Source organism: Danio rerio, chromosome 14, assembly GCF_049306965.1.
Source record: "Danio rerio strain Tuebingen ecotype United States chromosome 14, GRCz12tu, whole genome shotgun sequence".
In the NCBI taxonomy this organism is placed as follows: domain Eukaryota; kingdom Metazoa; phylum Chordata; class Actinopteri; order Cypriniformes; family Danionidae; genus Danio; species Danio rerio.
This window is the reverse complement of record NC_133189.1, coordinates 9,821,423-9,965,601: the sequence shown is the minus strand read 5'-3', so window position 1 is coordinate 9,965,601 and position 144,179 is coordinate 9,821,423. Positions and strand designations below refer to the sequence as shown.

The window sequence follows — 144,179 nt, the reverse complement described above, 5'->3', positions numbered from 1 at the left end:
ATATGAGCCTATATCTTTTGCTTGTCTAGAAAATGCTTCTTGATTTAAGAATTGTTCGAAACTCGGACTAAAAAACAAGACAAAAAATCTAATACAAGTATTTTTTGCAGTGTTTTTCCTTATTCAGATCAAAGTAAATCATTCCATTACTTATGTCCAATTGTTGTAACAGACTGATAAAAAAACAAACTGACAAAGTGGATGATGCTAGTTGTTTTATTCCTGACCAAGCAATTTTGTGTTTAATAGACATCCAATCATAGACGTTTTCTTAGCTAGAAGATGGCTAAAAATGGGCAGTAAAAATCTAATAGATGCAATTGTCCAAAATCCAATACACAGATCAGACAGACTTCACGTGTGTAGTCATTCATTCATGTGTATTTGAAGACTAGTCTTTTTTTGAAATAAAAACTTCTCCTTTTTATAGCCAAAACATCTTTATTTTTAGATGTCTGTGTGAAGTGTCCACTCAAAGGAATCTAGTTTGGGTGTTCCTGTTTAGTCTCAGGGCCACAATGTCTTTGCTTCATAGACCACACTCTGTAGAATGTCTGATCTGAACTGATACAAAGTGCTTATATTTGTTTCTTCACAGGAAGCAGAAGCTCTGGCTAAGAAAATGCAGATGTAATCTAAAGAAGCCGCTCTAACACAGCTGCTGAACTCCTGCACTTTTTTATTTTTATTGTTGGTCCTTTTTTTGTTTGCACCTATGAAGTTATACAGTTGAATTCAGGATTACTAGCCCCCTTTTGAATTTTTTTTCTTTTTTAAATATTTCCCAAATGATGTCTAACAGAGCAAGGAAATTTTCACAGTATCTCTGATAATATCTTTTTTTTTCTGGAGAAAGTCTTATTTGTTTTATTTTGGCTAGATTAAAAGCAGCTTTTAATTAAGAGAAAACATTTTAAAGTCAAAATTATTAGCACCTTCAAGCTATATTTTTTTTCAGTAGTCTACAGAACAAACCATTGTTATAGAATAACTTGCCTAATTACCCTAACCTGCCTAGTTCACCTTATTAACCTAGTTAAGCCTTTTAATGTTACTTTAAGCTGTATAGAGGTGTCTTGAAAAATATCTAGTCAAATATTATTTACTGTCATCATGGCAAAGATAAAATAAACCAGTTATTAGAGTTGAGTTAATAAAACTTTTATGTTTAAAAATGTGCTGAAAAAATCTGCTCTCTGTTAAACAGAAATTGTGGGAAAAATAAACAGTGGGGCGAATAATTCTGACTTCAACTATATATAATGAGATATTTTGTCTTGCTTTGTGATGAGTTGGAAAGAAATCATTCCTCAACTCATTCAGATAAACATACACTACCGGTCAAAAGTTTAGGGTCAGTCATGTTTTAAATAGGGTCAGTTAAATGTTTTAAAATAGGCTTCTCCTGCTCACCAAGGCTGCATTTATTTAATCAAAAATACAGTACGAATTGTAAAATTGTGAAATGTTATTGCACTATGAAATAACTGTTCAAAAGTAGTTTATCATTTAATTTAGTAATTTATTCAGTGATTTTAATTCATTTTCAGCTTCATTACTCCAAGCTTCAGAGTCACACAATCCTTCAGAAATCACTCTATTATTAATTAATTAATTCTTATTATTATTAATGGTTATAGTTATAAATGCAATAATTGATTTCATTTGAAACTACATACAACAAGGAATACATATTTTAATAAATATTTAACAATTTACCATTTGTTTTGTAACATTTCATAAATGCCGCCTTGATGAACTGAATAATTTTCTTTTAAAAAAACATGAAGAATAAAACCCGACCCTAAACGTTTGACCAGTAGTGTAAGTAAAGCTGTTTTTCACTTGTTGTCAAGACTTCATTTCTCAGAATTTTAAAGGGACGGTTCACCTAAAAATAAAAAAGGTCTTATTAATGGCTCATATTCAAGTGTTTCCAAACCTTTATTAGTTTCTTGTTTCAGTTGAATATAAAAGAAGATATTTTGAAGAATGCTGGGAACCGGTAACCATGACATTCATAGTAGGATTAGTAAATGCTATTGGATGTCGATAATTACCAAACAACCTTTATTTGTTTGTTCATTTCCTTCAGCTTATTTATCAGGGGTCACCACAGCAGAATGAACCACTAACTTATCCAGCATATGATTTACACAGAGGATCTCCTCAACCCAGTACTGGGAAACACCAATACACATTCACACACTATGGTCAATTTTAGTTGATCCAATTCACCTAGAGGCCATTTCAATGTGGTCATGTCATTTATCCATGAACATTTCCTGCATGTTATCAAACTGTTTGATAACTGTAATAAGAGGCAATTCAATCATAACTTACTGTTAAAACAGCTATCATAACATTATTTATCAATACCAGCCGCTTTGGATTCTGGGAAGCTACATAGAGATATTAAAAAAATAAAACAAGAAATATGTTGGGACCATTGTTTTTGTTTAAATCCCTCTAAATGGTCTATAGCGTATGTTTTTTGACTGCGGGGGAGACCGGAGCACCAGGAGAAAACCAAAACCAACACGGGGAGAACATGCAAACTCCTCACAGAAATGCCATCTGGTCCAACCAAGACTCAAATCAGCAATCTTCATGCTGTGAGGCAACAGTGCTAACCACTGAGCCACTGTGTCGCCCTTTTTTGATTGTTCAACAGAACAAAAGAAATTCAAACAGGTTTGCGTGAAGTTAGAGGAGGAAATGATGACAGGATTTTTATTTTGGGGTGAACTATCCCTTGAAACTATTCCTTGGCAAGTTTTGCTTGAATGTCCTTCATTAGTTATGTGGCATGATACTTTCAATTAGTGCAGATACACTGTACACACAACAAGCTCATGCGTTTTCACTATTTGTAATTTTTTTTAAAGAATTGTTGCCAAACTAGTTATCATTTTTGTCTGTTTAAGCATTCTCTTTTTTCTCTTCTCTTTTTTTAAGCTTTTGCCATTTTCTACTAAATGAATGCTATATTTCATGCCGCATTTTTGTTTTACCTCAAGCATCCTTCATGTCTTAATATTAGTATTCTTTCTGTTTATTACTTAAACAAGAGGAAAAAGCAACAGGCTTATAATAGAGTTTAATTTTGGTACTTTAATTTGTTTATGGGGTACTTTCTGAAACTTTTAATACAAAATAATCTATACTATAGTGCAGCGTTTCCCATCCTTGTTCCTGAAGGCACACCAACAGCACACATTTCCAACTTCTCCCTTATCAAACACACCTGAATCAACTCATCAGAACATTCAAAGAAACTCCAGAAGCTGAAGTTAATGGGTCAGAAAAGGGAGATATCCAAATATCTACTGTTGGTGTGCCTCCAGGAACACAGTTGGGCAACACTGCTGTGGTGGATCTTTTCAGGCAAGTAAATGGCACAGATATTTGATGATTTCTACTATGGTCAGGCCTACGTTTATAGTATCACTTGGCATACTGTAATGCACTATGCCTTTGATATGATATTGATGACAAATTGCCATTTGTCTGTGACTTTTAGAGGAATGTCTGATTAGCATTTTTATAAAAAAAAAAAAGGAAAAGGTTTTGAAATGACACATTGTTTTGTATTGTAATGTCATAACTGAAATTGTTTCTTCTATTTACCACTGTCTTATGAAAATAGTACCAAAGTAATAAAACAATTGTAAAACATCTGTGTCAGAGTGGAAAGGAATGTGACAATGGTGGACAATGATTTTGTTTTTTAAGTGCAGACTTTTGTATTTGTATACTGCAAATCAATAAATGAGTAAAAACTGTATATGGTACAATATACTAAATAAATGTTTTAAACTCTGACTGATGACTGAATCTCTATCTGGGTATATATATATTTAAATATTTAAAATATAAAGTCAACCACATAGTGTCTTTATTTTTGGGTGGATGGGGAGGGGGTATGTTTAGGGTGGTTTAAACTAGAATTTAAACTAGAACCGCCACTGGGACTGGGTCATAGAATTATTAACTCACATTAAGGATAGGAATTAAGCAGTGCTGTGTGATGTTTGGAAATGTAGCGCCCATCACAACAGCACACATACTTGCTGAGATAAAGCAAACTTGTTTAACTGAGGGGTCGAGCAATAAGGGGAAAAAACAGATTCAACTATACCCTATAGGTGTACTGGCATTGAGACAGGCAACATGCAATTCACGCATGAACGAAAAAAGCAAGTGTTCTGATGCCAAAACCTTTAAGTGCCATATAAAATGTTTTTTTTTGTGTGTGTGATATCAGACTCCTGTTTGTAGGTTTAGTAATCAGACTGCATTATTTTTTATTTCCTTTAAAGTGATACGAAGACTGTGAAAATAGCTAACTTTAGAAGAAAAATTCAGATGGCACTTTTTGCCTTTAATTTGCCGATTTGCACAGGTTTTTGCATGTGCAAATTTAGGGAAAATAAGAAATTTTAATTATATATATATATATATATATATATATATATATATATATATATATATATATATATATATATATATATAATTTTTTTATCAGTAGCTCTATATTTTCACCACTAGATGGCTTACTTACACTCTAAACTTACACTCAGGTATAGTTTCAAGCCAATTTGGAGTAAAATATGGTCAAGCTCTTGGCCTTTTTTTAGCAACTTGGAATTAATAAAAGAGATCCAAAGCGTCGAGTGCTGCAGACAGAACATACAGTGGAAAGTGTTATTGGTTATGTAAGGTTATATAAGTGGCATAAGGTCAAAAATGAAGTGGATAAAAAACAGAAAAGGAATTGTTGTTTTCAGAAGGTCAAACACATGAATGTATTTATAGGACCAGAGCACTTTTTTAGATAAAATATAATACAGAGCGTTAGTAGCAAAAGGTCAAGTTTTTGAGCAAAAAGAAGTCTTTAACCATTTCTCGAGAATGATTCAGAAAATTAGGCTGAACACTGATCACACTTCACAATAAGGCTCCATTAGCTAATGTTAGTTAATGTATTTAAGGTTGAACAGCAAACAGCATTTTTAAACTGAATTATACTTAATTAAATAAAATCTATTTATTTTAGTTTAATAATGTGTTTTTTTAACATTAGTAAATGCACTGACAATGAATGACTTATAGATGAATATAATAAAAAAGGAATAAATTCTGTAATAAATGTATTTTTCATTGTTTGTTTATTGTGTTATTAAATTAACTAATATTCATTAAAGGATGTTTATTATAAAGTGTTACATGCATGACAACTCAGAAAAGAATTCATTAAAACAAAAGATCAGTAACATGTATTGCCATGATAAGTCAGGTAGTCTAATACAGAGTGCTTTTTTAATTCCCAAAGATGGGGTTTAGATTTTACCCAAAATGTGGGTTGTAAGTTACAGTTTACATGTTATAATTTTTATGTACATAAATAAATGTACCCATTTAAGTGTATAGCATTAAAATCATATTAACCCTAAGTATTATGGCTGAATGCTAATTTCAATTTTCAGCTAATCCTCAACCCACAGACTCAGCAATGGTAACCCTAAAACATCAACATGACATTAACATCTCTAGATTACAATATAACAAAAAACTAAACTCATTTTTCACAATATATTGTTCTGGTTCCGAAGCACAACAAACAACACTTACTTCATTGTTTATTCTCATTCTACAGCACTACACTGTAAAAAAAAAAGAAAAAAAGTTGACTCAGCTTAACATTTTAAGCCGACAAACTTCAGGACATTTTTCAAGTGCATGGGTTGAAAGTTGAGTCAACTTTTGTTGCCTTGATTTTTTTTTTTTTTTTTTTTTTTACATTGTACCTGCCACAACTCAATAGGTTTAAGTACATTAACACAAGCTTTGAGTTCACAGACATACCTACACTGCTAAAAGTCAAATAGGTTTACTACTACAATGTTTTATTGACTGTTTTATGTTTAGATGATTGAAAAAGTTCATTTTATTCAACTAAAAACTGTAAGGCAGGGCTTTTTTTTTTACAGTGTCCCTATTAACTACAATGAACTTTAACTTATATTTGAGTGAAGTAAACTAATTTAATTAAATTAAAACTGTTAGATAATTTGCTAAACAAATAAATAAAAAACACATTACAATTTATGCAACAACTTTAGTGAAGAAAATGAATAAACTGTTTTCAATAAACTTAACAACTTAAATGTAGGCTACAAAAACATTGTCGCAATAATTTAGATTAGTTTCTGACTGTTTATTTATCTAGTTATTTATTTGAACAGAGAGCAACATATGAGAACAAGACATTAAAATAGTCAGTTATTATACATTTGCCAAGACAGCGCATTAATGTTGTTCATTTTAGGTTTTGAATATTATCCATTCCTTGCCCCCTAGAGGACCGTAGCAGGATAAAACATTGACTGTGAGGCGATTTTAAATGACTTACCTGCCTAAAAGTATAGCATGGGATTACTTTTCATTCATTTATTTATTTTATTTTCGGCTTACTCCCTCTATTATTTAGTGGTCGCCACAGCGGAATGAACCGCCAACTTATCCAGCATATTTTCTACTCAGCGGATGCCAGCTGCAACCCATCAGGAAGAATGACTTTTCATTTATTTTCATTAAAAAATTCAAGATTTAATTATATAGTTTCTTATTTATATTTTACTTGCCTTAAATGCTTTGAATAAATTATGTAAAAATCAGTTCAGAGAAGCCCAGTAGCTGTATTTGTTTGTTACACAAATATATTTAGCATAAAGCTTTTATTTTTAAACTAAAGAAGGTTACATTGCACATGCTTAGCACGCTATGTATAAAATATGATGTCATTACGTTTCGTGTTTTGATGTTTAACATTTTCAAAGCAATGGTTCATCCATGAATGAATATTTACTTAGGTGGTTCCAAATCTTTATGAGTTTCTTTATTCTGTTGAACACAAAAGATATTCTGAAGAAAACTGAAAATGTGTAGCAATTGACTTCCTTAAAACAAATACAATGAATGTCAATGGTTACAGGATTCCAGCTTTTTTCAAAGTATCTTCTTTTTTGTTCAACAGAATTAAGAAAGCCAAACAGGTTTAGAACAAGTAGAGCTAAAGCAGAGTAAATGGTGACACAAATGTCAGATTTGGGTGAGAGATCCATTTGAGTATTACGTTTATAAAATAAAGCCAAAATGGCCTGTTTGACTCAAGTGAAATATAAAAATTAAAGAGTTTAATCTCTTTATGCTTTAAGATTTATGGAGATTTTAAGTAGTATTGAGTCAAACAATTAAATTCCTTACTGAGTAATGAAATTACTTAGATAAAAGGTTACTAGAAAAGTGATTTAAATAAAATGTTAATGTTGTATTTAATAATGTGATTAATACCTACTTTTTGTAATAACTTTTGTAACAAGTCTTATTCATTCGGATGTTCATGCGCATGTAAAAAATGGTAAATATTTATTGTCTCGTGATTATTCAATGAGGAATTAAATAAATCTCAGAAAACAGTCAATTCAAATTGATGAAAAGTTTCATTACTAAATGTTGTGGTTGATTTTTATTGTTAAACAGTTGTGGTTTAGTAACTGCTGACATATGAAAAATATAATTAATTTTATACTTTTATTTGTCGTAACGTTAAACTGATGCTTCAAAGTGGAATTGTTGTTTTACGAACAACTTGTTTTTGCTTTTCAGATTTTATACTCAAAAATATTGTTTGCTGCTTGTTCAAACTACTTGTATACAATAAGCTGAAGCAACACAATTCTTGATTTTTGGGAGGGAAAACATAATTGTTCGATGTTCAATCGACTTGAATTTGATAATCGATTTGGGACAACATGAATTAATTGTTTGTAATCTAGCATTTTTACAGTGTTGAGTACCCTCAAAAAATGATGTTTGCCTCCAAACCACTTATTTAAAATTAACTAAAAATGAACGTTAAGTTGTACAATCCTAAATTTAATTTGTTTAAATTCAGTCCATGTAAATTGTTTACAACCACTTACCTTTAAAAAATGTTTATCCAATTTTTTTTTCCAGTGAGTTGTCACAAAATTGTTTGGGTTTCTTTTGTTCCCCTGATAAACATAAAATAAGTGCTTTTGGAAAATGTTGGAAATCTGTAACCATTGACTTCCTTAGTATAAATATATTTTTTACTATAGAAATGCATGGTTACAGGGTTTTAACACTATTCAAAATATCTTATTTGGTGTTCAACAGAAGAAAAACACGTTTGAAAAAGGTTTGAAACTACTTGAGGAAGAGTATTAAGTGAGTAAAGTTTTATATACGTGAACTATCCCTTTAAGTTAAAAAAAAGTTACCTGTTTCTTATTGTTCTCCTGGGACTGGTATTTATTTCCCTTCAGTCCTCCTCTGAGATTTTACTGGTGCCTGTAAGGTTTAGAGCAAGAGCATCTTCTTCCCATTTGCAAAGCGATGAGTTCGACTGTTTAGACTTTAAGAGGATGAGAAATGAACAGGTAAAATGTAAAGAGAGCAGAGAAAGATGTGATATGTCGATCAGAACTTTGAGGAAACTTTAAGACTCCTGTCAGAATGCAGTCCATCACGCGACAAGTGGATCATACTTCAGGAAACCGCTGCAAGAAGATGAAGGTGGAAAATAGGGAGAATGAGAGTTTGCAGGATGTCTTGGAGTATGACAGTGACACACTGAGAAGAACTTTATTTGACGCACAGGGTTAGTGCAGCATAATAGTTTGAGGGGGAAACATTACAGCAATATTCGGCAGTTAAATCGTTTATATTGAACTCTGCATTTCCATTTGTGTATTTTTTTCGATGGCTTGTGAAGATCTGAGAAAAAGCGCGAAGGAAAGAAAACCTGCAGGAGCTGAAGCTGTGAGGAAAGTTCGTGTGGATCTTCAAGGGTCAGACCTGTGGAAGAGATTTTACGAAATCGGCACAGAGATGATTATCACCAAAGTTGGCAGGTAAGATGGCAATTTAAGCCTGTTACAGTTTACAATCAAATTTAACCTTGCAACAAATCATTAAATTACCGCTGAAAATGTGACGTGCTTTTGATATCATGTTTGGTGTTTCATCACAGTCTCCTACTACTGTACATTGACTTTAAGGTACAGTTGGGTGTTAGGTAAAGTTGAAATTAGAGTATACCTGTGGTAATCTTATAGGGTTGCTTCAATGTAGTCATATTTTAAAAGTAACTTGTACTGCAATCTAAGACATTTTAAAAAAAGTAACTAAATTTGTTACATTTTAGGGAAAGTAATGTAAATTATGTATTATGCTATGTCTTTAGATTAAAATAAAGGGAAAGTTCACCCAAAACTGAAAGTTCTGTCATAATTTGCTCCCTTTCGCTTGTTTCGAACCCGTTGGCGTTTCTTTCTGTTTAACATAAAGAAGGATATTTTGAAGAATACTGAAAACCTGTAACCATTGACTTTCACCATATTTGTATTTCCTACTATTAATGGTTACAGGTTTCCAGCTTGTTTTAAAATGACCTTCTTATATTTTTAACAGAATAAATAAACTCAAACAGGTTTGGAACAAGTTAAGGGTAAGTATATAAGTAAATGTAATTTTTTGGGGGGCCGAACTATCTATTTAAGATTGCAATACATTACTTTTAAATGTAACTTTACCCATTTAAAAAAAGTTTAGTTGTATAATTAAGTTGGAATTCACCAAATAAAATGGTATAATAAACTGAAATACAGAGAAAAAAAGGGTGTTATACTCCAAATGACACACTCAAGTACAGACCTGCTCAATAAATCATTTGTATCTCAAAAAAGTACATATTTTTGTGCATTTGGATTTTTCTAGAATACTTGATGCTTTTATTTCTTTCTCATTTAATGCATGATACAGTGATTTCCTTTTATACTAAAAGCAATTGTATGATGACCAGTTTCACAGATTTTAACATGTCTGTTTATTTCTAGCTGTTAGCTTTATAGTCTGAAGCAAAAAAATATATAATTAACTTTTTATGTTCAAATATGTCAACTCTAGTGGCGATTAGCATCAACCTGTTCAGAATCTGAATTACACTATAGTCAGAGGTCTCAGTGTCAGTGATGAAAATTTGTTTATCATCTCCTCAGGAGAATGTTCCCCTCTATTCGAGTCAAGGTGCACAATCTGGACCCTTTACAGCAATACTCCATTGCTATGGACATCATGCCTATGGACTCAAAGAAATACAGGTAGACTGCAGACAGATTTTCAAAGTATAAATGAGGTTGGCACAAATGGTTAAATATTGATATATTTCCAAAACATGTAATATTATAGCAAATAAATGCTTTAAACACCCATATGTAGAAAGACAACTGATTGCATTTGGTTCAGTTTTACTTTTTCCATGTTTGATATTTGTAGCTAAGTAACTAAACAACTTTGCAACTGTTGTTTTGCAAGAGTATTAATAAATTGTTAGGTTATTTATAGTCAGTTGAATAATATCTGTTAGAGCACCATCAAAATAAACCCTTAGCAGATATTAGGCAGACAGTCTACTTATATAATTAAAAATAAAAGGTCAATTCCTGATATTTGTACCACAATTTACACAAATTTACATGAAAATACATAATTATGACTTAAAGTGACAATAAAAGTCACTTTGTTTAATTTCTTAACATCAAAAGTTGTCAAAAGGTAATATAAATTTAGTTGGATGGATTAATAAAAACAATAAATTTTAAATGTTATTCATTCTTCTAGCAGCTAGTAAAAAAGAAATAAAAAAGATTGAAAATCAGTCAGCTACATTTGAAGAATGGATTGATACAGTGCACTCTATATACAGTTGAAGTCAGAATTATTAGGCCCCTGAATTATTAACCCCCCTGTTTATTTTTTCCCCCTATTTATGTTTAATGAAGAGATTTTTTTCAACGCATTTCTAAACATAATAGTTTTGATAACTCATTTCTAATAACTGATTTATTTTATCCTTGCCATGATGACAATACGTTATGTTTGAAAATATAGCTTAAAGGGGCTAATCATTTTGACCTTAAAACGGTGTTTGAAAAATTTAAAACTTCTTTTATTACAGCCAAAATAAAACTAATAAGACTTTCTCCAGAAGAAAAAAATATTATCAGACATACTGTGAAAATGTCATTACTCTCTTAAACATAATTTGGGAAATATGTACTGTATTTAAAAAAAAATAAAAAATTAAAATCAAAGGGGGGCTAATAATTCTGACTTAAACTGTGTGTCATCTATTTCATTAAGAACACAGACTGAATACTTTTTTCTAACTTGGAGTAAATGGATTGAGTATATTTCACTAATATGCCCAGATTTTTCTTAAATTGTAACTTTTAAATTTAATACTATGTATCAATACATATATATTTTCTTCTTTAAAGGCAACCTTCTAAAGGATTTGTAGCACCCCATGTTTTACTGTTTTAGTTGTTGTTGTTGTTGTTAAAGGGAAGAAAATACAAAGCATATGCTAGATCTAGATCTGTAAGTCTCTTTCTGTGTGAGAGATTATGTAAGTTATAGATGTATTTTCTTTTGGAAACTCAAAAAAAAAAAGTAAAAAAACAAAACAATTTTTGCTCCTTTTTTGAACTGCGTATTTAAAATGAGCTGAAACTGAGATTTTTATTTTATATTTAATAGTTTTATGTTCAATCTCTTAAAATTTGTTAACGACAACATCAATAAAGTGTGTGTAATCCAGTATTTTTTACAGTGTATAGTTTACCCTGGCTTCAAATTATTAAATATATTGAAGGGATAAAAGTAAATCCTAAATCATAAAGTACTTTTACTTTTCTTCTGTGTTAGGTATGTTTATCACAGCTCTCAGTGGGTGATTGCTGGAAACACAGATCACTCCTGTATCCCCCCTCATCTATATGTCCACCCGGACTCACCGTGTTCAGGAGAGAACTGGATGAGGCAGGTCATCAGCTTCGATCGCGTCAAACTCACCAACAATGAGCTGGATGACAGAGGCCATGTGAGTGCCCTTTTTCAGTATGTCTATGATATTATGCAATTAACACACCTCTTTGCCCATATGCTAAATGTGTCAATTATATTCAGATAATCCTGAAGTCCATGCACAAGTACAGGCCACGGATCCATGTTATTCTGCATTGTCCTCCTGAATGCCTGTCGAAGAGGCTTTTGTCACTCCCAGCGGATGGTGTGTTCACCTTCTCCTTCCCCGAGACTCAGTTCACCACTGTCACAGCGTACCAAAACCAACAGGTAACTTGCCAATTCATGGAATATTTTAAAACCAGCAGGAAAACTTTCATTGTGAGGTTGATTTTCATGAGGATCCATTAACAGCATTAATAGTATTTTACTTTACTTTTAAGTTCATAATCACACTGTAAAAAAAATCTGACATATGAAATAAATGAGGAAAACTGATTTGTTTCTCAGTTGTAGCAACTGCCTGTTAACTTTGGCTCAATGAGAAATAACAATGCAATCTCACAGCAATTCTTAACTTTTTAATTTAGTGGCTAATTCGTATGAATTCGTATGATCTAATTCGTACAATTTAGTACGATTTGCTCATCACCCAATGATGGTTAGGGGTGGGGTTGGGTGCCACGCCTCCTTTTTAAAATTGTACATTTTCGCACGACTGAACTTGTACGAATTCACATGAATTACTCACTAAACTGACAAAACGTAAAATACTTATGTTTCCTCATGAGATCAGGCTGGAAATAATGTGTTGAGCCAATTGAAAAACCATCAAGTCCGCCCAATCATGTCATTGGCCCAAATTAATATTTAGAATTGTTTTAATATGCTTGTTTTGGTTTCACCCAATTTAAAAATGTATATAGGTAAATTTACATTGCTAAGTGATGTTTATTCATAAATTAATTCTCGAGAGGAGCACATGGTTATGATTGATCACAGCTGGTCCTGCATTAGATAGCGCGTAATTCACCAAACAGATGATTTGTAACTCACTATAAATAACCAGAAATTCTTACCTTAGTTATTTTCACCTTGAAGAATCCCCCTTCCACCCCTACTCCTGTACCTTTCCCTTTATAGGGTGGCACGGTGGCCCAGTGGTTAGCACTGTTGCCTCACAGCAAGAATGTCACTAGTTCAAGTCCTTAACAGGCCAGTTGTTGTTTCTGTGTGGCGTTTACATGTTCCCCCTGTGCCCATGTCGGTTTCCCCCAGGTTTTCCGGTTCCCTTCACAGTCTAAAGATATGTGTCATAAGTGAATTGATCAATCTAAATTGGCACCACAGTCTAGCTCTGAACCAGCGGCTTTATATAACCATTTATAATCTGTCATCTGCTCTAAATAAAGGTGTCACCCTGCAAACGGGTGGGAGCCCCAGGCTTGAGGATTTTATGAGGCTCTCTCCTGGGACAGCATGCCAAACTCGCTTTATACTAAATCATTAGCTAAGTGTGAACTCTTGAAAGCATCTTTATTTAAATTATTTTTATCTAATTTTTTGTTGTTCCCTGTTGTCCCAAAAGAAAATGAATATTAAAAGAAACAAAATAAAGATTCGCTAAAAACTGCAATGTTTATTTTATTTTTTCATTAAACAGGCAATATTATAAAAATACTTTAAAATAACAAATGCATTAGAGCATTTCTACAAAGTACAGTGCATCTTTTTCCACATTTTTTATGTTACAGTCTTATTACAAAATGGATTAAATTAATTTATTTCCTCAAAGTTCTACACACAAAACTCCATAATGACAATGTGAAAAAGATTTTTTTTAAATTGTTGCAAATTTAATAAAAATAAAAAACCTGGAAAATCACATGTACATGAGTATTCACTTCCTCTGCCGTGAAGCTCTAAATTGAGCTCAGGTACATTCTGTTTCCATTGATCATTCTTGAGATGTTTCAGCAGCTTAATTGGAGTTCACTTGTGGTAAATTCAGTTGATTAGACATGATTTGAAAAGGCATACACCTGTCTATACAAGGTCCCAGGGTTGACAGTGCATGTCAAAGCACAAACCAAGCATGAAGACAAAGGAATTGACTGTAGACCTCCGATATAGGATTGTCTCAAGTCACAAGGCTGGGAAAGGTTACAGATAAATTTCTGCTGCTCTGAAAGTTCCAATGAGCACAGTGGCCTCAATCAGGACTCTTCCTAGAGCTGGCCAGCCATCTAAGATGAGTGATAGGGGAGAGAGACCTTAGTCAGGGAGGTGATCAATAACCCGATGGTCACTCTGTCTGAGCTCCAGCGTTCTTCTGTGAAGGGAGGAAAACCTTACAGAACGACAACCATCTGTGCAGGAATCCACCAATCAGGCCTGTATGGTAGAGTGGCCAGACGGAAGCAACTCACCACCTGGAATCTGCCAAAAGGCATCTGAAGGACTCTCAGACCATAAGAAACAAAATTCTCTGGTCTGATGAAACTAAAATTTACTCTTTGGAGTAACCCAGGCACCGCTCATCACCAGGCTAATACCATCCCTACAGTGAAGCATGGTGGTGGCAGCATCATGCTGTGGGGAGGTTTTTCAGCATTAGGAACTGGAAGATTAGTCAGGATAGAGGGAAACATGAATGCAGCAATGTAAAGAGACATCCTGAATGAAAACCTGCTTCAGAGAGCTCATGACCGCAGACTGGGGTGACAGTTCATTTTCCAGCAGGATTAGTGGTCCCAAAATCCCAAATATCAATGGATCAACTTCACAACAACTCAGTGAAAGTCCTTGAGTGGCCCAGCCAGAGCCCAGACCTAAATCCTATTGAACATCTTTGGTGAGATATGAAAATGGCTGTACACCATCGCTTCCCATACAAAATGACAGAGCTTGAGAGGCACTGCAAATAGGAATGGAAAAAAATTCTCAAAAACAGGTGTGCCAAGCTTGTGGCATCATATTCAAAAAGACTTGAGGCTGTAATTGCTGCTAAAGGTGCATCAACAAAGTATTAAGAAAAGGCTGTAAATACTGATGCACATGTGATTTCAGATTTTTAATTTGTAATAAATTTACATTTAATTTTTTTTCACATTGTCATTATGGGGTGTTGTGTGTTGAATTTTGGGGAAATAAATGAATTTAATCCATTTTGGAATAAGGCTGTAACATAAACAAATGTGGAAAAAGTGAAGCGCTATGAATACTTTCCGGATGCACCGTATAAATGTCAAAATCACAAAAATGACTTAAAGCTGGTTTTGTGGTCCAAAGTCGCTTTATTATAAATGCTTTAATTTTTTATATGCATGTGTTTTAATTATTGTTTATTTGAACTAAACTCCTAATTCTTAAAAACATATATTATGGGATAAATTGTGTCTGGAGTATTCAACCACCAACAGACCTGTGCAATAAACAGTTTTATTTTTCATATAAAAGTTTTTATTATGTTATCAAGTGATAGGTTACCTAAAATGAATCATTTACTCACCCTTTATACATTCCAAATGTGTTTTACTTTCTTTCTTGTGTTGAACACAAAAGAAGACATTTTGAAGAAAGCTGGAAACCTGTAACCACTTTAATAGTATTTGTTTTCACTACAATGCCAATGGTAAGTCGATGGTTACAGGTTTTAAGCTTTCTTTAAAATATATATTTAGGATCAGCTAAACAAAGAAACTCATAAAGATTTAAAACCACTTGAGTGTGAGTAAATAGTAAGACAATGTTCATTTTAGCGGAACTAGCCCTTTAACACATAATAATAATATATTTAAGCTTTTAATTCCTGTATTTTCATAAATCTGTTTTAATTTTATTGAATATTTCAATGGAAAATGTTTATGTATATAATTTTACAAAACAAATCCCCATACCCTTGCAGCAGTGTAACATAACAGGTCTTTAAAAAAGGCTAAATAAGTTTTTCTATCAAATTTAATAACAAAAATAATAAAGCATTAATAATATTTATATTCAGAGCCTTCGCTAATCACTGAAGGTCCCTGGTTTAAGCCTCGGCTGTGCCAGTTGACATTTCTGTGTGGAGTTTGCATGTTGTCCCCATGTTCGTGTGGTGTCCTCCGGGTGTTCTGGTTTCCCCCGCAGTCTAAAGACATGCGGTATAGGTGAATTGGGAAAGCAAAATTGTCTGTAGTTTCAAGAGTTCACACTTAGCTGATGATTGATAATAAAGCTAGTTTGGCGTGCTGTCCTGGGAGAGAGCCCTGAGCTTATAAGATCCTCGAGCCCAGGGCTCCCTCCCGTTGCAAGGCGAGAGGGGAGTTTGAGCTCAGGTAGATCTCGATGACTCCCCCTCTTGCTTGTTGTAGCTAACTGTCAGATATGGATGATGAGAAGGTGTACTCAGAGTTTAGCTAAAATATTTTGGATTAATTGTTTAGGGTGCTTGTTTTTGAACTGTGGGAGGAAACCGGAGGACCAGGTAAAACCCACGCGACCACGGAGAGAACGAGCAAACTCCGCACAGAAATGCCGTCTGGTTTGGAAAGGAATTAAACCAGGGGCATTCTTGCTGTGAGGCAACAGCGCTAATCGCTGGCCACCGTGACGCCCGTTTGAAAGGAGGGAAAGTAGGGTTGAGTGGGGGGGTTTCTTCAAGACGAAGATATTGAGATGAGAAAAGTCTGGTTATTTATAGTGAGTTAAGGATCGTCTGATAGGATAATCAGTCATTAGCTAAAGTTGGAACAGCTGTGAACAATCATAAGCACGTGATCCTCTCGAAATTTGTTTATAAATAAACTTCACGTATGAGTGTGTGTGTGAGCATGTATGGGTGTTTTCCAGTATCCAGTTTTCCGGCATCCGCAGCATAAAACATATGCTGGGATTGTTGGTGGTTCATTCCGCTGTGGCAGCATTTGACAAAAAAGGCACTAAGCCGAAGAAAAATGAATGAATGACTGATAATATTCCATTTTTCTCTTGCCAAACTGTTTAACTGATTGTGTTTTTTCGTCTTCAAGATAACAAAACTGAAGATCGACAGGAATCCATTTGCCAAAGGCTTCAGGGAACGTAACGGGTAATGCATGTTATTTAACATACAAAAAATATTGATTTTGCGTATTAAAAATACAACACTTTAAAAGATAATTTTTAAAAAATGGTAACCAGATTTCTGAAATCTCACCCTCTTTTTCTACAATGTATTGTAGGGCTGTGTTGGATGGGATTCTAGAGTCATACTCATGGCACAGTCCCTTTAATGGCTTCAAATCTTTAGCAATGGAGCTACAAGGTTGAATTAAATGTACATATAATTCTTTCTCCCTCAGCGATGAAGGATATTGTTGATCTAGAGTCTTTCTGTTTCCATGCAGGCAGATGTTTTGGATCTTCAGCGAGTGGTATCACCCCATCAGTGTCCTCAGCTCAAGCAGTCCATCCCACTGCCTTCTCAAGCCCTCAGTGCTGCAAGATACTCCCTTCAAGCTGTTTCCTCGCATACAGAGCCTACTGCAGCATTTGCCTCAATAATTACACTGGGTTGCGACCCATGTTAGATCTTCCCTTGCTGACTTCCCTCCCGGTTAAGAAAGGAGACAGATGTAGGAGCCACTGGCTCTATAATTCAGCCGGTACTTCCATGCATCCTATTCACAACACTTTATCTGGATGGGCCTCTGAAAATGAAAATACGGCATCAGCCTTCATGTCACCACATAGCTACAGCTTCCCCATCAGCCACAGATTCTCCACTGATACTCATCATTTAAAACTGGCTCACAGTGAAAGCACAGTTCTTCAAATGCCAATGATTTCCTCAATCGGGTACAGTCCCTGACAGCAATCCTGCCAAAACACCATGAGCATACCTTCAATTGCTTACAATTGCTCAGGTACTAAAATGTGAATATCTCAGTAATGATGTTTGTATAAACTGTTTGTAAATGCAAAGGTTTATCAGTCTGTTTGAATCTATAAATACTACATTCACAGACTTTATCAGATGACTCTACTGTATTTGTTATTATTGAGATCCTGTTACGCTTTCAGACTTTTTGACACAATGTATACATTTAAAATTTTTAAATTCTGCTCCATTTTGTGAGCCATTTGGCACATTAAGCTTGCTTTCAATTCTGCAATTATTAAACTATTACTTGCCATGATATTTATTTTATCTGAGGTGGGGTGTAAAGGGAGTTTTCTTTGTTTAAAAAATGTCCATAGAAAGCACAAATCAGCTGATATTTTAATTGTGCGAAACAAGACATTTTATATTATTGAAATTACAAAATGGAGCTGTTTTAAATAATAATAAAAAAACTAAATAAAAAAATAGATAAATACAGTTGAAGTCAGAATTAATATCCCCCCTTTGAATTTATTTTTCTTTTAAAAATATTTCCCAAACTATGTTTAACAGAGCAAGGAAATTTTCACAGTGTGTCTGATAATATTTTTTCTTCTGCAGAAAGTCTTATTTGTTTTATTTCGGCTGGAATAAAAGCTGTTTTAAATTTTTTAACAGCCATTTAAAGATCAAATTTCTTAGCCCCTTTAAGCTATTTTTTTTTCTCTATAGTCTACAGAACAAACCATCGTTATACAATATCTGCCTAGTAAACCTAATTAACCTAGTTTAGCTTTTAAATGTCACTTTAAGCTGTATAGAAGTGTCTTGAAAAATATATAGTCAAATATTATTTACTGTCATCATGGCAAAGATAAAATAAATCTTATTAGAAATTAGTTATTAAAACTATTATGTTTCGAAATGTGTTGAAAAAAAATCTGCTCTCTATGAAATAGAAATTGGGGGAAAAATAAATCGGGGGCTATTAATTCTGACTTCAACTGTACATATAAATGAACAATATCACACAATTAGCAGTGTCCCACCAGTGCTGATACAGCTATATTGCTCTATTACTCGTTTGATATTGCATTTATACAACTATTCGATGGCATAATCAAGTTTATAAAAAGAAAATCAAACACTGAGTCTAAAAACCCTTTCGTAAGAAAAACTACTTTCTTGCACCATTCCTTCACATCTGCAACTGACATCAAAACAACAGAAGCCGTTACTAATTCACCAATGTCACTTTAGAGCCAGTGTTTGAATGATTCTCTAGCGTAATATCTAAAGTGATGACAAAACAGCTGATTTTGCTCACATTTTAAGATTATAAGGCTGAACGTGACGTGAATTGCCATCATTCTACAGAGATATCTCCTCACAGTATTACAGTCTACTGTATTTCTCTGTTGCAATTGGAACATCACAATAATTAACCCCAAAATAGCACTTAGTATATCACTTACCAGTTAAATAATGATTTGAAATTATGCTGCTTTAATCTTCTAAGGCACAGGTGTCAAACTCAGTTAAAAAAGGGCCGCAGCTCTGCACAGTTTAGTTCCAACCCTAATTAAACACACCTGATCAAACTAATTGAGTCCTTCAGGCTTGTTTGAAACCTACAGGTAAGTGTGTTGGAGTAGGGTTGGAACTAAACTGTGCAGGGCTTCGGCCCTCCAGGAATTGAGTTTGACACCCCTGTTCTAAGGGCTTATTATTTCCTGTCGCCATCTTGTGGATAGACAACGGCAATCGTATTTGGTCTGCTCAGTATGGCCGCAGACATAGTTGCAATCTAAACTACATTCTCGACTAAAAAAAGCTTCAAAAGTACATCATGTTGCCCAACAGCAGGAATATTTGTCAAACTGTAGAGTGTTTTCTGCTTGTTGCTGTATATGGGCGAAGTAATACACAAGGGTGAAGAGGCGGTACGAGTGCTGTTACTGGCTGAATATCAAACAGCTTTAGGCCAATTAGATTAAAGAACCAGACAGAACTGTTGTATAAATATATATATACACATAGAGTCAAGCCAGATTTTATTGATACTCTGGCAAATTCTGACTTAAAATCTTTTATTCAAATGTAAATAAAAGCTGAGAAATGTTTTTTTTTCCCGCAATGATGCCTTTTGTACATCATCTTACCATCTTTTAGGAGAACCTGTGTCATTTCTGGTAAAAAACAAAAACATTGCTGGTTGAATTAAAATAACTAAATCAGAATAATACAATAATAATATACCAATTTTGAAAAATCACAAAGGCAAAATGCTATTTTGACCACGAAACTTGAAAATGTATTTTTCCTCTCAAAAATTGCGAAAAACTGGTTACTTAAAATACGTAAGTGCCATTTTTTGTTTTGCATTTACCTTTTTAAGTAAATTGAACTTCAAGCAATATGTTTAGTTAACAAGAAATGTCCTCACAGTACTACATAAACATAAATGAACCTTTACAAAGCTAACATAAAGTGGTATGTAACTATACATATAAGTAGTTAACTATACACATCAGATAGGACAAAATATACAAGTGCTTTACATAATGTTGCGCATGATATTGCGCAAGAGATGTATTTACCCTGCTGAAAAATCCAGCTTAAACCAGCCTAGGCTGGTTGGCTGGTTTTAGAGGGGTTTTAGCCACTTCCAGGCTGGTTTCCAGCCATTTCCAGCCTGGTCTTAGCATGTTAGGCTGGGAGATGACCAGCTAAAACCAGCTTGACCAGCCTAGCCAGGCTGGGAGCCCAGCCAAAACCAGCTATGTCCAGTTTAAACCAGGCTGGTCAAGCTGGTTTTAGCTAGATTTAGCTGGTCATTTTCCAGCCTGACCAGCTAAGACCAGGCTGGAAATGGCTGGAAACCAGCCTGGAAGTGGCCAAAACCCCTCTAAAACCAGCCTGGTCGACCAGCTAAAACCAGCCAACCAGCCTAGGCTGGTTAAAGCTGGATTTTTTAGCAGGGTAAGGTTAAAGTATAGTGTAATATGATTTATGATGCATTTACAAGTAAACATTTGTTTTACCTTATTGAGTCTTCGAAAAATGGAGTTTATAAGAAAGTGTTTGGTGCATATAGAGAAAAGAGTGTGTTTCTACAGGTGATTTTTATACTTTATACTCAATTATACAAGTTAACTCAATGTTCATCCGCTGCATAAAACATAGGCTATATGCCAGAATAGTTGGCAGTTCATTCTGCTGTGGCGACCCCTAATGAATAAAGAACAAAGGAGAAGAAAAAAAAAATGAATGAATGAACTCAATGTTCTACACTTTAAAAATTAAAAATACAAAAAAAACTAAAAAAACTAAAAAAAATTAAAATAACATTCAAATTCACCAAGTAAATTCAAGTTCAACTTAAGTGTGGTTTGATTACCCTGCTAAAAAATCAAGCTTAAACCAGCCTAGGCTGGTTGGCTCGTTTTAGCTGGTCGACCAGGCTGGTTTTAGAGGGGTTTTGGCCATTTCCAGGTTGGTTTCCAGCCATTTTCAGCCTGGTCTTAACTGGTCAGGCTGGAAAATGACCAGCTAAATCCAGCTAAAACCAGCTTGACCAGCCTGGTTTAAGCTGGACATAGCTGGTTTTGGCTGGGCTCCCAGCCTGGCTAGGCTGGTCAAGCTGGTTTTAGCTGGTCATCTCCCAGCCTAACCAGCTAAGACCAGGCTGGAAATGGCTGAAAACCAGCCTGGAAGTGGCCAAAACCCCTCTAAAACCAGCCTGGTTGACCAGCTAAAACCAGCCAACCAGCCTAGGCTGGTTTAAGCTGGATTTTTCAGCAGGGTATTATTTAATATTATCAGAATTTAGAACTAGAATTAAGAACTTGGCCCCTACAAAAAGAAAAAAAAAAGTTTTCCAACTCTTCTGCCTTCACGCAGACTTCAGTCGCAGCGCTTCCTCCACACACCTGCCTGTTATTTTCAAGTAACCTGATGTTACGCGTCCCCTGGGTTCTTCCCTTCCAGCCACACACAGATCACTCTCACTGGGCTTTTAATAACCCGCACCTGTTCACAATTACAATCAACGGCCGCTCGGATCCTCAACCCAGTCTTTTGCGCTTCTTTCAGGAAACATTTACACAGGCAAGTTTTCAAATAAATATGGAAACATTTTAAGCGTTGACTGACATGACAACAGCATTATGGGAGCCTTAAACGTTTCAAACTGGCCATATTTACATTTAAAGATGCAAATCAAACTTAGGCGCAAAACCGTATGGCATAAAACGTTTGAAATTAAAGCACGGTTTCCATCCGGCGAGTCAAAGAAAACAAATTCGTCAGTTTCTGATAAACGGTCCAGAAATAAAAAGACAGTTCAGGCCAGTGAGACTTTGTTTTTAACAGACTTTAGTTATTTTATTTCACATGTTTTCCAATGTGGTCGGTTCATTAGTTTGTCCATTAATGCCGTCCCACTGCACCCATTTTTGTTATCAGATATGCTTATACGACCATTTTTTTATGCGCATTTAAAAAAAAAATCCTATTAATCATTGTCAGTGGTGTAAAGTTACAAATTACAAATACTCAAACTACTGTGATTGAGTAGGTTTTCTCAGAAAATATACTTAAGTAGCTTTAAAATGTGTACTTTTATTTCTCTAGAGTACATTTTTAGTGTTGTATCTGTATTTTTACTCCACTATTTTCCTTCAACCTCCAGTCAATATTTTTTCTTGTCTATGGGGATTGACTCTTTTGCCTTCAGAACTGCTTTAATCCTTCATGGCGTAGATTCAACAAGATGCTGGAAATATTCCTCAGAGATTTTGGTCCTTATTGACATGATAGCATCACACAACTGCTGCAGATTTGTCGGCTGTGTATCCACGATGTGAATCTCCCATTCCACCACATCCCAAAGGTGCACTATTGGATTGACATCTCATGACTGTGGAGGCCATTTGAGTACAGTGAACTCATTGTCATGTTCAAGAAACCAGTCTGAGATGATTCACCCTTTATGACATAGTGTGTTATCCTGCTGAAAGTAGCCATCAGAAGATGGGTACACTGTGGTCATAAAGGGATGGACATGGTCAGCATCAATACTAAGGTAGGATGTGGTGATGACACAATGCTCATTTGGTACTAACGAGCCCAAAGTGTGCCAAGAAAATATCCCCACATCATTACACCACCAACAACCTGAACCGCTGACACAAGGCAGTATGGATCCATGCTTTCATGGTGTCGATGCCAAATTCTGACCCTACTATCTATATGTCGCAGCAGAAATCGAGACTCATCAGACCAGGCAATGTTTTTCCAATCTTCTAATTGTTAAATTTTGGTGAGCCTATGTGAAAAGTAGCCTCAGTTTCCTGTTCTTAGCTGACAGGAGTGGCATCTGGTGTGGTCTTCTGCTGCTGTAGCCCGTCTGCCTCAAGGTTGGATGTGTTGTGTGATCAAAGATGCTCTCCTACATACCTCGGTGGTAGCGAGCAGTTATTTGAGTTACTGTTGCCTTTCTATTAGCTCGAACCAGTCTGGCCATTCTCCTCTGACCTCTGACATCAACAAGGCATTTAGACAGGTGTACCTAATAAAGTGGCCTGTGAGTGTAGCATCATATTGCTATTTTGTCAAGATGGATCTTGTGCTTTCGAGCCTGAAAGGACTTTTTATTTATTTTTAAACTTTCTTTTTTTGGGGGTATCATTTTATACCTTTAACTTATTGTTGATTATAGTTAAACAGCAACTACATGCAAACTAACTCTTATTAAGCCACGGTCACGGAATGAGAGTATGCTCCAAGCTATATCAGCCAAGGAAAAAGCAACTCTCATTTTCTGCCAGTCTTGGTCAATGACTGTAAAAAATATGGACGACGCGACAGCCCTTTTTCCCATTGAACGCCTTGAGGGCAAAACGCCTGCTTGACGGGCACAAACTGTCGCAAAAGACTGCTGAAATTGGAGCCTTGACATGCGCAGAAGGATTGTCTGATGGAGCCAGAGGAGGAGCCGCGAAAATGAGCAGAGTCGAGCTTCCAACCAAACGCTTTATGTAAAATCAACTACGCCCCCCGAACTTCTCAGCATGCGTTTGCTGTCATATCAACACAAATGGATGTAATAACGTTAACAAATATGAGGGTTTTATATATTCAATCGCGCCAGCTCCAGGCCGCAGCGCATAACTTACTCGCGGCGTCGCGGGCTGATTCCGGCTCGCATGCGGCAGCGCCGGCTCGCTCGGCCGCCGCATCTGGCTCGATTGACTCGGGCTGGAATTGGGTAGTGAGTCCAGGCATCCGGAGTAGGTCCAGCAGAGGTAACATTAGTCAGTCTGAGCTCTAAGAGATAAGTCTCCGGCAGGCGAGAATCTAGCCGGAACTGTGTTTTGCTATCTGGGTGGCTAGGCGTGTATCAGCAAACTAATAAAGCCCGAAAAAAGCCCTGAACTTAGCGAATAAACAGTGTTCCACCAGGATCATGTATGTCAGAAACTATAGTTTACTGCTGAACTCATTTTGTCATGGTAAAATAACACAGAAATCGAATAATAACATCTCAGTCTACTTTAGTCTCCTGCCGAAGCTCAGACGCGCTGCTTTGAGAAACTGTCAATCACAGCTGTCAATCACGATGACACGCCCAGCATTAAATTACTGCTAAAAACAAACTGTTTACAAAAATGAAGATCTGCACCTATTTCAGCACAATAACCAGTGCCTTAATCAACCAGAACTATCTTTCGGGACATTTTATTGCAAGTGTAATATTTTTTTTTATTTGGGCTCAAGTCTCCTTCATTAACACGGAGGAGGCGGGCTTTATGACTTGTACTGCAGCCAGCCCCCAGGGGGCGATCTAACGGCCGAAACCTTCACTCAAACGTAGGCTTGCGGCACACTTGGTCTTGGTACACAATTTGACTACAAAAGAGTCTACAAAACCAACTACAAAAGCTGTAAATAGGAAAATTACTGATACTCTTTACTCATTTTTATGCAGGTTGCTAATGGTCTAATCCAATTCAGTGACCTATGCTAAGCTAAGCTAAGCTAAACGTACTCTCACCAGATCCAGAGATCTAACGGAGTTGTAAAATTAAAGTTACACCAACATTGGTCTATGCATGTTCCTTATGTGCATCCCTGTCAGCTGTCTGTATGTGACATTCATCCATTTGATCCATCCGATCCCCGTCACTGGAAGACTGTAGGCCTCAGGATCAGGTGGCAGAGCCAAACAGGTGATTTAGAGGCGCTCTGAGGCCGCTGCGCTTTGAAGCGCCTCTGTGAGGTCAGTACATTCAGGTGGCTGCAGATGCTGCTGTCATTCTGAACGCTGACATGCAGGATGTGTTCAGTTGTTCATCCCCTTGTGCAGGTAATTGATTTCAGGGCACATGCCCCGTCCCACCCCATTCGCTGAGTGTTTAGAGTCCACAGCCTGGCCCGCGGTGCGCTGTCAACGGTAATTCAATTAGAGACGCAGAAGTGTGACTAACTGCAACCTGCCAAGCTTCTTTCCATATGTGAGGTTTCACCCCTTTCACCCAACAGAAGCTGACACACACACACACACACACTCAGGCTGATGCATGTAGTTGTTGCACATCCTTAGATGTGTTATGCTGCAAAGTTTTATCTTGTTCTGTTTTGGACCATTAAGTTTTTATGCAATGTGACATTATGTTAGACGAGAATCTGAACATTTATAGTGAAATATAACCTGGACATTTCTTCATACCAGTTGTCTTTCACATGACACGTCACATAAAAAAAGATCATTGGCTTTAATGCTGGAGAATCACACAAGGATATCTCGGGAGAATGTGGAATAAAGAAATATAAAGTCATTATTTTAGTGCGGATCATGATCTTTTGATTTATACTGTTTACAAGATTAACGCAACAATATTTAAATACCGCAAGAACGCAGTGCACACTTCACTACTTAAGTTTAGACAAACCCAATTATTGGACTACATTGATTTTAAATTTCAATTTTACACCAAGGGTGACGCGATAGCGCAGTAGGTAGTGCTGTCGCCTCACAGCAAGAAGGTCGCGGGTTCGAGCCTCGGCTGGGTCAGTTGGCATTTCTGTGTGGAGTTTGCATGTTCTCCCCGCATTCGTGTGGGTTTCCCAGATTAATAAAGGGACTAAGCGGAAAAGAAAATGAATGAATGAATTTTACACCAATTGTTGGGTTTGACCATATATTAGAAAAGTTTGAGTTATTTTTAGTGTATCAGAAAACATTTTTATCTCCAGTGAGAAGGATTTAGCTAGAATTGCTTGTGGATGAACCAGCTTTAAAACGTGCATTTTAATAATTGTGTGCACCCACAATTTCTAGATCCATAAAAGACACCAGAAATATTCTTCTAAACTATATGGAATATAACATTTATTTGTGTAGCTTGTTAAAAAATAATTATCAAGTGAAAAAAAGGACCCAATGGTTGGGTTTGTCTATATTTTTCACAAATTTGGGCTGAAACAGCCCTGCACTTTTAGTGTATGCACACGTGGACATCTAGAGTCCAGACTGTGCATGCACACACTTTAACTGGCAACATTGATTCTTTTTTCTTAGGCTTAGTCCCTTTATTCATCAAGGGTCGCCACAGCGTAATGAACCACCAACTTATCCAGCGTATGTTTTATGCAGAGGATGCCCTTCTAGGCATCCCATACACTCTCACATTCACACTCATACCCTACGGCCAATTTAAGTTTATCCAATTTACCTACACTGCATGTCTTTGGACTGTGGGAAAAACCAGAGCACGAAAGAGGAAACCCACGCCAACACGAGAGAACATGCAAATTCCACACAAAATTGCCAACTTGTCCAACCGGGACTCGAACCAGCGGCCTTCTTGCTGTGAGGCGACAGTGCTGTAACCGGCAACATGCGTTTATTCATTTTCCTTCAACTTATAGTCCCTTTATTCATCAGGGGTTGCCACAGAGGAATGAACTGCCAACTTATTCAGCAAATGTTTTACACAACGGATGCCCTTCCATGCTGCATCTAGTTCATTTGGATGGTGGGGTCAGAATTTGGCATCGACAACATGAAAACATGGATGCATCCTGTTTTGTATCAACAGTTCAGACTGGCGGTGGTGGTGTAATGGTGTGGGGGGTATTTTCTTGGTATACTTTGGGCCTATTAGTTCCAATTATACATTGTGTCAACACCACAGCCTACCTAAGTATTGCTGAACATGTCCATCCCTTTATGACCACAGCGCACCCATCTTCTGATGGCTACTATCAGCAGGATAACGCGCCATGTCATAAAGCGCGAATCATCTCAGACTGGTTTCTTGAACATGACAATGAGTTCACTGTACTCAAATGGCCTCCGCAGTCACCAGACCTCAATCCAATAGAGCAACTTTGGGATCCGGTAAAGAGGAGATTCACATCATGGATGTGCAGCTGACAAATCTGCACCAACTGGGTGATGGCAATATGTCAATATGGACCAAAATCTCTGAGGAATATTTCCAGTACCTTGTTGAATCTAGGCCATGAAAGATTAAGGCAGTTCTGAATACAAAAGGGGGTCCAACCTGGTACTAAAAAAGTGTACCTAATAAAGTGGCCGGTGAGTGCATGTATGTGAAACATAAGTTGCCAAGATGAGTTCAAGTTTAGGCAAAAAGGCACATTTTAAATATGCACTGAAAAGTTCCTTGTAGAATAATTTAGAATTGTCCATCTCCATTTCACGGTGCGTATTTGTTTATCTCTACCATTGTGGTTTTAAACTGCGTAATTTATTTTGCATTATATATTTTAAGTCATAGTTTTACTCATAAAACCCAATCTTTACAGTATACTGCATGCTTAATAGGTAACCAAATGCATGCTTTATATTTTTATTATCGTAATGGTTTTTTGACATGAGCTTAAGACAAGCAAAATGAGAGGTCAGGTCTTTCCAACGGGGATATATTCAGAATAATTCTATTGACTCGACACTTTGAAAGTGGAAAAGTGATAGCGCCAGCTGCAAAAAGCAATAAAAGCAAATTAAAAGCATTAGCACACATGTGAGGAAACACCGGCTTAGGCAGATGACAGTTTGTGTGTGTGAATGATGGAAGAATGGGGAAAGCCTTTTACTGAACTGATTGGACACACATGCCCACCAGATCAACCAGAACCAATGTCCACTGCTTCCTGTTCTGTCTGACAGCCGTCAGCCTCTAGAAAATTGAAAGCTTTAACAAGGGGGAGTAGGAACATGAGGATTCAAACCATCTGCCAACAGGACAGCTGTATCATCAGACGGTGCAAAACACTTAGCTGAGGAAGTATAACATCTCCCCCTCTGTTTTAGGGATCACACATTTCATCCATGATGCCTTTAGGTTTAAATATGAACTTTTTTACATTTACATTTACATTTAGTCATTTAGCAGACGCTTTTATCCAAAGCGACTTACAAATGAGGACAAGGAAGCAATTTACACAACTAAGAGCAACAATGAATAAGTACTAAAGGCAAGTTTCAGGTCTGTAAAGTCTAAGAAGGGAAGTATTAGTAGTTTTTTTTTTGTACAGTTAGTGTGATATTCAAAGAGGCAATTGCAGATTGGGAAGTGAAGTGGAGACTAAATAGTTGAGTTTTTAGTCGTTTCTTGAAAATAGCGAGTGACTCTGCTGTTCTGATGCAGTTAGGGAGTTCATTCCACCAACTGGGCAGATTGAGCGTGAGCGTTCGCGAAAGTGATTTTTTTCCCTCTTTGGGATGGAACCACGAGGCGACGTTCATTCACAGAACGCAAGTTTCTGGAGGGCACATAGATCTGCAGAAGTGAGTGCGGATAAGAAGGTGCTAGGCCAGAAGTCACTTTGTAGGCAAACATCAGAGTTTTGAATTTGATGCGAGCAGCAACTGGCAGCCAGTGCAAACGGACTAGCAGCGGAGTGACATGTGCTCTTTTAGGTTCATTGAAGACAACTCGTGCTGCTGCATTCTGGAGCAGCTGAAGAGGTTTGATAGAGTTAGCTGGAAGCCCAGCTAGTAGAGAGTTACAGTAATCCAGTTTGGAGAGAACAAGAGCTTGAACAAGGAGTTGAGCTGCATGTTCAGATAAGAAGGGTCGGATCTTTCTGATGTTATAGAGTGCAAATCTGCACGATCGAGCAGTTCTAGAAATGTGGTCAGAGAAGTTTAGTTGGTCATCAATCGTTACTCCAAGGCTTTTCACAATTTTGGATGCAGTAATGGTTGCCCCATCCATCTGGATTGAAAAGTTATGGTGTAGAGTCGGGTTGGCAGAAACTACATTTCCGTTTTTGCGAGGTTCAGCTGAAGATGATGATCTTTCATCCAGTGTGAAATATCCAACAGGCAGGCTGAGATACGAGCTGGAACCGAGGGATCATCAGGATGAAAAGAGAGGTATAGCTGGGTATCATCAGCATAGCAGTGGTAGGAGAATCCATGTCTCTGGATGACTGGTCCTAGAGATGATGTGTAGATGGAGAAGAGAAGTGGCCCAAGAACAGAGCCTTGAGGTACCCCAGTGTTTAGATGCTGTAGGTTGGACACCTCTCCCCTCCAAGACACCCTGAATGACCTGTCAGAGAGGTAAGATCTGAACCATTGTATAACAGTGCCCGCAACGCCCAGTGACTCGAGCGTAGATAGCAGGATCTGGTGGTTGACAGTGTCAAAAAGCAGCTGACAAGTCCAGCAAAATGAGGACTGATGATTTAAAGTCTGCTTTAGCCAGTCTGAGATCCTCCACGACCGAGAGCAGGGCAGTCTCAGTTGAGTGGCCTTTCTTAAAGCCGGATTGCTTGTTGTCCATGAGATTGTTTTGAGTAAGAAAGTCCAGAACTTGATTGAACACTACTTTCTCCAGAATCTTGGCCATGAATGGAAGCAGGGATACTGGTCTGTAGTTTTCAAGTAGCGTATGGTCCAGGTTGGGTTTCTTTAGCAGTGGGGTTACCCTAGCCTGCTTAAATGTAGTGGGGAATAAACCAGAGTCAAGAGATGTGTTAATTATGTGAGTCAGTGTTGGTATGACTGCAGGAGAGATGGCTTGCAAGAGATGAGAGGGAATAGGATCGAGTGGACAGGTGGTTGCATGGCTAGATAGAACAAGTTTGGACACCTTAGACTCAGAGAGCTGAGAAAAAGAGGTGAGTGTGTGTGGTGTTGGTGTTGGATCTTGCGTGATTGTTGTAGGTGCAGCAAATTGAGCACTGATTTTTGCAGTTTTGGTGCAAAAAGAATGTAGCAAAGTCATCAGTAGTAAGTGTGGAGGATGCGGGTGGAGGAGGAGGATAGAGGAGGGAGGAAAATGTTTTAAAAAGTAGGCGAGGATTAGTGGCATTGTTGATTTTCAGACGGTAATACGTCTGCTTTGCAGAAGTAACCTCAGCTGAGAAAGAGGACAGAAGAGTTTGGTATGTTTTAAAGAACTCTGAAGAAGATGAAATATCTCTGTTTGTCACAAACATCAACCAAAGTTAATTCTTTTAGTTTCGTGAATTAACATTTCATTTTGTGTTATAGAGTGTTTTTACAATGCTTCATCAATCGGCCAAATTGGAGACTCAAAACGTAAATAGTGACACTAAACTGACACTGAGACTGAAATATTTCAAATCATTTTTGTTGCTAAAAATGATCAATGATTGTCATGTTTGGGCTGGTTAACAGTGTTTTCACCTTTTTTGAATAGGAAAGTAGAATGAACGGGGAGGAAAGCATGGGGACCAGAGAGAGGAGAACGATTGGCATAGGACTGCAAGGCAGAATCAAACTCAGGTTGCTGTAATCACCGGAGTGCATGTGTCGACGTAGAAACACCACTGGCGCCAACCTGAATGAGCCAGTTATAAAGTCCTGAATTTAGATGCTGTGGCATGACTTTTAAAAGGTAATTTATACTCAAAAACCCTCCAATGTGGCTGAATTACAACAATTTAGCAAAAAATTAGTGGGCCAATGTTCTAACAAACCGCTGTAACTGACTCATTGCAAGTTATGCAAAGAAAACACTTGATTGCAGTTGTTGCTGTTTATGGCTTCCACTGAGTGGTACGGTTCGGTTCGGTATGTTTTTAAGGCCGTTTCCACTGTCAAAAGGTATTTAAAAGCGAAACACACTGTAACACTTTTTGGTTACCCCTTGCAAAGGGTACCTAGCAGGACTAAAGGGTACCAAATGGCGGAGCTGGACACGCAGCTGAACGCTATTGGTTTACAGAGAATCATCACTCGCTCGTGGAGCTAGCCAGAATTAAAACAAATGAACATTGTAATACTATATGCATATAATAATGAGCCATGGTCAACCCAAGCTCAAACAAACTTTGTCGTTGTCTTGATGTACAGCCACAAAGCCAGGAGGAACAAAATCGGCCGTGTTCTGTTTTTGTTTTATGAGGCCGTCTAAAACAATGACTGTAAAAAATATGGACAACGCGACAGCCCTTTTTCCCATTGAACGCCTTGAGGGCAAAACGCCTGCTTGACGGGCACAAACTGTCGCAAAAGACTGCTGAAATTGGAGCCTTGACATGCGCAGAAGGACTGTCTGATGGAGCCAGAGGAGGAGCCGCGAAAATGAGCGGAGTCGAGCTTCCAACCAAACGCTTTATTTAAAATCAACCACGCCCCCCGAACTTCTCAGCATGCGTTTGCTGTCATATCAACACAAATGGATGTAATAACGTTAACAAATATGAGGGTTTTATATATTCAATCGCGCCAGCTCCGGGCCGCAGCGCATAACCTACTCGCGGCGTCGCGGGCTGATTCCGGCTCGCATGCGGCAGCGCCGGCTCGCTCGGCCGCCGCATCTGGCTCGATTGACTCGGGCTGGAATCGGGCAGTGAGTCCAGGCATCCGGAGTAGGTCCAGCAGAGGTAGTCAGTCTGAGCTCTAAGGATAAGTCTCCGGCAGGCGAGAATCTAGCCGGAACTGTGTTTTGCTATCTGGGTGGTTAGGCGTGTATCAGCAAACCAATTAAGCCCGAAAAAAGCCCTGAACTTAGCGAATAAACAGTGTTCACCCAGATCATGTATGTCAGAAACTGTAGTTTACTGCTGAACTCATTTTGTCATGGTAAAATAACACAGAAATCGAATAATAACACTTCAGTCTCCTGCCGAAGCTCAGAGGCGCTGCTTTGAGAAACTGTCAATCACAGCTGTCAATCACGATGACACGCCCAGCATTAAATTACTGCTAAAAACAAACTGTTTACAAAAATGAAGATCTGCACCTATTTCAGCACAATAACCAGTGCCTTAATCGACCAGAAACATCTTTCGGGACATTTTATTGCAAATGTAATAATTTTTTTTATTTGGGCTCAAGACTCCTTCATTAACACGGAGGAGGCGGGCTTTATGACTTGTACTGCAGCCAGCCCCCAGGGGGCGATCTAACGGCCGAGACCTTCACTCAAACGCAGGCTTGCGGCACACTTGGTCTAAAAGCACAAACAGTTTTGCTTTCTTCAGGGAGCTCATGATCGCTCGTGTGCACGTCTATATTTGAAATAACGAACTTCTTAAGCTTCTTAAGAGGATAATAACGTGATTATTAAAGCGCTTCCGAAATCCGATCCTTTCAGAAACGGAAAAAGGCGAGAGTGAAGTGCGAAAAACAAAGGAGAAGCCAGATAAAACAAAGTAGCAAATTGTTTCAGCAACCTGAATCATGAACAAACTGCCATGTTTATCATCACCTTTTGGACTCTTATGAACTCAGAATGATGGAATTACTTTCTAACAGAGGTTACATGTGCTGATGAAGATTACAGACACAGATGAGAGGTTTGCACTGACTGTGGGCTATATGTTGCATGTTGTTTTTTGAACCTAAATAAGGACTCAATGTATGCTGTGTGTAGTTTTTTCTGTAAGTGGTAACATATCCGAGACTGTAAGGGACTGTTTGTGTTCATATAAGATGCATTTATTTATTTATTTTATTTTTATTTTATTCATTGATTTGTAGTCATAATCAAAACCTGTTCATGGAAAACTTAGTAATGAACATTTACACACAAGTATTTATGTGTATAAAGCATCTCTTTGTGAGAAGTGCTTCTTGTATGATATGTGAACGACCTGTACAGCTTTACTGTAGACATTTTCTTGAGTGAGAATAACGGCAACTAAAACTTTTTGTCATACACCACTTCCCTTGGTACCCTTCAGGCAGTGGAAACGCAAGCCTGATAAAGGTGACTCGTATCGTACTGTACCAGTCAGTGGAAAGAAAACGAGCTATAAGGCTGGCCCAACCAGTTATTAGATTTAGGGGGCAAACACTTTTTTACAAAGGGCAGTGCAATTTTGAATTTAGTTTTTCTTAATAATAGAAACTTTAATTTCAAACCTGCATGACTTTTACTTATATTATCTTTGACTGATATTTAAATTAGTTTGACTATCTCAAACAAAGTGTGATAAAGATGCAAAAAATAAGATATCAGTAAGAGGACAAATCTGGGTTTCTTCTGTCAATTCCAAATCCGTTTTCAAACAAAAAAAGGAAAATTAAGAAAACAGACATTTTTGGGTTTTTCGAGATAAATAAACGATAGATAAACGACTTTAAAATTCATTTTACACATGTAGGCAGTGCTGAAACTGCCTTTTTCCTCTGATTGGCCAACCAAATCTGAGCTTGCGACTTCACCCTCAAAATAATAGTCCTCTTTATACGTGTTCTTTTTTTGGTCTTGCTGACAACTATTAAAAATACTAACCAATAAAAAACCTCCAAGTAAACAATATTAATTATTATTATTATTTAGGCCTACAGTGGCTCTGAAACAATCATGCAAACCAGGTGCTGCTCGGAAATGGCCATCTTTGCTCAGCATCAGGTGCACAGCAGCAAGACGATATATATATATATATATATATATATATATATATATATATATATATATATATATATATATATATATATATATATATATATATAAATTCATTAATTAAATAATAATAATTAAAAGCCTGGGTGCTGATCGCAGAGGACTATTATTTTGAGGGTGACATCAAGCTCAGATTTGGTTGACCAATGTGAGGAAAAAGGCTATTTCAGCACTGCCTACATATGTATACAGAATTTTAAAGTCGTTTTTTTTTCTTGTCTTTTTTTTCTTTTTTTTTTCTTTTTTTTGTGAGCAAAAAAAAAACAAAAAAAATATTTTTTCCTTTTTTGGTTTGAAAACGGATATGGAATGGACAGAATTTACCCTGATTAGGACAGACACCTTTTTCTTCCCACCACAGTCTTGTTTTGAACAGCATATGCTGAAGTTTGGCTCAATGTCGAAGCCAAGCCAAGATTTTGATATTTTTTGTTGTTTTGTGTTTAAATCTGATCAAATTACTTTTGAACAACTGGCCCCAGAGGATGAGACCTCCGCTACAGGCATGACAACAGTCAATAAATTCATCACAGAGATGAGTTTGAAGGGTCTTTCTGCATCAGTCAGTAACTTTTGATTATAATTTGTGCGGACAGATGTTTTTCTTGGAGCATGAGGTTGGATGTGTCCTGGCAACATCTGTATGCACACAGGCGGCAATAACTGAAATTGGTTGCAGACAGAGCATAATAGTAATGAAAGCTTGGCAGGCGGAAGACAGCTTCCATCTGAGATGAGATGTTTGATTTTTCCATCTGTTTCTTGTTGAAGAGGAAGAAATAACGGAGCAAGCTTGCTTATTTATGACCATGAAAAAGGTGGGGGGCAAGAGAAATGTAAAATGTGGATTTTGCAGAATGGAAAATAAACTGAAGACATTGTTGACACGGTGGCTTAGTGATTAGCACTTTCGACTCACAGTGAGAAGGTCGCTTGTTCGAGTCCCAGCTGGGTCAGTTGGCATTACTTTGTGGAGTTTGCATGTTCTCCCTGTGTTGGCATGGGTTTCATCCGGGTGCTCCGGTTTCCCCCACAGTCCAAAGACATGCACTATAGGCAAATTGAATTAGCTAAATTGGCTGTAGCGTATGTGTGTGAATAAAAAGGTCTATTTCAACAGGTGATTCTAAAAGACAACCTATTTTGATGTACAGTGACATTTGCATCCCTTCAGTGATAAATAGATGATAATAAAATATTACACTCACCGTTTAAATACACAACATGAATCTAACTTTACTTTAAAGCTAGGCTATATTCAATGTGGCAATTGTACATAGACGATCGTGGGGGTCAACATTTTCTGTAATGTTAGTTTGTGTAATACATGCTTCATGTATTACTTAATCAAGTTTATGTATTTATTTAGATTATATATTATTTATTAATAAAATGTATTTATGTTTTCAGGGTTAGGCTATTTGGTGTATTCTAACCTGATTAGCTGTTTCGCCTTACTTTAGGGCAAACTATGCATCTAATTTGACTTTATTTTTAGGCTATGTGTAGAAACAAACACCTATTCATGAGAAATCAGTCTTGTGAACTCTTACGGTGTCTATCGGTGCTCTTAATCCACCAATTTCAGACTGTTGAATGACTTTTTTTGGGTTTAGATGCATTGGTGCTATTACGCATTCAAAATGGTATGAACCGTTGTAGGGGTGGTTAAATGGATATCTATTATTTTAATTATTAACATTATTATAAAATAATATTAAATACAGAATATTGAATACAGACCCTTCTCCCCCCATACATCTTGTTTTGATATCCTTAAAGGAGGATAAAGTCAATCCCCCTAAACACCATTCGCACCCTGGCTGTATTGTAGATACAAACAGTTCTTTTGCAAAAAAATAAAAAATAAAATAAAATTTAATTAATTAAAAAGTGTCAGTTACAGTATCTATAGACGAACCACTGGTTGGTAAATATTCAGGATGCGCACGCAGCGAGGATGCAGAAAAAACGGGAGTGCTAGCATTTACAGCGAGGCTATGACATCCGATGCGGTGCAGAGTTTGTTGTTATATTAGAGATAATTTATATTGGGTACATATTATATATGTCATTAACATAATGTTTTTAGCGTATTATAACAGCTTGTCACCCAGTGATATGCACAGTTAAGCGGCCAAAGTAACGTTAGGTGAGTGGCGTTCGTCTGACAGGTCCATTTGTGATAGCACCCTCCCAATGGATATTGAATAAGATGAAATGGCCAAGCATCCATCCTGAAATATACAACTATCTCATTGAAACGCCACATGATTTTACTAGAGAGATGTTAAAGGCCAACAAGTCTTTAAATGACAACAATTTTGTTTTGTGTGGTCATGTGCAAGAAATAACAATCCATGATTACCAGATTCAAAACTTCCCAGGTAGCATAGAATTCTGGCCCAGATTTGACATAATACAGCAGGCATTCATCCAGCATGTGGGCTAAACATGGCCCGGGTTTGGCAGAGGTGGCACCGTCGTTAAGGCGGCACATAATACTAGGGCCAGATGTAAAATGTAGTATTTGGGCCAGATGTTAATGATGAACATGTGGGCCATGTAAGTTTGGCCTATCTTGACCCACATTTAAAATGCAAGTATATTATTTGCAAATAAAGAAAAACTATTCAACCAATCAGGACGCTTTGAGAAAAAGCACGCCCACAGCAAGCCTAAAATGCAATGATTCAGGGGTTAATTCATTTCATTGCAGTCATGACACACCAACATATCTGGCCCAGTTCAGTTGGTAAGTTGTTAACTTGGCCGAGACTTGGCCCAGATATGGTCCATGTTTGGCCTTTGTATGGAAGCCAGACTTGGTCCAGTCATGTACCATAATTCACTGCGGCATTTGAGCCAAACAAAAACTGATTGTGTGGGCCAGAGCAATTTTGCTATGTGGGTTTCTAGTGCTAAAAACCGAGATTCTGTCTAGTCAAAGACAAGAAAAAAAAGACAGAACTGATACAAGGCCTGGGTTATCATCAACAAGCAAAACAACTGCGTTCTGACAGCGAACTGCACCTGTACGGCAAGGTATGTGAACTTACATTTTTACATTTCATTCTAAGCATTTAGTGTTCGCAGTTTAATTCATCATATTTAACAGTTTTTACTGAAATCATTGCTGCAATCAAAAACGAGTAATGTGTATGATTCAGCATAGCGTAGAAATGGAAATAAGAACTGCAGAGTCGGGCATTTGTAATTAAGTCCTCACTCCATTCAGCTCTTATGATGGCTGTTAGCCAAAGACGTCTGCGGTTGGCATTAAAAGCAGTGTGGTGTACGGGTAAATGTAAGTTTTTTTTTTAGACTTGAATTCGGCATCCTACAGCACAACACGACATGTTTGCTATTGCAACCCCTCTTTTTTTGCAACCTGTATGCGTGGTTGAACCCGTGTGACGTCATGTGTGACGTAGGTTGGTGATTCCCTATAGGTTGGTTAGATCTGCCTGTTTAGACTGCCAACCGAATATTTTCCTGCAACCATACTGGGCACAAGCATGAATTGAAAGTGGTATGAACCATTATAGGGGGAGAGGGGTTCAAATTTAAATTTATTTATAAAAAAAAAAATTTATGAGCTGTCAAGTATGCTTTTACCCATACTCGAAATTGGTTCCCTGTTCTTTTTTAACCCATCCAAATGAAACACACGTTTTGAGTGAGCAGTAAACACACACACACATTTAGCATACACTATTCTATCTCAATCACGTGGATTAAACCCCTCTAAATTCCTCTGTAATTCGCAAAACTTCTGGAATCTGCCATAAACCTTACTACTTGTTGTGACCATTGCGCCATCTATGGGCTGTCCTACACAGACACAGCAAGGCTGCATTCAGACTGCATGAAAACATCAAGAGGTGACTTAATTTTTTTTCATAAAGTTGTTAAACAGAAGAACATACTGTATAAGGCCTGTCTGATTCTAGTCATATGTTTGGCAAGACAACCTCAGCCTGAACAATTATAACAGAATTTATGCAACTTTTACCTCAAGCTTGATATTTGTCATTAATCTGACACAGATATTTCCAAATATTTCACATATACCTGTCATTGATTGGTTACTCAAAAATGATAGACATTGTCAGTGGAGGGACAGTGAAGATGTTGATCTCATAAGTATTATAGTGACAATTCAATACAAGCTAACATGTAGGGGTTTAACCAATATCTGAGGCCAAACAGCAAACTCTCACATGATTTTCTTATTGCAAAATTGCAGGTCCATTTCAAACATTTTCGATTTATTTTCTTGAACTAAATGACATTCAGTAAATAATTTACAATAATCTGAATCCGTTAGCCTATTAATTTAAGCAAAATGTTAAATATGATTGGGAATATTGGATTCTGTACTAATTGTTCTTTAAATCGTTAAACTTTTTTAATCACCAACAGTTGACATTTTCCACAATTTTGTGCTTTAGCTCAAGATGCTAATCTTAAATGGCATGTCTAAAACAGAGTTTGATGTATTCATTCATTCTCTTTTTGGCTTTTTCTCTTTATTAATCTGGGCTGGCCACTTATCCAGCACATGTTTTAGGGAGTGGATGCCCTTCCAGCTGCAATCCATCACTGGGAAACATCCATACACACTCATTCACACACATACATTACAGACAATTTAGCTTACCCAACTCACCATGTCTTTGGACTGTGGGGGAAACCGGAGCACCCAGAAAAAAACCCACGCAAACACAGGTAGACCATGCAAAGTCCACACAGAAATGGCAACTGACCCAGCCAGGACTCAAACCAGCAACCTTCTTGCTGTGAGGCCGTTGTGCTATCCACTGCGCCACCCTGCTGCCAAATTTGATGTATTTTCATCATATTATTTCTTTAAAGAATGAATAAGAAATTCACTAAAATATCTAAATAACAGCGTTGACAATTAATTCATCTACTATTGCTGTGTCCTTAACTTTTTTTTATTATTGTTCTCTCCGATCAACTTACCTCAATGCCTTCTAGAGTTTCACGCCAGAAGAAGTGACATCACTTGGAGTAAGTCACATGGTTTTTCCTATCAAAGATTGTTATACTTTTTATAAGTAGACTAAAACGAATATTTACTGGTATTTTCAAAAAGAACCTGCTCACACATACAGACCTTTCCGGAAAATTACCTGTATGTGTGAAAGGGGCTAAAAATACAGAGCAAGTTTATTTCATGTATTTGTGGTGGAGTTTATTCAAGCCTTTCTGAAATGATAAGTCTCACACAAATGCACACACATATTAGTGTTTAATGACACCATGCATCCGTGGTAATTATAGCGGCTAAGAATTACACATCAATTTTACTCTCTTTATTACAAACATGCTGTTTTTAAAAAGTTTTAAACTTATAAATGTATAAAAATCACAGAGTATTTATAAAAATATTTTAATCCCAGTTTATTTGCGAAAATATTCTGTGGTCATGCGTATACAGGTTATTATAGAAACATGGCACCGGTCAATCAATTCAATGGGCAGGGAAAACTGCACTCTTACGTCACGTTGCGGTGGACATCAATATTACTTGCATATGGGTCCTATTTTAATGTCAGGAAATTTAAAAGAGACTTGTTGGGTTTAAATCCCTCCAATATGACACTGGACACACTACACCTACATACATACAGTTCTGTCCAAACAGCTTACAAAAGTTGGTTTTCATCATAGGTGCCCTTTAAAGTTAATTTTAATATATTTTGTGTGTTGTTTTTCAAAACTGTTTCCTCAAAAGTTTGTAAAAAATAATAGAAGGTTTATCTTGGAGATGCAGAATGTATGTAATTATATTCTATGAGAAACCTCAGCAAGTGCAAACTTGGCTGCCTATTAAAGAGCTGTTAGAGGAACAGCACCAGCCGCCAAATAATACTAATAAAGTGCGCTTATGCATTTGACAGAAGCATTGTTCTGTGTCAAGAATTGATTTTCATGCAAATATGACTCAGTCTCCCTAAATGATCTCTGAAAAGAGTGAGCTTGTCAATAATGGTTCAATTCTGCATGTTCCATCTTGTGTATTAGCTACAGACATATGAAATAGTTGTCTACCAGCATTCACCCTTACATTAATCTTTTTATCAGTTGTTTTCTTAGATACACATTTTCGTTTGACCCTTTATGTTTTGTTCAACTCTAAATCGCCCTCTTCTGGCTGATTTTAGATGTGTCGCTGGCATTTTCACATGTCTAAAACACTCTGGTGGGTATAAGTTTATCAGTATAACTGATCAAATGCTTTCATTTATGCATTGCAATGGACAAAATAACAAAAATTGTTATGTTAACTGGAAAATGCCACATTCACAAAACAAAACTTATGCTGACTGCACCAAATTGTAAACCCTTTTTCAATGATTTTCATGATTTTCAGATGGGTGACACGATAATTCAGTGGTTGGCACTGTCACCTCAGAGCAAGTACGTCGCTGGTTCGAGTCCTGGCTGGGTCAGTTGGCATATTTGTGTGGAGTTTGCATGTTCTCCCTGTGTTCGCGTTGTTTTCCTCCGGGTGCTCCCCACAGTTCAAAGACATGCGCTATAGGTGACTTGAATAAACTAATTGGCATCCGCTGTATACATACTGTTATACTGTAACATATGCTGGATTAGTTGGCAGTTCATTCTGCTGTGAGGACCCCTGATGAATAAAGGGAATAAGCCAAAGGAAAATGAAATGATTCCCTGACTTTAATACAGAATAATCTCAAAGCTCTTAAGACATCCCACTGCTGAAAAAATACTTAATGTACATGGTTAATTTTTGTTAATTGTTTTGTATACTGCTGTATGTATTATTCTGTACTCGCATTTAATGATAATAATTAAAAAAACACTTTGGTGGACATGATAGATAACACAAAAGGCATCACTGTGACAAATTAAAGCTACACAAGTTTATTTAATGCTGAATTTTCATGCCTTTTTAAAAGATTAATACAAACATATTTTTAGTGACTCATCAGCAAGGGTTTTTTTTTTAATTGCAAGCTATATATATATATATATATATATATAAATATATATATATATATATATATATATATATAAATATATATATATATATATATATATATATATATATATATATATATATATATATATATATATATATATATATATATATATATATATAAGATCAGGCTTGTCACACGACGCTTGGCAGTCCCACTGGCACTGTATGACTCATGTATTGCTTTCATTTTTTTATTTTTTTCAGATTTTTTCCCTCTTATTTAAACTATTAACTTATTAACCAAATGTTTAAATCTGTTGAATATAAAGGAGGCCTTTGTTCACACTTACATTTTTTTCTGATGGCTTAAGCACATTTTTAGTAACTATTGGCTATTTTTGCAAAACTCTACACACCAATAAGAAAACCCTTCATCAAATCTGCAAAACATTTTAGTTCTCTTGCAAAAGCTAATAAACCTTGCTTAGCTCTTCAAATCTTTGTAAAAATTGTATTTTTGTATCAAACATTTAACACAAGTCATCACATTAATAAGCGAACAATGCGCCAACAACACACTGATGCAATGAATAAAAACTACATCTGGCTTTTGCCTTCTTTGAGCACAAGCTAGACTATGTCAGTTTGAGGTCATACCTTTCTCATAGTTTTGTGAACATACAGGGATCCAAACTCCAAGTTCTGGTGTTTATTTAAGTGTTTTTCCAAGTCAAATTACCAACTAGTAATTTCACTGAGAAAAAAAAAAATCAGACTCGTGTCGTATCTCTTGGCTCGGCCACAACATTTCATCTACATCACATGCGATGTCCTCTAGTCCAAGGCACCAGGAAAACTATCTTCTAGAGTGCTGTATCCAAGCCTGACATGATCCCTGGTCAATGTCCCCACATGCCTTCTTCATTGCCTGTAAAAATACTATGCATTGATGGGGATGACGGTCATAGACCTTCCAGCGCCAGGCAGAGAAGAACTCTTCAATTGGATTCAAGAATGAAGTGTATGGGGGGGAAGGTTGAGTACAGTGAAGAGTGGGTGATCTGTAAACCAGTTGCGGACCAAAGCAGCCCTATGGAAACATTGTCCCACATAATGACGTATCTGGTCTGCTATAGTGTCTGAACATGAGTGAGCATGTTATAAAAGGTGTCCAGAAATTCAATAAAGTCTGCAGTGTTATAAGGGCTTCGGATGATTGCAAGTGAATTGATTATCTAAAACAGTTTTCATATGTGACAGTGTGCCAGACAGTTGGCAAAATAGTGTCAATAACAGCCACACATGTGTATAGTTTTGCTAGGAGTGTGTTGATCATTTGGAAATTCAGTGTAAAGCAGTTACGCTGAATTTAGTACAATTTTGCAAAGTATGTGTTGCAAAATTGCAAACTGAGTGCAGAGCATTGTTCGTGCTTTTCATTTTGCAAACTCGGTGAGTGGTTTTGCTATAAGAATTAATTGCTTTATAAATTGTGCTATAAGTTTAGGGTAAGTTTCTCGGTTAGGGTTTACAATCTCAATTGTAAGAAATTATATATTGATTTAAATAATAAATACATCTAAAATAAAAAGGTTAACTTAATTGTCTTTCTGCTTATAATTGATTTATTTATGTAAAGCTTTAGTCAATCTAACTGTTACTGCTTTTTTTGTTTGTCATATTGGTCTTCCCAAATGATTATTTCAGCCATTTTTTTTTTGTAGACAATTTAAGATTGACACATACACACTTACAATAGATAGATATTGATAACAAAAGTACATGGAACCCCCTCCCACCCCCAGTGATGTGGTTTGGTTATTTCCACAACTGTCTGGGTTTCAAAATGGCAATTTGTATGATTTCTGAATATAAAGCGACTCATTATTACACGGCTCTCTGAAGCACTTGATTCTGATTGATCAGACAATCTCATCACTCTAAGGTCACAACAAACATTGAGAGAAGCAATGCTGGATAACATATTGCTCATCTATTGAGACTCCCTCGTATACTAGAACGATTGTTTTGTTAAGATAAGATAATAACCAAGTCATATTTAAAAATGAAAAGTTTTATATTACATCGAGATCTGTCTGCATAAGTATGTGGTGAAAATCCATTCAATGTAGTACTGCATGGAAACCCCCACCCCCTAAATACTACTTTGAAAGTACTTGTCTACTTTGAAAATCACTGATACCAGCAGTTGCGTTTCTCATTAAACATTGCATTGCATGAGCTACGCTGAAAAAAAAAAATCATGTCTGCAAAATTGTTGCAAACTAATTATGTGTTGATTTTAAACAAATTAAACTGAGTAATGTTTAACTTAATTTGTTTAAATTCAGCCCAAATAAATTGTTTACCACTACTTAGATTTTTTATTTTTTTTGGAAATCCAAAAAAATCTCTGTAATATCAGTACAATCTTTTAACTGAAATATTTTTTGTTTAATTATTTAATTTTAATAAGCATAATGTACATTCACATGGCTTATACAATAACAAAAATAAATTTTATTTTTAAGAATTAATACTTATTACGTGATAACAGCCGGCTATTTTACACTGTACATATGCTATTATAACATCTATTAAAGGCGGCACAGTGGCTCAAGGGTTAGCACTTGACATTGGTGGGGACGTGTGAATCAAATAATATTTATATAATGCTGATATTATTTATTTAACTGCTATTAAAATAAATTAATTAATCCTCTCTTCATACAATACATTTTATAAAGTTTCAGGCCTGCAGCCAAGAGATGTTCTGATGGTTCGAAAGACCAAAAGTTGGATTATTATTATGTTTTTTTATGTGTTAATATTTTTCTTATTATTCAAATGGCCAAATTCTGACTGAGGAAAGTTAATTGTACTGGCCAGTTTGATATTTGCCTGTAGGCTTCAGTGTTTAATTTAAAATAACAGATTTCTAAATAAAATGTAATGATAGATGATAGTAAAAGTGTATTTTTGAAATAAGTTTCTTTTCATATTTTTTATTCAAAATTTTCATTATTTATAAAACTGTAATATAAAACATACAGTTTAAATGCACCTTTGTAAATAAACACTTAAAATAGTAAAATAGTATGGTAAGCTATGTGACAGAATGGTTGGAAACATTTTTTGGTACATCAAAAAGAGAGGTTATGATAACTATCCGACAAGACAATCCAGCAAAAGTTAGTTCTTAAAATGTCACTAAAATGCAATATTTATACCTCATTATTAAATAGAAATCAGGCAAATAACTGCAAAAAAGGTTCAGTTTTTCAGAAAACAAGCTGGCTACAGGCCTGAAAATGTAATGTTAAAAATGTGTATTAGCTGATAAAGAGAGAGTTTAATAAGGACTTCTGTTTATTTTAGCCATAGCACAATTTAAACATGTCTTATATTAGATCCATATGTGTTTTAGGGGCGGGAAGACTGGATATTATTGCTTTCTGCATGGCTAGGTTAATGTTGACAGCACGATTGCATGATTTTTTTTTTAAAGTGGATTAAATTATTGGTGGGGACATTTCAATAGCTGGCAGGTATTGGTGGGGACGCATCCCCTCAGTCCACCCTAAATCTACGCCCATGGCACCGTAAAAAGTGAAAACTTAAACAAATTACTTCGACTTGTTACAGTTAAATTAATTATTTTTGACAAACTTAATTATTTATTAATTATTTATTTTAAGTGTGACAAGTGTTTTTGCAATTTATGGCAAGTAAAAGTATTGTTCGCTACTAGTGAGCTATACCTGTACTTGCCACAAAACATAAACGTATTATTATTTTTATTATTATAGATGAGAAGGAAATTATTTTACTATTATTATGTTAACAATATTAATGATTTATGAATGATTTGTACTGTACTGTATGTACTGTTCCATTCTTGCTTTCGTAAATAAATTATTAAAACTTGTTACACCTAAAAGAACTAAATTAATTTATTACTGAAAACTGTCATAAATTAAGTGACAAACTTATTTCATTTAATTGTAACAAGTCAAAGTAATTTGTTTAAGTTTTCAGTCTTTACAGTGTGCCCTCACAGCAAGAAGGTTGCTGGTACGCGTCCTGGCTAGGACAGTTATCCTGTCTGTGTGGAGTTTGCATGTTCAGACATTCACTATAGGTGAATTGGGTAAGGTCAATTGGCTGTAGTGTATATGTGTGAATAAGAGTGTGTGGATGTTTCCCAGGACTGGCTTTTGGCTGGAAGGACATCCTCTGGGTAAAAACATATGCTGGATAAGTTGGCGGTTAATTTCGATGTGGCAACGCCTGATGAAGAAAGGGACTAAGCCAGGGGTGTCAAACTCGTTTTAGCTCAGGGGCCACATGGAGGAAAATCTATTCCCAAGCGGGCCAGACCAGTAAAATCATGGTATGTATAACCTAAAAACAACAACTTAAGATTGTTTTCTTTGTTTTAATATGCTCAACATAAAGCTTGAGCGTGAGGACAACACGATCTCACAGAAACTCGTAACTTTCTGATTTAGCTTATTTATGTGAATTCACACAACTTCATTCGTACAATTCAGCACACTTTGCTCATCCACCAATGATAGTTGGGTTTAGGGGTGTGGATGCCACGCCTCTTTTTTTATAACGAACATATTCGCACAACTGAACTTGTATGAATTAGCCACAAAACTGACAAAATGTGAAATAGTTACATTTCCTTGTGAAAACACCTCATTGTGGTATGGCAGGCTATAGATGTGGTCTTTCTCTCTGAGAAGATTGTAAAACTGATGCTGATTCAGAATTCTTTATGGCAGGGATTCTCAACCTTTTTCACTTTGGGCCCACTTTTTTCTCTGATCAATTTTTGTAGCAAACCTGAAAAATATCTTTTCTCAAAAATATTTGTATGAAATGCTCATTTAAACCTTTATTTATTATAAATATATGTACAAATGTTATATATATATATATATATATATATATATATATATATATATATATATATATATATATATTCATTCATTTTCTTGTCGGCTTAGTCCCTTTATTAATCTGGGGTCACCACAGCAGAATGAACCACCAACTTATCCAGCAAGTTTTTACCCAGTAGATGCCCTTCCAGCCACAACCCATCTTTGGGAAACATCCACACACACATTCACACACTATGGACAATTTAGCCTACCCAATTCATCTGTACCACATGTCTTTAGATTGTGGGGGAAACCGGAGCACCCAGAGGAAACCCTCGCGAAGGCAGGGAGAACATGCAAACTCCACACAGAAACACCAACTGAGCCGAGGTTCGAACCAGCGACCTTATTGCTGTGAGGCGCCAGCACTACCTTCTGCGCCACTGCCTTGCCATATATATATTAATTTGGACAACTATGCAGATATATTACTTATTCACACAATAATACACAAAGAGAGACTTTCACTTTCACTTTACGCATAGTTTGTGAATGAACAGACTTACGAGTTTTAATATAGCATATTAATAATGAAATCCAAAAATTATAATATTATATTGAGTTAATTTTAAATTCGTGGCCCACCTGTAGGATCGCTGAGGCCCACTAGTGCTCACTGGTTGAGAATCCCTGCTTTATCAGATGAAATTAACTGTTTGAAGTTGTGGACACAATTGGAACAGCAGCTTCTTTTATTGAAAAATTGCAGAGCGTTTTGAGACTTTACAAAATCATCTCGCAGGACAGATTAAACCTGTTTGCAGGCCTGATCCGACTCGCAGGTTGTACGTTTGACACCCCTGGACTAAGCCGAAGGAAAATGAATGAACATCTATTAATGTGGGACACACCAGTGCTCCAAAAACGCTCCTGCACTGCATGGAACGTGATGAAACCAACACAATCTCACGGCAATTCGTAACTTTTTTATTTAGTGGCCAATTCGTATGAATTCGTACGATCTAATTTGTACAATTTAGTACGATTTGCTCATCCACAATGACGGTTGGGTTTAGGGGTGGGGTTAGGTGCCACGCCTTCTTTTTAAAATCGTACAATTTTGTACAACTGAACTCGTATGAATTCGTATGAATTAGCCACTAAACTGGCAAAATGTAAAATACTTAAGTTTTCTCGTGAGATCAGGCTGGATGAAACATGTTCCACAAAATGTACATTTTCAACATAATCATTAAATAGTGTTATTTTACTTTTTCATTTACAATTACTATTACTCCAAAATACTTCACCTTGGCGACGCAATGGGTATCACGTTCGCCTCACAGCAAGAAAGTTGCTGGGTCGCTGGTTCAATCCTCGGCTCAGTTGGCGTTTCTGTGTGAAGTTCTCCCTGCGGTTGCGTGGGTTTCCTCCGGGTGCTCCGGTTTCCCCGGTACAGGTAAATTGGGTAGGCTAAATTGTCTGTAGTGTATGAGTGTGTGTGTGTGTATCTGTGGATGTTTCCGAGATGGCTTGTGGCTGGAAGGGCATCCACTGTGTAAAAACTTGCTGGATAAGTTGGCGGTTCATTCCGCTGTGGCGACCCCAGATTAATAAAGGGACTAAGCTGACAAGAAAATGAATGAATGAATACTTCACCTTTTTGCGACAAATGTAATTAATCAGATGAGGATCTATCAACTGCAATCTCACGGCAATTCGTAACTTTTTGATTTGGTGGCTAATTCGTATGAATTCGTACAATCTAATTCGTACAATTTAGTGCGATTTGATCATCACCCAATGAAAGTTGGGGTTAGGGGTGGGGCTTTATAAAATTGTACATTTTCGTACGACTGAATTAACTACCTACTAAACTGACAAAATGTAAAATACTTACATTTTCTCAAGAGATCAGGCTAATCTATCTCACGGTTTATTTATTTATTTATTTTTTTTATTGTATCATTGAAATGAATATCTTGAAATGCTGATCTAATGCTTTTAATTCTGGCATTCTCTGAACAAACACATTTGTTGTCAAATACATGACATTAATTGCATTTATTCTGTTTACTGCCAAGCTACTGCTACTTTTTTTGGAAAAAAAGAATCCCCTACATGTAAACTGCAGCTTGAAGAAGTTAAGTTGGAGTGAATTAGATTAAAAAATAAACTTGAACAATTTGACAAAATGTACAATCCTTTCATGTTACCTTAAAAAACCTTGTGGAATAATGCATCATTTCTGTGATGTTTTAATATGCTTTGTCATACTCTGTTTAATCTGCAATCTGCTGTTTAAACAGGTCTTTGTAAACAAGTTGGCTTGTTATGTGGGTGGGATTTATTTTTATTGATTTTCATATTGTTTTTCTTTTTTTTTTCCCTTTTTCTTTGCCTATGTTATATGAGGACAAAATACAGTTGAAGTCAGAATTATTAGCCCCTGAATTGTTAGCCCCGTTTATTTTTTTTCCACAACTTCTGTTTGATGGAGATATTTATTCCACACATTTCTAGACATAGTTTTAATAACTCATTTCTAATAACAGATTTATTTTATCTTTACCATGATGACAGTAAATAATATTTGACTAGATATTTTTGAAGACACTTCTATATACAGCTTTTTAAAGGCTTAACTAAGTTAATTAGGCTAACTAGGCAGGTTATAGGGTAATTAGGCAAGTTATTTGTTCTGTAGACTATCGCAAAAAATGGTTAATGGGGCTAATAATTTTGTCCTTAAAAATTTTTTTTTTAATTATATATATATATATATATATATATATATATATATATATATATATATATATATATATATATATATATATATATATATAGACACACACACACATACACACACACACACACACACACTGTATGTAAAACAGAGAATCCTTTTCTTTCTGAAAATGGGTCTTCAATAAAATTATTTGACAAAATTACAATTATTATGTTGATAAGAGGAACTGTATTACCAGAGAACAAAAGAAAGTACACGCAGACCAAGTCTACACATATAAATAGCCTTTAAAATAATGAATTAATGCTTGAACAAGAGCTGTGCTTCGTGGGAGTTGCAGCTTATGACGCAAAAGAGCTGGCGGTTTAACGGTTAACTGTTCTTTAATGATTTAAAGCGCTCATTCACGCAGAGCGAAAACAAAACTGCCCACTCCTTTATATAAACTTACCCAATTGCGCCGTCAAATAACAGCGGGTGAACTGAGGTGTCAACTAAACCTTTTAGAATTGTTTACCACAACAGTAAATACTTGTCTTTGTTTTACTAGGCAAATTCCAGTTCGCATCCCGATGAAGAGCAGACACACATCATCCACCGCGTCACTAACGGCGTCCTCCGTGACATCACACGTGAGGCGGGAGTTCAGCCAAAGCCCAGGCGCCAACAAGACATATTTAATACACTGTGCTGGAGTCCATTTAGGTACACGAGTAGTGACGTCGGATTTATTTATGGAAATTCACAAATTGCCATCATCTATTAGATCACTTGTTTGAAATACTAATAATGACCACTAACCTAGCCATAAGCATTTTAAACAATGATATAAGTCTATATAAATTATATTAAAACGATCTAGGCTATTTGAGTTAACATATTAGCACTTTTTAGCAATTTTATTTGTATTTTCTGAAGAAAGAAATGGGTGCTTTTTTTACACAGCAGAGCATTTTGGTCAGGTTTGTGCCTGGAAATGTAACTAAACTGGAGTCTTAGTGAGAAGTGCCTAATGCATTGGACATGACAAGTCTGTCCGGGCTTTCTTTCACTGCAGAGATCTATCCTTGACGTGTACAGGAGGGAGGGGTTGATTGATGGTTGGTTTTGCGTCTCTACATCATGAGAGCAAGAGAGGGATGAGTCACTAACTGGCTGATATAACATAGCACTGCAGCGCCTGTGTAGAGCATCCTCTAAGCTCACTGCCAGGAAACAACCTCACACTACAAGTATTTGCGCAAACAATAAAACACACGCTGGCTGGAGGAAGCTTATTTCATAGAAGCAGTTTGGTCAGTGTTAAAACTAACAGTAGAGATTAAGCATAAATATCGCAAACTGATTTTAGCAAAAGTAAAATAAAGTGGGTAGCCTATTTTTTAAATAAAGTTGTTGTGAGTTGTGCAGAACCAAGTTTAAACTGCATCAAGGGTTTGTAAAACACTATATTATACTCATATTTTATTAAATAAATAAAATCTTAAACGTCTGAATCCCTGAACAGCCTATCCCAGCAAGCGTTTTTAAAGATGTCCAATAGATGTCTAATAGACGTCTAAACATCAAGGCTAAATTTAGTCTGTCAGTCAAAATCTAATAGACATCTAAGAATAGGTCAAAACTAGATAAAATAAACAGAAATGAATGACTACACATACAATGTTAAAATAATTGGGTTAAAATACCCCAACATATAACCCAACTATGGGTTATTATAGCATCTTCCAACTTTGTTATTTTGATTAAATGTTTTTTTTTTTTTCATTCTGGTTTTACTACTGCTACTATTACTAGTATTACTATTAATTTTAGATTTATGGCTGTGTAAATATATATTATACAGTTTTCAAAAATACTGAAAATGCTTTATTTCCATTACATTTCAGTTGCAGACACTTTTGCTAAAATAAATCAAGAATCACAAACAATGAAGAAACAGAACAAAGCCCAGACAGTTATAAATGTGCAAGCACAAAATCATGTGTTGATGAAGCAGAATATGGAGCTCTGTGTGCTGTAGAGACCGTCCAGCAGCTGCAGCAGGCTTCGCTCAGTGTCTACAATGTTCAATACTTAGTTAAAATAGCTGGGTTAAAATACCCCAACATATAACCCACCTATAGGTCATTATAGCACCTTCCCAACTATGGGTTAATTTTAATAATTTTTATTTTTTTTCCATTCTGGTACTAGTATTATTTGGTACTAGTTCTGGTACTACTAGTTGTTTTGTTTTTTTTTTGTTTTTTTAATTATGGCTGTGTAAATAAATAATATAGATCGGCTATGGAGCACGAGATTGTATCATCAAAAATTAAGAGTGCTGATGAAACAGTAATAAAAAACATGACATGGAGAGGTAATTTGATTTAAAATACAACATTATTGTGTTGAAAATAACCCAACAAAGCACCAAATATGTTTAACTCCACCATTGGGTTTAATAAATAACTCAACATTTTTTAGAATGTATCTTATGTTCATATTTTATTCAATAAATAAAATCTTAATCGTCTGAATACCTGAACAGCCTATCCCAGCAAGCATTTTTTAAAGATGTCTAATAGATGTCTTATAGACATCTAAACATGGCTAAAACTATGCTAAATTTAGTCTGTCAGTCAAAATCTAATAGTCATCTAAGAATAGACCAAAACTAGATCAAATAAACAGAAACTTCAATTTTTTTGAGCTACTCTGTCAAGTCCTGTTGTACTGTTCAGAGGACATCCTGGGCTTTCCAGTGATATGTCATTTGATTGGCTGGCATGCTAGGTCTTACAATGCATCCAAAATGGCCGGCATACAAACAAGCACATTTTATGGGAAAGAGAGAGGCATGTAAAATTGGCTTTTTAAATGTTTTTCTTTTTTTTACGATTATTATTACATATATTTGTTTATTAAAGTGTCAGGAACAATACATTTAGCTTTTAAAGCGGTTAACTTGTTTGTGTTTCAAAATATCATCCCTTTTTAAATGTCCACTATAGTGGACACCAGGACCATCTTAATGTATTTAATGACTGCATGTTGTAGAGGGCAGAACTGAAGCAGGGAGGATTATTTATAAGATATTTGACTTAGAGTCTGACAATCAGAAAATTAGAGACAATTAGAAAATGACAATCAGTTTTAAATAACTTTTATGTTAAATTTGTTTTGAATTAACATCACTTCTTTTTTTTTTCTCACACTAAACTGTTTCAGGAATTTCAATACAAAAGGAAAACTGGCTTTTGTTTATTTTAGTTATAATAATATTGGATTAATATCCCTTTACAGCCATATCCTGTAAAGTTTTGAGATTGGTGGTCATTTTGAACTAAAATGGTCCTGTGGTTCACAACGGTGGACATGCTGTTAAATTAAAAATAAAAACAAAACGTAAAAACTGTAAATTATAGACTTTGTTTTAACCCATAGGATGTAGGAAATCACAGAAAAAAAATTATTTGGGGCTTGGGAGATTAAATTAGTTAAAAAATCATTATTTTATTATATAGTTATTAACTAAATAAGCAAATAAAGGTTAAAAATAACCCAACAAAGCAACAAATATTTAACTCAACTGGTTGAGATATTAATAAATTACCTTTTAAAGTTGAAAAATAACCCAACGAAGCACCAAATATGTTTAACTCAACCATTGGGTTTAATAAATAACTCAACGTTTTTTAGAATGTATATTATATTTATATTTCATTAAATGAATAAAATCTTAATTGTCTGAATCCCCCGAACAACCTATGCCAGCAAGCATTTTTTTTTTTTGCTTTTAAAAGGTGTCTAATAGAGGTCTAATAGACGTTTAAACATGGCTAAAACAAGGCTAAATTTAGTCTGTCAGTCAAAATCTAATAGACATCTGAGAATAGGCCAAATCTAGACTAGTCATCAAACAAACAGAAATGAATGACAACACATATAAAGTATTTATGTCTATTTAACGACTAGTCTAGTTTTGGGCTATTCTTAGATGCCTATTAGATTTTTACTGACAGCCCAAGATTAGCCTTGTTTTAGCCAAGCTGTCTACGTTTAGATGTCTTTTAGACGTCTACTAAACACAAAATTGGTCTGATATTAGAATTGTCGACACACATGATGAAATCATCTTTAAATATGCATTTTGCGACTACCGCCAAACTATTAGCCTATTTTTATTCTTATAGTCTGTGATAATTACAAGTCAAACAAAATCAAAATATATATCATCAGGCCTGTAGCCAGCCTGGTGAAAGGGGTGGTTCTTTTTTTATAAAAAAGTGGACCTTTTTTGCCGTCATTTGCCCCGTTTTCTATTTATTTATGAGAAAATAAATCTATGCTTGTGGCATGGTCATCGTAACCATACGTTTTGATGTAGCTTACCAAAAGCATTTCCTAAAGATTTTAATTAAATAAATATGAAAACAATACTTATTTTGAAAATACAAAAATAAGAGTCTGTTAATGTTTTAAATTTATTAGGCAAATAACAAACTGGCCAGCACATTCAAATTTCCTCAATCAAAATTTGGGATGCTGAATTTGGCATGGTGTGACCTCAGAATGGGAAGTCACATTGTGCCAAATTCCGTAAAGTCTAGATTGGATACGTGTCCGGCTGGAAGTGCGATATGTACATCAATCATAGTAGCATTTTATGCGACACTGTATAACAATAATTAATATTTTTACAGTACTGTGACGGTTGGGTTTAGGGTTGGGGTGGGCATAGGCATTAAAAAATAAAATTTATTGGGTAATTTAATAGATAGGATAAATAATACTTGATACAACTACTGTTTTCATGTTACGGTGACGGTTGGGGTTGGGGCGGGGGTAGGTGTTAATAGAATACAATAAATAGAAAATTTAATAAATAATATAAATAATTCTTATTAACTTCAAGCCGCAACCTGATCTAGCAACAACTACCAAATAGTGTCCCAAATTCTATACGGACAGCCAACATGGGATTCTGCTTGATCTTGAAGCCTCATCGATTGATTATTTTCATAATTTATAATGGAATAGCAGTAATAAAATAGAATAATAAGCTTGTGGGACAAATTCTGGACCTTTTACAGTCTTTCGAACCACCCGAACCCTCCCTAGCTCTATGGGCAGGATCATTACATGTAAAATTATATCTTTCAGTTTGTTTTCATTGCAGTTCTTTAATAGCCACCTCCTTTAATTTTTGTTTTGGGCATGTGACGCGTTAAACAGACCAAGCCTATTTCACATGGCATTATCGCTCAATAACACAACATGCACATACATGTGCGCGCACTTGACACCTGTTAACTCTCGTTCCGCGGGCTTTTGATATGTGCCATTGTTGTGACTCTCGCACTACGTGGACTACCTCAAAACTGTGACGCCAGGTCGCCATGGAAACTGCTTTAAGCTCCAGGCTCTGAGAGAGCAGAAGGTGTGGGATATTTAAGAGTTTCAGAACCACGATCTGCCTGAACAGCGACCGCGCTCCCGCCGCACTCCCCAGCTGTGGAATTCAGCCTAATGAACCCTGAAGGTCTGACCCGATGACCAAATCACTGTCGGATTAACCCTGGAAAATCAGCATTGACGTCCTGCCACTCTTACGTTTCTGCGCATCGAGGGGTGAGTTGAAGAAGTCCATATTTGCGTGGACTTGAACTCATTTGACTTCTAACCCCGCCACATGACTAGATAAATAATTATCATCTACCAACATTGTTTCTTCTTCGTGGTTTGACCGCTGTCAAGTTTGAATTCACTTCAGCAAAAGCTGTTTTCATTGCCGAAGTTTTAAAAACCCTACGACGACGGACTGGCAACGTAACTGAGTTAATAGACGACAAAAGTGAGTAGCAAGCGAATACTTTTATGACATTTTAGTGATGACGACATTATATTTATTATCATGCCAAATGCACAAATGGTAACACGCACACGTATACGTAATAAAAACAATGCACTGGTCCTCAGAGCTGTAATTCATGCTTGGTTTAATGTTTATGAGGCAGACTATTCAATTCTGTCTGCGAATATCACGCGCGTTTATTTATTTACGTTTTGCTTTTAGAGCTATTACAACTTTATACACTGAATAGATAGAAATATTTTGTTTGTGAGCAGTTATTTCTGTACATGTAAGCAAAAAGAAATGTGCACGTTCAACTCAACGCAGATAATTAAGTTTATAACGCGCAGTACGCGTTTAAATGGACTATAGTCCATTACCAAGAGACTGTTTTTCCTAAAACCTGCTGGCGTGTGTCTGTGAATGGATGAGCAGAAGTACTTCGATGACTCACAGCGGTTTATTTGCGGGAGAGTGCGCGCATGAGGGGCGGGGGAGGACAACATCATCGTGCTGCAGCGTCACAGCCAGTGTCCACATTCATGTGTGTCTGTAGAGGAAATGGCACCAAAACACTGATAAAGATCTTAGCTGAAATAAATAATCATGGGGAAAGTTGGCGGGTTTTTTTACGTCTGGCTAAATATTAGTCTTGCTTTTGGAATTTAACTGTCGTGACGTGTCGGTAATTACGTCATAGACACATAGTCAGCGTCACCAAGCGACGCCCCCTCACCTACCCTGTCCTGCCCCCTCAGTCAGGACGAATTGCCAAGTATTATGGTGTAAAAGCACATTTTAGTTAAGAACAGTCTGTTCATGTTTTTTTCTGGTTAAGAATGATGTTCTTTATCCAAGGATGTAAACAATAACAAAGGAATTACAATAGCACTGCGCTTTCTAAAGCATTTCAAGTAGTGGGATTTTTATAACCCAGAATATGGGGAGATTTATTCATTTTTAAACAAACCCAATTGTATAACTTATATTTGGGCTGGGTGATTTTGCAAAAAAAAAAAAAAAAAAAAATCAATATCATGTTTCATGTCATTCGATATAAATAATTATTAAATATTTTTTTTACCAATACATTTAGGAATATTAGTTTTTTTTTTAATTTAACCACTTTAATTCACTAACATTACAACAAGGCAAATAGTTTTAACTGTCAAAAACAAAAATATTTAAACAAAATATTTGATCTCTTCATGATAAAATAAACATAAGTGTTAAAGAGACTCTTAAACTTGATAAATAAAATGTTACAAAGCGTGTGCAATGGTAAAGGTAGATCAACATGTGAATAATAATCGAATCTAAGCTTTCAAGTAAATGAATCAACCATCATTTTTCATATAAATACTGCAACATTACAAATTGTGAAGCTGGATGACTACATTACCACTATGCTAAAAAATCTTTCAGATTAGGTGTTAGTGGCTGGGATACACAAGAAAAGAAACCAAAAAGCCACTCTGGCGACATCCTTACATCTGTTTTTATTTACAATTTCCTCACTGCTGCTATAAGACACTCATTTTCATGTATGTTGTTATTCTGACCAGCACGAGTGCGTGGTTTCCTTTACCATTTACGCCCCATTCACATGGGGCGTCAGCTTCAACGCTTCCCATTCACTTTGAATGGGTGACGTCAGGCATTGCCGAACTGCATTGTGGATCCGTCGGCGCCGCTTCAGAGGCGTTGCTCACTGCAGAAGTTGGGACTTGCTTAACTTTTCAAGCAGCAACGGACGCGTCAGCCAATCATATCGCTGTATGCAAATACAACAGCTCAGACAGTGGCCTATTGCTGACTAATTTTATTGGCTGACGCTGCTATGATGATCGCGTCAGCCCCGACTTCAGACACGGCCTCTGTCAAACATTGACGCTGAAGCCCCGTGTGAATGGGGCGTTGCAATGCGCTTTGTGCTCACGATCCCCTGCCTTCTTTCTGAAACTAGGCGACCATCAATCGTTTTCTCAGAGGATGACAAACGGACAAACCATTGCTGCAGCTCTGATGCAAGTTTATGAAGAAAAAGCACTACAGTGTTTGGATGCGCTGTGTTTGTCTGAGCAAATAGTCTTCCATTATTACTGAATTGTGTATATTCCATACAAAGTGTGAAGCAAATTGGTTAGTTCTACTTACATGAATCGCGGTATTCTCTCGACATTCGGAAAAGTTCAGATGTTTTCAACCATATGCAAGCTGTGCGCACCACATGCTTCCATTGGAAATTGCAAACTTACTCCCTAGGCTTATTCGCATTGCTTTCCAGATGCACGCTCAGCAGCCACATTTTAATAAAACTATAGTGCTTCATAGCAAACTTTATTTTATTGTTAGAGACAATGGTGTTTGTTCAATAAATATCGATATCGGTACCACACAACACTAACTCATTTATTCATTCATTTAATTTTCGGCTTAGTCCCTTTATTAATCTGAGGTCGCCACAGCGGAATGAACCGTCAACTTATCCAGCACATGTTTTACGTAACGGATGCCTTTCCAGCAACAAACCATCTCTGGAAACACAGACACACTCAGGGCGCACCCACACTATGCTATCCGAACCGTGTCCAGGCCCGTTTCCAAATCAAAGTGTGAGTGCTCTAAATCGGGCTTAGGCATAGTTCAGTTGGCCGGCCCTGGCCTGGTTGGAAGAGGTGTGCCAGAGTACGGTTCACATGGGCCATTCACACACTCATACATTCCGGTCAATTTTAGCATACCCAATTCACCAAAAAATAACCAAAAAAACTCCTATTTCTCATCTCGTGCACACAGACTTGCTTGTACAACACTGGAATACATCACATCCGGTCGGCCGGTCTAATTGCAAGAGTTCAAACTTTTCAACGGATCCGCTGCTCAGTTTGCATCCGAATTTTCCGCATACGGAGATGATCGGAACTCCACGCAGCTCCCAGACTACTCTCCATTGGAAATTAAGGACTTCCAATCTGTTGCGTGTCGTTTGTCATGTACGGTGGAAAGGAGGCTTTACGGTTGTCTAAACCAGGGGTTCCCAAACTTTTCAGCCCGCGACCCCCAAAATAACAATGCCAGTGACTCGCGACCCCCAATATCCTCTGGGGTGGTTATGAATACAGAAACCTTGCATGCAATGACGCAGACACACCAATTAAATTTGTGTCAGTGCTTAAAATGTGCCAGAAAGTATAACCTGATGTTATAAAATAAAAATGCATCTGACGCTATTGCTGCCTTTAATATAATGTAATTACCCCAGGGGTCGCAATCCAATAGAACTAGTAAACATAAGCTACTATAGTCACTATATAGTATATAGTAACTATAAAGGACTATTTTTATTTTCAGTATAGTTATGGATAAAATATGTTAATTCTTATGGTTTAAAAAAATAAATAGATTTTTGGAAATCACCAGGCGACCCCCCTTCATTGCCCCGCGACCCCTCGGGGGGTCCCGACCCCCACTTTGAGAACCACTGGTCTAAACTAAAGAGCAAAATGTCATCACTAACTTGGATCTTTCTGAAAAACCTGTGGATTCTTTCTGATGGAATTATTACGACAGTTACACATAAACTAAAGTGCCAAAACGAGATCTTAAAATAAAGCAACAGTTGTTTACAAAGTAAAACATTTGGTTGCATGGCCGGATTGAGATATGGATGACATGAGTTGAATTAAAGACATATTTGTGGTTTTAAGGTTGAAAAGATGCATTTTAAATATTGATTTAGTGTTTTAACCATTAAAATAAGAATGTAAATGATATAAAATGCTAATAATCTGTATAAAATTTATCATAGAAACAAGAAATAATGTAAGAAATGTTACTGATAGCGGTTATTCATGCAACCGCATAAATAATCAGTCCAAAATATCATCTGTTTTGCATATTTAACCTTAAAAAATCGCTGAATGTTTCCAAAACCTGAACCCTTTTTAAAGATGCACTGACAGATGACATAAATTTGTGCTTTTAAAAACAAATTTTGTAAATAGCTTGTTTTGGTGAAAAAACCCTATGAGCATTTTTGTATTGATTTGTGCTGCATAGTCTTGGGATTGGGCATGAAATTTAGTTGAGCAGCATGAGAGTGTGAGACTGAGCCTGAAGGCATTTGTCTCACCGCAAATGCGTCAGTCGCCAACTCTGAAGTTACCTGAAGTGACTTATCCAGATGTGTACCTTTAGACACAGAGTACATCAATGCAGTAATAACTGTTGGGTAAAAACAGATCAAATGATATGGATTATGTAAACAGATTCCAAAAACGTAGTACTTGTTATCAGATTATATTCTGTCTTTAATACCTTTTAATGGATTGTATGAAGTACACCTGAAAGACTTTGATGGTGTTATTGCTATTTTAGTCTTCATTAATGTTCATTCATGTGATGCAGAAATTTGTCAGATTAGCACAGTTGCTTTGGTTCACTCGGAGAGTAGCAGCAGCGTGTTTTCTCACAGCTCAGTAAACACATTTGGGACTGAGTGAGATTAGTACACTTTAATGTGTGTAAAATCACAACTAACAGCACTTGCAATTTGTTTCCGTCTTTCACACATTTATGGTAAAATTGTTTTATTATTATTATATTATTCTGGATTATTATAATATATATATATATATATATATATATATATATATATATATATATATATATATATATATATATATATATATATATATATATATATATATATATTTTGGCATATTTTTGGCTGTCAGATCTGAAAGTCAACCAATAGCCATTGTCAAGCTTAGGTTTGCTGGTCATAATCCACCAATACAAATGTATAGATTCATTTGAACTTGACCTATGACAGCCTTCATTCATTTATTTACCTTTGGCTTAGTCTTTATTTCAGAGGTCGCCACAGTGGGATGAACCGCCAACTATTCCGGCATATGTTTAATGCAGCGGATGCCCTTCCAACAGTATTGGGAAACACCCATACACACTCACACTCAGCAATTTACTTTCTTCGATTCACCTATAGTGCATGTCTTTGGTCTGTGGGGGAAACAAGAGCACCCTGGAGAAAACTCATGCCAACACGGGGAGCACATGCAAACTCCACACAGAAATGCCAACTGGCTCAGCCATCACCCGAACCAGGGATCTTCTAGCTGTGAGCTGACAGTGCCAACCACTGAGGCATTGTGCCGCCCAACAGCCTTCATTATGAATCTAAATTAAAATGTTCATTCATTTATTCATTTTCTTTTTAGCTTATTCTCTTTATTAATCTGGGGTCGCCACAGCGGAATAAACCGCCAACTTACCCGGCATATGTTTTGAACAATGGATGCCCTTCCAGCTGCAACCCGCTGAAGTCCAGTGTGAATCAGGCATTAATCTTTGCATACACCCCAAACCCCCACCACTCTCTGTCATCTACACATAACTCTTTGCCAAATCAGCTTTAAAATTACCAACAGGGGAAGACAGAACTTAGACAGAATCATAATTTTGCAGTTGCAGCTGTGAATGAAACTGCACCAAAAAAAAAAAGGAAAACACAAAAGAAACAGAACTCCTGTAGGCTCAGAGGATAAAGAAAGAAAGATCTCCAGCAAGAACTCAGGTGTGATTTCTAGTGCAGCAGTGAAGGTAAAGACAAAGAGCACTCCTGTGGGAGCAGAGGTCAAGATTACTACTGCAGTAGTGTAAAGAAAATGAAAGGTTGAAAAGGAAAATAAAAAAGAGCCTCCAGAAGCGGAGAGGGAGAGATCACCCTTTTGTAGGTGACAGCGGTCAAGAAGCCAACAGAAAAAAGAAATGGAGAAATAGCTAGAGAGGTAGCAATGAAGTAAAAAGTAGATAAGAATGTAGAGGGCAAAGAGAAAAAGATTTTAACCAGAAGTAGTGTAAGAGGAAAAATGCTTTAATTGGAAAGAAGCATCCCACATAGCAAAATTTCTCTGGCCCAGCTCTGGCCCACACAATCAGGTTTTGCTTGGCCCACATGCCGCAGTGAATTACGGTACATGACTGAACCAAATCTGGCTTCCAGACAAGGGCCAAACACGGACCATATCTGGGCCAAGTCTCAGCCAAGTTAATAAATCATAACTGGGCCTGAACTGGGCCAGATAGGTTGGTGTGTCACGATTGCAATGAAATTGATAAACCCATGGAGTGATGCGCTTTAGGCACACTATGGGCATGCTTTTTCTCAAAGTGACCTGATTGGTAGAATTTTTTTTCTTTACTCAAAAATGATTTTAGTGTATTTTAAATGTGGGTCAAGACTGGCCAAACTCACATGGCCCACTTATCAAATTTTAAAATCTGGGCCAAATACTACATTTTTCATCTGGCCCAAATCTTGTGTGCCGCCTTAAAGACGGTGCCACCTCTGCCAAACCCGGGCCATGTTTGGCCCACATGCTGTATGCCAGTGCCGGATGAATGCCTGCTGTGCCAGCTTTATGCCAAATCTGGGCCAGAATTCTTTGCTTCTAGGGATGATAGCTTGTTACTAAAAATAGGGTCTGTTGGCTATAGCCTCTATTAACTCAATGAAAGAATATGGCTCACAGGATAGTTCTCAAGCTGCTGTTTAATGAGGAATTAATTATGATTGTTGACTTCTTTGTATTATTATTGTTATTTCAATTGTAGTTGTATAAAACAACCATATGATATGGGAGTGCTGGGCTATATTTAAAGTCAAGCTTCCCAAATAATAGTTTAAAGCCATGAGCGGGCCACCTTTTTGAAAGCATTTAATCAACTTCAGGTAAAATTTATCTGATTGTACCTGCTTAAGTAGTCTTAATTAGTTGGATCAGCTGTGTTTGATGGGGTTGGAGCAAAACTGTGCAGAGCTGCGGCCCTTTAGGAATCAAGTTTAAGCCCTCTGTGCTATTCATATGATACTTTTAAAGAATTCAAGTTTACAATGAAATATACAACCCAATCTCATTCTGAAAACGTAGACCCGCGGACGTTTCTGGAGACAGTGGAATATGTCCCGGCAGGTACGTACGGCCGCGTTTATTTTTTTCAAGCGAACGCTAAGGGTTGACCACGGCCATCGGTTTCGAGTACGGGGAACATCGGTTCCAGCAATCAGGTAAGACAAAAACAGAATCCCAAAAATTAAGTGAACGAGTTTTGTAACAGGGTGAGAACGCGGTGAAATCCGAAAACGCGGTAGAAAAAAAAAAACATCAGGGTTTTTCTTTTTTTGGACGGCTTTTTGTAACCTGTTGCTCAGGTTTGGGGAAGCGAGCGGGCGGGTGGGTCGATCGGTAAAATTGGTTGGGTTCAGGGAAGGAGGAGGGCGGGTCTGCCGATTGGCCGGTCGCGCAGTCAATCATCCGGTCAGTCAATCATCCAGTCAGTCGGACAGCGGCCTCTGGCGGGTTCACGCGAGAACAGTGCAGGCGCGAACCGCACAAAATTCGCAACAATTCGCAAAAACAACAACTGCAGCCGTACGTACCCGCCGGGACGTATTCCTTGGTCTCCAGAAACGTCCGCGGGACTACGTTTCCACAATGAGCCCGGGTTGGAAATATATGAAGTATTCAATCAACCTTTCTCACAGGTCAAGCTGCAACCCATTACTGGAAAACATCCATACACACTCATTCACACGTATACACAATGGAAAATTTTGTTTATTCAATTCACCTATATTGCATGTCTTTGGACTGTGTGGGAAACCGAAGTACCCAGAGGAAACCCACATCAACATGGGGGGAACATGCAAAATCCATACAGAAATGCCCACTGACCCAGCCGGGTCTCGAATCGGTTACCTTCATGCTGTGAGGCAACAGTGTTAACTACTGATCCACCGTGTCGCCCCCTGTGGCAAATCACTTTATTAAAATTAAAATGTTATAATAAATGTTACACATCTAACAATCAGTCTCTCTGTCTGTATTTCTTCCAGATCAAGTGAACGCAATAGAGATGGAAGATGACCGGCGGTTTCACAAACTGACGCAAGAACAGGTGGAGACATTAGACCAAGTTCTTACCGAGGTCATTCCCATTCATGGTAGGGGCAACTTCCCAACCCTTGAAATCAAGCCCAAAGACATTATCCATGTAGTCAGAAACAGACTGATTTTGAAGAAAATCAAGGTAAGAGATGTACGTCTCAATGGCTCTACAGCCAGCCATGTGCTGGTTAAAGAAAACGGCACCAGCTATAAAGACCTGGATATCATCTTTGGTGTTGAGCTTCCCAAGCCAGAGGACTTCCAGATTATCAAGGAGGTAGTTTTGAGCTGTCTTCTGGACTTTTTACCTAAAGGAGTCAACAAAGATAAAATCACAGCTCTCACCATGAAAGAGGCATATGTTCAAAAAATGGTGAAGGTTTTCACTGAGCATGACCGTTGGAGCCTTATCTCCCTCTCAAACAATAGTGGTAAGAATGTAGAGCTCAAGTTTGTCAACTCTCTACGACGACAGTTTGAATTCAGCGTGGACTCCTTTCAGATCATCCTGGACAGCATGCTGCAATCTTATTTGGATGCCGAAAGGAGAAAAGCTGCAGAAGGACAAGAAGACCATGACTCCACTTCTGCTCAAAGACAAGAGATTCAGTCGGACTTCATGGATGAAACATTCCTCAGCTCTTGTGACATAGGTCATCATCAGGAAAGTGATGTTGACATGTCTTGCAAAACAAATGAAACGCAGACCTTCAGTGACTTTGAGTGTTATTGTAAAATGAGTCCGAATGAGCAGTTTAAACATCCAGAGCAAGAACCAACCCTTGAAACAGACAAAGATGTTAAAACGGAGATAGTTGAAACTACAACAATGACTGTATCCATAGAGCAAGTGTCAGAGAACTCTGTTACAATGCATGTCGAAGAAGAAAAAGAACTTCATGAAAATTTGTCTTTACATACACAGACATTGGTAGAGGTAGATGCAAAGGAAACATGTTGTGACTCAGGTGGGGGAACTGAACAGGTTGGGATAAAAACCATGCCTGTTATAGAACCAAATACCCCAGTTAATACAAATTTTAGCGAGACAGATTCTACCAAAACAGAGTACATGTTAGACATAGAGCCAGTAAATTCCCAATCGTGGCTTGATGTGGTACATGCAGACTTTTCTTGTCTTTCAACAAAAGGGAAATTTGGTGAGCGATGCACATTCCAACCTGCTCCCATTAAATTTGTAAAGCAAGCATCACTAGAATCATATGCTGAGTATCCTCTACCACCCCCTGCAAAGAAAAACAGCCAAAACTCACAAATGGTTGTTCTCAAGCACTCCTCACCCAAACCACCTCGGAAAATGTCAAAAAAGACAACTCTTGTACCATGTTCACCAGAAAAATCTGTCTCAAATAATTTAGATGTTAACACTTGTCAGGTTTTGCATCCACCTAATGCTAACCAGAAAGATTCATTACCTATGCAGGTGAAATTGTCAGGTCTTACCACAAAAAGCTTTGAATTTTCCAGTGCCTCAGAAAAAGACTCCGATGAGTCTAAAAAACTAGCCACTTGTACTGGAGCTTTTACTGTTGCTGCTCCAGAGAATGGTGTGCATTCAGAAGACACTTTGCACACGAGTCTTTCACCAGAGAAAAGCTTTCAAAGTCGAGCACAAAGCTCAGAACCAGAAACTGGTGAAACTACTCATGTCACTATGTTAAACCCTACATCAAATCCTAGTAGTCTCCCCAAAGATCAAAACAGGATGAACCAGCCTTGTAGCGAAAGCATTCAGGCAACACAGTGTGAACCAACGGTACCTCTCATTAATGTAAATTCTAAACCTTTGCTTCAGACAAATGACAGTTATTGCTTCAACTCAGCCTCTCTCAAAACACAAGATAATGACTCATGTACCCAAGTCAAAGACCCCACGTCACCAGAACATCTTAGTCAACCCTTAGAATCCACCACTAAGGCATCTCAAATAGTAAAACTATTGTCTGCAGACCACACTATTGATTCACAAGTGGTACTGACCAATTTGTCGAGTTCAGAACATGTTATATCACCTCAAATTCACAACTATTCCATGCCCATAAAGCAGACTCAGGAACTTCTTGTGCCAAACCCACAGAGTAAAGAACCCCCAACATATGTGTTAGAACCGCATGTCTCTTTGCCAGAGGTTCAAAGCCTCACAGTATCACCACCACTTTTTTCAACATCACCAGAACCTTCCACAACAGAAACTTTAGAATCTCCTAGAATCCCAGAACCTCTTTTAGAACCACCTGAGGCCATTGACCCCTCTGAAGTAATATTTGACGTTTTGGAACCACCTGAAATACTTTCAGAGGTTTTGAAACCCTTTGCAGTTTCATTTTCAGTATTAGAAACATCTACATCCTCAGTAAGTGAGGCAGTGGTTTCCGAAATATCCGACACATCAGTTTTAGACACCATTGAGCCTATAACCCCTGCTAAAGAGCTACCTTTTGTTACAGTGTTGGCTGAGAGCATGTACGGTGACTTTGAGCAGGCTATGGACCACCTACGTTACAGGCTAATAGCAACACGTAACCCTGAAGAAATTAGGGGTGGAGGCCTGCTCAAGTACAGTAATCTGCTTGTCCGGGATTTCAAACCAGCCTGCGAAACTGAAATTAAGACACTCGAGCGCTATATGTGTTCACGTTTTTTTATTGACTTCCCTGACGTGAACGAGCAGCAGCGCAAGATTGAATCGTACCTGCGCAACCATTTTATTGGTGAGGAAAAAAGCAAATATGATTACTTGATGACCCTTCGGAGAGTGGTCAATGAGAGCACTGTGTGCTTGATGGGGCATGAGCGCCGACAGACTCTTAATATGATTACCATTCTAGCACTCAAAGTCCTAGGTGAGCAGAATATCATTCCTAATGCCAATAATGTTACCTGCTACTACCAACCTGCACCATACATGACAGACCACAACTTCAGTAACTATTACATATCAAATGGCCAGTCTCCACTTATATACCACCCTTACCCACTACACATACACATGCAGACTGGACTAGTTTAGGTCTTTAGGCGGGAAGAAAAGATGGGAATACGCACAGGGAAATCCTTAAATCTTGAAACGTAAAAAATACACCACAAATGATCTACCATTGAACATGTGTCCCAACACTTGACTGAAAGAACAGTTTGTGTTGGAAAACACCATGTGTCAGTTAGGAACTGATAATAGTTTTGACTGTCTGTGAGAATTGCACATACAATATTGGAGATATTGCACTAGCAAAATGAAGGTTAAAACATAAGTTGAGACTAAAAATAACTAGAAGGGAAAAACTTGGCCTGTTCTTCTCTTATTAGAGGTAGCTAAAATTCTTGTTGTAACAAAGAAACAAAGGCAAGTGCTTTTGATAGAAAAACTATTTTCGCTAATTTAAAGCTTTATTGGCATGATAAAAAAGTGCAAGAGAAATAAGCAGCATGCAGCCAATGCTTTATTATGTAGTAAAGTACTTTTGTTGTCTGAAACAATTAAACTAATTGTCTCGTTTTGCTCAAGGAAAGCTCACTAAGATCAGTGCTGCATTATTTCCCCCCATTATTTTTTTTAAATTAAGTATTTCATATCTTGTAATATTCCCAATTTAATCTCGAAGCAAAAAATAGTGGCTAATTTGTATTAATTTGTACGATCTCATTACGATTACAATTTGCCCATCCCCTAGTGAAGGGTGGGGTTAGGGGTGGTCTTTGGGGGGCACGATTTGTTTAAAAGTTGTACACTTTCATTCAAATGCAGTCATATGAATTTTAATGATTTAGCCACTTTTCTGACAATACCTAGAGTAGTTACATTTCCTTGTGAGTTCAAGCTGACATTTCATAGTACATCTGCTATTTTTTTATTTATAATAAAGGTGTATTATTAGATTTTGAATGACATAATCTAGGGGTGTCAGGATGTTTCCTTGGAACGTTACTGGAAATATCTAGTTATTATAAATATGTTGTCTAGATGTTTCAGGCATGTTTAATGCTGTGTTTAATGCTGTGTTCACACCAGTCGCGGATGAAATTTCAAGTGTTAGGTCAATGCAAAGTGGCGAATAGACATGCGGCACATTGAGCAAATGAGGCAATTCAAGCAAATGAAGTGGTGCGAGTTGAGCATTTTCTGCGTTTGACGTGCGTTTCGCACAAATTGCTTGAGTTGGAAAATCTAAACATCAGCAAACATTCGCACTCAGACATCCCAAGTTGGGAAAATTCATTTTGGGGGGAGACAGAGACGATTTGTGGGAAATTTCGGGGGAGTGTGCGGGACGTAGCTGAAGAGCGGAGGGGGGTGGGGTGGAGTGAGGTTGGGTGGGGTGGAGTGAGGTTAGGTGGTGGTGGGGGGTAGACGGCATATCTGGAGAGCAGGGTGGAGTTGTGCGCGATGTATGCATAAAGCTGGGGGGGATGTGGTGGACAGGGGTGTGCAACGTATTTGACAGGTGGGAGACGCAAGATTTATGGGAGATTATCGTTCGTTTGCGAGTATCTGGGAATCTCTATGCATTTGTGAGACTACCAGAACTTCGGCGAGAGTTGGGATGTCTGCGCTGTTAACCAATCTGGAGCTTGCTCTTGTATGTGTGTGATTATAACGTTGTGCCTGTTCTCCGAGTGGAAGTCCTCTTGCCGACATCGGACAAAATTTCATCAAACTAGGCTCGGATTGGTCTAAAGAACCACTGAAAGCCTCCATCATTCAGGTATAGTTTCTGAAGGAGTTGATGAACTCACAGAGCTGGGAGCATCTCTGTAAGGATCTAGTGGACTCAGACACGGCGCCGATCAAACATACGCTGTTTTTCAGCCTTCCTAAAGCACATAAACACAGCTATTTTCTCAATAAAATTCATGTTAGCCATTTAGTAATGAAGCTAGATTCACCAGGCAGTTAGAAGCCCTGCCCATAACACGAATCTGCGTCTATTGTGAAGGGAATTTGATGCGTTAATTAAGCGAGTAAACTCAAAATGTTCACACGACTATTTACGTCTGAGTAGCTCGATTTACTCGCATGTTCTGCATCTGGTGTGAACACAGCATAAGACTAGAGCTAATCTAAGCTAGAAGATGTTTCTCCAGGAGAACATTGGAAACCCCTGATGTACTCAGCATTTCACCAAAATCATACTTAATCAAAGTATTAAAAAAAACTTCATTCATCTTTATTACTCTTAGTCTAAATGAGAGTTTTCGGTTTTTCAGCCCAGTGTTTGCCTTCTGGGAAAAAGAAAAACAATTGTGAGAGTTTCTGATGTCTACCACACTTGAACATGTTCAAAAGAAAACCAACCAACCAACAAACCACTAAAAGAGACAAATAAGAGAAGTGTTTGCCGGTGTCTTGTGTATCTATGGCGCACAATGTTGATTTTACATGGAGAATAACAAGAAGTCTTCTCGAGTTTTCTTTCCTATGTATTATAAATATTGCCTCAATGCATCCACGAGGACATTCAATATCATTAGTTCATATTTCTTTCTATTCAACAGAACCATCAGTGGTGCTGAAACTAAAATACATTTTCACTCTTTTTTTACATCTTTGTGACAAAATGCATATATTTTTCCAAGAATTTATGTGTAGTATTGTATTTCTGAATATATGAAAGATTGCACCAGCCAAACATGCAGTAAACACAAATATACAGGTAAACATAAGTGGAAACTATAAAGTCAGGACCAAAAGTATAGAAGTATATATATGGAACATTGATATGACACATAAATTACCATCTTTAAAGTGACTAATATAACAAAATTATAGTGGCATGCATAAGTAGATGTATGATGTTGATGCCACTGAAGTTGTATGACAACATTTTACTAGAGGTTAACTTTAAACATAGAAAAAAAAAACAGTTTTAGCAAACCTTTGGCCTTGACCTTATATACAAAATGCAAACATTAAAGAGATCACTGGCATAGCTATTCAAACTTGTGGAGTTCCTTTTTTTCCTGTGCAGACCTAACGTTTTGTAAAGTATTGACTTGATTGTATGATGATTTATAGTTAAACGTTCTGTTTTACCTTTATGTAGTTGTCTACCAATGAAATGCAGACTAGATCTGTATAAACACTGTGGTTAGAAATACGTTTAGACTGACATTGTTTACCAAGATGATGTATACCTATCATGAAATCCTTAAAACCGTTTATATGACCAAAATTATTTTTGCAGGAAAACATCAGTGCCTAAATGAGCAGGAGAAAGCTGTAAAGAAGGTGACAGAAAGGACAAGCTCCTGTAAATGCAGCAGTCACTTTTTCGTTTTCTCATTTTCTCCTGTTCTCATGCTATTTGTGTTGATGTCTGATGTAGTTTTTGGCTGTGGCTGGTTTTGTTTCGTTAATAAAAAGAATAGAACAAGAGAACTGATCCACTTCATCACAAATGTGTCTTTCATGGTTATATTCAAAAGTTATTGTAAGAAAATATGTGGAGAACTTTACTTTGGGTTAGTGCAATTTTTTTAAATGTTCCTGTATCAAAGTCTTTGTTGATCTAGAACAACTTACCAATTAGCCAATCAGATTTAAGAGATAAGCTCCCAGTTTATGTTCAGTTTAGGCAAACACTATAAAGCCCAAAAAGTTAAGGTAACTCAAACCTTTTCAGGTAACCGATCGCAACAAACCAAGTTAAAAAAACGAAAACTAATGAGTACTGTGAACTTACTTCATTTCAAGAGTTTACACTTAGATAATGCTTGACTATTTTAGCAGGTTTGGCATGCTGTCCCAGGAGAGAACCCTGAGCTCGGAGATAGATGAGCCCAAGGCTCCCGCCTGGTCAATAAGCATTAGATGGGATACGAGATCAGGTAGTTCTCAATAACTTCCCAAGAGTAGACCGCTAACTGCACCAGTTTGTAAATAGTAGGTGCTTGTGACTTTAACTTTTGTTGAATGTTTTTTGAGTGTGGGAGGAAACTGGAGTACCCGGAGAAAACCAACGCAAACACAGAGAGAACATGCAAACTCCACACAGAGAGCGTCTGCTCAGCTAGTGTTTGAACCAATGACCCCCTTGCTGGGGCATCAGTGATAGCAGCTGAGCCACCATGTCACCCGAACTTAGAATAGAGGAGCAGGGAGAAGGGATGGATCGGAGGGTTTCCAAAACGAAGATGAGGAATGAAGTTTAGGCTGGATATTAATATTAAATTTAGAATGATCTGATTGGTTAGTTAGTGATACGGATCAGCTGTAGTCAATCCTATCACGTGCTCCTCTTGAAATTAGTTTGTGAAACTTCACTTGAGTACACAAAGCAATTTGAGCACAGTAAAACCCAATAAATGAAGAGAACTCAATCCAACTGAGTACTGTAAAAATTAAGTTAAGGCAACTCAAACCGTTTGAGGAAACCGATTGCTACAATCCATTTGAGTTAAAAAACTAATCTATATGAGTACTGTGAACTTACTCCTTTTATGTTGAAGTAATGTGGTATTTAATTAATCCATTACATTCAACACTGACTTAAAAACTCTTTTCAAATGAGTAGAATTAACTTTTAATAAATTTTAAGTTAACTACACTCATTTCATTTGATAAAGTTGGCTGTTGGGTTTTACAGTGTGCAGATAACCTAATCAAGCCTAATTTTCTCTGTCTTGAGTCTATGGAGGACCTCTGGAACATGATGTATCGCTATACTCCGGGAGTAAATCGGAACGTCATCAATGAAGAAACTCCCAGAGTACATCAATCGTGAAGTGTTGGAATTCAGAAGGTGTGTTTACCAACCCAAAAATCATCCCACAGTACTCAAAATGTCCAGTAATGATGACAAAGGGGGTGGTCTTTCTCCATTCATCACTCACACATATCCATATGAGCTTATAAGTGCTGCAGAGGTCCAACCTAGAAATTATGTTTGCAGCCCAAAGCTGTTCCAGAGCAGAGCTCATAGAAAGAGAATTATGAAATTTGATGATGATTTTGTTCAGGCCTTGATAATCAGTGCAAGACATTGATCATTCTTCTTCGCTTCAAAGAAAAAATTCAAAGCAGTGTGGGAGGTGGATGGTGGATGGGCTAAAAAGTGAGCTTGACTAGACATTTATAAAATAGGAAGACTTCTTTCAACTCATTTGTAGATCTGGTAAATCAATTGGCAGTGTTGGGTGAGTTACTTTAAAAAAGTAATAGATTACAAACTACTGATTACTACTGGGAAACTGTAATCTGATTAAATGACTAATTACTTCATGTAAAAAGAAATCAGATTACTAATTAACTTACTTTGAAGTTACTTTTGAAACATATAAAATATACCTATAAAAATACAAATTTATTATAATTAATTTACCAAAATGTTTATATTCCAAAGTTTGAAGCTCATCGGTTAGTTCTTGTCATGTGACTCGCGGTTTTCAACTAGGGGTGCCTGGGAAATGTGAGCACACGCAATATGCGCTCACAATATGCGGGCGGACAAAAGACCTGATATGTGAACGGCCCCATAAGCAGCTACGCTTCTCTTCACATTCAGAAGGCACCTTCACTCCTGATCCTGCAAAAAAATTCAATATAGCCTGTTTAGGTTGAGTTTGGCCACCGTGTTTTGCGGCGCCGGTGTCCTGCTTGGTGACAAGTATTGTCATTGAATGCTTTCTGCTATAGTGATTGAACAAGTTACTGGTCGAATTTAAAGAAGTCGAAAGTTCTAGAGACTCTAGTTCTGGAGACTAGACATAGACTGAATTTCACAGCAATATTTTTGTTTTTTGCTCAATGAAATTAAAGTAATGTCTGTATTTCCAATTGAAGAAGCATCCCCTCTCGACAGTAAGCATTTCAGCTCGCAATTTAAAACACGTTTATCAACTGACATTGCAGCAGAAAATGTGATTTAAAAGAAGTATTTTTTTTCTTCTAAAAACTATATTTGTAACTTAAGTACAGTTACTAATGTCAATGTAATTTTGTTAATCAAATTGTACAAATTTAAAATGTAATTCATTACATTACTGCAGTCCTCAGAAATGTTTCACAGTAACGTGTTACCGTATTCTAATTACAGTACATGCAATATCTGGCTACCAATGAGCCACTTCAATTCCAGTAAATATGGGAGTGGACTAGGCATGGGATGATAACCGTTTTCAAGGTATATAAAGTCAAAGTTTTAAAACCGCATTTTTTTGTCATACCCTTCCTATAGTATGTGTAAGATTTTTTTTAATTAAATTGTTGTCTAAGGACAACAATAATCTGACGTACAATAAAGACGTTGATATTTGGTTGAGTTAAGGTTGCGTTGGAACTAACCAAAATCCAACGTCGAGCCAACATGTTAAACTAACGTCACATTGACGTCAAATACTTACACATATTCTTCAGGTACGGCAACCAAAATTTAACGTCTGATAGAGGTCATAGTGGTAACGTCAACACAACATCAAGCTGTAACATCTTTAGGCATTGATATTTGGTTGATTTTTATTTGTGTTAGTAAGTGACCAAAATTCAACGTCGAGCCATCTTAAACCAATATCATATTAACGTCACATACTGACATTTATTTGCCAGATATGTCAACTAATCTCTAACGTCTGATAGAGGTCACAGTAGTGACGTCCACACAATGTCAATCTGTAACATCATAAGACGTTGATATTTGGTTGATTTTAGGCTGTGTTTGTAAATGACCAAAATCCGACGTTGAGCTATCTTAAACCAACATCATATTGACGTCAAAGACTGACATATACTGACAGTCAGAATCCTAAACTGGCCCATGCCTAGAGTGGACTTATTTGCAGATTCCACTTGCCTATTCTCAGTCATGAGTCATGTCTAGTAACCTACTAAAAGGGAACCTGATAATGTACACAAGTTCTTTAGGACCCCTGTCCTACAAATAGCCTCTTGTTAATCTCTTTAGCTTATAAAGAAATCCACTCATAGATTTGACACATTTCTGAATCCAACATAACTAAAAGTGTGTGCCTCTTCAGAACCTGCACTTTTCCATGTCAAAGACAGTTTTCATAAATCTGACGGCTGGTGTAGATTTAAGCATTTTCTGTTCATATTCACAGTCCCCAGAATTAGTTGAACGTCGATTTCTGAAATGTTTTTGGTTCGCTTTTCGGGGCTCACAAAAATTCTGATTGCAGCTACTTAATACTGATTCAAAAGAAATATACTACAAGAGCTTCAGGTGATATAACCCTTGAGGAAATTATCTGCTCAAATCACTAGAGTCATGTGGTTGGAACTTGTCGCTTTATATTACAAACAACCCATGAGTACAAGGGGAAATACATTATGGATACGAATACATAAAGTTTGTATGTTTATTATTTGATTGTCACATAAACTCAATGTCTATTTTAATAGGTCAATCAAGAGGTTCACAACATTTATCCTTATTTTACATTCAAAACAATAGGATAATTTAATATATCTGCCTCTGATTTGAAAACAAAATGTAATAGATAATCAAACACAGATATCAACTGTATATTAACTAACAGACGGACACTGTGAAATTGGGAATTCACATGGATTCAAATTCATCAATGCGCTGTTTGGTGTTTCCTTGTCGGATTTGCCGCAAGGTTTTGTATTTGTCCCTCCCTAACCTCACATTCTCAGCATGGATCAGATCGTTTGCAGTCTTCTTGCTGTCATCACGGGCATCTGCTAGCTCTGAGCTCAAAGCCTGTAAAGACATTAAGGAACAAATCAGTATTTCAGAATTTTTATTTGATTGGCCCATTTGATGAGCAATAAGTGGCCCTGCACAATGGAAATATAGTGGTCCATCGTTATTCGCTGGAGTTACTTTCTAAAAATAGCCCGCAATAGGCAAAATCTGTGACATAGCTTTATTGTTTACAATTATTATAAATGTTTTAAGGCTGTAAAACCCCCTACTACACACTTTATACATTTTTTCTCAAACAGGCATTAACATTTTCACTCTTTTCTCTTTTGTTTAAAACTGTCAAAGTTCACACCTTCGTAAAAAAATAAGTCCAGGATTAAAGAATCTTCTTTAGTTTATTTCGTAATGGCGCCCTACAGCTGCGTAACTTTTACCTTCCTTTAGCATGCCCAGAAGTTCAACTTTTTGTGCGATAGTTAGCATCTCCTCTGCCTTTTGAGTGCTACCACAGGTGCTTTGATGGTGCACAATGTTTTGTTGACATTGTGGGGAGAAAACTTGCAAACATACAGTACAGCACTTCAGAGTCACACTGCTTGCGATCAAAAATTTATGTAAATTTGACAAGCTGAATGCATGCTGTACTGTACAGGAGACACGACATGGGGGAGATTGATTGACAATGCTCTACAGCCGGTCAGGATGCAGAACACAATGCAAAAAGCATGTCAAATTGCATGAAGAAAATCTGCGAAACTGTGAGGCCTCATATTAGCGAGGAGCCACTGTAAATCTTCATTTCATTCATTTTTCTTCGGCTTAGAATCGCCAACTTATCCAGCATTTTTTCACGCAGTCAATCCTATAATTATAAAAATTACAATTGAAATAGAACAAGTAAACAAATACATAGAGCCAATTCATGGCATGATTTGGCATCGCTTTCAGCCATGCATAGGTTGGAGGACTTTTCTTATTATTTTTTTTTTTAAAGCTGAACCCTTAATAATGTGCATAATAAAAAACACAAATTTGTTTTGTGCTTATGAACACAATTCCCAATCAGAGGCTTTTAGTTTAGACATCACTGATAATCCTGGAATGTTGAGTGCTTGCACTTATTGACTTGTGCTGCATTCCTGTCCAATTTATTAATGTCCTTTACTTGCTAACTTTCCTCCATCTTCTTGAATCGTATCAAATACACAGTATAGACTATAGAATACACAAGATGTGTAACTTGTATAGTTTTGAATGGGGAAAATTGTAATTGTCAATATGGCCAATGAATCTCCGACTTCTAGTACAGGAGCCAATTATCGATCGAAATAGACAGAAGATTCTCCTGGGCAGAAGCTCGCACAAGACGTGTTCTTTTTACGACAGTTTATGTGGTGAACAAACACTGTAATCTCAGCAAATACTTTCTTCACAGACAAGGCTTAATTTGTCCAGAACAAGCTGGATCCGACATCTCTGAAAGCTGATCCTGCACCTGATCTTCACCTAGTCCGCTCTTCACTTTCTTCCGCGGCTCCCCAACTCTCTTTACTTTCGTCCATGAAACCGCCCTCCACTTTTTTATTTGTCTGTTATAAAACTGGAATGAACTGAGCTTCTCCCCAGGAGAATCATCAGTCTATCGCGATCGATGATTGGCTCTTGTACTAGTAAGCAGGGATTCATTCGCCATATTGGCTGCCACACTTTTCCTCATTCAAAACTATACAAGTGACACATCTTGTGTATTTTAAAGTCTTTGATTCAAGAGGATGGAGTTAACAAGTAAAGAGAAAGGGTGTCTGCTGTGGTGCTGCGTAAAACAAATGCTGGATAAATCCGCGATTCATGTAGCTGTGGCGACCCCTGATAAACAAGAGACATTCCAGGCCAGTTTATTGATGTCATTTACTCACTAAATTTCCTCCATCTTCTTGAATTGGATCAAATATATAGAACAGGGATGGCCAACTCTGTTCCTGGAGAGCCACCTTCCTGTAGATTTCAGCTGCAACCCATATCAAACACACCTGCCTGTAATTATCATGTGGTGTTCAAGTCCTAATTAATTGGTTCAGGTGTGTTTGTTATGGGTAGCAACTGAAATCTGCAGGTAGGTGGCTCTCCAGTAACAGGGTTGGCCACCCCTGAAATAGACTATAGAATACACCAGACACGTCACTCGTATAGTTTTGAATGGGGACAATTGTAACAATCAATATGGCGAATGAATTCCCACCTTCTAGTACAGGACCCAATCAGTGATCACGATAGACTGATGACTCATCCGTGATATGAGCCCCTCCCCCACCCCTCGAAGGAACTCAAACGCCCACATACTTGTAAACAGAGTTGCTGTTACTTCTGGAGAACATTTGCCATCAAGTTGTGAACTACTTCAGAAGTCAAAGCATTGACAAAGCATTATCAAGGGGATGGTAATCTGTAGAATGGCCATAAAAGAGGTTGGTGTCGTGATCTTGTTTTTTTTTTTCCAGTGCGCATGTGCATTAGCTCGGGCAACCTGAAAAAAAAAGCTGATTTTGTTTGATTTAAATGAAGCGTATAAGACAGTTGTTGTTTAATTTTATTGGTGATTTCAAATATGTAATGTAGTCATGAGCTTGGCTAACAGTTTTGAAGAATTTAATGTTTCTCTATTCAGACAGAATGCATACTGCCAGAGAACAGTTTTAAGGGTGGCCGGCGAGTAAAATGACTTGCCTTAAAGGGTCACGAAACACCAAAACACATTTTTTGAGCTGTTGACAGTCGTATATGTGTCCCACACTGCTAAAAACACTATTAGGACACCTATATTTCACTAAAAAGTGTAAATTGGTTGTTTTTGCATTATTTCAAGCAAATTCGTACTTCCAGTTTGAAACGAATTTTTGAAGCTGCGTCACGGCTATGAGATAATAGCGTGTATTCCAGCGTGCAGACTGGACGTCTGTGCCAGAGTGTGTCTTATTACGTCTTACAGTGTGATGCATTAATGCATGAGTAAAGCTTGGTTCAAACCATTTAGCGCGCTCTATTGTGCAACTTCATTAATATTCATTACTGTCACAGTGTTTAGACGACAGAGACGCCACATGTGTTGGCAAAACAAGCATGAAGTGTTGCTTTTATAATTTGCTGCAGTTAAGTTTTGTTTTCATTTTCTCTCTATGAGAGCTCAGCTGGAGTCACGCGTGGATTACAGTGTACGCAACGCTCGACAATAATACCTTACGTGTCTAAGGAGGAACATTGTTTACCTGAGAGCTGTTCTCATCTGCAAACGCTGAGATCCGGATTCGCTTGTAGTCTCCTTTTAATAAAGACGCGGCTCTAGTTGCTGGTGATTGTCCTGTCTCTGCAGATTTGGAAAGTGAGCGACCAGCGCTCTTTGTTTATTCAGTTTTTTCGTATCGAACAAACTATTGCACCGAGTGTAAACATGTTAGCACCACAACCAAACTTTAACCTCGTGTAGGATTTTCACTGCATTTCGTGACCAAAATAACACACGCGGCTTTCTGACGCTACCTGCCGTGTGCTTCTAATTTTCCAGGAAATGCGGAGGGTTTTTTCTCTCATTCGCCATGCGTTATCAAACATTGCATGAAAAATACACGCTTAGAGCAGTTCCTCGAATCAAATATCTCGTTTGTCGCGAGGGACATCAATGAATTCCCTAAATGAAAGAGCCAAACTGCAGTTAAAGTCCACCATTTAATAATTTGGCAAATAATTCGACTACAGATGTCCATGTAAACACATTCACTTTCTCCCCTGTGTGTGTGTGTGTGTGTGTGTTTTGACTCTGAAACAGCGTGCCCAAATAGACACTCCCACACCATCCCACTTTAGTTCCTCCGATACTCCCCCTAAACAGAGCTGGACACGCCCACTTTTCTGACTTTTTCCAAAGTAGAGGTGTGAAAACACCCTGCTGAAACGAGGGGGTTTCATGGCCCTTTAAAGGGACTTTGATTGGATGTACCTCATTGTTTGATTACATCTTTTTTTAAATAAACACACATAACTATCTCTTATTCTCACCTGTAGACGCTTCTGCAGAGGTTCGTTCTTCTCGGTTTCTGTTATGCGCTGCTCTTCACTTCGATCTCGAAATGATCCAGTGGATGTGAGCTCAGCGCTGGCCTCGGCACTGCTCTCATCATTCTCATCATGGTCATTCTCCGTCTGGGATGTTGCCTGGATGTGGACCCCAATTAGCTTACTCTTCAACTCCTCTTTAGTCTTCTCCAGGTCTACCTCAACCATAATTGCCTGTCAACATACTCATACAGAGAAAGCTCAGTGAACTGTCATGAGACTGCTGATGTTTGTCTGAGGCTAACCATTTGAAAATGGTGGGTAATGCTTTAAATTACAGCCCATAAAAGAACTGCGTAATTTAAAGGAATTTACAACGTACCTTTTTGAAACTACAAAGAACTTGTACAATACCTACACGTAGGTACAAGTTAATGATATGCAATGTTTGGGGGCAATAACGTGTAATACCTTTAAAATTTATAAAGCATACTTTTAAGTATTTTATAAATAAAGGCCACTTATTTTAAAATCACAAAATATTTTCCCTGAAGCAGAATAACATTCACTAAAACCTTTTATTAACTGCTGTGCAAACATACAAACTTTTTATATAGATGTAGATATTGTGTACATGTAATATTTGCTGGTGGTAATTTAAAGATGCCATGTTATCCTCTTTTTAAAGGTGCAGTATGTAAATTTGACACCCAGTGGTTGAACTAGGTATTGCACCCTTGGTTCAAAACACATGCAAGTGCAGGTTGCCAGATTGACGACACCAATAGGAGCAAGCCTGACTACCATGCCTAAAGGTTAATTTAAGTCGTGTTCTAAATAAAACCAATGGCACGCGATTAAAGGAATATTTTTCCTATTAATAGGAGTTTTTGTCCTAACCAAAACCTAAAGTACATACTTAAGAAACGACGTCTATATCTTGCAGCTAAACAACAAGATTTAACTGTGATCACCTCAGGTACACTTTATGTCAGATACAGATCTTGAAAATAAAATAAACAGTTTGAAATTGAACTTTAGAATGAACAAAAAAGGTTAAAGAGGTGTAATATGTATTAATTAGGTTATAAACCTTGCCATTTCTTTGGAGTGCAGTAAGTGCACTATTCTGAATAGCTGTATTTAAATTTCTGTCGTGTTTTGCCTGGTGCAAACAGTTAAATTGCTTATTACTGCATATCTCCTCATGTAGCATGTTATTAGGACTAGGGGTTACAATGTAACCTGCTCACCTAGGGCCTCATGTATCAACACTGCGTACGCACAAAAACTTTGTGTACACCAGATTTCACGCTCAGGTTTGGATTTGTTAACGATAAAATTAACATGAGTTAATTTTCGTATTTTGTATTTCTTGTGTGTGTTTGTTTTATTTCCATTGGCGACTCCTAGAGGCAAATATGTTAAATTGCACCAACACATGTAAAAAAACATTGCTATTAACTTATAATTGTTCAAATGGGTTAATTGACACAACATATATATATATATATATATATATATATATATATATATATATATATATATATATATATATATATATATATATATATATATATATATAATCAATTTTGTGATTTAGATCATATAAAAAAAATTGCAAATGTATACATCCCTTAGTCTATGGCAATGGCAGTGTTGGCCTTATTAGCCTACACTAATGGTCAGTGGTGGAGTCCGAAGGCTCCAAGGTGGCAGGGTGTGCAATGGGTGGCTTTTTGGTGAGTGATGTATTTAAAGATATTATTCCAGCTAAGTTTATTTTTTTTTATTATTAAGCATAATTATTTAACTGCATTTCAAGAGTCTGCAGTTATCCATTAAAGAAGTGGCTTTTAATCCCCCTCAACAACTGACAAACTGACCTAGAGCTGAGATACAGTGATGCGCATTCTCGGACCCGGTTAGTTGTAAAGCGGGCAATTGGGCAGCTGAAATGCCGGTGGCTCAGCCTTGATAAGATCTGCGGGGTGTTGCTATAACCGCTCTAACAAAGTGTTCCTCTAACACATCTGTCTCCCACAGACACGGATACTACTCCACACAGTAAAGTGTCGCCCACAATTGAGGCAACTCTCTCCTCAAAGGGTGTTAGTTCAGCATCCCCTGTTACCCCCGCATGTTCGGTCCACACTTTGACGGTGCGCCGCTTTTCTTTTCTTAACCTGCACCTTTACATCAGACCATTTCTTGTTTAATTCGTTCACAATGCGATGTTCAGACCCCACTGTGTTAACCGTGGCAGCTAATTCCGGAAGGGCACATTTGCAAATAACAAAGTTTTCTCTGGTCTACCTCCAATAGGAGCACCTCCAATTCATTGGAATATTCCAATTTGTTTGGTTTAGCCAAAGTGGAGTCATTATCATATTTATACGGGGGAGGAGGCAGAGAGGGGTTGTGCTCAATTTCATGTTAACTGTTTACGTTTGTAATATTTATATTACTTGCTAATTAATAACCTCATGTGGAACTCATGTGGAACTCATGTGGAACTCTTAATACATATGATAATGACCACTTTGGCAAAACCAAACAAATTGGAATATTCCAATGAATTGGAGGTGCTCCTATTGGAGGTAGACCGGAGAAAACTTTGTTATTTGCAAATGAGACACACTTAATCTGTGTCTCATTTCGGAGGCTGCTACTGTCTACCAGACGTCGCATTTTGGTCACAGACATATGGTTTGAGAGCCTTTCTGATTGAATGAATGAAATACGTTGTTTTCCAACAAGGCAACCCAGGGTGCTGAAATATAATTGGCTTAACTGGCACTGGATGGGTTATAAGGATTAAAACAAAGACACGTTTTGGCCCGTAACAGACATTTTTAAAGCAGAAAATCTGACTTCAGCATTGTTTTTCAGATAAACAAAAATGTTCACTACTTAGCATGTTTCTTAAATATCTTCAAAAATATTATTATTTTAATATTATTTTTATGCTTTAGAACAGTCAAAAACTTATATATAGGACCTTTAAGTGTAGTTCCCCTTCGGTGGGAACTTCAGCACTATAAGTGGATTTGATTGTAAAATCCACGCATTGGGAGGTTCGGTTCAGAAGCTACTCGTCTGAAAGAGTATTGAACGGGCCAATTAAGAATGAATTGGCAGCGCAAGCCTGCGCAGGTGAGCGGCATAAGCAATCAACTGAGTATATAAGCTCACCTGGCGCCAGCAGACGCCTTCCTTTTCGCTTCAGAGACTTTCTGATCGAGTCGATGAGGGTTCCTCCTGCTGTGACCAGCGATTCTGAGCGAACGAGAGCATTCTCCCGGTCCAGAGTGTGTACACGCAGTGGCAGACGGTCGAGCTGGGTTTCTCCCTTGCCTGGCGTTCTTTGGGTCCGGTCCTCCAGAGCGGTGCGTATAAAGTTGCAAACTTCACAGAAAGAGCAACACAGTCATGCAGCACGTCCTTATCAGGACGGCGCTCCGACTGTGCGTTTCTGGATGCGGTGGTTTCCTGTCCTCGGATGATGGGCGCGGGCACTGCGTTGCATGTCTGGGGGTCCAGCATGTTAATGCGCTGCTCGCGGGCAGTTCATGTCGTCATTGCGATGCCATGACTGTTGCGCAAGATCGCGGTTAGCCTTTGCAAAAGGGCGAACCACCCCAGTTGTCCCCTGCTCTGCAGCGGGCACTCGGGCAGATCTGAGGGTTTCAGCGAGAGATAATCCGTCGCCCACGGGCCCGCGGACCTCCCGCTCCTCTAAGCGCTCTATCCAAGCTTCGGGCGGGGGAAGCGATCCGTCTAACAGATGGTAGCCCTTACGCCCGATGACACCGGAGACCAGATGTCCACCGCGGCATCGGAGGGTGGGCTTTCATTGTCCGATGATGATCCAGACCCGCTCGCCCCCTTCGGGCTGGTGAGCGCTGTCACTACGGATCCTGAAACGGACATGTTAGCCGTGCTTTCCCGGGCTGCTTCGGCCGTGGGTTGGAGATGGTTTATCCCCCAGCTCCGCGGCCGGACCGACTAGAGGGGCGTTCCCTTCTTCCCGGAGGTGCACAGTAGGCTCACGCGGTCTTGTAAAGCACTTTTTTCTGCTCGTGCTGCGTTTTCCTCCACACTAACCACTCTTGACGGTGAAACAGCCAGGGGGTATGTGGCGATTCCTCAGGTTGAGTGCGCGATGGCGGTAAATCCGCGCGGCGCCTCTTCTTGGCGGGGTCCGCCTCGTCTCCCATCCAAAGCCTGTAAGTTATCTACCTCCCTCGGAGCTAGAGCTTACATAGCTGCGGGCCAGGCTGCTTCCGCCTTGCATGCGATAGCCACCTACCAGCGCTACCAAGCGCAGGCGCTGGCCGAGCAGCGCGAGGGTGGGTCCAACCCAGGCTTACGAGCTTCGCACCGCCGCCGACTTAGCTCTTCGGACTACTGAGTCCGCTGCGTGTGCGTTGGGGAGGACGATGTCCACATTAGTGGTCCAGGAGCGCCACCCCTGGCTGATATGCACAAAGTCGACAAAGTCCGCTTTCTTGACTTCCCCATATCCCCAGCCAGGTTCGGCGACACTGTCTGTGAATTCACCCAGGAATTCAAGGCGGTGAGAGAGCAGTTGGTGGGTGATGTCTTATCGGCGGTCCGTAGCCCGCTCCGCCCGCTGTGCCATTCATACCTGCTCCTCGCCGAAGGCGCCCGCCTACGAGAGCTGCTCCGCCCCCGCACACGCCTCCGGCGAAGCGAGCGCGTCGGGCACCTCGGAAGCAGGCAGCCCCCCTGCCCAGAACGCCGCTAAGTCCGGCAACGGACTGCGAAGCGCCCCTGGGACAGGCCATCTGGAGAAGAGGGAACTTGCTCTTTCCCCGCTGGAGGGCGGGGCCCCATTTCCAACGGCACTTTTTACTGCCATGAAAACATTATGAAAGGGCACTTTTCACTTCCCCAGATGTGACAGCCCGAAATCTGCCAGTCTGGGACGCTATGCTTTCTAGCTTGCAGATTCGGTGCGTTTCGCCAGTGGCTCACGAGCGCTGGGAGGACGGTCTCCTTTCTCCCACCCCTCGAGCCTCCCCTCCGGAGCTCGGGTTTGGAGTGAGAGCAAATATCTCACCTCCAGCTTTTCCGTGGGACCCGCGAGCTTCCCGGATCAGCACACCCACTCCGCGCTGCCCCACTGCTGGTACGTCAGCGATTGTAGCGATGAGTCCATTAGCGAGAGCTCTGCCTGCCTGGTTAGCGCGGGCCAGCTCTTCGCGGTGGCTCATACGCACAATCAGACTCGGCTATGCGATTCAGTTCGCGAAACGGCCCCCCAAGTCACGGGTGTGTATTCACCAGGGTCAGCCCCCTGTCCGCCCCTGTCTTGCGAGAGGAGATTGCTGTCCTCCTGGCGAAGGATGCAATCGAGCCGCTCCCTCCAGCCGAGATGGAGAGTGGGTTTTACAGCCCACGCTTCATCGTGCCCAAAAAGAGCGGTGGGTCACGGCCAATCCTAGATCTGCGCGTTTTGAACCGCTGCCTGCACAAGCTGCCGTTCAGAATGCTCACGCAGAAGCGCATCCTCCGGTGCGTTCGTCCTCTGGGTTGGTCTGCAGCATTAGACCTGATGGACGCGTATTTCCATGTCTCCACTCTTCCTCGCCACCGACAGTTTCTGCGGTTTGCGTTTGAAGGTCGAGCTTGGCAATACAAAGCCCTCCCCTTCGGGCTCTCTCTGTCTCCGCGGGTCCTCACCAAGCCCGCGGAGGGTGCCTCAGCGCCCCTTCGGCTCGCGGGCATCTGCATACTCAATTTCTTTACGACTGGCTGATTTTTACCCTCTCTCGGAGCAGTTGATTATGCACAGAGACAAAGTGCTCTGGCACTTCCACCTGTGGGGGTTTCAGGTCAACCGAGAAAAGAGCAAACTCGCCCCCGTGCAGAGGATCTCTTCTCTCGGGCTGGAGCTGGACTCGGTCACCATGGCAGCGCGCCTCTCCGGAGAGCGCGCTCAGCTGATGCTGTACTGTCTGAGAGAGCTCGACAGTAAAATAGTGGTCCCACTGAAACTATTTCGGAGGCTCCTGGGGCATATGGCATCCGCAGCCGCTTCATGCCGCTCGGATTATTCTATATGAGACCACTTCAGCACTGGCTTCACGATCGAGTCCCTAGACGCGCATGGCACGCGCGCGCACACCGAGTCTCTGTTACTGCGCTGTGTCGCCGCGCCCTCAGCCCTTGGAGCGACCCCTCGTTCCTACAGGCCTGGGTGTCTCTAGAACAGGCGTCCAGTCTTGTTGTCGTTTCAGCAGACACTTCCAACACGGGCTGGGGGGCTGTGCGTTGCGGGCATGCGGCTGCGGACCTGTGGAAAGGTACCCAGTTGCATTGGCATATCGCCTGGAGCTGTTGGCAGTGTTCCTCGCTCTCCACCGTTTTTTTCCGGTGCTGGAGCGGCAACACGTGCTGGTCAGGACGGACAGTACGGCGGCGGTGGCGTATATCAGCCGTATAGGGGGTATGCGCTCTCGCCGCATGTCTCAGCTCGCCCGCCGTCTGCTCCTCTGGAGTCATCCGCGGCTGAAATCGCTGCACGCCATTCATATTCAGGCAAGCTCAACCGTGCAGCCGATGCGCTCTCACGGCAGCCTTGCGTCCTGGAGAATGGAGACTCCACCCCGAGTCTGTTCAGCTGATATGTGCGCGATCCGGGGAAGCCCAGATCGATCTGTTGCTTCCCCCGAGATCGCTCATTGCCAGTTGTTCTTTCCCTGACCGAGTGCTCTCGGCACGGATGCACTGGCTTACAGCTGGCCTCGGGGCACGCGCAAATACGCGTTTCCCCCAGTGAGCCTGCTCGCGCAGTTACTGTGCAAGGTCAGGGAGGACGAGGAACAGGTTGCTGGTTGCGCCCCTCTGGCTCAACCGGACCTGGATGTCAGAGCTCTCCCTCGCGATAGCCCTCCCCTGGCAGTCCCTTCGAGAGAGCTCCTACTCTCTCAGGGACAGGGCACCACCTGGCACCCTCGCCGATCTTTGAAGAGATTTTTAGACGCGAGGAAGACTTAGGTAACCTCCGATTGCGGTGGCTAATACCGTCACTCGGGCTAGAGCCCCCTCCCCGAGCGCGCCTATGCCCTGACGTGGAGTCTATTCACTGAATGGTGTGTCTCTCGCTGAGAAGACCCCCGTAATTTGCCAGATCAGCGTTGTGCTTTCTTTACGCCGAGAGAAGTTGGAGAGCAGGCTGTCGCCCTCCACACTCAAGGTTACGTGGCTGCCATCTCCGCTCTCATAACGCGGTGGCTGGCAGCACCGTGGGAACGCATAACCTCATCATCCGGTTCCTCAGGGGCGTTAAGCGAATTAATCCACCCCGCCCCCTCTCATGCCCTCTTAGGATCTCGCCCTCGCTACACAAGCCGCGTCAGATCCCTTCGATCCTCGACTCAGTATCTTTCTGTCCCTGAAGACAGCTCTGCTGGTCGCGTTAATATCGATTAGAGGGTCGGGGACCCGGAGGCATTTTTCGGTCAGTGACTCGTGCCTGTAATTGGGCTGGCTTCTCTCACGTCCTGAGACCCCGCCCGCGATATGTGCCCAAGGTTCCTACCACTCCGTTTTAATACGAGGTAGTGAGCCTGCAAGCGCTGCCCTCGGAGGAGGCAGACCCAGCCCTTCTTATTGTCCAGTTCGCGTTTTGCGTATTATCCGGACCGCACTCAGAGTTTAGATCATCTGAGCAGCTCTTTGTCTGTTATAGCGGTCGGCAGGAGGGAAGTGCCGTACCGAAATAAGTTCCCACTAGATTGTGGATGCCTTTCTTTCACTATCAGAGCCGAGATGAGCCGCGTCCCCCGAGAGCGCGTGCGCACTCCACTCGGAGCTTCGCATCCTCTCGAGCGCGCGCACGCGGCGCCCCTCTAACAGACATCTGTAGAGCTGCGGGCTGGGTGACACCCAACACATTTGCAAGGTTTTACAATCTGCGAGTGGAGCCGGTTTCCTCAAGGGTATTAGGTAACCCTTGGTGATTGAGGAAACAATTCGGTAGGGTGTTGAAACACGCTTGCTGCGCCATTTTCCCTAACACGGAGATACGTGCGCCTTTTTATCTGTCAGTAAAGTTCCCCGTCAGGTGAGCCCTGCAGATTCCTCCGTGGCCCCCAGCACTGACTCAGCGGAGGAGTCACTTGCTGGCCCACTACGTGTAGGTCTGCCCGCTGGTCAGCCCGCGTTTTGGGTAAAGGTGCCTGCTATGCGTGATCCCCACTAGGCGATCCCATATGCTTATTCCGCCACGGTTAAGTCCCCCCCCTGGGCGGACCCGTGTCTTCCCTCCCCGCTAACCACTCTTTTGCTATGCGTACTCCCCCTTTTTAGGGCTAGTCCATATGTAAATTCTGCCATCTATCCCCCCTTGGGTAACGGATGGCCTCCGCAGCGTCCTCCCTATCGGGATTGCACGCTTCCCAACGTACTGTCGTATTTTCCTAGAATTATCTAGATGCTCACGACTTCCCAAAAAATATATATAAATCCGTAAAACTTCTGTTGAAGTAGGATAAATTAGGGCCAGGGACACGTTGGAGGACCGCGACCCCCATGATGTGGGTGCGTCACGCTTGCTTGACTATCTCCTCATCGGGGGTGTTGGTAAGGTGCAGTCATTATGGCGCTTTCAATGGGCTCCCAATGCGTGGATTTTACAATCAAATCCACTTATAGTGCTGAAGTTCCCCCCGAAGGGGAACGTTCGAGGTTACTAAAGTAACCCTTCGTTCCCCGAGGAGGGGAACGGAAGCACTATACTCCGTCGCCATAATGACTGTCCCTTAGCTGTTGAAAGTCTCTTCAGCTTAAAAAGGATAGCGTCTGCTGGCGCCAGGTGAGCTTATATACTCAGTTGATTGCTTATGCCGCTCACCTGCGCAGGCTTGCGCTGCCAATTCATTCTTAATTGGCCCGTTCAATACTCTTTCAGACGAGTAGCTTCTGAACCGAACCTCCCAATGCGTGGATTTTACAATCAAATCCACTTATAGTGCTGAAGTTCCCCTCCTCGGGGAACGAAGGGTTACTTTAGTAACCTCGAACGTTACTGTTTAAGCTATTTATTTAACCATTTCTACACTATGATGTGACATCAATTAAGATTGATTACCTGCTTCATAACAATTTAGGATTAGAATACATTGTGTAAACACTGGTGATAGGCCTACATAGGTATTTCTATGATATGAAAACACCAGGGGCTAAGCCAAATGTATTCAAGGAAAACAATATAGTTTACACTTATAAATATATTACGTCATGTTTTACACATTTTTATGCAACATAAATTAATTTCATATGATATCCACCTCCTCTATCAATGCCCATATCCTTGCCTTCTCTCCATAGGTAGTATGTCTGTTTGTCAGAGATGATTACTTGCTATTTTCTCTTGCAAATCCTTTACTTATTCTAAAAATAAAATAGAGAATGGGAATCTATGTCATGGTGATTTGCCAATTTTGAGGAGTGTGTGACGGTTGCTAAGCCTCAACATAGCCCCCCATTGACTTTCCTGTAAGGAAATGGAGGCATTGCACATTTATAATAATATGCGATATAATAGTATATGACTGTTTTGGAAGAAATTAATAATTTTTACAATAAAGTTTAGAGAGTCTAGGATGTCTGTTTATTACACAGATCAAGTAACTACATCACACCTGCCAATACTCATGTTTTTCCATGAAGCCTCCTTTATTTCAAACCCACAAACCAATCTCCTACCACCGAGCAAACCAGTCACGCCTGAAAACAGTACTGCCCCATTAGTTTTACACACAAAATGGAGCCATATATTTGTGTGTGTGTGTGTGTGTGTGTGTGTGTGTCATTTTTTTTTTTGTTTCTCAAAAATGCAGCCTTGACCACGTTTTTTGCACATGGTTTACATTTAGGGTGTTTCTCAATATGCGTTCTTGTCTACTTGCATTCTTGTGTCCTCGTGAAACGTCATTAACAGTCGCCGAAGTACTGTTCCAAATCAAAAGTGCACATCTTGCCAAGTACAGATAAAATTCCCGGATGCGTACTTGCTCCACTCCTTTTGCCACGATTGCATAAAGAGGTGACTTGTGCGAACTTGCGAAGCTTAGGTAACCCAGAATGCATTGCAGTCCGACAAGGGAAAGCTAATGGCGGAGGAGAAAACCTGTAATATTATAAAAATACTTAACTATTGTGTTACAAAATAAAGTTTAAAGAGTTTTTCAGGCGAGAATATAGTTGTTTTAAACTTGAATAGGCAGTTTATTCATGAAGATAGTGCGTCTTTGGTGATGTGCCTCAGCTTATGTGGACTCTGACCCCCAGCCTGTCAGCAGGAGCTTCGACATCACCTCCCCTGCCGAGAGCAGCTTTAATTGGCCAGTCCATCTCTGATGAACCGCTGGATCTCATCTCTCTATTGTAGTTAAAACATGATATTTCATCTATCTTGTGCATATCGAAGGGTCAGTTTTTTTTTTTTTTTTTAATCTATTATTTGTTATCAGGTGTTCTTATTTTGGCAGTGTTATTTTGTCAAGTTTTATAATTGACTTTAGTTACTTGGTTGTGCGCTGTTTGTCTTTGTTTTCCAAATTACTAATGTTATCTTTATTTCTTATCGTGTACTTCTTGTACTATATACTTGTATAATGTCCATTATAGTTTTTTAAATCTGATAATCAATGAAACTTCACATTTATAGTTTTATGTTTACATTTTCCTAAATCAAAAATATAGATTTATTATATTAAAACAATATAAATTATAAGGGTATGCTTTATATAATGAAATCATTTTATTGTTAATGTACAGTGAACCGATGAACTCATGGTGAGGTAAGTGGCGTTATAAAGTACACTGTTGTTCCACTTGCAGAAGTACCTGACTCGTGTCCTCGCGTTCTCAGGAGTTTGTTCTTCCAAGTCTGAACTTAGCAAGCCTGAACTTCCATGGACACAAGTCCGAACTTTTCGTACTTGGTACAGCCTTCTTTACATGTTCATTCAGCTTTAAGTTAATGCTTATGAGGGTAATTGGAGGAAAATCCCCCTGTAATTTAAAAGTTGGTGCCTTTTAGGTAATGAATTACTCAATAAATCTGCACTTTATTACCCTCTCATTGCGCTGAAAAGTTGCACATTATTTCCTTGTCCCAGCAATTAGGTACTGCGAAAGTTCTCAGTAGTTTCAAATAGGCACTCTGTAAATACTTTTAAATAACATGATTAATTTGCAGGCTGTAATATAAAGCATTACCAAAAGATGCAATAGTACATTTACACTCTCACCCTTCTCTGCCATTTCCTGGCTTCATCCTCTTTCTTCTTTTTAGCATCTTCCAGAAGATTGATTTTGGACGTCAGCTCAGCCAGCTCTGTTGCCTATAAAGATGTAAATAATTCTCAGAATATTTAATCATATAACGATGAGGGACTGGTGAGCATAAAAAAGGCATGAACAATCATAAAAATACTGCAGTGTTTCACAAAGACAAATTGAATACATTTTCTGTATTACTGCCTAATCAATGGTAACTTAATCTACCCCTGGGAGCTGAAATTGTTTTCATACTCTTATGATGGTGCTTTTATTATAGTGCAGAGATGATCAAACGTGTTCCTGTAGGGCAGGGACCTCTAAAGCATGGAATACCATGCTTGGTCCTGGAGTGCCGGTGTCCTGCAAATTTGAGCTCTAACCATAATAATCACACCTGAAAAAGCTAACCGAGGTCTTACTACTGTTGGTATGTTTGAAGATTCCGTGCAGGTGTGTTGAGGCAAGTTGGAGCTAAACTCTGCATGAGACCAGCCCTCCAGTACCAATTTTGATGACCTCAGCTCTACAGGATTTTACAGAGTATTTACTCCTCCATACCAGATTATCTTTGTTCTTTGTCTGGTTCTCAGATTGCTGCAATAATGCTGTTTTCACATCTTCTGCAATTCTGCGGTCTTTCTCCAATTTCTCTGCCTCTTCCTGAGCAAATTTCCTTTCCCGTTCCAGCTCCAGTGCTCGCTTGGTCTGCTCTTCAAGCTCTGCATGACACAAATATAATGTATATAAACTTTTCAGGTGAGTAAGATATTAAAGGTTCTTCTGACTTTGTGACTATTGGAGACAAACAGATGGAGTATTTATGAAATTAATATTCCAGTTCTCCTTAAAGACACTGTGAGAAAATTACACACATCTCACTTAAAACCATTAAATCAATTTAACATTTGTAGTAAGACATTCGTAGTTCCAACCCTCTTGAGCTTTTTTGGTTTGTTCCTCAATTTGCCGCAGTCTTTCCATGAGCTCCATTGTTTCTCTTGCAATCTTCTCAGTTTCTTTCTCGGCATTTTCTCTTCTTTTTTTCTCATTTTCCAGAAGTGCTCTAAGATAAAATACATAAAAAACATTGCAACTTTGAAAGGAATGCGTTGTAAAAAATAAATAAAAATAAACAAAAATAAAAATAAAAGATGCGTTCTCTGTTTTCGCGGTCTGCCGAGTTCGTTCTTCTGAGGTGACCTGGCAAGACCGTTCTTCACAAGAACACAAGTCCATTTTCTGCCTTCTTGGAATTGAGAAACAGCCATAGTCTTTTATTTGATTAACGTCAGAGTGAGTTGGGCCTATTCAACATGTAGAATAGTCATTGAATGTTGTTGAAAGAGAGCGCTCTGATTGGTTATTCAGCAACGAATCAAAACGCAATAACAAAACACTAAGGTGACAAAACAAAGGAAACAATTTAAGTAAGAAGCCAGCTGTAATTTTGCTGCATTTCTTAAATATTTACAAACAAGATGAAATATTAGATTATTAGACATATTTGCACAAGCAAATCCCTCTGTAGCAAGTGAAAAGTAGAGTAAAAATGGTACAAAATGCTGTTTTTTTTACATTTGTATATGCGCATCGCAAGTTCCGTGGTAGAGTCTAGATCAGATATGCGGCCAGCTGGAAGTGAGATATGCACATTAATACAGCAGCATTTTTTTATGACACTGTATAACAATAATTAATATTTTTACAGTACTGTGACGGTTGGGTTTAGGGTAGGGGTTGGACTAGGTGTTAAAAAATACAATTTATTGGATAATTTAATAGATAACATAAATAATACTCTGTACAACTACTGTTTTTGCGTTACTGTGATGGTTGGGTTTAGGGTTGAGGGTTTAACAAACTACAAAAAATAGTAAATTTAATAAATAAAATAAATAATTCTCCTTAACTTCCGGCCACAAACGTTTCCGATCAAGCAACAACCAAGTTCCGGTTACCCTTTGCAGGATAAAAAAACAGACTACTGCCCCTGTAGGTGTGGAAACACATCCTCATGCAGGCACAGAATATGTGCTCTTGTTTCAGTGTGCTGCTGTCTGTTTGATGTGTTCAAGTGCAGCTTTTTGGTCCAGACGGCACTAGGTGTTGCCGACATAAGGTGACAACACAGTTGCTTTTTGACAGCATTAGTTCTTTGGCATCAGCTTGTTGTGTCCCAGACTTAAAACACAATTTATTTTAGCCACTGTACCAAAATGTAGTGTGCTATCTTGTCATTAACTGCATTTCTAATGGTTTTGTAAAACCAAATGCAAATATTGCTTCCAAAAAGTTTATACATTAAAATTAAGTTAGGCAGTTATACACTCACTGGCCACTTTGTTATGTACATCTGTCCAACTGCTCGTTAGCGCAAATTTATTATTAGCCAATCACATGGCAGCAACTCAATTCATTTAGGCATGTAGACAAGGGCTGCGTCTGAAACCGCATACTTCCATACTATATAGTACGCTAAAATCAGTATGCGAGCCGAGTAGTATGTCCGAATTCATAGAATTCGAAAACCAGTACATGAGAAGTACCCGAATGACTTACTACTTCCGTCGAGATTCTGAAGTGCGCATCCCATGCACGCTGAGCTATCCCATTATGCCCCGTGAGAGAATTCATGAATGGGAGTGAAGCGACGCAACTGACGCAGGTAGGTCACATGAACATGACAAAATGGCGGATGTAGTACGTCCGAATTCCATTCATACTTTTCACATTCATACTGTATAGAGCGTACTTTTCTAATGGCCGAGTAGTACGTTTAAATTCAAATGCAGTACCTACTGAGTAGTAGCCGGTTTCGGACGCAGCCATGGTCAAGATGATCTGTTGCAGTTCAAACCGAGCATCAGAATGAGGGAAAAAAGGCAATTTAAGAGACTTTGAATGTAGCATGGTTGTTGGTGCCAGACAGGCTGGTTTGAGTATTTCAGAAACTGCTGATCTACTTGGATTTTCACGCACAACCTCTAGGGTTCAGAGAATGGCCTCAAAAAAGAGAAAATATCCAGTGAACGCCAGTTCTGCGGGTGCAAATGCCTTGTTGTGCCAGAGGTCAGGGGAGAATGGCCTCAGTCACTAATAAAGACTGGTTCCAGCTGATTAAAAGGCAACAGTAACTCAAATAACCACTCGTTACAACAGAGATATGCAGAAGAGCATCTCTGAACACACAACACGTCCAACCTCGAGGCGGATGGGCTACAGCAGCAGAAGGAATGTTTAGGAATGTCTCGCCCTGTTTTGAATTGATCCAGACTGAGACAGAAAGGATTAATCTCTGGACATAAACAGCAGCTCTTGTCTAATGCATTAGTTCAAGTTTACACCTAGTAAAGCAGTCTGCTGACCTTGTTAACATAAAATTCCTCTACAGGTTTTTCTGAGTCATCTACTGTAGAAGATCCAGAGCAATGCTAAAGCTAAACATAAAATGTGCTAAATTCAGTCAATCATCAAAGTAAGATATAATATGTAGACCCTGGAGTCACAACAATGTAGAACAGTGCCCTTGCACATAGTGAAAATAAAAGGTGACAAAATTCACGTTTAGAAGATATTAAACTTAAATAAACATGTAAAGTAGTTTGTCACTTCCACCTAAATGGATTAACGGTTTAATTCAAGTCAACCCATATTACAGTTTCTCATTAAATCAAGACCAATGAAATTCTCTCCAAATCTGACATGCCCCACCCCCTTCAAGACACTTCACATTTGCTTTTCATTTGATGCACTTGAGCTCAACCTCTCTCACTGGCAGAACAAGGATAAAAACAAAACATTATTGGCCTTTTTTTAATAAAAAGGGGAGGAGCCAGGGGCGGACTGGCCATCTGGCAGACCGGACAGATTCCCGCTGGGCCGACGTACTTTTTGGGCCAGGCTGATCATCATCGTCTTATGATCTAATCGGCCTATAAAAGGCTTAGCAGCATATCGTTTTTTCTGCCTTATTAATTGACGCTGCTCTGATCTGTGACTCTGAAAGTAAGATGCTTTTTCCGCAGACAGACAGACCGGGCAGGCCCATGTGACACTCTGCAGCCCATTGGTTTTTTTCTTTATTGACATTGGGCTGGCCCAACTTCTATTTTGGGCTCTGTGTGAGCGTGCATCGTCTGTGTGTATTTATCAAAATAATCGAGAGTCAGAGAGAAGAAACGGAAGGAAGGCGCAGAGAAATAGCAGGAAATACACCGGCGTTTCATTTAGCGGTTCTAAAAAGTTCTTCGTTCATTCTAGTACACGGCTAAAATGCAAATCACGTGACCACACACACTCTGCCTAGAGCTGCAGCCAGTAGTTCAGCGGGTGAGCATAAACCCCAGGTGCGAGTATAGTGCACGTCAGTTCATCTGCTAGATATTATCTCACTATAGTTGTGAAACGTGATATTGAATTCATCTTGTTGTCTATCTAACAACTCTTATGTCTTTTGAATCACTTGCTCTCAGGTAACTGTTTTGGCTGAGTGCAAAGATAAGCTAATATAATAATTTATGTAACCACGTACACTGATTCTGCACATTGACTGATTGCTTACCTTTATCATATAAATTTATTGTACGTTATACTGTTATAATGGCCATTATTAATTATTAAAACTGATATTCTGCAAAAGAGACGGGGTAAAGTTCGTTCCTTTCAATTAAAATGAAAGGAGGCAGTAATATTTAAGCCCTTTTTTGTTATAAATGAGTGAAGATGACGCTCATGTACATATGTAGCTACACAAGGCTGTTTGGTGTCTGTTAATCATAATATCAAAATTAAACTAATTTTTTGTTTTACTCATGCATCAGCAGGCAGTTTTTGTTATGTTTATTATTTAATATAGGCTGAGTGAATAGTGTATTGAATAAGCTAAATTGGCTTTAGTGTATGAGTGTGTGTGTATGGGTGATTTCCAATATTGGGCTGTGGCTGGAAAGGCATCTGCTGCATAAAACATGCTGGAATAGTTGGCAGTTCATTCCGCTGTGGCAACTTCTGATAAATAAGTGACTAAGGCGAAGGAAAATAAATAAATGAATGGATAGTGTATTTTTTAGAACTCAACAAATATCTTTATGGACAGTATACAGAAATTAAATAGAGATTAATGTCTATTTATTTATTTATTTCATATATATGGCTTTTGTGTTTTTATAAAATAGGAGTTGATAAAAATATTGGATGTGCATAGATAGATAGCATTTTGATTGAATGTAGTGGGCTGCTCTGGCCCAAAATGCCAGGGCTGATTTTTTGCCCCAGTCCAGCCCTGGGAGGAGCTACACTATGTCCCACTCTTTCTTTGTGTTTCGGTACATCAAACATTCATTCATTCATTCATTCATTCATTCATTCATTCATTTTCTTTTCGGCTTAGTCTCGTAATTAATCTGGGGTCACCACAGCGGAATGAACCACCAACTTATTTAGCATATGTTTTACGCAGTTTATGCCCTTCAGCTGCAAACCATCACTGGAAAAATCTGGGGTCGCCACACCGAAATGAACCGTCAACTTACGCCAAACATTAAAAATAAACGCATATTTCAAAGCACTTCACGTGATCTTTAATGTTACTGACTACCCTGTTGACCACATTTACTGACTCACTGTTACTAGATTTTTAGAACAGAACTGTAATAAATTTACTTTAACATAAAGCTCTACCTAAAAGCCAACATCCTCAACATTTGCCTTTGGTATATTAAAAAATAGTGATGGATTGGTTCGCTCTGTGCCGTGAGATATGTTTGTTATTATTGCTGTCACCTCTCTTGTTGCCTCTTGTTCTTCTCCTCTCTGGCCTGTGCTTTCATTTGCTGCACTTCAATGGTGTCTGGCTTGCGGCGGCGCATGTAAAGATCATGGTTTCCCATGCATAAAGCCAGGATGCGCTTGTTAATTCGAAGGCGAGGTGCATAGAACACAAAGTCCTGTGGTTGAAAAAGGTTAGATGCTAAATATTTCAGACAGTTATAAAAGAGATGGATGACAAACAGAATGTTCAACATCTCCAAAAAATAAATAAAAGAATAAATGAAGTAATTAAGTGATACATTTGTAAGATTTAGTTACCGGGGACTTTTTGTCTATAGGCTTAATGACAAATTTCTTGTCATTGAAAGAAATATTCCGTATCTCACTCCAGGGGAATCCAATCTTAGGTGTCAGCCTGATGAAAAAACAGGAATATTAGTGTGGTCTAATGCACCAAATGGTTGCATATGAAATATAGACAGGTATACTTGTCTGATCGCTCATAAATGTTGAGTCCCAAAGCATCAACACCCAACCACAACTCTGATCCTTTTTTGTTTTTGATGCTGAAATAGTTCACTCCGTACATCTCCAGATCCTGGGAAATCTTCAGGTATTCTATCATTGCGTCCTCTCTGTTGACATAAAACTCAAACAATTAATTTTAGCCTTAGAATATAGTTGTGGAGTTGTGTATATGTGGGAATTTAGATTCTACCTGCTCATGGACTTGTGTTGCTCATGCCACACCTGAATTCGTTGTTCCCATTGCTCTTTAGTTAGTTTGTGTTGTTCTAGAACTCTAACAAATAAAAAGGTATTAAAGTTTTTTATACAGTACTATAAACACTGTGGTACACTGTGATAAAAGCTTTAAAAGAAATAAAGAAACACCTTTGTGGCAGCAGTTTGTCTCTGCACAAATATCCAGGAATGTGATGTTCACTATTATAGTCACTGTGCTTCATCTGCACAGCATATGAAGCCAGCAGAACCGCCGTCTCAGGTGGACAGTAGATGTCATCATTCAAAATGGCTTCTTTCACCTGGAGGAAAAACAAGCGCTGTGTGGCTTCCTGAATCAGCTCTTCTGCCACATCCTCAGGGTAGAACTTTGCTCTGAATTTAATCAGCAGTGGATTTTCTTTTCTGACGTCTTGAGCAGTCACCTAACATCCAAACACAAATGTAGTTGTTATTGTTCTTTAGTATCAAAAGTTCGTCGACATAAACTGATCCAAATGACAAATTAGTAACAGAAAGGGTGAATGAAAACAACTGTCTAATGTTAAAGGTCAGGGACGCACAAATTTTCAGCCAACAAAAATATCGACCAAAACTGGCATTTAGGTGTTGACATATAGCCCTGAGGTTCTCACGATGGCCCCGAGTTCAATTTCCTTTGTGATCCTTCCCCTCTCTCTACTCCCCACACTTTACGGTCTCTACTGTCCTATTCATCAAAGTCAAAAAACTATTTATGATTATTAATTATTCATAATATCATATTTATTATATATATTTATTTTATTGGCTTGTCACTAGGGAGTTGATTGAGACGCTCTTTTAGACCAGCGATTTCCAATTCAGGTCTTCGGGATCCCCCAGCTCTTTACATTTTGCATGTCTCTCTAATTTGACACACAAGAATCAGTTTGTGAATATCTCTGTTAACATGCTGGTGATCTGTAAGGAAGATATACAAAATGTGCAGGACGGGGGCTCATGAGTACTGGAACTGGGAACCACTACATTAGACTGCCACAGGCTGCATTCCAATACAATCTCTAATGCCCTTCTCTAGCTAACTTTCCTCTTTCTCCTTTAATGATGCATATCATTAATTACACAAGTGTCCACTACTCGTGTAATATCTGCATGGCCTTAAATGGAATGCCCTAAACCTTTGAGAACCTGGGAACTACACTGTTGGGATGTCACAATTGCTCCTTTGGAGTGGACAAAAAGCTAGCTCCCTTGGTCTAAATAAAGGGATCGATGGCATATTCATGTAAATTTCCCTTGTTCACTTGATAAGGTGGAACACACTTTAAAATGGTGGCTGAGGGAAAAGGGGAATTTCTGAGTGCATTTCTAAAACTGGACTGGAACACAGCCACAGTCTTGCTGAGTTGCACTCAAACCCTAATCAAACACACCTGTACAAGCCAATCAATGTCAAGATCAATTATTTTATTTTTAATTTTGTAATTATTTTCTTTATCTAATTATATTTTTTGATTCTCTATTTCCACCTGAAGGTCTCATGCTGAGGCCTCTAGAGATTATGCCGCGCCATTGATGCGATCCAAGACCTGTAAAGAAATGATGCCAAGGTATCCATAATCTTGGACCAGGCCGTATCCTGAGCTGACGCCGCGGTGGTCATGGAGAAGCAGAGAGCATGAGACTAATTTTTAAAAGACCACAGTGAGAGACGAGTCTCTGCTTTGATCCTGTGAGCCAGTATGATCACCTGCCGGTGACCTACTCACACCTGCAGTTCTCCACGATGGACGTGCAGCGTTCTTCAGCTTGCGGTGCCTAGACTGCTGCTCTGCACAGGAAGTTTGGCCAGAGGAGAAATGGTCATCCCCAACAGAGCCTGGTTTTTCTCAAGATTTTTTTTTTCCTTCACTTTGTCAATTGGTGAAGTTTTTTCCTTGCCACTGTCACCACTGGCTTGCTTGGTTGGGACTTGTGGAGCTGCGCATCGATGGAGTTGCTCTTCAGTGTTTGGACTATCAGAAGTAGAAATTAAACCACACTGAACTGAACTGAACTAAGCTGAAGTTCAACTCTGAAAACTGGACTGACACATTTTCAATTTACTAAAACTTCTATGTTAAGCTGCTTTGAAACAATCTACATTGTTAAAGCGCTATAGGTATAAAGATGAATTGAATAGAATTGAATAGATCAGGGGTGCCAAAAACCCTGTCTGGGCTTTGTGTCAAGACCTTATTTTGAATATTTGATTAAAACTAAATAATATATATAGCAATAAATACTTTGAATTGGCACAGCTAACAAGAGCAACAAAATAGCTATAGCTATTTAGCTAAATAGCTTCATCTGTGTCACAGAACTGAAAAAGAACTGGTTATGACAAGTTGTTCTTTGCTTTAAAATATGTATAGATATATGAAAAATAGGATATGATAAAATATGTAATGAAATATGATTAAAAAAAAGAAAACTTCAAATTAAAACTTGAAATTTAGGGAATTATAGTTTTTTTCTCCAATTTTAATCTACATTATGTTTTACAATTTAATATATAATGCATTTAAACACTTCTGACCATTTGAATAATGTCACTTTTTAATGGTCTTGGTTATAGACCATTTTAGGATGGGCAGATATTATTTTAACACAGAACAGACTAATGCTGTGAACTACTGCACTAGCGCAGCATATGAATATAGATAGGGGGTGTAAAAATATTAAACAGAGTGTAGAAATGTTAAAATGTTAAATGATTCATATTCTTAATAGGAAATTGTTTTGCAAAGAGTCCTGTGCCTTTCCTATAAGACAGCTGGGTAAGTACAAAAAAATTATATATATATATATATATATATATATATATATATATATATATATATACAATAAATATTAACCCGCTTATTGAGTTTCAGCCATGTAGAGAAGCCCTTGCTGTCCTGATACTGCAGTCCGAAGTACCAGATCTCTCGGAGTCCAATTGTTTTCACAACCTTAAATAGGAGGAGAAAAATAATAGGATGTCACTGATTGTTCCCCCCTAAAGTTTTACAATTCTGTCCTGCATTAATGGAGTTAAAACGAACAAACAAAATACATACTTGGTCAAAAAGTTGTTTACCAGTTGTACTGGACTGAATGGCAAACTCCAGCTCAGCATCCATTGTAGTGACCCGAACGTTTATCTGAAAACAGCAAATACATATGTGCTATATAACATTTGCTTTTGTTAAATGTAGAGTAAAGCAACTGTGAGTAAATTATCTGCATTTAAACAATTAAATACCATTATAGAATAGCATTACGTGCATTGAATTTTACTACAAAGTCTTAACAAGAGTCAATAACCCCCAAAATATTAATTTCAAGTATTTGATAGTATACAGAGGACTTATCAAGACCTACATCTCCAATTCTGAAAAAGGTGGGATTTTGTGTAAAATGTCATAAAATAAAAAAAAATAAAAAATCTGATTTGATTATTCTCTCGATTATGACTATTCTGCATGGATGGGTGCATGAGTTTCCAGAACAGAACCATAACACCAACCCTAACTGTATGCTGCTTAATATATACATTTTGCTCTGCTAAATATGATTTTTAATGTTTGACAATCCTCTGAGGATTTGGGCAAAAAATGATGAGCCTTGATCCAAATTTTATCCTCCTTACACTGGCTGCCTGTTAAGTTTCGTATTGAATTTAAAATATTACTTCTCACCTAAAGCTCTTAATAATCTAGCTCCTGTTTATCTAACCAACCTTCTGTCTCGCTACGAACCAACTCGCTCTTTAAGATCTCAAAATTCAGGGCTTCTGGTAGTACCTAGAATAGCAAAATCAAGTAAAGGAGATCGAGCCTTCTCTTTCATGGCTCCTACACTCTGGAATAGCCTTCCCGATAACGTCCGAGGCTCAGACACACTCTCCCAGTTCAAAACTAGATTAAAGACCTATCTGTTTAGTAAAGCATACACTCAATGCATCACCTAGCGGGTTCCACACTGGCTTCTGCATCTTGTTTATATACACTATGAACAGCAGCTACGCTAATTATTCTCTTTATTCTCTATTTTCACCTGGGGATACTCATCCCGAGGTCCTCAGATTAGTCACTGATTGGATCCAAGACCAGCGACGTGATGATCCCAAGGATTCCATATCCGGGACCAGGCCATATCCTGAGCTGCTGCTGCGCTGATGGTCGTGGGGAGTGGAGAACATGTGTCTGATTCCAGCGACGCTCCAGGGACAGACGAGTCTTCATTGAGGCCATCTTCCAGCATAAACCACGGCGAATGAAGTTCTGCACAAGACTTTTGGCCAGCGGAGAAATTAAAATGGTCGTGCCCAACTGAGTCTGGTTCTCTCAAGGTTTTTTTTCTTCACTCCCATCAGGTGAAGTTTTTTTTCCCTCTCCGCTGTCGCCACTGCCTCACATGGTTCAGGATTGGTAGAGCTACGCATCGATGAATTGGCTCTTCAGTGTTTGAACTCTCAGTAATGATTAAATCACACTGAACTGAGCTAAACTGAACTGAACTGAACTTAAACAGTAAAACCTGAACCACACTGTTCCAGTTACTGAACCACACTGTTCCAGTTACTATGACCATTTATGTGAAGCTGCTTTGACACAATCTACATTGTAAAAGCGCTATACAAATAAAGCTGAATTGAATTGAATTGATCCAGCTTTGCTGGCTCAGATGCTTCTTTTACAACCTAACATAAACATCTCACCCATCTCATCTGCTTATTATAGATATAGATAGTTTTGAAACTTAATGTTTTTTTTTTATTATTCTTTATCCTTTTTACTTTTATTTAGCCTGTATTCCCCACTTTTTAAAGGAATATATTGCAGCCATCAAAATAAAAAAATAGTCTATACATACCCATTATACAATTAAGTTTGTGAAAACACTGGATGTCATGAATCTACTAGTCTTGAATAGCCAGATCTCAGACTGATGACTGAAGGTCTGGGAGCTTTAGCTGTTTTGATTAGCCAAGGACTGCCCACTATGTTACATGAATGACAGGTTATTCAACCAATCATTTTTAGTTTTGTGATGCATCATGTTTATAGATGTGGACATATGCAACCCATATCAAACACACCTGCCTGTAATTATCACGTGGAGTTCAGGTCCTAATTAATTGATTCAGGTGTGTTTGATATGGGTAGCAACTGAAATCTGCAGGAAGGAGGCTCTCCAGGAACAGGGCTGGCCTGAGCTAAATGATCCGTCAGCAACACATATAAGAAATCAGCAGGACACATACAGTATATAGCCTTTGTTATGAGATTCACTCTTTATTTTGTTGATGCATTTCTACATAAAGATCAGACTGAGATGACAAATGACTGGGTGAAAGTTTTATTTGTTCTAGAAAAGCAAGGTTTTGTTGTATTTGTGTGTAAATTATAAAAACAGTTACTAAAATTTGACTACTCCCTGAAATATCCAGTCGGATAGTTACCACAGTTCAAATAATTACTTCATCTTGCTCTGTACCAACAAAAGCCCTTCTCGACTTTGGCTCATCTGGAAACTTCATTTCACTACCTGCACTCAAGAGACTCAAACATCAGCCACTCAAACACTCTCAGGCACTTGAAATCCCCACCATCCAGGGGAAGTCACTTGGGTGTTACACGGAGATGCATGAATCACCAAATTTACATCTTTAAATTGGCTGTCTTAACTGGGAGGAATGATAATTTTCTGGTGTTGGAGGGCTCTAAGGTGATTGTAATCTGGCTCTCCAAGAAAACTCTGTACTACTGTAAACTGGAAAACCAGTAACATTTTCTGTGTTATGATAAGGGTTGTATTTACTGTCTCCAGAACCAGTACACTCCAATAAACAGCCCTTTCAGCTCCAATCTACCAATGTCAAGAGCCCGGAAACATTCAAAGTGGTGGAGATACCAACAGACTATGGGCCATTCCTAAACAAATTCAACAAGAAAGCAGCAACAAAATTACCACCACTTTGTCCATGGGACTGTGTCATCGACCTGCTACCTGGTGCTATCCTACCAAAAAAAAAAAATCTACCCCTTGTCCATCCCGAAGCAGAAGACTATGGCTGAGTGTTTATAAATGAGGCTCTCCGCAACGGTTTCATCTGAGCATTGACATCATCTGTCGCTTCAAGACTCTTCTTACTGGGGGGGAAAGGATGGAGTCTTGAAGTCCTGCAGAAGAAGCCTTCCACAGGTTCCACACCCTGATAGCATACGAATGTGGGCCACTTTAGGCAGTTATGCGGCACTGGTGGTGTTCCTTCGGCCCAGACAAAATGAATGTGAGCCTGAAGTGGTCCACCAATACAATGGCAAAGGGGGGCCAAAGATTCCAATTCATATATTGGCCATTTAAGGCAAAGATTTGGCACTTACGGCAAAATGTAATCTGAATGTGAGCCTAATGTGGCCCATGTGGAAAATGATCAATTTGGTCCAAATGACAGAGGAAAAATGTGGGCCACAGTTGGCAAAATAGTGGCATAGTCATTTAAGGGTAATCTGGTTCTAAACCTAAAGTGGCTCACACGTGTAAGTGCAAATGTGACCCAGTTATTTTAAGACATATGTGGGCCACATTTGGCAAATATTTGGCACAGTAAGCTCTGGCTATTGCAGCTTTGAGCCTAAAGTGGCCCAAAAAAAATATGGCAAATGTTGCCCAGTTAACTTAAAACATATGTGGCCCACTTTTGAAAGATATTCGGCACAGTTAGCTTTAGCTAATGTGGCTGTAAGCCTAAAGCAGCCCAGAGGAGATATGGCAAATGTAGCCCAGTTATCTTAAGACATATGTGGACAACATAGACTAAAGTCACCATCATGGAGAAAAGTGTTTGCTTTAGTTGGGCTCATAGCCCTGGACCTCTTGATATACATTTTCTTTTGGGTTTCTTTTTTTTTATAAATTGTTTAAATGTTGGTATTTGTGATGCAGCAAGCCCAGAGATTGTTGTGAACACTATGACTTTATATAAAATTAACTTTAATGTGTAATATGAATTAAAAATGATCATAAACAAATACTTTCTCAACTCAAATGAGTGGCAGCTTGAACCCGGAAACAGTATTACATACGTCACCAACATGTCATTACTTAACAAGCGGATCACCTGATTATTAATCACTTTCACTTGACACACTTGTTGTCATTTCATGACTCTTCAACTGGCTCCTTACCTGAATCATCATGTTGGAATATTAACCTGTTCTGTCAAAGATCTTTGCACACCCATTGTGTTTGGCTGTGCTGCTTTTCTATTCTTTAACATTTTGATAAGAAATGATTAGAACTTTCTTTTAGTTTTATTAATTCTTAAGTACTAAGTACTATCAAGTACTTTTTTTGTTTGTTTTATTCATTAAACTTATTTTGTACACTCACCTCCTTGTTTTACTCTTCGTTCTTTATTAAATTCTTTAATTGTTTATTTTACTAGCACAAATTGTTTTTTCCGGTGATTAATTAATTCATAGAGGTTAATGTACTGAAAAAAATTTGGTGGTCATTCTCTGTTGACATGAACTTGATGCCTTAACCAGAATATTGGGATCCACATCCCATTAGTTTGATGCAATAGAAATGCAGACTTTAAATGACTTAAACAGAATAACCAAATTACAGATTCTTGATTTCAATTGCATTTTATAAAATGCCAAAAAAACATATACTGTAGGTTTGGAACAAGAGGTGAGCCAGTAAATGATGATACAATTGTTTTGTTATTATTATTGAATTAATCACTTTAAAAATCTTTAACCTGGTGTTGACCTTTAATTACAGGGAAAATGTTTTTTTTTTTTTTTTTTTTTTTTAATAAGTGTTAAGTGAAAACGTTTTAGGCAAGTAATTGTTCTTTTATGGAATTACTGCTATACTATATGTGATTCTGGAGTCAGATCTGAAATTTAGTAGTCACGTCAAAGCCGTCAGTACATCAGCGTAATATCATCTTAAAAACATTGCAAGAACCAGATGCTTTGTTTCCAGTGAGCACTTAAAGAAACTTGTTCACGCTTTTATCAGCAGCAGGGTGGATTACTGTAATGGACTCCTAACCAGCCTTCCTAAAAAGACAGTCAGACAGTTGTAGCTCATCCAGAATGCTGCTGCCAGGATTCTGACCAGAACCAGAAAATCAGAGCACATCACACCAGTCCTCAGGTCTTAACACTGGCTCCCAGTTTCATTCAGAGTAGATTTTAAAGTATTACTACTTGTCTATAAATCAATAAATGGCCTAGGACCTTAATACACTACAGATACGCGACTGAATACAACTATAATAGATCACTCAGATCTTTAGGATCAAGTAAATTAGAAATTACAAGACTTCAGTCAAATCAGGGTAAATCCACCTTCAGCTATTATGCCCCCTGCTGCTGGGATCAGCTTCCAGAGATGATCAGATGTGCTCCAACATTGGGCACGTTTAAATCAAGACTGAAAACACATCTGTTTAGCTGTGCCCTTACTGAATGAGCACTGTGCTACCTCCGACAGATCACACTATCATGTCTTTCTTTTCTTTTTCATTCCTTTAAAAACCTACACATTTTAAACAGTTTTTAATCATTTCATTTTTTTGTTTCTTTTATTCTTGTTTTTGTAAAGCACTTTGAATTACCATTGTGTATGAAATGTGCAATATAAATACACTTGCCTTGCCTATACTAGCTAGACAGCTAGCTAAACAAAAGAGAAAAAAGAAAGAAAGAAAGAAAGAAAAAGTACAAAAGAAAATAATTTGCTTTTGAATTGATTGATTGATTGATTGATTGATTGATTGATTGATTGATTGATTGATTGATTGATTGATTGATTGATATCAATTATGGCTGCACGATATTGGAAAAATCTGACATATTTTGGTTAGCTGCGATTTATATTGCGATATAAATAGTTTCGACAGATGACTTGAATAGCTCCACGTAGGATAAAATCAGTAACTTTGACTGGGATAATCTTGCAGAGGAGTGAATCAAAGAAATTGAGAGAATAAATAAATAAGATAGAGCAAAGATAAAAGTAAAATAAATAGTCAGATATGATATTATCTTGATATTTTGCCCCTGATAATGATAGATCATATCAACAATATACAGTATCACAAGAAAACCATCCACAATATATTATAATATTTGTAAATGAAGAGGTAAAAATGCATAAAAAAGTTATAAGATGTATTTCTTTTATTAACAGCACATATATTTCTTTAGAATTGCAACTTCGATATATTTTTGATAGAGGCGCCACCATATGCACATCACTGTTTTGTCCTGCCCCTATTATTAAAATAATCAAATGTAATAGAAAATGTAAACATGGTTCTGTACGTTGGTCCGTGGTCCGTGTACGTTGCGTTCATTTGATTTTTGATCTTAAACGAAATTTAAAAAACGAGGAAACGGCCGTTTTTCGTTTTTTTATTTGGCTACAAAAAAATCAAATAACTGATTTTGGCTCGATTTTCTTTTTTTGGTTTAGGGTAGGAAAACGGATAAATGACTTTAAAATTCATTATCCACATGTAGGCGGTTCTGAAACGCCCATTTCCTCTGATTGGTCAATCAAATCTGGGCTCCTGACGTCGCCTTCAAAATAACAGTCCTGTAGTCTTCGTCCTCTGCGGATCAGCACCCAGGCATTTAATATATTATATTTAATATATAATATATTAGCAGTATTATTAGACATTTATCATTACAATTTATCATTACTGTTATAGTTCGCCGCCAAATTTGCTGCTATGCACCTGATACTGAGCAAAAGTTTTGCGAGCAGCACTTGGTTTGCACGATTGTTTCCAAGCTAGGCCTATATAATAGTAATAATAATAATAATAATAATAATAATAATAATAATAATAAGCCTTCCTTTCGAGACTTTCGCTGGATTAATGTCGAGTACAAAATATCTGTTTTAACAGTTTTCAGTATTTTGTGATTTTTACTTTTTTATTATTTATTATTTATGTATTTATTTACATTGTCTGGGCTGGTGTTGTATATTATGCTACAAAAACTTTGTAATAAACTGTGTTTACATTAATTTATCTATAGCCTATATTATTTCTTAAACATTATATTACTTCAAAAGTCCACAGAGCAGATATTAGGTCCCATAAATGAACGATGCAAGAGTCGGATCCAACAGCCAAAGAGAACTATGATCTTTATTTTTTTCGTTTAAAATAACTGTTTAATATACATAATACACCAAATTTACGTATCATTTGAACCACATACTAGAACATAGGCCTATGCCTGATACATTCATTGCATATGCATAAATTATATAAAAACAGCAGTATAATTATTTGACATTAAATTAACGTCACTGCCAAACTTCTTGCTGCTATGCTCCTGATGCTGAGCAAAATAAAGCCATTTCTGAGCAGCACATTGCATTATTGTTTCCGAGCTAGGCGCAGCTTTATAATATTTATTATTTTCACGTATTATTGTGATGTAATTAAAACTAGACCTATTTAACACACACACACACACACATATATAAATATATATATATATATATATATATATATATATATATATATATATATATATATATATATATATATATATATCAAATACATATATCAAAGTCCCTTTATAGTCTTTGCCTCTCTCTCTCTCTCTCTCTCTCTCTCTCTCTCTCTCTCTCTCTCTCTCTCTCTCTCTCTTTATGTGTGTGTGTGTGTGTGTGTGTGTGTGTGTGTGTGTGTGTGTGTGTGTGTGTGTGTGTGTGTGTGTGTGCATAGGCTATATAGCCTAGAGAGGAAAAAAGGAGAGAAAGCGAGAGATGGATAGATGGATATGAGTACATGTAAGGATGAAAGCTTAAATTCAGCCGAATATTAAGAAATACTTTAATTGGCCATATGGCTGTTTCCGAACACTGCCTTTTGTGTTTTATTTGGATATTACAAAATTAAATAGTCAAAATGTATTTTTTTACCATTCTCTCTTTTTACCATCATCATCATTCTCTCTCTGGCTTTTTTCAATAACAAAGAAATATATTTCAAAACAACACTTTAAAATTTATTACTTACGCTACATTAATAATAGATTTACTGTAGAGCTCAGCAGTTTACTCCGTGAATTCGCAAGAGTTACATAGCTTATATGGGAGTATTTTTTAAGCGCTAAAGTCTACATTTTTATTTAATCGGGTGGATCAGGTGATAGGATCAGTCATTGCTTATGCAAACGTCATCTACGTTCTGAAAAATAATAAGGTGTTTTAAAAATGTGTATCTTGACAAACTGGCACAAATTTGGATATAAAAATCTTTCATCGTGGCCAGACACGCGCAATCTCTCACAATGAGTTTACTGCACAAGTTTGGAGGATGTTGTTCATAAAAAAAAGCAAAGACGGCTCCTTGAAGAATATAAGATTTTTAATTGTTTTGTAAGTGCACTCAGGCATATGTTTTTGCATATCACTATAATTCTTTACAAAAGATTGTTTAATTACTCTGTTTTCGAACTGTACATTTATTCTTTACCTGTTATGTTATTATGTGGGCGTGGTTAGAGGTCCGCTCGCGAGTTCAATGAATGTATTTGACACAGTAACGGAAGAGGAACAGAGGAAAAGGCAAGTGCACATCGCGATGCTTAGTCGACAGTTTAAAGAATTATAGCCAACAAGATTATTAACCACACCATTCTAAGAGCAAGCAGTTTGACTGAATCTTATCAGATGAGAAGAAGATGTGGTGTGATTTGCTTCGGAGTTTGACATAACTTTATAACCACACACATACACAATCACCTGCAACTGCATAAAAATTTACAGCAACATTTAACTTCATCTGATAACTTGTTTTAACACAATAACTCCTCATTTTACATTATACGTTCATGGCATATGAAAATACGATCCCGGCAAATGTTGCATAATGGCATCACTTCCACGGATCGTCTGCTGAAGTGATCGCTGGACCTCCTGTTTATAAGGTGGACTTATTCTCTAAAACTATGGGACTTGTTTCATCACTATATTACAACTTCTCAGTATTAAAATTATTGTCATTCTTATGTGATAATTGTTTACCATTTACGTGGGCCTATGCTATTTTGTTTGATTTGTATTGTGATGATTATGTTTACACATTAATCATAAAGAAATTAATACATTGTTTAAACATAATAACTTGTGTCTGACCTCTTTACTCTTCTTCTATTCTTTGGACATCAATATATCCTTTAAGGTGGTATAGAACCGTACAGTTATCAGTGCATTCATACAGGCTTCAATACAAATTCTGTATATTTTTTCAAACTTGAGTTAACCGGGGAATACCTTCATTGCTGCAAAGAGTTTGTAAGACTGTCCTGGCTCATTCAAATCACGGAATTAAATCGAAACTGACAGCCGCAATGGATTATTTTGATATTAATAGCCAACAGTTTAATTTAGGCTACTCTGAAACTGTGAATATTTCACTTTAATTTTATTTATATTATTATTTTATTTAACAAAAAATTTTGTGTTTTGGCACTGAAGCCAGGCCTATATAGGGGACCTCACATATTGTTGTTTGTAGTTAACTGGCCAACAAAAAATACATTAAAATTAAGATATCTTACTTATACAAATTATACCAAACAAAATTCGTTCCAAAAAGCTCATCTTTCCAACAAAAAAAGCCTATATGAAGTGTATTTTTTTGTTAGGGCCGGTCTGCTATACAGTGCTGTGGATGAATTGTTTTGCTAATAAGGATTTAATTATAGGCCTATGCTCACTGTAATTTCTGTATTACAAACATTTACATTTTAAAGTTATTATTTTACGAATTATGTCATCTGCCTTTTCCTCGGTGCAGATCACAATCGTAAAACTGTCGTGCTCGGAAATCTTGCTCAGCATCAGGTGCATAGCAGCAAAAATGGCTGCAAAATAACTTTTTTTTAATGATAAATTGTAATGATAAATGTCTAATAATATATATCAAATAATAATAATTAAATGCCTGGGTGCTGATCCACAGAGGACTACAAGACTATTATTTTGAGGGCGAGGTCAGGAGCTCAGATTTGGTAAATTAAAAATTAATAATTATAATTATATGTTTTTGTATAATTTATGCATAAGCAATGGATGAATCAGGCATAGGCCTATGTTCTAGTATGTGGTTCAAATGATATGTAAATTTAGTGTATTATGTTAAACAGTTATTTTAAACCAAAAAAAATTAAGATCATCGTTCTCTTTGACAGTTAGATTCTACTTGCATCATTCTCATCACCTGCAGCTGCTGCCAAAGTGAAACGCGGCGCCTAGCTGCGCCTCCCTCATATCTGGAGTAAGATGTCCAGCTTATAGGCTAAAGATAAATTGATAAAATAACAGAAAATGCACTGACAGTTTATTACAAAGTTTTTGTAGCATAATATACAACACCAGCCCAGACAATATAAATTAATACATAAATAAAAAAATTAAAAAAAAATCACAAAATACTGAAAACTGTTAATTTACAGATATAGCCGGAGCAATATTTTATGCTCATTCCAAGTCGATTTAACAGATCATCTTATATTTTTACATAGGTTAGAAAGCAATGAAGACATAAAATTAAGTAATTTTGCTGAAATCGCCAAATAAATAACCAAAACAGCTATTATTCATTAGCTGCTGTCAATGACCTCGTCACTACAGGGCGACATAAAAACGTATAAAGTGGTTAAGTGTTCATTAAAAAATTATTATAATGTAAAACGCTACACATCTAAAGTTCAATTCAACATAAATTATAAGTAAAACGACAAATAAAACATGTGAAACGTCGAATATCGTAACTTACTTACCTTTGATTACCGTTCCGCCCGTTGCTTGTGTCCGTTATTTAATTCAAATGATGAGCCCGCGCACGCATGTCACGCTGACTCGCGCAGAAGAGTTCCTGGCTGTGTTCTATTGCCACTTATCCCCCCTACGGTCTATTCATTTAGAACATTCTAACATTCAAAGTTGGAATTATTGAATATAAAAAAAGCATTAAGATCATCTTTCTTGGGTGTAATTTGCTTTCAAACTATTTCTACAACTCAGTTTTAGCGATCTTCATGTTTACAATTGTGCTCCCTTTGCAGTACACTTTAAAAACACTGATGTCATTTTGAACACAGCCTTATGGCGAAAGCTATAGGTGACCTTTTATTAAAAAGCGGAATTTATGTTACATCTCCAAAGCTTGTGAAAACAAAAAGCATACGTTAATTCTTTTAATTTATAGTAAGTTATTTATTAAGTATGTACTGTATATGAAATGGGCCTGCCGGTTAGAACTTTCTGCAGTGGTTTACATGTATGAAATTGTAAAAATAGACTTAAAAAAATCCTAATAATAACAAATACAACAACAACAATATTATTATTGTTATTATTATTATTATTATTATTATTATTATTATTATTAATATTATTATTATTATTATTATTATTATTATTATTATTATTATTATTAATATAAAAATAATAATAACAATCATAATTATTTATATTATTATTATTATCATATTATTATTATTATCAAAGTATGATTTTTTTCATTTCTAAAAAATAATAAATATTACATTTCATTTTATAATAAATAGCCTCATTATTTATTTATATTATTCACTCTAAAAACTGCTGGGTTGAAAACAACCCAATTTGGGTTGTTTTGGTAACCCAGCGCTGGGTAAAAAAGGGACAAACCCAACGCTGGGTTACTTTAACCCAGCAAGTTGGGTTACAAGTTTAACCCAGCATGCTGGGTTGTGATTTTAACCCAACTATTAGTTAAAAATTACTACACTGCTGGGTTGAATGTAACCCAAAATGGGTCAGAAATTTAATCTAGAAACTGATGATTAAAATCACTAAAATAAAAACAATTCTACAGCAATACATAGTTGTTCAGTAATGGAATTTTATTTATGACAAAAGATAAAATGTGTCCAAATGAATTTGAGATTTTTCCCATCTGCACCTCAGCATTAACCCTTCGACTGCCTGCTCTACCAAATGGTTGACCTCGTTTTTACTGTTTTAAATAATGACTGTTAAAGTCATAAGAAAAAAGATGATTTAGTGTTCAAAATATTTCTTTTAAATATATATATATATATATATATATATATATATATATATATATATATATATATATATTTTTTTTTTTTTTTTTTTTTTTTTTTTTAAATTGGTCTTACACATAATTTTTCAGATTTTTCATAATTCTGGTACTTTTACCATAAACATACATATCAATCATTTGGTAGAGGTTGATATTTTAGAAATTATAACATGTGTTAAAATGTACTGATTGTGTTCAATAGCGACATTAGCAGTTGAGAAATGCAATCCAATTTTTTTTCTTGAAAGGGTTGTTAAAGGGTTAAGACGATTTCTGTGAAAATTTATCAAACTGTATCACAGAAACACTGACTAAAGTTCAGTAACAATGCATCAGATTGAAATCAGACAAATTACCTTAAGAAAATGCATATTTGAAATACATTCAAAAACATTTGCATCATTTATAAATCAGGAATCATCAGTAAGGCAATTGCAATGTTATTGCAGAGTAGAGAAAAACAATAGTATAAGGAAGTAATAATGAAAATGCATCTAAATGACTGAAGTCAGAAAGTAATTTGAGCACAAACATCAACATATTCTCATATAAATCATCAACTGCAATGCAGAAAAAAATATGTGAAAGTAATAATGAAAAGGCATCAAACAGCTTGAAAAAACAAAACAAACAATAAAAACTAAGAAAATACAAATTTTATATTAAGAAAAAATAAGAAAACATTTTATAACTTTCCCTTTAACAATTATGTGCAAACATCAATATATGAGATATAAAGCAATCATCAGTAAGGATGATCAAGTTCAATGTAAATGCAGTTTTGAAGAAAAAAACAGATATAAAAGTTAAAATGAAACCTGAGGATGGAAGCATTTTAAAACAAATTTGAAATAGGAAAACTTTTTTTAACTTTTACTCGAACAATCATGTGCAAACATCAATCCTGAGATATAAAAGAGTCTGTAAGAAACATTAGTTGCAATGTAACTGCAGTGTAGAGTGTCTTAAAAAATATCTAGTCCATTATTATGTGCCGTCATCATAGCAAAGAGAAAAGAAATCAGTTATTAGAAATGAGTTATTAAAACTATTCTTTAGAAATGGGTGTCATGGTGGCACAGTGGGTAGTACGATTGCCTCACAGCAACAAGGTCGGTGGTTTAAGCCTCAGCTGGGTCAGTTGGTGTTTCTGTGTGGAGTTTGCATGTTTTCCCCGTGTTCGTGTGGGTTTTCTCTGGGTGCTCCTTTTCCCCCACAATCCAAAGTACAAGTTAAAGAACACAGAATCCAAGGAAGCAGTGAGGTCACAGTATTAATGATTACTGTTTGTCAGCAAAAATTAATGCTAGCAGAACCCTTACTGCTAGTGTCTCCTCCCCAGGATGTCCATAAACCACAGTCTGCCACACCAGGGAACACTGCTTGGGGTAGTTCACACCAAAGATGTAGAATGCTTTATAGCAAACGTCCACTTTGGCAAGTAATGTACTTTGCAATAATAAATAGCACAGCACGTGAGCAAAGGCTTGAAAGAAGTGGTGGTCTCCAAGGATGAGAACATGAGGAAACTCAATAGATTCTTGAATTCAATGGATGAAGATACTCAGCAATATTGGTCCCAATCTGAAAAAATAAATAGAAGTAAGATTTATTAAAAACTCAAAAGTGTAAAAGTTAAATATCTTTAGAGTTAACTTTAGAACACCTAAAATACCTTTAGAAGCAATTAAGGCCATAACACACCAAGCTATCAGCCAGTGTTGGCATTAGTTAACCACTGACCATGGCACCATGCTGCAATTTTTTGGCCCGAGTGAAGATGACAATGCAACAACAGGTTTGCCTAAGGAACTTTTTTTAATAAGTAATAGTAAGGCAAGATGAGCATTTGAAATTATTAAGTATTTAAATGTGTTTTCTTAATGAGAATAGATAAGACCCTTCTTCCTGAGCTGGGACTGTTTGCAACCGTATTTGTATCATTTGAAGCCGCATTTAAATTTTCTTTAAAAACTTCAAAAATGAGGCACAATCTCAGTTCAAGATGGATAAAATTGCTGAAATATTTTCCTAAAAAAAAAATCTTTCTGACTGAAGAAAGAATGACATGAACATCTTGGGTGACAAGGGGGTGAGTACATTATGTGTGAATCTTTTGTTGGAAGTGGACTTCTCCTTAAATGAAAATAATTGGCTTACAGGGCATTTAGAGTTTGTTGCATTCACTATCTATATAAAGCATCTTATCACTAAAAATTTGAAACCATAGCTGTGACCAAATCACAACTTTCACATAACCGTCATCTTTTTATGTTTTACGCAGCAGATGCCCTTTCAACTGCAACCCATCACACTCTCATTTACACACACACTATGGACAATTCAGCTTACCCAATTCAGCTACACCGCATGTCATTGGACTGTGGAGGGGAAACCCATCCAAGGCTCAAACCAGCGACCATCTTGCTGTGATGCGACAGCACTACCCACTGCGCCCCCATGCCACCCTAATAACAAACATAAAAATAACATTTTCATTGTTAATAAAATAACTAAGACAATCATTATGCATTAAATGCATCATTATGCATCGAGAAACCTTTAATTGAATCCTTACCCTCTGAATTGTATTCAAATTGACCTAAAAACGAGGAAAGGTTCGCTCCTGTGCTAAAAATAAAACAAGAGAATGTCACTGGCTGCATGAACAGCAGATTTTAAAAAATAACCAGACAAAAACAAATTGGCATTAGAGTTCAATCTCTCAGTTTAAAGTGTTGAAGTGGCTAATGATTACTAGGGCTGCCCCCTAATAATTGAATAACCATTAGTCAACTAAAAATTTATTATTCATTCATTCATTTTCTTTTTAGCTTTGTCGCTTTATTAATCTGGGGTAACCACAATGGAATGAACCACCAACATATCCAGCATAAGTTTTATGCAGCGAATGCCCTTTCAGCTGCAACCCATCACTGGGAATACTCATTCACACACATACACCATTGACAATTTAGTCTACTTAATTCACCTTTACCACGTCTTTGGAAACCGGGGCACCTGGAGGAAACCCACGCGAACACGGGGAGAACATGGAAACTCCACACAGAAAGGCCTATTGACCCAGCCAAGGATCGATCAAGTGACCTTGTTGCTATGAGGCGAATGTGCTACCCACTAGTTGCAGAAAAAAAGTCCACACTGGCAAAGTCAATGTATGCTGCATGAATCCGCTGTGTAAAAAATATGCTGGATAAGTTGGCGGTTCATTCCGCTGTGGCGACCCCAGATTAATAAAGGGACTGAGTCAAAAAGAAAATGAATTAATGAATAAATGGTTTATTAATAAATCTGTAATTATTCAACTAATGCTTCAAATGAACATCACAAGTCAACCAGACAAATGTTTAGACAAGGGCAGCCCTAATGATTACAATGAACCAAGTAAAATATTATTACATACCTTCAAATGTGGGGATTAACTCCTCAAGATTGCATTCTTTTAGTTTGATTTTCACGCAATTATCCATCTGAAAAAGAATAACAGATAAAAGCGTTTAAGCAAAATTAAGTAAAAAAAGATCATGTTAGCCAAAAGTCACTATATCACAAAAATACTCCTAAATGATAATAATTATCCAGGGTGTCACATAAAACGGTGGTCAAACTTTTTCTTTTTGCAGTCGAAGATGATTAGGTTGGAATTAGCCTTAGCTCAGACATTTCCGTTAGCATGAAACGACCCTTACATAAAGGATTAATTAAAGATAGCTCAAATCACGTCTAGAATGTAAAATGCTCATAGTAAATTAATAACATTTGCTATTCAATGTACAGATGTACAGCTAAACAAAATGTACATGCAGAGCAGGACAATTATTGTATATATTTTGATAAAAAAAAAACATTGTTAGAAGCTGAATTCAACACTTATGCATCAAAGTATTGTCACAAAAATCCATGAACAAACTTAAGAAATACAAGAGTAAAAATACTACTTACTGCTTTACAGTTAACACCCCAGAAAGATCACAAATCACAGTAACGTTACTTACTGTCATCACCTAACGTTAGCCAACATAAAAATCTGTGTCATTCAAAAGGTATTTTATTACAATAAAAAGCTCCTAAATTATCCTAGGTGTTGTGTTTATAAAGTGGTCATCAAACATGCTTCACGTTAGTTTCATTAGTTACCTTATACTTTTCGAGCTCCTTCCGATGCCATGCGCGCTTACCCGTCCACCGATCAACAGGCTGGGCGTGAGGTGGAGCAACAGGTCGGGCGTGAGGCGAGCACAGGTCAGGAGTTAGGCGGAGCAACAGCTCGGGCGTTAGGCGGAGAAACAGGTCCGGAGAAACAGGTCGCCGTTAGGCGGAGAAACAGGTCCGGAGAAACAGGTCCGGAGAAACACGTCCGGAGAAACACGTCGCCGTTAGGCGGAGAAACAGATCCGGAGAAACAGGTGGCTCGTCAGGCGGACTCGGAGCAACAGTTCAGCCATAAGGCGAGCACAGGTCAGCGTGAGGCGGAGCAACAAGTCGGCCATCAGGCGGAGAAACAGAAAAAAAGCGCGTGTATATTATACTAAGTAAACTAAGTGTGTTATTTCTTATGAAAATTGTTAAATACACACTAAATAACTTACGTCTCACACAGAATTTCACTCGCTTCCCCTCAAAGACAGCGCAAAGAAAATGGCGGTTTCTCACGTTGATGTCCCTGCATGTTGACGTGACGTGCGTGCTCTCTTTCACGTCCGCGTTCCCAACCCAGCACTGCTGGGTTATAGATAAAGATCGATTTTCAACCCAAATTGGGTTGAATCAACCCAATTTTGTTACCCAGCAGTCTCAACCCAGCATTTGGGTTAAAAAACCAACCCAGCGTTTTTTAGAGTGTTTGTATGATATTAGAATATAAATAGAATATATAGAATATATAGAATTATAATTATTTTTTTATTTAAAAAAATATATATGCATATAACTATAATACTGCTAATAAAAATCACATATTGGACAATTAAAAAAATATTTTAATCCTGATTTCAGTGTCAAGTGATCTTAGCATTTATAGCAAGTAGAATGTTTGACTAAAGAAATTGTAAAATTGTAAATTGTTACTGCCAATTCAGTTACAATCTAGTAATTACCCATAAGGAGGTTTCTTGCTATGATTTAGTGTTATTTTTACACATTACTAAATTCATCCATATTGTAAGTTTACAAACAATATAAAAAATCTTTGTATTCCCTAAATTAAAACATTTAATCATTTATGATTGGCAAAAGCTGAATTATAAAAACTAAATAAGATACTGGAAACAATTGCAGTTTTAAAGAGCTTTAATTCTAATATAATTTACATTTACTTTTAATGTCAAACATATATAGAATCCCCCATATTGTTTTTAATGGATATAATAAAATTTACAATAATTGTAACTAGTTTTTCACAATGCTGGAATTTTAAACATTGAAATGATACCTTCAATAAATATCAACATACCATTTTCTATATTTTGTGATAAAAAAAAATCTTAATGTTATTATTAATTATTATTTAATGCACTAGAGCCAATGGACATCAGTATTTTTTATATTATGAACAAATTTTTGAATAGCAAATCTTTGCATATTATTCTACTTGTTGGTTGTAGAAAATATATATGATCATTTAGCATTATCATAGCGCTCTATGCCTATGTGTGTGCATCGACCTGCACTCTAAAACTAAAATTATTTAAATATTTATTTAAAATTCATTATTGAATCCTAAATTTTCCATTTTGCATTGCACTACCGCAGTGAACAGTTTAAAGCATCTAGTATGTTTTTGACGTTTTTCCCTTGTCAGTTGAGGAGATCACATATGATAATTTGGCATATTTAAAAGGGAAAAGGACAACACGTCAATCGACAGCACTTTACACTGATTTCAAATCATAATGAAATGAGTTCAGTTTTACTGACCTCTCGATATTGTTCACACAGGTCAGGGACACGCAGCAACGCGAGTAAGAGAAAAGATCAAAGCAAAGCAAGACAATACTTTATTTACGTTTTTCATTTTAATATATTGATTGTAAAAGAGCCTGGGTTTTTAAAACCATGTTTTTTGTTTTTAAATACACTATATGCTTTCTCAACTATGAAACACATCACAAAAAAATGTTGTATTGTTGTTGTCTGGTGAGTGGGCAATATGAAAAAGCTCCCCCGAGGTAAGAAGGAATGAAGGTATTGGTTTTTATATTGATGTAGAAATTAATAACTTGTAAAATAATTTAACCTTTTAATTTATTTGTAAAAATATGTATTGATGAGCATCCTGTTTAGCCTATTGTTACAGCAAATATGATTATAGTACATTTATGATTTATTAATAATAAGATAAATAGATTAAATCATAAAAGAAAATGGCATTATAAAGTGTATTACGATTTTGTTTTTTTCTACCCTATTTTATTTAATCTATTTTTTTTTACGTTGATATACTTCAAATTTAAATTTACATTATTTGTTACAATCTTTTGCCTTATTAATAAATCAACTTAAATGAAAAGTATATGCATCAGTGCATGAAGCAGAAGGGAAAATAGAGAAGGAGTTAACAGCAGTAACGTCGTTATTTGTTTGCCATTATTGAAATGTAATGGCACTAAACTGCTATATAAATATATTTTGCATTCTACATTGGACTGGAAAAAAGCAATAGATGTAAAACATTTTGTAAGGAACTTATGTAATTCTTTTTAACCATATGTTCAAGTCTGATACTGGGCTAAATGTGGACCAAATCTGTCGGGCAAAACAACCATGTCGATATTTGGTCTATGTTTAGACCAAATCCGACGGACAAAACAAAGACCACGTCGATATTTGGTCTATGTTTGGACCAAATCCGAGGGGCAAAACAACCACGTCGATATTTGGTCTATATTTGGACCAAATCCGACGGACGAAACAAAGACCACGTCGATATTTGGTCTAAGTTTGGACCAAATCCGACGGGCAAAACAACCACGTCGATATTTGGTCTATATTTGGACCAAATCCGACGGACAAAACAAAGACCACGTCGATATTTGGTCTATGTTTATTCGAAATCCAACGGACAAAACAACCACGTCGATATTTGGTCTATGTTTGGACCAAATCCGACGGGCAAAACAAAGACCACGTCGATATTTGGTCTATGTTTGGACCAAATCCGACGGGCAAAACAACCACGTCGATATTTGGTCTTTGTTTAGACCAAATCCGACGGACAAAACAAAGACCACGTCGATATTTGGTCTATGTTTGGACCAAATCCGACGGACCAAATACAGACCAATTTTCGACGTCGAAATTTGGGCTAAATAAAGTCTATGACGGGCCGACTTGATTTAGCCCAAAAAACGACGTCGAAATGACGTCTCGTGCTGGGTGGGTATGTACTCCTACGGAACCCCGGAAGGGACGTAGTGGGGGAGAAAAAAAATGGGTGGGTGAAAAAAAAAATGGGTGAAAGAAAAAAAATGGGTGGGAGGAAAATATATATTTCTAAGTTTTTTGCGTTCTCTCGCAAAGTTTTGCGTTCCCTCGCAAAGATGTTTTGCGTTCCCTTGCAAAGATGTTTTGCGTTATCTCGCAAAGTTGTTTTGCGTTCCCTCGCAAAGATGTTTTGCGTCCTCTCGCAAAGTTGTTTTGCGTTCCCTCGCAAAGATGTTTTGCGTTATCTCGCAAAGATGTTTTGCGTTCCCTCGCAAAGATGTTTTGCGTTATCTCGCAAAGTTGTTTTATGTTCGCCCGCGAGACGTGTATTCTCACGAGACACTTGTTCGCGGTTGTTTTCATTTGGTGTTTGCACTTGCACAGCGTCAACATCACTTCACTTTAATGATCTTGAATGTTAACACTCCGCAGTTGGATCGGAGAAATACGGAACCCCGGATGGGACGTAGTAGGGGAGAAAAAAAATGGGTGGGTGAAAAAAAAATAATGGGTGAAAGAAAAAAAATGGGTGGGAGGAAAATATATATTTCTAAGTTTTTTGCGTTCTCTCGCAAAGATGTTTTGCGTTCCCTCGCAAAGATGTTTTGCGTGCACTCGCAAAGATGTTTTGCGTTATCTCGCAAAGATGTTTTGCGTTCTCTCGCAAAGATGTTTTGCGTTCCCTCGCAAAGATGTTTTGCGTTATCTCGCAAAGATGTTTTGCGTTCCCTCGCAAAGATGTTTTGCGTTCCCTCGCAAAGATGTTTTGCGTTCTCTCGCAAAGATGTTTTGCGTTCTCTCGCAAAACTGTTTCTCCACAAACACTTCCTGTTCACTTCACTCACATAAACCCTCCCGTTTTTGCTGAAATTCCATATTTTACCATTCTATCCCACTTTCTTTACATTACTGTGCGCTGATTGTCGCCTTTCACTTTGCAACCTCTGAACCAGTGAATGCATGTTTAAACGCTGACTGACAGACGCGCTCCATACAATAAACTGATCCCAGATCAGCGTCTGTACGCGCCATTTAAAGGGACACTTCTGTTATCAAACAAGTGCGCAGCAAATGAATCTCATGTTTTGTTTAGTTTGATAACAGAGGTGTCTCTGTAAGAATGCACAGATCTATAATGAAAGCAGTCCATTACTTTAGAAACTGTTTGTGCTCATTTAAGAGAAAATAAGCTGTTTAAAATAAAACATGCAGGACGGAGATGTTTCATATTATTCAGTGTATTTGTCTGTTTAAACATACACCCGCTCCTCTGTAAACGGCGTGTACAGACGCTGATCTGGGATCAGTTTATTGTACGAAGCGCGTCTGTCAGTCAGCGCTTATGCATGCATTCACTGGTTCATAGGTAGCATACGCATAGTAATGTAAAGAAAGTGGGGTAGAATGGTAAAATACGGGAGAATTTCGGCAAAAACGGGAGGGTTTACGTGAGTGCAGTGAACAGGAAGTGTTTGTGGAGAAACAGTTTTGCGAGGGAACGCGAAACATCTTTGCGAGGGAACGCAAAACATCTTTGCGAGGGAACGCAAAACATCTCTGCGAGATAACGCAAAACATCTTTGTGAGGGAACGCAAAACATCTTTGCGAGATAACGCAAAACATCTTTGCGAGGGAACGCAAAACATCTTTGCGAGAGAACGCAAAAAACTTAGAAATATATATCTTCCTCCCACCCATTTTTTTCTTTCACCCATTATTTTTTTTTCACCCACCCATTTTTTTTCTCCCCCACTACGTCCCTTCCGGGGTTCCGTATACTCCACATTAATCCAGCAAAAGTCTCGAATGGAATTGGCTTGCTGCGTGAGAGAAAATGTGTGTGCATGTGTTCCAATGAACTCTTATTCTGGCCCTGCTAACAACTATAAAAATTAAAACTAAACAATAAAAACTATATAATAATAATAATAATTATTATTATTATTATTATTATTATTATTACTATTATATAGGCCTAGCTTGGAAACAATCGTGCAAACCAAGTGCTGCTCGCAAAACTTTTGCTCAGTATCAGGTGCATAGCAGCAAATTTGGCGGCGAACTATAACAGTAATGATAAATTGTAATGATAAATGTCTAATAATACTGCTAATATATTATATATTAAATATAATACATTAAATGCCTGGGTGCTGATCCGCAGAGGACGAAGACTACAGGACTGTTATTTTGAAGGCGACGTCAGGAGCCCAGATTTGATTGACCAATCAGAGGAAATGGGCGTTTCAGAACCGCCTACATGTGGATAATGAATTTTAAAGTCATTTATCCGTTTTCCTACCCTAAACCAAAAAAAGAAAATCGAGCCAAAATCAGTTATTTAATTTTTTTGTAGCTAAATAAAAAAAACGAAAAACGGCCGTTTCTTCGTTTTTTAAATTTCGTTTAAGATCAAAAATCGAATGAACGCAACGTACACGGACCTACGTTCTTCATTGCTGATCAACTTCAATATTCCCAACTCCACATTGCAGATGTTGCGATGTGACTGTTTCCAATGCAGACATTGCGATATCAATGCTAAAATTATATATTGTGCAACCCTAATATTACGAAGCTAATAATATGTCAAAACAATCTGAATTTGAATTGTGTTCATTTGAATTATTGACAATTGTAATTTAATAAATCTGAGTTTATATATGCCATTAAAAATTGTTTCGAATTTAAATTTCTTAACTTTTATTTAAATCTCTAACTTGAGTTTTCAACATAATATTTTATTTTACGTGACCAAAACCAAAAGTAGCCTTCCCTATACTTAAAGCTGAACATCCTTTCTGTGTACTCACACGAGGACACTCGGAGATTTGAGGCTGGTTTAATAAATGTGTTTATAGCTTTTAACTTCAAGCCAGCAATCATAAAGCAACATCGTCCACGCATTTGTTTTCCCGCTATTCAAATACATATGAGTTTAATTTTACATCAAGCTATATGTAGATTAAAAAAAACACAGAACTACTGAAAATAGCTGACCCCCAATAGTCAGTTTGCAGAAGAATTGTGTCCTCCTGAACCTTACACACACCAGTAAACTCATGCAGCTGTGTGATTGGCCAAAATGCTTAGTTGGACTTTTCAGTGATCGTCTACTTTTCCCTGTTGGTCACCCCTGACCTACTTTCGGTTGAATCTGAATTTCACCATCTGAATTTCTACTTTTGGATTTCAGGATATTGAATTTGATGATCTGAATTTCTTCATCTTGAAAGCTTGAAACTGTATTTTTACTAAATGGATATATGCAGTCTAGGAATTAAGAACACACAAAAAATCAAAAGTTTGAAAATGAAAATGTCTTAAATTTCAAAAGTTCAAAATTCCAGTTAAGAAAATCAAATTCAAGTTAAGAAATTCAAGTTAAGAAATTAAAATTCAAAACAAATTTTAACAGCATATAAAAATTCAGATGATTAAATTCATAAATCATTAATGAATCAATAATTCAAATTAACACAATTCAGATCGTTTTGGCATATTATTAACTCCACATAATATCGACTAATGAATAACCCAAAAATAATTTCACAAATGTTTTTAGATAAAAGTGCACTGGAGATAAGTATATCTAGGCATTAGAACATTTACATAATCAGATCTTAAAATTGAATATGATTTTGTATAGATTTATTTAGGTTTAAAGACAATTGTCAAAGTGTTTAACAACAACATTAAAATGAACCAACTTGATCCAGGCCAGAAATCTTACACTGTGAAAATAAGCTGTCAACCACCACACTCAATTTAGTTCAACCCAGACAACAAACAGCTTCAATAAATATATGAAGTAAACAAAAGTATTAGAAGGAAAAAAAGATGAAGGTGCAAAGCAAATCAGTGTGTTGATAAGACTTCTTAAACATTTTCAGAAACATTAAAAAAAAATTATTTTAACTTTTGACTGGTCAGACATGTAGCAAAAATAAATAAATAAACAACATTATTTAAATATCCTGCTGCTTTAGTTGTTTACATCCTTTACATGAGATTAACGTTTATTTTTATACTTAAAATACTAAAATACTTATAGTAATGAACATTTGATCAATACTCACAGACATTTGGCTGTATTTTTTTAGCTGACCAGTGTCTTCTTGTAGAGTTCTGCTCTCGTCAGAGTCATATGAAAGGATTTGCGATATTCGCCAGGATTACCCCTAGTTAATGTGCTCCATTGTGCCTCTAATCCAATGGCAGCCCTGGAATCTTTCTTCAGATTAAACCCTTGTGTAAGAATTTTACCTCAGGAAGAAATCAATTGGATTGAAATTAAAATAAAATATTCAGTATGTGATTATTTATTGAGAACCAGCACAAAAACACAAAGGCACAAATGTTGTCACTTAGAGAATAAACAGCTGTTGCATAAATCATCTGCTTTAACATTGAAAATAAACAAAAAAAGCTAAAATAATGCAGATTTGGTTGTCATTTTATGTCAGTACTTAATGTAAGCTTGCAGAAAATAAAGGCTGAACTTAATTTTTCACTCACATATACACAAACACACAGAATATATCATGTCAAAATTATTAGCCCTCCTGTGAAATTCCAATTTTTTCTCAACTTCAATTTAAATATTTTCTTCAAGTCAATTTCAATTCTTCTCTGCTAAACATCACATGAGAAACATTTGAAAAAGAATGCACATTTTACAGAAGGGTGAATAATTTCGACTTCAACTTTGTAAATAATTAAATAATAAAATTAAAGTATATATTTTTCAGTTGTTAGTTTTACTAATTCACTCATTTTCCTTAAAAATACAAATTTCCTATAAAAATTTGTTCATCAGGGGTCGTCACCGCGGAATGAACCGCCAACTTATCCGGCATATGTTTTACTTTTTGCAAGTACTCTTCACATTGATTAATTACCCAAGGTTCCATCATATTTCATTTCAAAGTTGTGGTACTCTTTTTAAATCACCACCTATTTTAATAGCTCGATATTTTTAGCCCCCTTAAGCAATATATATTTTTGATTGTCTGCAAAACTACTGTTATACAATGACTTGCCTAATTACACTAATTAAGCCTTTGAATGTCACTTTAAGCTGAATACTAGTATCTTGAAAAATATCTTTTGAAATATATTGTACTGTCTTCATAGCAAAAATAAAATAAAATATTTAGAAATGAGTTATTAAATCTGTTATCATTAAAATGAGTTGTGAAATGAAATGGGGGGGGGGGGGGGGGGCAATAATTCTTACTTCAACCATATATATACACAGGTATTTTCCTCCCTGTAAATAAGGAAAGGGAAATAAATACAATAGAATAAAAATATGAAACAAACTGTGCTATAAGCATCTTTAATGTAAGAAACTTTAGCTACAAAAATCCTTCAGTCAAGAGCGGTGAGAGATTTTCTCCTTTTGTTGTTTGAATAATAATTAAAACAGGCAACAGCAGGGATATTGCGCGGTGTCACTTTAAGCATAGTGCGGTTCAAATGGTTTCTCTTTCACGTCTTTTGATCCTCAACTTGTTTGTTTATTACAAAAATGAGGGTTAATATATATGAATAATCACTAAACACTGTGCTCTGACACAAATGTGCATGTATTTGACCATTAAAGCGCTCACATTAAGATGCCGCTGGATTTGTGTGCTAAGTTCGTCTCAGAGGCCAAACGTGCACACACCAACATGCACTCTTTCGTGCTTTTAAAAACATGAATGATTTAAATGTACATCAATGAACAATGCGCATCTCGTGCTGCAAAAGTTACATTACAGCACATTCTTTTAGTCATTTTCAAGTGGAACTGAGCTTTGCAGAGCAGCAAATGTGTACAACTGGAAAGGGGCGGTTTATGATGCAATATATATATATATATATATATATATATATTTATATATACAGTATAGTTCTGTCTGGTTCTCAAATCTGATTGGCTGAGAGCCGTGCGATATTCTGCAATATCAGAACTCCTACAGCCTCTTTACCCTTTGTGTATTACTCCGCCCACATACACCCAGCAAAAAGCAGACACTACAGACCTAAAGTTTAAAAGATGCTTTTAACTGTTTTAACAGCTGTTTAACTGTCAGCTTACACAGCAAAATATGGGGACCCAAAACAACTCTATGGGTGTTAATTTCAACACTTTAAAAGTGTCTCATGGGGTCCACTCAAAACAGAGTTAAATCAACACTTTCAAAAGGGTTGGCACATTGACACCGAAGTAAGGGTTAATTTTAACTCTGGGCAGAGTTAAAAAATGTAACTATATTTAACACCGCCTGGTGTAATATATTGTTATTTTATTCAACTCTCTTGAGTGTAAATATGGTAAAAAGGTAAAATAGACTGTAAATTACAAAAGAAAAAACATTTTATTTGAAAACATTCACCACTTCAACAATTCATTCAGTTTTTAAAATGCAACAATGTCAAATATGCTTTAAATGTTTTATTAGTACAGACAGTATCAACAAAATATGTATGACCAGTGCTCAAAAAGGCTGTTTCAGTCCTTTGGTCCAAACTTGATGTGTTATCAGAGCAATTTGAAAGCTCAATATAGCGTCACTCATAGTTTACTCCTGAACTTATAGTTTTCTTGTGAAATTGCATTTTAAACAACTTGGCGTGCAAATCTTTCACTTCGGGTGTTTCCTTGGTCCTCCATATCAAACACAGCAGTTTAAATGAAGTTATAAATGCTGTAAACTTGTGTGAAAACAAACTGGAGCTAGGAAATCTCATCAAGCATGTCCTTTGAATGAAGTGCTTCCCAGCCACAGGATGACCTTTTTATCCATGACGATGTACAGTAGTAGCTGATGACCGCTCGTCTGGTGGTTCCTGATGCACGGATATAGGGTGATGCTCATCTAAGAACTCTTCAAGACTCCAGCATGACTAAGAAAAATGTTTGAAAACAAATTGCAATCAAATTCTATGATATATTTAAAAGAACATTTAAAGTAAATAAAACATTCAAGAAATCCAAACTCACCTTTTGAAAATCTTCATGATGATCCACAACTTGACTCTCCCAGCTGGTTGAGGTGACAGGATATGGAAAAGTAGAAAAAACACATATATCACTGTTGGAATCTCCAAAAACAATTAGGTTAACCACTATGACTAGAACTGGAAAAACAGGCAGCTGTCTGTCCAGAATCCTGAATTTAACACAACACTTGGAGCAAAATTTAGAGGATCTTAAAATCTTTTATATCATTTAGTGATGCTGACTTCCCCAAAATATTGGCCACAGTGTAAAAAATATTCATAAACTTCATAAACAACACTTTTCTGTAAGCGTGTGCGTGCGTGCGTGCGTGCGCGCGTGCATGTTTCTTTACCTGATTCAACTTGTTAGGCCCTTTCAGGTCCAGTATTGACGCCACCTTTACTGGAGTCTAGCAGATGTTTCAGGTCCAAATATAATCTAAAATATTAGGATAAGCAGAAGAGGAAAAGTGCAAAGTAAAGAGCAAAACATTATTTAAGTAACAGTTCACCCACAATACAAAACTTATCACCTTCATGTCATTTGTTATTCTCTAATGCTCTAATACCCTCTCAGCTTATGTGAAACAAATACAGAACTTTATCAAACATACCTTCATTATTATCACCACATATGACCAAGAAGGTGTGCTTGGTCATTTCACCAACTCTGGAAATACACCATCCGTCTCTAATCAGCCACCGTCACAGGGTCTTGTGTTATTGTATAGAGAATTGTGGCTGTTAAAAAACAACAACACATTAGTATCTAACACATATGCATAACTTTCAGATAAAAAGGAGAGATGAACATCACAAAGTATGCCTCAAACTTTTTCAGATATCTTTTGATTCAGATGTTGATTATTGATAATAAATCTACAAATGAAACCTGTATCATCATTAGGCTGCTCAAATATGAATCAGATGATTAATTTTACAGACAGGTGGCTGTTTACAACGCACTAAATTGTCTTTAATAAAACGGAAATGTTGTGTACAGTACATGCTAAGTTTAGCCTATAGTTTTAAACACGATATCATGCGGGAGAAAAAGCTTGACTAAAATGTTCCTGACTACATAAATAGCCTAACTTACTAACGTCAGACATCCCGAGTTGGGAAAAGTAATTTTCGGGGGATACAGAGTTGATTTGCGGGAGGTAGCGGGAAAGATGAGAACCTGAAGAGCAATGGGATGAGTTGCGCGCGACGTACCTAAAGAGCGGTGGGGGTGACTTGCGCGCGACGTACCTGAAGAGCTGGGAGGGATGCGGTGGAGAGGGGTGTGCAAAGTGTTTAATGACCGGGCGGGAGACGCGCGATTTCCGGGAGATTATCATTCATTTGCGGGCATCTACTTGGGCATATGGGAGTCTCTGTGCATTTGCGGGATAACGTTAACGTTAGTCCCGCAACTTCCGGGAGACTTCTGTAACGTTAAATGTCTGAGAAAGTGCAAACGCGGTCATTTAAAGACATTAATGTTAACATTCCGACTTTAATGGTTGTCAACGCTTAATATAATTCAAGCGTACGTTATCACGCGAGTCTATGAACTAACGGTATACGTTACGGCCACGAATGAACCAGTTTAAAAGGGCCGCGGTGTTTAAAATAACCAAATTAACGTACACGAATAACAAACAATCATATGTTTTAGTCAGGAAGCCTTTTAGTAAGTATATGTTCATTTACTCACCAGATATGTTTTAGAAACTCTCCAGAGCTTATGGAAACCGTCCTGTGTTGCCGTTAGCATGCGGGCAGAGTAACGTTGGGCTAGGCTGCTCAGGGGATTCCCTCGCTAGTTTGCTTCGAATTAAAGGACAACAACGCACAAAATGGCATTAAGCGTGACAGAAATGTGTTGAACATGTACATTTGATGTTTTTATGCACTATGTATGCGTAAGCATATATAAAAACATTCTTGAAAGGAAGTGAATAGTAATGCAGTTAAGCTAGATACACAAACGACCATGAATGAACCGCAGAAGATTAAAATTGTCACTCCATTCTAAAGTTATTAACTTAACAATATATTTACAACTGTATTTCCTTAAAGAAAGTCAGTAAAATACCAACATTTAGGTAGTTTGACTCACCAGTTGCTGTTCTAAACCTCAGATAGAAAATGGCGTCTGAAAAATTCTTCAGTGACTGGGGCTGCATGAATTCCCGGATGTTGGAAATAACACCACCAAGTGTAAAAAAGATAACTCCTTGATTTCGCACTGAATAAAATCAATTCTAACTCTTATTATATTCATTTATCAAAATCTAACTCTTTAACATCAACACTTTACTCTGAAATGCTTCAACACCGAGAATTTAACTCAGATGAATTTGCTGTGTATGATTTTAATCCAAGGTGGAAGAAAGTAGTTCCTCATACAAAAGGGTTTTTGAGGCTCTCCATGTTTGATTTTGTTTTTATACACACAATTATGCCATCAAACTGTTATATAAACGCAATATCACACTCGTAGAAGTGCGATATGGCTGTATATCGGCACTGGTGGGGGCACTAACGCACTGCTACTCGTGTGATATTGCTCTTTTATATATATATATATGGGCAAGGCAGTGGCGCAGTAGGTGTGCTGTCGCCTCACTGCAAGAAGGTTGCTGGGTCAAACCTCGGCTCAGTTGGCGTTTCTGTGTGGAGTTTGCATGTTCTCCCTGCCTTCGTGTGGGTTTCCTCCGGGTGCTCCGGTTTCCCCCACAGTCCAAAGACATGCGGTACAGGTGAATTGGGTAGGCTAAATTGTCTGTAGTGTATGAGTGTGTTTGTGAATGTGTGTGGGTGGATGTTTCCCAGAGATGGGTTGCGGCTGGAAGAGCATCCGCTGCGTAAAAAACTTGCTGGATAAGTTGGCGGTACATTACGCTGTGGCAACCCCGGATTAATAAAGGGACTAAGCTGACAAGAAAATGAATGAATGAATGAATGAATGAATGAATGAATATATATAATACATATATATATATAGTTATATATATAAATAGTTATATATATAAATATATATAAATAGCTCACTTTATTCTTTATAGTTAGTTTAGCAGAAGGATCGTAATAGTTTACTTTCACTTAAAATAAAATAAAAACTAAAAATATGAAAATGTAATAATAAAAATCTATTACTACAATCTATACAGGGTTATCTTGAAACTTAAAATAGCATGGTTTACCAGTGAAGAACTCCCAGACAGTATGAAAACAAAAATAACTGCAGAACATTTGTCTCTCAGGACTGTAGGTACATCAGCAGCTGAGTCATCTACAGCTCCCGACAGCCCAACAGCTGCAGCACACAGTTATCATGACAGAAACGCTGAATGACTCTGAGATTACAACACAAGCTACAGCCTTCACTCTTTCACTAACACCTTGTTGTTTGGCAAAACTTCTCAATCAATCTCACAATAGAGATCCCATTAGAGCATGGTGTGTTACACCGACAGCCATGTTGTCTGTGTCTGTCACAGGTCTATCACCTTTCTAATTATAACTCATTCCTCTGGCTCTCCAAGAATGGAAGTTTGGGCTGATCCATTTGTGGCCTAAACTTAGCGCCTGTGGCTGCTCAGATCTGTTGGTGTCATACTGACCCTCGCTGCTACCGCGTTACATGCATTTTATTTGTGGATACTACACACTGTACAGGTAAGCTACAATTATAAGAAATTCTATTTTATTGGAGCATGTCATAACCTGCATTTAAAGGATACCTGGTCTCTGCTTGGTGGAATGCTATGATATTTGTTTATTTGTTTCTGAAATAGCCACTAACCGCCACTGTTAATGATCACATTTGGCAAACTGACTGTAGCTATTTTTTAATCCACTTATTTTTATGCACATTTTGAACTATCACATAAAAAGGAAATGACAAAATGTGCATACATTTTGAAAATGCACATTTAAAGAAAACATATGAACACAAGTGAGTAATTTGAATGTTTTATTCGATAAGAAGAAATGCGTATAAACTATGATAGACCAATTAAACTCCAGCATGTGCATCAAAAAATGTGATTTTGTTTTAAAAGATTATGAAATAGCAAAAATAGGCATGATGGGACATCATTAATAGACAAAAAAAAAAGTGGATCGACTCCTTTGTAAGTCATCTTTTTGCAATGTTTTAGTCATTCTAAACCTTAGCCATCTGTCATTAGGTCTGTCATCAAAGTGGTTCTGTATTATTACCTCACAGTTTATTGTGGTGTTTGCGTCTTCTGAACCCACAGGGAACTGTGAAAAATTGAATTTTTCTTTTCGATATTTGCCGCCAGTTCATCAGGAAGTGAAGATTTTGTTCTCTTTGACTCATTAAAAGGAAACGGTAAATTAATTGCAAATGTTTTTGCGATATTCCAGCTTTGCACATATAGTTGAAGTCAGAATTATTAGCCCCCCTTTGAATTATTTTTTAAAAATATTTCCCAAATGATCTTTAACAGAGAAAGGAAATTTTCACAGCATGTTCGATAATATTTTTGTTTTCTGGAGAAAGTCTTATTTGTTTTACTTCGGCTAGAATAAAAGCAGTTTTTAATTTATTATAAAACATTTTAAGGACAAAATTATTAGCCCCCCTTTGAAAAAAAAAAAAAAAAAAATATATATATATATATATATATATATATATATATATATATATATATATATATATATATATCCCAAATGATGTTTAACAGAGCAAGGAAATTTTCACAGTATGTTTTTAATTTATTAAACACAATTTTAAGATCAAAATTATTAGCCCTTTTAAGCAATATATCATTTTCGATAGTCTCCCGAACAAACCATTGTTATACAATAACTTGCCTAATTACCCTAACCTGCTTAGTCAACCTTATTAACCTAGTTAAGCCTTTAAATGTCACTTTAAGCTATAGAAGTGTTTTGAAAAATATCTAGTCAAATATTATTTACTGTCATCATGGCAAAGATAAAATAAATCATTGATTAGAAATGAGTTATTAAAACTATTATGTTTAGAAATGTGCTGAAAAATATTTATTTCCGTTAAACAGTAATTGAGGGGAAAATAAACAGGGGGGCTAATAATTCTGACTTCAACTGTAACTTTAATTCAAACTTTGGATGGAAACAGAGCTTGTGAAAATTAAATGATTATAATTATTACTGTTTTTAAAGAAGACTTTTATGCTCCCCTGATTTTTAATGCTGCAAATATTTGATAAAAGACACATTTATCTAATATTTATTAAAAATATCTTTCTGTTTGTACATTTATTTGTTTTATTTTATTTATTTTTTGTCCTGACCAAACTAAATATTCAGCAGCCCTTCCCCCAATCTTCAGTGTTGCATGATTCTCCACATTATTAATCCAAATAGTGTGGAAGTGTGTTATAAAACTCATCACAATTAAAACACATTAAAACACTGTTTCTAAAATATTTGCAACATCATAAGCAAGTACTGGAATCCTCAATTGTACATAAATATTGATTTGTTGTTGTCAAACCCACATTGTTTTTTTTGTTTTTTTTTTGTCCTATAATGGAGGGACGATGTACAGTATATCTGCCACAATTTTGAAAATAATTAAGAGCATTTAAAAATGCATAAAACAAAAAAGTCAAAAATAAAATGCCAGAATATTCCATTTAAATATTTTCAAGTTTAGTTACAGTTTCTACGATACTGTACAGTTTCTACTGATACTATCTTCTGAAGTGAGAATTTGCTCCTTTAGAAATTTGCTATAATAAATTTATTAATTAATTTTAAATTTTACTTATTTAAAAAATGTAATTGACAAGTTGTTGCAGAATTGTTTACTGTCAGCAGGTTGGTAAAGCCTCAAAATAAAGTGTTAGGAGATATTAAACAGACAATCTTTTAATACTCAATGCTTGCTAATTGACATGTAGTTGCAAGTTACCAATAATCAACAAAATGTCTATATGAAAGGGTACATTTAATTTAATAACTACTCCATTGTATTGTTTAAAACATTTAAAGAATAGATAAAAGTTGTTTTTTGGCATTAACGGCTCCATTAAAGTAATAGTTCACTCAAAATGTAAAAATAAATAAATACTCGCCTTTAAGTTCTCCTCCTCACCTTCAAAACTTGTTTGAGTTTCTTTCTTCATATCTGAAACACAAAAAAACAAAAGATTCAAAGTCAAAGAATAATTCTAAGATTGCTGGTAACTGCTTGTGCTGAAAGAAACTCAATGCAGGTTTAGACCTAATAAATTGTGAGTAAATGCTGACAGAATTTACATTTTGAGTGAACTGTTCCTTTACGAACATCCTTTAAAACCGTAAAACATGGTTTTTCTATGCAATCAATGGAAAAACAAAAGTAATAATAATAATAATAGGCGACGCAATGGCGGAGTAGGTAGTGCTGTTGCCTCACAGCATGAAGGTCGCTGGTTCGAGCCTCGGCTGGGTTGGTTGGCGTTTCTGTGTGGAGTTTGCATGCTCTCCCTGCGTTCGCGTGGGTTTTCCTCCGGATGCTTCGGTTTCCCCCACAGTCCAAAGACATGCGGTACAGATAAATTGGGTAGACTAAAATTGTCCGTAGTGTATAAGTGTGAATGAGTGTGTGTGGATGTTTCCCAGAGATGGATTGCAGCTAGAAGGGCATCCGCTGCGTAAAAATGTGCTGGATGAGTTGGAGGTTCATTCCGCTGTGGTGACCCTGGACTAATAAAGGGACTAAGCCAAAAACAAAATGAAGGAATGAATAATAATACTAATAATAATAATAACTTTTTGAACAATGCAAAAAAATGCTAGGTTGTTGTAGGCCAACAATGGGTAAACAACGCACAAACTGTTGGGTTTAAAGGTGTAATTTAAATTTAGTTGAAAAAAAAATTAACAACTTAACAACCCAGAAGTTTTCAGAGTGTAACTGGCATTTCATGTAGTAAAGGTTCGAAGTTATTCTGTTTTATTTAAAAATATATATAATTTTGTAAAAAATTATTCTGTTATTCTGATTTCTAGAAGAAAAAAACATTGTGTGTACATTACTTTTAAGACATTGAGTATGTTTAATAATCCAATTTTAATACAATAAAAGCAATACTCTGATTAAGTGTCTACCATGTAAACAGCAATTTTACATTAACATTAAATCGTTTAAACATTGTCAAATGTGCCACAAACAGGACGTTAATATCAACAACCATTCTCATTTTATTAAGGTGTATCCATATAAATGGCCCACCCCGTAGTTATAAATACAGTATATAGGCAAAATAATTATGTTTTAGAATATACTACTTGAATATGGCGATTTTGCTGCAGAAAATTGGCAACAAAAATTTTTACAAAAAATTAGAAATGTAAGATATTTTGTATAGATATTTATGATGTGCAGTGTAGTTGCGACCGTGAAACTAAAACAGGTATAGCAATGAATAAGTATTGATTTCAGACCGTACTTCTTTACTGTTACTTGAGTAGAAAAGTGTAGTCAGTACTTCAACTTTTACCAGTCATTTTAAACATGAGTATCTGTACTTCTACTTGAGTAAATGATGTGTGTTTTTGCCATTTCTGGTAGTCATTGTTAAGCTCGAATGCTAATTGAAACACTTTCTCTTTCTTCCCTGACTGTATGTTCGATGACATGGAGACTCGAGCAGTTTGTTGAAGAGTGCTTTGGGATAAGTCCACCAGCATGAGTTTGATGGACATCTCTAAGATCTTTTCTCTTCTTCAACCCAAAGAGGATGAGGAGGAAGACACCAACTGCAGTCACGAACTGAATCAAGCTGTCTTCACAGACGACGACAAACTCCTTACTGAACTGTTGTCTCAGGAACAATATAGAAAGTGCATCAACAACCGCAGTGGTTGGGGGATCCCAGTCACTCCACTGCGCACGGCGGCTGCTCAGGGTCACCTACGCTGTCTGGAGGTCCTCCTGGCTCACGGGGCAGAGGTCGACAGCCTGGATGTCAAAGCTCAAACACCACTTTTCACAGCCGTCTCTGGCAAACACATAGATTGTGTTGTCGCTTTATTAAGAGCTGGCGCAGACCCTAATGGAAGCCCACATAACAACTGCTCCCCTGTGTTGACTGCGGCCAGAGAGGGGGATGTGGACATCCTGAAGGAGCTCCTTCAATATGGCGCCGATGTAGACGTCAAGCCCAAAATGCCAGACTGGGCCTTAAATGCCACAGCTTGCCGAGGACCACTGTACATTTCAGCGGTGTATGGTCATCTAGGTTGTTTCAAATTGTTGCTGCAGTTTGGAGCCAACCCAGACTACAACTGCACTGAGGAAAAGATGCTGGCCAGGATCAAAGAGCCTAAAACTGTCTTGGAGATGTGTCTGAGACATGGCTGTGGGCTGGAATACATTCAGCTGCTCATAGACTTTGGAGCAAATGTTTATCTGCCCCCTTTAGTTGGAGATAAAACCACCAGTGAGAATGAAGCAGTAGTGCTTCTGCTCAAAGAGAGAGGTGAGTCTCAATTACACTTGTGTCAATCTTTTAAGACCGGTTTCAACATTATAGACATTCAAAAGAAATATTTTACAATCACTTTTTGCACTTAAAGTGGAAGTGAAGCAGTCGAGTTAAACACGTAGACATTGCTTTATACACACAGGATGTACAGAAATACGCAAATATCTTTACAAATGAAAATAAAAATAAAAGGATTAAAATATTATAATAATTATTAATGTATACATAAATATAAAAAACCCTGCCTCCATGTCTTCTTCATCTCAGGTTTTTTTTTCAGTTCATTCATGACAACTTGCTTTTGTATAATATTATTATTAGCAGTATTATTTATTAAATGCATATTTATATTTGTTTTAAAGAGCTCCTATTATGGGTTTTTGAAAATGACCTTCCATGCAGTGTGTAACACAGCTCTAAGTGACTGAAATCATCCAGCTGAGGCTTAAATCTAAAAGTGGACCTTGTTTAAAACTATTGATTGTTTAGCGACATAGTTGACTCAGAGTCAAATAAAAGAATCGTGTTGGGTTCGGATCTTTTGTTTGATCGCATTGACGTTGATACAGTATATCACCAAATATGTAGTTCCAGTTCTGGTAAAACATGCTTTCACTTCACACACTAGTGGAGGCTTGGGGGATCACGGGACTTATTATGACTCAAAGATGATGATCACTGATAGATGGAGATTCGGCTGCGTCAAATAAAGGTTTAAAGTTCATTTTGACAACAATACCACAGTATAGCCAACCTAGTGCTGTATTTGTTCCTGTCATTATTCTGATTTTTGATGCAATAACCTAGGCTGCAATGCGGGATTCGTTGACTGTTTTGCTATTGAGGGAGTAGCAGAGACTAGGGGGCTTTGTCAGACTTTGACAGGGACTTTGTCAGTAACTTTTACAGTTCATATGGACCAGTTTCTTCTTCCTCCGAATCAGAACATGTACAGTGTGTCATGAAAATTGTTTCCTCCTTCTGTGTAGTTTTCAAAATATTAGGGTTGTCAAAATGAATTGTTTCTTCTGTGCACTCTCGTGGATAAGGAAACGTGTTGTACTCACAGACATCCATTAGCCTACATAACTAATTTAGTTTGTTAAATGCAAAGATTTGTTTCTAAACTATTTCTAAATTTAGTTCTAATTTCCAGCAAATAGATAAATGAACAATAATAACGAAGAGTGGTCAAACAGCTATATGATATCAAAACAATTATATCTAAACACACATGCTATGCACGATATGATCTAAAACCTGTCAGGTGGGCAAATCTAAGCTTGTTTTTAATAAAATAAATGTAAATATGCATTTAATAAATAATACTACAACTAATAATAACATTATAAAAAAAGCAAGTTGTCATGAATAAATTAAAAAAAGCCCCCCGAGATGAAGAAGGCATGGAGGCGGTGGTTTTTATATTTATGTAGGCTAGAAAATAATAATTATTGTAATATTTTATTCCTTTCATTCTTTTTCATTTGTAAAGATATTTGCTTATTGCTGTACATCCTGTGTGTTTTAAGCAATGTGTAAGCAAGGCGCATAACTAATACACTCTGCGCTGGACTTCAGACCGGCTCTCAGCTGGTCTATTTTGCAGTCTATTTTAGTTCCTCAAAATAGCAACGCGCCAGCTTAACACACTTCCTTTTTAGACCAGAACACCTATGGGTGCACATATGAGCGCAAATGCATTTGCTGTTTAAACAGTGTGGTGCAAAATGTCAAATAACATTTGCGTCGCGCCTTGCACCGCATTGGGCAGGGTGTATGATAGGACTTAAACATTGTAAATTTTGGTTTTAAGCTGACTTTAGGGCTTTTAGTGAATTGGGTACTGAATAAGCGCACTGGTAAAGAAAGCTGTAAGCACACACTTAAACTAAATGCGGTCATTTTATACAAAGGCTATGTTCACACTGCAGGCAATTGTGGCATGAATCTGATTTTTTCCCCCTCATGTGACTCAGGTGATGACAGTGTGAACAGCACAAACTGCATGGAATCTGATCTTTTCAGGTCAGATCTGTGCCACTTTTATATGCAGTCTTAAATCAGACACTGATCTGACGTTTTGCCATGCGACCGCAATGTAAACGGTTATGTCGAATTTCATGTGACTTTTACACAATCTTTGCGTCATCATTCTGTGCTGCAAACATCATCTACCCCTCAGCAGCACAGTAGAATGGCACACAGAGCGATTACTGTAACACAGAAAGTTGGTTGATCATGTTAAAAAAGATTTTGAAGGCAAAACTGGTGCTTGTTAGCTAATCTGGTTAACGATTGAGGCACGGGTTGATTGTTAAGCCAAAAAGTGAACTTTCTCTCCTAGAGAAAAAAGGGCAGGTGCTCGTGTACCCAAATCACCCTTCTGCACATGTCTGCTGTTTATAACGAGGTAAAATTAAATAACTCCGCAAACGGAGATAAACCACAGTTCAGTCTGCGGCTGCTCATTAACCCTTGATGAGTTCACTACACCGGTGGTCAGAGCGCCATGCACAGCGCTTGTTATAAATCACAAACGATCAGTGTTTTTTATCACAGGAGACTTATTTTAGGTCTCAAATACCGAAATGCACCTTAGTAGTAGCAGAACAATCATTTACAGTTCATAAAATACACCACGGTTGTCTGTGAAAAGGGTAATAATCATGTAAACATGATCTGACAACGTGCTTACTCATGCAGTATACACACTGTGTGCATAATTAAACATTTTGCGTTCTCCGTAATGCACTTTTGTGCGTGCGGGTCAGTTTAGGACTATGATCTGTTCACACTGCAAATCTGATATTGGCCACATTTATAAGAGCACTATGAACAGCCATGCAAAAACATCAGATCTGAGAAAAAATCTGAATTGAGCACTAAGCCTCGCAGTGTGAACGTAGCCTTAAGCAGGGGCGGACTGGCCATCTGGCAATTCTGGCAAATGCCAGAAGGGCCGGACCATTTTTTAAATGTGGGCCGGTCAGCTATTTTTTTTATTATTATTTTTTTTCATATGTATTGTTTTTTAAATGTAGGCAGCTTTTATCTCGTGCAAGATGTGAATATTATGATGATGATGGTGATAATAGTAAGAATTATAGTTAATTCTGCAATTGCCTCTTTGAATATCACACTAACTGTACAAACAAAAAAAATAAATAAATACTAATACTACTAATACTTCCCTTCTTAGACTTTACAGACCTGAAACTTGCCTATAGCACTTATTCATTGTTGCTCTTATAGTTGTGTAAATTGCTTCCTTGTCCTCATTTGTAAGTCGCTTTGGATAAAAGCGTCTGCTAAATGACTAAATGTAAATGTAAATGTTAAGCATTGGCCCAATCAGCAACAACCGGCTGGTTTTGAGATGGGCCGACCCAATCTGAGGTTACGCAGACATAATCAAAATTTGGCAAGAATGTCAAACCAACAGTAAGTGCAACACAAGCTAATTGTCAGAGATGGACCATAAAAAGGGAAAGGCGTTCAAGTCAGACATTGCCATTTACATAAAATTAATTGAACTAGTCTCGAAAGGGGGCAGTGCAGTGGCGCAGTAGGTAGTGCTGTCACCTCACAGCAAGAAAGTTGCTGGTTTGAGCCTCATCTGGGTCAGTTGGTGTTTCTGTGTGGAGTTTGAATGTTCATGTGGGTTTCCTTCTGGTTTCCTTCACAAGTCCAAACACATGCTATAGGTGAATTGGGTAGGCCAATTGGGAATTAGGTAACCCAGTAATGGGTTGCAGCTTTGAGGGCATCCACTGTATAAAACATATGCAGGATACGTTAGCGATTCCCAAATTAATAAATGGACTAAGACGAAAAGAAAATGAATGACATAATTGCATATATAAATGGGTTGTTTTTGTTTCAGTCACATACATTAAATGTTTAAATATCTCTTAAATAGGAACTGCTTATATAATTTTACCATCTGTACACAAATTTAAGTAGTGAATGTGCGTGTCCTTGGATGGGGCTGTGTCGGTGTGGTAATGTGGGCTGGTGTGGCTACAATGCCAGGGCGGATTTTTAGTCCCAGTCCGCCCCTGGCCTTAAGAGTCCAAACGTTCGCAGATATTAAGTGAAATTCACCTAAAAATGACTGCAATTGATCATACCAGCTCATTCACAAAAAGAGCTGGTGATTGGCTATTTGTAGTGTCTGTAATCAGTAAGTTCAGTGTTTAATATAGGGCGTACTCACTTTATGCTATACGAAGATTACTAAAGGCGCAAACCCCTCACTGCATGACAGCTGCACCTTTAGCAAACCTCCTAATTTCTGCAGCACGAGGACTTTATGATTGTTTATGAGCATCAGAAGTGTCTGATCTGTCCAGCAAAATATTTGTCTGTGTGTCACTGCCTCCCATGATTAAAGCGATTTACAGAAATGTCCACTGTGCTGAGCGAGAGCGCTTCTTAAACTGAACAGCGCATCATCGATGACGTAAGCGTTATCAGGCCCGAATGCGATCTGAGTGCAGGCCGTCAGGAGAGACGGGAGGGGGGACAAGTGTGCTTCGGCCTGGTTCAAGGCAATGTACATAGTGTGAGTACGCCCCTAAACAAATGCATCATGACTTCCGTGTCTGACAACAATGAACCCTATCAGAAACTGTCCAGTTATGATTGATAAAGCAATGAAGACAGATATTGACAAGCATCGGCATGTTTATTGGCTACCGTTTCTTTTCTCTGCCCTCTCTATCTAAAAGCATTTAATGTTATAATGTTACTCCTCGTGTAGAAAAAAAGATAATGAGAAGCAACATCCATTTGACTGAAAATGCGCCCAAATTACATCATTGAAAACAATGGCGGGGCCCATGGTCCAGTGTAAATGTGAATTTTTTCGAATAGTGTGACTATTTTATATTCTGCATATTTCACAAAGAGACATCATTTACGTTGCTTACATTACACTTTAACCTAAATGGACCAACAATGTTTTTGACCACCTCATACTTCAGTTTCTCATCAAATCTATTGACCAATCAAACATTTTCCATCCAATTTAAGACGCTTCTCATTTGCTTTCATGTGTTGTGTTTAATCTCAACCACTCTCATTGACATTTTAAAGCACTTTACCGGATCTTTAAATGTACTGATATTGATTTGTTTTTGAAAGATAACTGAATACTGGAAAGAAGATATTACTAAAAACATGTTTAAGTGCAAAATGAATAATTCCTAAGTGTAACTTCAGCAGTGTTTTCCAGCTTTAAGGATTTTGTCAAAACCACTGATTTTACTTCCATTTTTGATAAACATTAGGATTTAGGTTTTAAATTTCTGTTAATATAACCGAAAGCAATTTTATTTTTAAAAAACATCTAAAAGATGTCCAAACATAAACACATTGGTTAAAGCAAGGCTAAATTTGGGCTGTGAGTTTGGAAAGAAGATTTTACTTAAAAAGTCCAAGTCCAAAATGAATAATGTACCTTCAGCAGTGTTTTCCCAGCTTTAAGCAATTTTTCAAAACCCCTGATTTTACTTCCATTTTTGATAAATATAAAGATTTAAATTTTGTTTACTCAGTATTTCTTAATCCACTGCCAACAATGCTTTGATAGCTTTTCTAGGAAATATTAATATAACCGCGAGTAACTTTGTACTTAAAAAACATCTAATAGACATCCAAACATAGACGTTTTGGTAAAAGAAATGCAAAATTTAGGCTGTCAGTGAAAAAGAAAAAGAAAGCTTCTAGCCTGGTTTATACTTCTGCGTCAAGTGACCGGCGTAACCATCGGCGCATGCAACGCCCGTAGCTGTGCATTTATACTTCTGCGCTGTCTCTGTTGGTCTGCATTAACACTTCCAAAACGCTAGTTGTCAGTGAGGTGTAAATGTTTCTCTGTGTCGAGTTTCTTCGCTGCTGTTTTGCTTTGCCTGAACACTTCCTGGATGTACAAGTCACTCAAACTCGCTCATTTTGAGGTAAACACAAAACAAAACTTTCCATGCAGAGCTCCTTCACGGAACTCCACACTTGTAAACAATCGCTCCATCGGGCTCGCACCATTCGCACGGCTCTCGGTCCCGCCCAGACTTGTCAGTGCTACCAAGCCGACCAATCACAGAGCTTGCGCTACGCGTCGTTGCGACGTGTAGTTACATTTTTTTAAAGGTGCACGTCAGCGAAGGGCTATGCGTCAATGCAGTAGCATACGCCAGCGTTTGACACAGAAGTATAAATCAGCCTTTAGACGGAATGACTGATTACACACGTGATAACTAACCTGTCTGTTTGATATCTATTTTTGGATTGTTGTTAGTCATCTTTTTCACTGACAGCCTAAATTTTGCATTTCTTTTACCAAAACAACTACCATGCCGGTTCACACGGACTTTAAATGCAAGTGTGCTTTTTTTTAGACGTTCTCCTACTTTTTTTCTTACTCTTTTTTTCTATTTCCAATCCATAAAATGTACATTTATGAATATGAAACACGATTTCATGTGTTTTCTAGGAAGATTTGTGGAATGATTTTGGCACAACTGTAAAATAAGTCCTTCTCATAGTAAGGGCACGATTTTAGTTTATTTCAAGAAAGTGGCACATGACTTTGGTTGCGTATTGGAGAAAATTTTTGCAAGAAAAAATGGACTAATAATAAGTGCCTCTTTACATATCAAATGCTTTTACAGCCTCATCCCATTAACGTTCAGTTGCCAAGTTTTAAGATGAAACAATTCTGCAGCATTTAGCAGTGTATTATAGTAACCACTGAATCTATAAGGCATGCACAATAAAACAGCTTCAGGAATTTTCCTGTGTATGCGAAGATGAGTGTGAGGACCAAATGTCCCCACGGATGTTGTAAATCATGACAAATTTGACATTTTATTAGGCCCCACAATGAAAACAACTTATAAATCATATTAAATTATGTTCTGTAAAATGCAGAAAGTTTTTTTGAGGGAGGTTTGAAGGTAGAGCCAGTGTTCAGGGACAAAAAAATATGATCTCATAAAAATCATTATGCCTAAGGAAAGTTATCCTTAAGATACAATAAACAAGTGTGTGTGTGTGTGTGTGTGTGTGTGTGTGTGTGTGTGTGTGTGTGTGTGTGTGTGTGTGTGTGTGTGTGTGTGTGTGTGAGTGCGTGCGTGAGTGCGTGCGTGTTAGGCTTATGACGGTATTTGCTTTTCCTGTTGTAATTAATTGCTATACAGTATTATTATAATATTGTCTTAAGTGGCAAAAAATATTACTTAAGTAATAAATTACTTAAGCAGGTATAATAACCAAAAATTGTGCATAAAATCAACCCCCAAAAGGTGTTCAGAGTAAATACATGTTTCAACCAAATTAAATTAAAACTGAATTCCAATAAGTACAATAGGTAACACTTTACATCAAAGTCTCATTAGCCAACATTAGTTATTGGATTAAATTTGATAGTGCAAAGATTTTATTTACCTTATTAATATTAGTTTTTTTAAATAAAATAGTTTTTTTTTTGTCATTAACTGTATTGAGTTGGGGTACAATGGAGTTGAAGATCCAAATGGAGTTTATTAAGGGTTGTCAGACAGGCAAAGGTCAAAACAGGGACAGACAGGAGCATGCAGATAACTCTAAAGCATAGTCAGAGTAAAGGCGAATAGTTAAGACAGGCGGCAAAACAACATAAAACAAAAAACAATTTTAAAGTAATAAACAAAAAAGGCAGGAACAAGGAAACTCTTTGAATTGCACACGTAAAGCTTACAAGACTCAGCAACGATGTGTGTGTGTGTTTATAGTCCATCTGATTAGTCTATCTTGATCTTCCAGCTGTGTATTCGTAATCAAGGGAAATCAGGAGTAGGAATGGGTGCCAAAACTTGGTACTTTATCGGTGCTACATTATGAAAGACCGAAGTATCGTTACTGCTATCAGTACCGGAGAATTCCCACTGAATAAACATTATTTACAGTAGCATAATTTAACTGACCGATCTTTTCTAATTTGCGATATTTGACATTCGTCTGCACAGTTGGCAATATCACATGAGAAATGCTTGTGTTTCCGGTGAACACATCAAGTATAAAAGCCTTGACTGTGCTCGTGCACTCAGCAGAGGCTCGCGCTAAGCACACACACATAGCTCGTGACACAGACTCATGCACACACAGCTCGGAAGCTTGCGGAGTGAACCAAATGGGTTGTCTTTCCTGACTGGACAGCGACAATGCCCGTTGCAACAAACGCAACAAGTTGTTTTCTTAAGCAGAAACGCACGCAATCTGGCTAAGTGAAAGTATCTTTCAGAACTGCATTAACTGCAGTAACCTGAAGTTATAAAAAAGTTTTTGTCTGCCTAGCTACTAACAGTAACGTTACATGATCCACATCGATATGCCGGCTGTCAATCACCTAAATTAGTATAATATTAATAGTTAAATAAACACACACCTTCGCAGCAGCCTAAATAAATCTAACATTTATTTTATAACATCAGCTGAATTTACAAATATAGCCTATGAATGGCCTAAAAACAAACTATGCTTATTAAGAAATTATAAAAAAAAAAATATACAGCTTGTTTTCACATTGCAAGCTGCTTCAAAACTGTATTAACAACACAGTTAATCCCCAAAACTCTGTAACTTATTTATGTGAATGCGTTAATAAATAAATCATAAACATTATATAATTTAACTGCATTTTGCAACTAAAAGAAGGTATTTTCAACTGCAGGGAGTACAATAAACCAAGAAAGATCCTGACTTCTGCCAGAAAAGTCAAACATGTTGATTTTTCTCCAAAAGAATGGTTAAAAACTGAGAGTCATTTTCCTTCAAAAAAGTATTTTACAGCAAAAACATATATATATATATATATATATATATATATATATATATATATATATATATATATATATATATATATATATATATATACATATATTTATTTATTTGTTTTACAATTATTGGTTTCTTTTATTTTACATTAAAAACGTAATAATAAAATAAAGTGATGTTAATTCTGTTCAATTAGTTTTTTCATTTTATTATTATTTTTTTATCAATTAGTTTTTTATTATAAAAAAAAACACTACAAAAAGTACCGGTAAGAGAACCATTAAATAGCGAACCGATAAATGGTATAGATAAAAGTAGTAATACCAATAACACCTTAAAGATACCCATGCCTTATCAGGAGCTGGTGTGTGTGAGGTGCATGATGGGAGTTGTAGTTCATTAAATTGGCAGATGAGCAGTTCTCCAGTGATCTGCACATGCTAGATTGCTGGTGATCATGACAGTAACTCCGTTTACTAAATCGTTTAAGACTATTAATCAGGTTACAACAATGATTTTAACGTGTTACCAGAGATCACATACAACAGTTGTATAAAAAGTCACAGAATTTTAGCTCAGTTTAGTAGCTTATTTGTAAAAATTCGTATAAGTTCAGTTATACAAAAATGTATGATTCTAATAAAGTGGCTTGGCACCAAACCCCCCACCTAAGTCAACCATCACCATGAACATTCATCCATTTTCTTTTCGGCTTAGTCCCTTTATTAATATATCACCACAGCGATATATATAACTGTATAGTAGGCCAGATTAACATGTGAACTTATTAACTATTAAGATAGTTAACCAATTGTCTTCAAGCATTTGACACTGATATGAACACCACTGCAAATACAATGTGGATATTCATAAATAGCACTCTCAAAGTATAATAATAACAACAAAAAAGTATTTTTAAATGCCCACAATTTATAAAAGGCATGTTCATTTTCACATTATTTTATTTAGTATTAGCACATGTGTCTAATGTGTTTGTGTGTGTGTGTTTCTTTGTGATTGTAACATTAAATCCTCTCTATACGCAGTTTGTCCAAAAACACTGATGTCTCAGGTGCGACTTTCTTTATGGAAGTTCCTTCCGGCGGAAAACAAAATGTCCTCCATAGACTGTCTGGATATTCCCCAAATACTGAAGGACTATTTGAACCACATGTCTTGATTTTACAGTAATTTACAGAATTTGACTAATATGATGTTTTCTTTTTGTAATATTTGTTATATTTTCTGTATTTTAAATGTCACAGATAATGTATCATCTAATGAAATGCTTTTATTATTTATAATAAAATATTTATGAATGTGTGGTAAATGCTGCAAATGAGTTCATACCGTGGGTTATGTTCTTCTTTGATTGTTGCCATTATTGCAGATGTTTGCAACTGAACTAATGCCTTTTGGATACCATGGTCAATGATTTCTGCCATGGTTGAACCAGCTATTTAGGGGTTTCCTAATTACCTGTAAACTACTGCATACTGGCTGGTGACAGGTGTGTTTGAGCCACATCTAAACTCTGAAGGACTGTGCCCCTTTAATGTCAGGAGAGTTTGATACCACAGGTCTACACTGATTTGGACAAAATAAAGCATACCATGCTTCAAAACATCCTTTCCTTTCCTTTTTTAATTATATATGTCCTTTCCACCTTTTTCCTTTCCCAAGATGCTTTGCGTGAATTACGGTACTTCTGTTAAAAACCATATTTACTGTTAAATGAAAAAAGAAATTGCATACATTACAAATGTATCAGTAATTGTCCATCAACTGTTTCCCACACAGTCTCCCATGCTATATAAATGTGTGTGTTTTTTGTTTCAGTTTTTTGAACCAAAACAGTACGTTAATCCTGTGAGGTGTGCTAATGTAGTAAAGTTAGTTTGACGTTTGACATTCATTAGACATTCGATTTCAAAACCAATTAAATTATTTGCTCCTGTTAGAGTTTGAGCCAAAAATAGGTCAGATAGCCGTAAATATGTGCCCTATGTTGTCCTATGTAGGCTTTATTTCTAAATAAATTAACCATACGAATTAATTAAACAATTCAAACATATGAAATCATACAATAAAACCAGTACCAAAATGTTCAGAAAAACATCCTGCTTATTGCACTCTGTTTTTGAATTTAGCACTTTATTTATTTTATAATATTTTTTAAATACAGTATTGTTTAAAGTAAAAATTGTAAAAGTCAATTAAACTCTGACACCATTTGAGATAAAATATTCATAACATTTCTAAAATTGTCAAAATGTTATTCTCTATGATGCACAAGCTTTGTTTTTTACACTTATGCCTTTGTTGATTTTATATACAGTACTGAATCCATATTTTCAGTATATCGGATGCACTGTTAAAAAAATTTAACTGACACCATTTGAGATAAAATATTCAAATCAACTCTAAAATTATTTAAACATTATTCTCTTAAATGCACAAGCTTTGTTTTTTACAGTTATGGTATTGTTGATTTTTTTTATACAGTAATAAAACCATATTAGCTTGTTGAGCTGCAGAAACGGTTTCCCAGCAATAGCTGTAAAAAAAGCAGCCCCGCACTCAACGCTAGCATTAAAGGGCCATGAACCGTGGAATGTTTAATACCGCATGTCGTATAAGAGAAAAAAACTCTGCA

The 144,179-nt window shown here is 37.3% G+C and overlaps 5 protein-coding genes and 2 long non-coding RNA genes across 13 annotated transcripts in view; 4 read left to right on the top strand and 3 right to left on the bottom strand.

The window, feature by feature from the left end:
* The window catches only part of sh3bgrl (SH3 domain binding glutamate-rich protein like), a 15,789-nt gene extending 11,964 nt beyond the window's left edge, over nucleotides 1-3,825 (top strand). The window contains 1 exon segment of the mRNA NM_201209.1: nucleotides 599-3,825. Within this exon segment, the coding sequence (NP_957503.1) occupies nucleotides 599-634 (36 nt within the window). The 3' untranslated portion in view covers nucleotides 635-3,825.
* Nucleotides 3,826-6,475: 2,650 nt separating this feature from the next.
* On the top strand, nucleotides 6,476-18,074 carry tbx22 (T-box transcription factor 22). 2 transcript variants are annotated; one of them, XM_005157146.6, is made up of 8 exons: nucleotides 6,476-8,689; nucleotides 8,804-8,942; nucleotides 10,089-10,190; nucleotides 11,800-11,974; nucleotides 12,061-12,228; nucleotides 16,911-16,969; nucleotides 17,103-17,185; nucleotides 17,268-18,055. In XM_005157146.6, the coding sequence occupies exons 1-8, from the start codon at nucleotides 8,545-8,547 to the stop codon at nucleotides 17,729-17,731; spliced, it is 1,335 nt and encodes a 444-aa protein (XP_005157203.1). In that variant the 5' UTR covers nucleotides 6,476-8,544; the 3' UTR covers nucleotides 17,732-18,055.
* A 35,682-nt stretch (nucleotides 18,075-53,756) lies between these two features.
* On the top strand, nucleotides 53,757-68,505 carry tent5d (terminal nucleotidyltransferase 5D). 2 transcript variants are annotated; one of them, XM_021481117.3, is made up of 2 exons: nucleotides 53,757-53,908; nucleotides 62,053-68,505. In XM_021481117.3, exon 2 carries the CDS (start codon nucleotides 62,073-62,075, stop codon nucleotides 65,133-65,135), a length of 3,063 nt encoding a protein of 1,020 aa, XP_021336792.1. In that variant the 5' UTR covers nucleotides 53,757-53,908; nucleotides 62,053-62,072; the 3' UTR covers nucleotides 65,136-68,505. The 2 variants fall into 2 exon arrangements, with proteins under 2 accessions (XP_021336792.1, XP_021336793.1); XM_021481118.3 differs by having other exon boundaries at nucleotides 53,757-54,131.
* Nucleotides 68,506-72,393: 3,888 nt separating this feature from the next.
* Nucleotides 72,394-121,379, bottom strand: msnb (moesin b). Of its 2 annotated transcripts, none has more exons than NM_001256251.1 (13): nucleotides 121,310-121,379; nucleotides 97,713-97,796; nucleotides 97,509-97,604; nucleotides 94,780-95,054; nucleotides 94,604-94,687; nucleotides 94,374-94,520; nucleotides 94,204-94,300; nucleotides 93,898-94,061; nucleotides 89,049-89,179; nucleotides 88,675-88,835; nucleotides 88,086-88,178; nucleotides 76,801-77,031; nucleotides 72,394-72,804 (listed from the first exon to the last, which is right to left on the bottom strand). In NM_001256251.1, the coding sequence occupies exons 1-13, from the start codon at nucleotides 121,313-121,315 to the stop codon at nucleotides 72,640-72,642; spliced, it is 1,734 nt and encodes a 577-aa protein (NP_001243180.1). In that variant the 5' UTR covers nucleotides 121,316-121,379; the 3' UTR covers nucleotides 72,394-72,639. The 2 variants fall into 2 exon arrangements, with proteins under 2 accessions (NP_001243180.1, XP_068069310.1); XM_068213209.1 differs by lacking the exon at nucleotides 121,310-121,379 and adding an exon at nucleotides 108,477-108,528 and having other exon boundaries at nucleotides 72,423-72,804.
* Nucleotides 110,168-114,003, bottom strand: LOC103912064 (uncharacterized). 3 transcript variants are annotated; one of them, XR_002459934.3, is made up of 6 exons: nucleotides 113,945-114,003; nucleotides 113,750-113,811; nucleotides 113,211-113,277; nucleotides 112,365-112,417; nucleotides 112,139-112,254; nucleotides 110,168-111,370 (listed from the first exon to the last, which is right to left on the bottom strand). It is a non-coding gene; the product is annotated as an uncharacterized lncRNA (long non-coding RNA). The 3 variants fall into 3 exon arrangements; XR_012390223.1 differs by having other exon boundaries at nucleotides 112,365-112,412; XR_012390222.1 differs by lacking the exon at nucleotides 113,750-113,811.
* A 2,200-nt stretch (nucleotides 121,380-123,579) lies between the features above and the next one.
* LOC137487566 (uncharacterized) lies at nucleotides 123,580-126,603 on the bottom strand. Its single transcript, XR_012389686.1, has 6 exons — nucleotides 126,331-126,603; nucleotides 125,926-126,038; nucleotides 124,838-124,964; nucleotides 124,577-124,662; nucleotides 124,225-124,267; nucleotides 123,580-124,127 (listed from the first exon to the last, which is right to left on the bottom strand). It is a non-coding gene; the product is annotated as an uncharacterized lncRNA (long non-coding RNA).
* A 1,220-nt stretch (nucleotides 126,604-127,823) lies between these two features.
* Nucleotides 127,824-143,147, top strand: asb12b (ankyrin repeat and SOCS box-containing 12b). 2 transcript variants are annotated; one of them, XM_068213195.2, is made up of 3 exons: nucleotides 127,824-127,892; nucleotides 131,873-132,700; nucleotides 142,570-143,147. In XM_068213195.2, exons 2-3 carry the CDS (start codon nucleotides 131,908-131,910, stop codon nucleotides 142,701-142,703), a joined length of 927 nt encoding a protein of 308 aa, XP_068069296.1. In that variant the 5' UTR covers nucleotides 127,824-127,892; nucleotides 131,873-131,907; the 3' UTR covers nucleotides 142,704-143,147. The 2 variants fall into 2 exon arrangements, with proteins under 2 accessions (XP_068069296.1, NP_001004009.1); NM_001004009.2 differs by having other exon boundaries at nucleotides 127,830-127,892; nucleotides 131,863-132,700.
* Nucleotides 143,148-144,179: the final 1,032 nt, after the last annotated feature.

Excerpts from the sequence above, each read along its gene's own strand:
- tbx22 (XM_005157146.6), top strand. The coding sequence starts at position 8,545 with ATGCAGTCCATCACGCGACAAGTGGATCATACTTCAGGAAACCGCTGC. Across the intron at positions 12,229-16,910 it reads CAGCGTACCAAAACCAACAG|ATAACAAAACTGAAGATCGA; the intron begins GTAACTTGCCAA and ends TTCGTCTTCAAG. Across the intron at positions 17,186-17,267 it reads TTTAGCAATGGAGCTACAAG|GCAGATGTTTTGGATCTTCA; the intron begins GTTGAATTAAAT and ends GTTTCCATGCAG.
- tent5d (XM_021481117.3), top strand. The coding sequence starts at position 62,073 with ATGGAAGATGACCGGCGGTTTCACAAACTGACGCAAGAACAGGTGGAG.
- msnb (NM_001256251.1), bottom strand. Across the intron at positions 94,688-94,779 it reads GACAAACTGCTGCCACAAAG|AGTTCTAGAACAACACAAAC; the intron begins GTGTTTCTTTAT and ends TTTATTTGTTAG. Across the intron at positions 88,179-88,674 it reads CAAAGAACAAAGATAATCTG|GCAACAGAGCTGGCTGAGCT; the intron begins GTATGGAGGAGT and ends ACATCTTTATAG.
- asb12b (XM_068213195.2), top strand. The coding sequence starts at position 131,908 with ATGAGTTTGATGGACATCTCTAAGATCTTTTCTCTTCTTCAACCCAAA. Across the intron at positions 132,701-142,569 it reads GCTTCTGCTCAAAGAGAGAG|TTTGTCCAAAAACACTGATG; the intron begins GTGAGTCTCAAT and ends CTCTATACGCAG.